Source organism: Natator depressus, chromosome 17 (assembly GCF_965152275.1).
Source record: "Natator depressus isolate rNatDep1 chromosome 17, rNatDep2.hap1, whole genome shotgun sequence".
NCBI classification, from domain to species: Eukaryota; Metazoa; Chordata; order Testudines; family Cheloniidae; genus Natator; species Natator depressus.
Genome location: NC_134250.1, coordinates 11,167,216 through 11,311,394, shown reverse-complemented (window position 1 = coordinate 11,311,394; position 144,179 = coordinate 11,167,216). Strand labels below are relative to the sequence as shown.

The following is a 144,179-nucleotide window of genomic DNA, read 5'->3' as shown; positions in this document are numbered from 1 at the left end:
GAAAAAGAAATCCAAATGAAATGTTTCACTAATGTCAATGTTCAGTTTGATCTTATCAGAATGGAATGTTTCAAGTTTTCATTATAATATAAAATCAACTTGGTGTTGACTTTTTTTAAAAGTTCAAAACAAACATTTTGTTTCAAAATGATTTTTGGTTGAAAATTGTGCTGTGAAATTTCACTTGGGTGTGTTTGAACAAAAATGCAGAATTTCCCTGAACAAGGGAATTCTGGTTCCCACACAGCTCTAATTCTGATCTGAATTGATGCTCTCAGGACTCCTATGTATGGGCTACAGTGTTCAGCCTGCACAGTAGAACCTTTCTGTTTAGAGATCTTCTACTTTTCATAACTAGGAAGAGCAATGAGCCACCTGCCTCAGGGAGCCTCCTGAACACTTCCCCAGCAGAATCAACACCTGCTAAGAGCACACACTGTCATCCCATTAGTGCAGTATACACTGCTAATATTACTATTAATTATTTGTAATTAATACTTTCCAATCTCTTACATTATGGACCAAGAGAATTCTCTATTCCCCTTTAGAATGCTGTATCTTGAAAATCAAAATGCATTTTAAAGCACACAAGACACCTGCATGATTACCATAATTAATTTAATTACAAGTATTTGCTCACTTTTGAAAGATGAAAGAGCATTAAATAGTGGATGTCTGTCTTTAACAAAACATCACTAGCTGCATTAAAGGGAAAGCCTTTTCAAAGCAGATCAGCTCTCATTTGAGCAGCAGCTTCATACTGAATGGGGAAATCAGCTCCTGCAACCCCTACTCCATCAGTTCCAATTAATGTAATAAGTATGACAAAGGGCGTTGGATGTACACAAGTGCCTTCCCTTGATTATGAAAGGCTTCCATGAGCAATCAAAGTTGAAAGGAGGTTTAATATATAAAGTGACGGTAAGCCATGTACTGCGCGCACACATTTTCCTAAGTGCAAATGACCAAAAAATATAGCTGTAAAATTAATAGGCAATGGATGAAATGGAGCAGATTGTTCTGCATGCTGAGGTGAAAGGGAGGGAATATTGTACAGAGGGACTAATTCTTTCCTCATGTAAGGGGGAACACCTCCTCCATGGCCTCTTACATCACACAGAGCCTGCTTACACCAGCAGCAAACTTGACCCATAATAATGCTTTTTCTATAGCACCTTTCAAGTTTTGAATTATCGCTTTAAAATGAAACAAGTCTCTCAACAACCTAGCACTGTAGTTACAGGATTATGTAGGATTCTGTCTACTTAACCTTTGTCGTCATGGGAAAGGGCCTGTCTTTTGTTCTGTTAGCACAACACCTAGCACAATGATGGCAGCGAGATGCCCCAGACGTGACTCAGGACAATAAAATAGAAAATCATCACACTATGTACCAAAGCTGGAATTTTCAAAGGGTACCTAATGGAATCAGGAGCCCAACTACCATTGAAATTCAATGGGATTTAGGCACCTCCGAGAATCTTTATGCGTGTGCGCACCCTTGGTGCAAAACGCATCTGTTCAGAAGCACTCAGCAAAACTACACAACAGTTTAGACAGGAAACAAATAATTCCTTTTAGTCAAATTGTTAAATGTTTTTAATTAAAAATGGCTTTTTTAATGAAAATGTTTACTGACAATATGTCCCTTCCAGTTCTATGACCTCAAGAGGTCATCTAGTCCAGTCCCCTGCACTCAAGGCAGGACTACGTATTATCTAGACCATCCCTGACAAGTGTGTGTCCATCCTGCTCCTAAAAATGATGGAGATTCCACCACCTCCCTAAGCAATTTATTCCAGTGCTTAACCACTGTGATAGGAAGTTTTTCCTAATGTTCAACCTAAACTGCCCTTACTGCAATTTAAGCCTATTGCTTCTTGTCCTATCCTCAGAGATTAAGAACAATTTTTCTTCCTCCTCCTTGTAACAACCTTTTATGTACTTGAAAACTGTTACCATGTCTCCTTTGTCTTCTCCAGACTGAAAAAAAATTGGGTTTGTTGAATCTTCCCTTAATCATTTTTGTTGCTCTTCTCTGGACTTTCTCCAATTTGTCCAGATATTTTCTGAAATGTGGTGCCAAAAACTGGACACAATACTCCAGCTGAGGCCTAATCAGCATGGAGTAAAGCGGAAGAATCACTTCTCATGTCTTGATTACAACACTCCTGCTAATGCATCCCAGAATGGGGTGTGTGTGTTTTTTATTTTATTTGTAACAACATTACACTGACTTATATTTAGCTTGTGATCCCCTATGACCCTCAGATCCCTTTCTGTGTGCCTGCTCCAATAATGTGACCAAAAGCACCCATGTATTCACACCCTATACATTATTGTAGTAATCTTTTTGTATAAAATACTTTGTAAGGTATCATTTTAAAAACTAACAGTGATCTGTATTCTTGTGTAATGTATTATGGAATGTGTATTTAGAATTATGAACTGAAATTATGACTACGTGTTTACCACTCCCTAGTGTTGTCTGGTAAACTTCTCCTTTCTCAAAGACAAAGGACATGTCCTCAAAGTTGATTGGTAATCATCTGTCAAGTGGCCATTCTTTTGGCAATGAAGGGGGACATGAACAGAGTGATCTGTATTTTAGCAAACCACCAACATGGAACCTTTCACCATGAGACTCCATGTCTCCTTCCTCATAGCTGGAATGAACTTTATCTAATGGTAACCCTCAGGATAATATATTTCAAAAGCATGACTGGACTATAAAAATGAGTGGCAAAAACACCCCAGGTTCTTTCTTTCTCACCTAAAATGACAATGGAACCAGCCTTTTGACTTTGGTAGACATAGGCCCAGACTCTGCGCACACTCTGGGGTTGGAGCTCCCATTTGGGGGATGGGGGAGGAATGGGTGCTCAGCACCCATGGATAGTGGATCAGCTCTTCTCCCTCCCACCCAGTGCCTCCCACCTGCCCTGTTCAGTGGCGTGGAGGGGCAGAGTTGGAGTAGGAAGAGGTAGGGTGGTTGGTTGGGGAAAGGGGCAGGGAGCTGCCCCTGGGAAGTTACCGCCTCTGGTGCGAGATCCTGTCCTGAGAATTTGGCCAGTCCTGTTGCTGAAAGTGTGGTAAGGATTTTACCATGAACCAAGACTAGCTAGCTTGTTAAGTTTTAGTTACTAGAAAGCTGCTTTTTTTTTTCTTGTAACCATTTCTATCTTTAATGCATTGTACTCCCTTTAAATCTTTGTAGTTGAATAAACTTTTTTATTTTTTTTATCTAAAGTAATCCAGTGTTGTGTGTTAAACTGAATGGTTTGATAACTCCAGTTAAAGTAGCAAATTGTTGAATATTGACACTTTACGGGGCAACAGACCTCTAATAACTGAACTGTCCAGGAGTGGGCTGGACAGTGCAGAAAACAGACTTTGGGAAAATTCAGGTCTGGGAATATGTTTGGGTCACCTAGCAAGTAGTAACCAAGGCTGGTGGAGGCTAGGGTGTGACTGGTGTGTGACAGGCTGCTGGAGTCAAAATTGCTGGACCAAAGCTGTAGCTATATACAGACACTCTGTGAGTGGCCCCGGTTGGGAGCTACAGCAGTAAAATACTGAAGCACCCAAGGTTGCAGGGCAGGTGGCAACATCTCACTGGAATGTGACAAATGGTAAATTTAGTTGTTTCCAGGAAATGTAAACCAGAAGCCTTTGAGACGTTTTCAGTTGTTCCTTTTTAGTATTCAAAGGGTTAAAGCTTTGCTCTGCATCCTGGGAAGCAGATGCTAATGCCTACCAACTTCTGTTTTCCTGTGCTTTCCTGTGGCCTCGGCTGAGTAAGTGAACAGGGGCCACAAGAAGCTAGCATCAGGATGCAACTGGACATCTCTTGATTCTAATAAAAGAAAAAATTACTAAGAGGGGTTTAAATATTTTACAGCTTTGTTTCCAGCGGCAGTGTTTACTCCAATTTTGATTGGATCTTTAGAGAAAAGGATCAGTTTTAGTTGGTGTCACTAGTATTGATCTTTCCAAGCTGAAATTAATGGAAGTGTTTCTCCTCTTTATTGCTTTGGGACTTGCTGTCTAGAAGAAAAAAGCATTTGTCTATTTGATTCTCCTTGCAGTTACTACTTAAAACAACAAATAACTTATTTTCTTTCTCTTTCCTTTTAAAAATGTACATATTTAACATTACACCTGCTGGGTAAATTTTGGGGGAGAATCTTGGATCATTAATATTGGGTAAGCTAATTTCAGAAAATACAAGCAAACAGTGAAAGGGGAAAATCAAATTATCCTTCACTTTTAGAAAGGTCAGCCATTTACAACAATATGTAATGAAGGAAACAATATTGCTCTCATTTTCTTGGTATGACTCTCCCTTGGCCTGGACTCCTCCAGATTGGAGATATATAGTTGCCTTACATGACAGGTTATGAAACTTAAAGGCTTGCAGTGATTGTTTTCTAAATGTAGTGCAATATTTACACTTAGTGTTATCTCTATAAATATGTAGTAGACATCTGGAAATGTATAGCAAGTTCCTTTTGGAGCTGTCCTGATCTGATATAATCAGTGGTTTCCTTACTCTTTTTTTTTTTAAATTTTATTTCAAGCCTTTGTTTAAACTTAGGCTTGCTTCTGAAAATTGAGTATATGAAACTGCAACCTTGCAGAGAGCCAGGGATCAATGAGGACAGAGACCAAGTTATGTAAATGTATATGCAAGAGCCCCAAAGCTTATTAAAATAATTGAACACTGAAGGTTGACAGGCTTGATTTGCACCTCTATTACACACCAGTGCAAAGAATTTAAGTACATGCTTAACTTTTAAGCATGTGAGTAAATCCAGCCCTATTCAGCAGATCACTAAACTGTGTGCTTAATTTTAAGCATGTAACTAATAGCAATAATTAAAGTTACTCTTAATTTAGGCCCTGATTCAGCAAAGCATTTAAGATGAACTCCTTTCAAGTAAAGCATGGAGAGGAAGAGGGAAGGAAAAGTGAAAACAGCTGTCAAGTGTCATTTGCCTTCCCTCAACTTTAGAGCCTTTTAATTTAACTGAGGCAAGACAGACCAGTTGAATCCAAAAATCTGTGTGGGGCTCATATAATTCCAAACTTTTTTTAAACAGGGTTGAAGTTCTGTGCAATCCACTTCCATGGGAAACCCTGGATGAAGGAGGAACCCATTTGACCCTCAGATCCCAGGTTGAGCTTGCAGGGATGGCCGTTAGTAAAAACTTGTAAACTAAGCACACATCATCTGGAAATCACGGGGAGGCGGCGCAGGGTCTACATGACCCTTGAACTAGGTTCAGGCATTATTCAGTCCTGACCAAGTAGCAGTGTTCAGAAGTGACCCTACTATTGGTGAGCTAGAATCTCAGACAGTGTCTTCTGTTTGTATTTTTCGCTGTGGCCCAATGTTCCCAAGATATTAAAGTAAGAACATCAAATTCATGCTCATTTGTTTCCTTAAAGTGAATGCTAGGCCTTCAAAGTTTTAAAAGCTAACTGGTTAATATACCACACCTATTGACCTCACCCACCTTGGTTTATCAGAAGGTCGTGCCTACTTTAAGTTTCTTCCACGACATTGATCTATTTTCCTAGTTATAGAATTAAGTACAGTAGTAATGTGATATTTTGGTTTGCTCGAGTTTGTTCTGTCACAGCCTGCAAACCTATCCCATCTGAAGTCCTATCTTTCTTATTTCTACCTGGTATTTGTGCACATTATGAAACTCTGAGAACTACACTTTATTAATCATATAAATCAAATCCTAATCTTGGTTTTTTAACCCTCTATGGGGCATACTTACTTTTAATACTTTCCTGAGAGTCCTCTGCACTTCTCTAACCTCCAGTTCAGGGATTACTGGAACAACTATTATCATGCAAGGCTCTCTAATTAATTGGCTGTATGTCTAGCCCCTTCCATGGGTACAAAACTGGGACACCTAACAATGGAGTGTTTTGGAATAGGCCTTAGGGAGTTTGAATTCATAGAGGTCAGGACAAGGACACTTCAGCATATTATGGTCACAATAGAAACAAAGCTTATTGAGAATGGATAAATACAGCCATGTTCAATGACAATTTGGTTCATTTTCCATTCTCTGAGCTTCTTCTCTATACCACCAAATCAAAAATGATGTTTCAGGGGCTCATGTGACCTTACTTGAGTTTCTCCTTATTGCATATGGCCCTCAGCTATGTACTAAGATTTTCATTCTGTGAATTAGGCCCCAAGCTGTTTAAGCACATGTGTAACTTAAAACACCAGTAATCCCACTGAAGTCCACTTCAAGCATGTGAGTATTCCAATTGATTTCAGTGAGGCTGCTCAAGACCATAGGATAAGTGGCACTGGAGTAAAAGGGACAGGTTTCAGGACCTAGATTACTGAAGGACAAGTGGCTCAAGAATGCAGGTAAGTGCTGGTGTAACGCTGACAGACCCCAGTCGTTGGCAGGCAGGATTGAACTTGGGGCCTCTGGAACTTAGTGCATGAGCCTCTACTGCAGGGGTGGCCAACTTGTGGCTCTTCAGAAGTTTAATATGTAGCTCCTTGTATACACCCCGACTCTGGGACTGGAGTTACAGACGCCAACTTTCCAGTGTGACGGGGGTGCTAGCTGCTCAACTGCTGGCTCTGCCACAGGCCCTGCCCCCATTCCACCTCTTCCCACCCCCCTGAGCCTGCCTTGCCCTCGTGCCTCCTCCCAAGAGCCTCCTGCATGCCACGAAACAGATGATCAGGAGGTGCAGGGAGGGAAGGGGAGACGCTGATTGGCGGGCAGGAGGCTCTTGGAGGGGAGGAGAACTGATCGGGGCCGGAGGGGGCTGCTGATGTATTACTGGGGCTCTTTGGCAATGTACATTGGTAAATTCTGGCTCCTTCTCAGGCTCAGGTTGGCTACCCCTGCTCTACCACATGAGCTAAAAGCCAATTGGCTGTTAGCTAAGGCTGTAGAGCAGACTCATTTTATCTCTCTAAGTGGTCTCAGTGCAACTAGATGGGACAGAACACCATACCTAGAAGGTGTGAGAGTTACACTGGGATGCTGCTGGACAAATAGTAAAGCTTAAGCATGGAAGACAGATCTCTCGGCTTCTTTAACATTGTTTCATACCACTCTGCCTGCTACAACTTCAATATTAATGAGACAATATGCTAATACTTACCATGTGCTTAAGTATCTGGATGAATCAAGGTCTTAAAATATTGTTGAAAGTTTCAAAGATTTACCTTTAAAAATACAATCTTGTCTCATATATCCCTCTCTCTAATTTTCTCTCTGAAGACCATACACACCAAAAGAGTGAAAATTTGACACCAATCTTGATTTTGACTACAAAGGTTGCTAGTATGTCAGACAGTCAACTCAAGGCAAAATGAGAAAATACAAATATTCTCCAAGCAAAGACTTTATTTATGAAATAGCACCTGTGACAGGATCTCCAGGGTGCAGCCTGGGACCATGGGACCTCTGTACCCCCTTAACTCTCCAACCTGGGCTGTCTCACAATGCTTGGCAGCAAGTCCCTCTAGGCGCTGTTACACTCAGCACAACAGCATGTGGAGCTGCACCCCCCCAGATTGCATGAATACGCCCAGAGCCACTCATGAATCCCACAGAAAGGCACCAGCCTTGTGCCTCAGGAATATACTGCCTTGCACTGCTTAAGATGAGCAGTGCAAATTTATTAATTGATTCACCACTTCCATAATGGAAAGTGGATATACACCAGCCTTTGCCAAACCTGAGCAGACTTGCCACACACTTCATACAAACTCGTTGGTAAAGATAAACAGTAAAACAAATGTATTGATTATAAAAGGTAGATTTTAAGTGATAGGCAAAAAGAGTTAGTTACCAAAAGAAAATATAAGCACACAGTCTAAACTCTCAACCCTATTTGACTGGGCAACATCTAGATTAAGCAGTTTTTCTCACCCTACTAGATATTGCAGTCCTTAATATACAGGTTTGTTCCTTAAGCCGGGGCCAATCTCCTCTGTCGTCTTTTCAAGTGCCTTAGTTGCTTGCAGCATATGAGGAGGAAGGAGAACCCTGTTATGGTCTTGGCCTTCACAACATCCTCCAGCAAGAAGTTCCACAGGTTGACTGTGCGTTGTGTGGAAAAAATACTTCCGTTTGTTTTTTAAACCAGCTGCCTATTAATTTTTTGTTTGGTGGCCCCTAGTTCTTGTGTTACGAGAACAGTAAATAACACTTCCTTATTTACTTTCTCCACACAAATCATGATTTTATAGATCTCTATTATATTCCCCCCCCTTAGTCATCTCTTTTCCAAGATGAAAAGTCCTAGTCTTATTAATCTCTCTTCATATGGCAGCCATTCCATACCCCTAATCATTTTGTTGCCCTTTTCTGAACCTTTTTCAATTCAATGTATCTTTTTTGAGATGGGGCAACCACATCTGCATGCAGTATTCAAGATGTGGGTGTACCATGGATTTATATAGAGGCAATATATTTTCTCTTATATTATCTATCCCTTTCTTAAGGATTCCCAACATTCTGTTTGCTTTTTTGACTGCCGCTGCACAGTGAGATTTTCAGAGAACTATCTGCAATGACTCGAAGAGATTTCTTGAGTGGTAACAGCTAATTTAGACTCCATTTTATATGTATAGTTGGGATTAGGTTTTCCAATGTGCATTACTTTGCATTTATCAACATTGAATTTCATCTGCCATTTTGTTGCCCAGTCACCCAGTTTTGTGAGATCCTTTTGTAGCTCTTCACAGTCTGCCTAGGACTTAACTATCTCAAGTAGTTTTGTATCACCTGCAAATTTTGTCAGCTCACCGTTTACCCCTGTTAAGCCATGCGCGTGCCTCCCCCCTCCCCCCTTTTTCTTCTGTTAAAGCATTACAGGGAGAATTTTTTGTCAAAACTTTGACATTTGAAAAATTTTGACCCTCCCTAATGTCCCATATATGGGACGTTTGTGTCTACACACATACACTGCCTTAAATTTTCAAAACATAGCTAGCAAATTTTGGGTGCCTAGACTTTTTTGGGGTGCCCAAACTGAACTACCTTTAAAAGGATGCTCATTTTCATTGCTGTTAGAGCATCTGCCCTTTGGAAATCAGGCTCCTTCAACTGTCTTGAGTTAGACACCAAAATAAGAGGCACCCAGAGTCACTTTTTGAAAATGTTGGACACTGCCTGTTTTTTCATTGAAGTTTTTCTTTCTTCCTGACTGCTTAATTTTTCACTGGGTTTTGTCTCTCCTCTCCTTTCAAACTCCCCTAAGCAGGATGTGAATTTTAAACACGCACCGTTTGAGGGGAGTTGAAATTAGGCAAAATAACTTCATCTGTCTTGGTTGCTACATAAATTCATCACATACATATGACCTTCCTCATCAAAATACCACAAATGTATACAGCAATCCATAGATTATTCTTACTCTGAGATTGTCTGTCTGCACTGTGTAGCCATAGTCACTGATTTTTTATATGCACTGCCCTTGATGTCAGTTTGCGAAGCTCTGAGAAATATGATCTCAATATGCTATGAAGAATGCTACAGGTAAGAGCTACAGCCACTGTCCATATTGTCCTGGGGATCTTCTGTTATATGCTTCAGCTCCAACTTTTATGCTGAAGTCTACAATAACTATGGTTACATCTTGCCTTGGTTCTATTACGCCAAAAAAAAAAATCTGTTTTCACTTGCTGCTGTAGTACTTGTGGCATAGATCTGAATTATAGCCCGACAACTTACTTTAGCTTAGAAAAATAATGAAATAATACATTCACTCACTCAGTTATCTTCCTTCATTGCATTTTTTGCAATCTTTGTGAAGAAAGATGCTCCAGACGTTCTTATGCCTTACTCAGTATCTGATTAAAAACGTCTGTAACAGATCCTCTGAGATTAATGCGACAGCTATAGCATAGCATCTCAATTATTTAGTAATGGCCTCCACTCTCCTGGGTAATGAATATGTGAACATAACATCTACCACTGTTACTCTTTATCCTCAAAACAGAGGATGAGTTTCTCTCTTTTCTTCTTCTCTCCCCCCGCCTTCCCCCCCCCAACCCAGCCCAGATTAGTTCCTTCAGGCTTACAACTCCCCAGGTACTGGTGACACATGCAGAGCTCTAAGCACCTATACATATCTTCATCACTCTTTTACTGAAGGCAATTTAATAAAGAAGCTTCTATGATCAGTGAGTGACCCATTTCCCCAGAGATGATGCTGTAATATTTGGAGGATGGTGGGTTTTGGCTCCAGTGAAATATTTAATATACATTGATGAAATCCTTACAATTATTTCGGAATGTCCGAGTCTCTATTAAGAGCTCAGATTCATACATGTTACACGATGGAAACAGAAAACAAATACAAGAACCATTTTGGATCTATTAATGGAAACATCCAGCTACATACTCATTATGTGTCTCATGTTTCCCTAAAATTAGGCCTATGCTGATTTTATACAAGCTAAGGATCTGGCTATATATTTTTGTGCCTGTCCATCTACCTTCTCAAATCTTTCTCTTTTTGTATTTGCAAGTTTAGATTATATTTCATTCTAATTTATTTTCATGGAAATGCTAGATTTTTTGGCAAAGCTAAGAACTAAAAGAAACCAATGCATTGACCACAGACACTGGATGAATGATCTGAATTATTTCACACCCCTCTTATCAGCAGCTAAAATAAAATAATAATCTGCCTGTGGAAGATTGGATTTTTTTTTTAAATACCCAATTGCACATGTGTGGATTTTTTTTTTTTTTGCTTTAGTCAAGTTGCATCAATCATAGCAGGCTGTGTAAAGTTTTCGTTCCCAGCTCTGCAATTACTATGTAGCAGTCAAGATCTGGGCAGGGGAATGCACATCCTGAATCATTTGGCATGTGGAGGCACTGTGTAAAAACAGCAGGCTAATGGCAGAGACGCAGTCGATTGGAAAAGCCTGCCTCCGTTTTATGCACAAGTAGTGGGAAATTACATGCTTTTAATGGATAATTCTATTTGCAAAGATTTGAGTAGCAAGTGGCTTTCACTGAGTGGTGATGACGGGAGCTTTTTTTGTTAAAAAGAAAATAATTTAAACAGTTGTGTGGTTCTGCCCCTTGCTCAAACAGTAATGCGGGCTGGGATTTTCAAAGAAGACTAAGTGAATTTGGTGCCTACCTCCCTTATGCCTCTCTGAAAATCACACCTATGAATGAGGAGTTCATCTGCCTCTTTAAATAGACATCAAAGGCCAAAATCACTGCTGGTGCAAACAAGCTGTGCAAGTTTATACCAGCAGCCCCAAACCTGCATCATCTATCTCCATCACCATAGTATCTGAGCACTTTCAACTTCAAATAGAGAAGTCCATAAAAGACATCTCCCTGAGATTAAGAAGGGATTTGAATGTGGGTTTCCCATCTCTTAAGTGCTTGACCTAACCACAGGGCTATGGGATATTCTTATGCATGTGGGGGAAGAGGGGTGACTCTCTCTCAAATGCTCTGTTCCACTGTATAAATAAATTAAATATGCAGTGGGCCAGAGGGTGAGTAAGAGTGACTGACTCTCTAGCCCAGACACTCTCCTGGGAGATGGGAAATTTAAGTGCCAAGCCCTTCTTCTCTGTATACAGTAAAGGGAGGAATTGAATGAATTGGGGTCTTCCACATCCCAGCTGAGTGCAGTAACTAGTGGGCTGATGTTATAAGGACAGGCTCCTCCTGTGGTGTTTCTTTCGGCCGGGGGAGGGAGGGGGACCACTTAGGTTCCTAGCTCTGGGAAAGGCTTTACAATTAGGGTTTCCAGGTGTCTAGTTTTCAACTGGAACACCGGGTCGAAAAGGGACCTTAGCAGCTCCGGTCAGCACCACTGACTTGGTGGTACATCGGGGCTAAGGCAGGCTCCCTGACTGCCATGGTGCTGCGCCGCTCCCGGAAGCAGCAGTCTGTCTGTGTGTGTCTCTCTCTCTCCTCCCCCCCCCCCCCAACTCCTAGGCGTAGGAGCAGCCAGGGGGCTCTGCATGCTGCCAAAGCACCAGCTCCACAGCTCCCATTTGTCAGGAACCATGGCCAATGGGAGCTGCAGGGGCGCTGCCTGCAGATAGGGCAACGCACAGAGCCGCCTGGCCATGCCTCTCCATAGCAGCTTGTGGGGGACCTGGTGCTGCTGGGAACTGCTTGAGGTAAGTGCCACCCTAGTCCTGATTCCCCCTCATGTGCCCTAATCCCCTGCCCCAGCCAGGATCTCCTTCCTGCCCTCTGAAGCGCTTGATCCCAGCCCAGAGCACCCCAAACCCCTCAGAGGAGGTGGCCCAGACTCACCTATCACTAATCAACTGTCTTCCAGCTTAGGCTGTGGGGCTAGGAGTCAGGTGGCACCCTGTAGACACCTGATTCTTATAAAGGCCAGCAAGCGGTCAGCTGAGCTAGAGAACTGCACAGGACAGGTAGATTATTGCAGGAACTTATATGCAAGAAAAGACTCTTGGTGTTAGATGACTCTTAAGTAGCTGGTCTGAGGGTTGAGACTGGCAAGCGGTAGAAAAGCTCCTGTGGGAGTCCCTGGGACAGGGCACTGGCTGAAACAGGTGAGGGAAAACCTCTGGGAACCACAGCCTGAGAGGGGCAAAGGAACTACTTTATTCTGTGATGCCCACATTTCTCAATACATTATGGTGCTGAGGCAATACTCTAGTGTAGCATTGATCCTTCCTGAGCTGGTTAGCTATCCTACTGGCTTGCATGTATCATGAACTAAAAATTATATCTGAGTTCTGCCATATTCCAAGGGCACCCTAGATTCTTGGCACTGAATATTGATTTGGGTTGGGGGGGAGGAGAACAGTGCAAGATTTGGTTGCACACTATTTTAAAGGGGTACTTATACAGGGCTAATAAATTATCAAAATATAAACATGTTAGACACAGGTGGCATATAATAGTTGAGATGGCTAAAAGGAGTTAAATAAAAACTTATAGATATAAGGCATGCTTTAAAAGTAACATTCGTATTACAATATGCAATCATTTATGAAAACTTTTTATCTTATTACTATTCAATTAAACTATGTTAAATTGTATGGGCATTGTTACCATGATTTTATCATCACTTAGAAGGACTCCGCTGTTGTCATGTGAGAATTTACATTAATGGGGTGCAGAAAATAAAAGCACACCATTACTGTGTTCTTCAATTTACAGAATACACTTGTGGACTACTTTTCCAGATATTTAATTTAGAATGTTGAAAGTTTATGATGACTCTAGATGTGGGAAGAAGACTTCAGAATGAAAACCATCCCATTTCATTGTGCTCATGTGCCTTTGTTTAACTACCAAACCATACTTCAGCTGTGACATGACCCTGATGTGCTTTTATTCCTACACAGTCAACCTGAAGTCTTACTTACATAGCATCATTAAGCAGTAGAATGGCTTCATTAAGTATTGCAGGTGAAGGTAAAGTCCTGGAACGATGGTACAATTTTTATGCTTGCTGCAGTCATAAGAACTTGGAAAGTCTTAGTGAAATGCAAAGCACAGGGTAGAAAAAGTACGGTTAAAAAGGCAGCTTCCAACAGTAATAAAAAAACTTAATGCATGGCTTGATCAGGAACAGTGTTACACTCTCTCACTGAACATAGAGGGGCCAAATTTCAAATGGTCAAAATTAAGTCTAGAGTTCTAAAAGAGCTCCGCTCCCACTCGGTACCTAAAAAGGGCTTGATTTTCAGACCTGCTCAGTAGCTCTCATTTCAGGTTTCAGAGTAGCAGCCATGTTAGTCTGTATCCACAAAAAGAACACGAGTACTTTTGGCACCTTAAAGACTAACAAATTTATTAGAGCATAAGCTTTCGTGGGCTACAGCCCACTTCATACAGGCAAATTTTTGGAAGAGTCTTGCACCCAGGGTGCTGAGCTGCTTTTCTGGAAACCCAACCACGTACTTTTGTGCTGAAATGGGAACTGATCTCTCTTGAAAGTCTGGCCCCACCCAATTGGTTGTACTGAGCCCTTCTGAAAATTCTGGCCAATAGGAGTTGAAGGTCAGCAGCTGGCATGAGTGAGACCTCTAAGGTACCAGACTTAGTCTGATTCACGTGTAATCCATACCCCTTCTGAGTGTGGTGTTCTGTCCCATCTAATGGCATTGAGACCACTTAAAGACAGAGTTAAATGAGTCTGCTCTACAGCCTTAGCTAAGAGACTATTGGCTTTTGGCTCATGCACTAAACTCCAGAGGTTCCCCGGTTCAGTCCCGCCCGCCAATGACCAGGGTCTGTCGGTGTTACACGTGTGCTGGTCCATAATGTTATGGAGTCCAACTGAAGCCAGTGGTGCCCTATATGGGTGCAGGAATCCATCCAGACTGTAGGACAGCGGTGGCCACCAGAGCATTTGTTTACATTTGCATGGCCACCTGCATCTCCCAGTGGCCGCGATTTGCTGTTCCCGGCCAATGGGAAGCAGCGCGGGCCTGGCCACCACTTCCCACAGCTTCCATTGGCTGGGAACTGGGAACTGTGGCCACTGGGAGCTGTGGGCTCCCATGCAAATGTAAACAAATGGTCTAGTGGCCTGCGGGCCGCAGGTGTATGCAGCCCACAGGCTACAGATTGCCCACCACTGCTGTAGGATCTGGAACGAAGATTAAACATGGGCATGCATCTTCAGACAGGGCTTGTCTATTCAGACGTGGTTCACAGCAAGTTGGGGTGTAAATCTACCCCATACTAGCCTGCCCCACTCTACATGACCATGTCAACCCTGCTGCCATGTACTAAAATTTCTACAGTGTGCTGCTTTGATTTCACCACCCACTTTGAAATGGGATTAGACTGAAGTGCACTAGGGAACTTCCAGTGCATAGTAGCAGGGTCCACGTAGAGTGGGGTGGGCTAGTATGGGGTAGATTTACACCCCAGCATCTGCACTAATGGTGCATATAGATAAGCCCCCGGCTTGCCTTGGACCAGAGCCGTCTTTCTCTAGAAGAAAATGAAATAGTGGTTTCTTTCCTTTTGATATTTGTAGAGCTGGATGAAAAATGGAAACACTCCTTTTTTATGAATATTTTCACAGTATATTGCTGGGGTCTTTTTTTGGGGGGGGGAATTGAAACCAAAAATCTTGAGATGCTCAAAAGTTTGAGTGTTTTTTTTGTGTGTTACCAGTCTCTACTGAAGTATCCTACCTGGAAGGAGTCCTGGTGAAAGATACAGAGACGATATAAAGGTGGTCTTATGTTTACTTGTTAAGGGGATCCAGTATTAAGATGGGTATATGATAAGAATTTAGATGTCATCCCTTGTTGTTGTGTGTCCTGGATTGTTAGGAGCTAGACATGAGACAACTAGTAAATCTGGTTAAACATAGTGGTGTCTGGAAGGCATTTTCTCTGATTGCTTTTCCTTTTCCGCTGACACTTGACCTTCTGTGATGTTTTAGGATTGAAAGGATTTTGTCATTTGAGCTATATCGCACAATGTGCTCCCTGTGGCCCTTCCTTTTTATCTTTAAACTAAATAATTTTTAGTTTTTCAGTAAGATTTCTCTTACTGTTTCCCTCCTGCTTTTGTTACTACCATCAGACAATTGGGACCTGATCCTTCAAGGTGAAGGTGCCTGGAATTAAGAGAACTCATCTCACAGGATTGGGATCTGAATGATCTCAGCACAAATTCTTAACTCCTTCTCTCTCTCTCTCAGCCTCTGTGTAGTATATTTAAAGTGTTAACTTTCCAACATCCTGTATACTTACAGCAATTCTCTGGAAATACTGTATGCGCAGGAAGTTTTACAATTAATCCTGATCATGCATTTTATTTTGTGGTAAATTATTCTGACCCGTAAGAGGAAGGAAGAATCCTGTAAATGCATTTTGGACACTTACAAACCATAGGCAAGATATAAATCATTCAGTCCCTGCCATTCACACATACTGGGCCAGATCCTCAGCTAGTGTAAGCACAGTTTCAAATCATGTATAGCCTCCAAATCTTAATTCGGTCTTCTTCACTTATGTCCAAGACATAGAATTATAATCAGCACTACATTGTGGCTGGGATTATATTCCATAGTTGCTTAGATTCCTGTTCTTCCTTCTGAATTTTCATTTCATACCCTTTTCTTTTCACGGCGTACTCTGTGTAGTGCTCAAATATATTCACATAGCTGCAGGCTGAATATCAGTTTCTCTAATAAAACTTAATGGGATTTCCTTTTCTCTTCTAATACCACAGAAGTAGAAGTCCTACTGGATAAGAGCACATATCAATGTTACTAAAATGTTGCTCTCTGTCAAAGATATGATCTCATCGGTGTTTGATTGTGTCACTAATTTGCGGAAAGGTCACTGGTGTTAAAGCTGAGATACGTAACCTTTAGCAATCCTTGAGTTTATAAGGGAGGTATTTGGAATACAAATTGTTGGGCATTATACTTTGAAAGGTTCCAAAAACTTTTGAACAGTAAAATTATTTGGCTGTCCGAACTGAGGTCCCTTTTTCCTCCTCCAATATCTGATTACAAATCTGAACCATGGCTTACAAGGAAAAGATGAGCCTATTAGTATTCAAAGGAACTGCTATTTTTTTATATGAAAAATGGAAGACTTCATTGCATTTTGCTGAATGTAATTTTAGTGTTTAAGCTACCTATTAATGGAGATCCTACAGTCACCTTGTATGGAGTAGACATATAAATATCCAGGTTTACCACAGGCTGGATCCTGGCCTTATGGCTATAGGCCTAAACAGTGCAAATAGGGTATCATAGCTGGATACCTGTCCAGTGTGCAAGATCCTGCTTTTCTTGCTGTGTGCTGCTATGACCATGGTCCAGCTAGTTGCTTAACCCTTTTTTGGCTCAATGTCACAGGTGCTAACACTAAGACCTCAGGAGAAGGAGGATACTTAGTACAGATTTCCCCTCTCCCCACCTGGTATTGAATGGTATTTGCTTACAGGGCCATGAGCATGTCCACTCCTCCATTCTAGCTAACTACAGCCCGCTACCCACAATCCATTCCCTCCAATGCTAGATAGGTATAGTGATGGCACTTTGTGCTAAGGCAAGATGCCATCTACCTGCCAGCAATGCTATTTTGCACCTGACTTATGGCTGCCAGAACCCTTTTCACCTCATGCACTTGCGCATCTAGGTGGAGGAGGGAGGTAGTTTCTAAATCAGTAATGTAAAATATGCAGCAAAAAGCTGGCTGCTCTGTTGTCCAGCACCTTCATGTATCTGTTTTGAGGACATTGCAAGCAATGTAAAGACATCCTTTTTTTTTTTTTTAAGCTTTATCTTTGCCTTTAGTTCGTATGGCAGCCTATTATGATGATCATAATTAAAGATGCCATACATAAAGTGTCTCCAAAACAAAACAATTTTGGAAATTCAGTGTAAACTAGCCATAGAATGGGTAACTTAATTTCTGCACATTTTCCTTCTTGAGTGTCTCTGGTATTCATCAACTACATACAGTATTATTTTCTTGCACTCAAACTCTGGAAATACTATTTCTTGACCATACATCTCATTTAATTCAGCCATCCTCCACAATAATTACTAGAGAATATGCCAGGGACTGAAACCCTACAGAATAACCATCTAGACTTACATTTTCAAAAATTTCCGGTAATTCTGAGAGTCTCCATTTTTGGGTGTACAAATGGGAATCGCTTTCAGAAACTACTGAGCTCCAGCCCTCTGCAAGTGCCTCAGATTGGAGGCCCAAACAGTGAGGAAGCTGAAATCACTCATCAACTTTGAAAATATGAGCCATAGAATGTATTCTCATGACCTGCTCTGGGTGGGTCATCAGCAGAGAGAGAAGCTGGGATGTTTGGATCTTAAAGCATGAGTCTCTACCAGCTGAGCTAAAAGACATAATTCTGTTAGCCTATGCTGTAGCCAGGCTCATGAACTTCTCTAGGGCCCAGCCACCACTAGAAGGGAACAGATGTAGTGGGTTTACCTTATTGGCAGTGGAAGATTGACTACAAGAAGAAAAGGCCCACATGCTAGCATATTTATTTTTGTATGTATAACGCTGACAGACCCTGGTTGTCAGCAGGCGGGATCGAAACTGGGACCTCTGGAGCTAAATGCATGAGTGAAAAGCCATATGGCCCTTAGAGATAAAGTGGTTTTGGTGCCACTAGAGGGGACAGAGCACCACACCCAGGAGGTGTGTGGGTTACGTATGATTTTTTTTATTACAGATTTTTGTTTCCTTGACCAGTCAGACTGATGGGTTTTATCTTGCTTATCTCTGGCTGGGTAATGACTGAAAACTTTATGCTGACTTGTTGAACTATGCAAAATGAGTGCACGTTTTCCCTTATTTAATAAGCATCCACGCTCTGGTCAGCATCTACTCTAAATCATTCACACTTGGTGCACGAGTATTCTAAACTGGGAGTTGTGCCATTGCCAGGTCATGGGTCACGCATGCGTGAGCCCCCTTAGGTGCCCCCAGAATGTCCCTTGTTGGTTCTTACTCTCCTATGCAATCAATCAGGCTTTGAGTTAGAAGTGCTCACTTCTGCTGCTGCTGCCATCCATTTACTCTGCTCCAGTTCAAGTCCATGGAAAAACTCTTCGTAGCTTTAATGGTGCAGGATCAAGCCCCATCTCTGGCTTTCAGGGGGACCTGACCAGAAAACAGCATGGAAACTGTCTTCATAGACCTGGCACAAATGATGGCAAAACCCCTCAAAATTCAGTCATTGAATGGTAGGATGTTTGAGTGAGTGGGACCCAGTTTTGGCAAACTTAAACTGCAGTGCTGCTGAGGCATTAAATGTGGGATCAGCCAGGGGTGTAGGAGAACCTATACCACCACTATACTAAGGGCTTTGGTGTGTCTCTCTATCATTACCACCATGGGTTCTGTGTCTCCTACAAATGGTAAAGGAACAAACTACCCACAGGCCAAAATTGAGGACTGGTGAAGAGCTGAGGGAGGGAGGCATTTAAAATCCTGGAGACTGTCAGACAGATGGCAGCACCTGTACTCAACCAATTCCATCCAAAACAATGTCCTGCCCAAATTCTCTTCCATCACTATCAAGAAGGAAAGAGGGTGAATTATAGGGTGACCAGACAGCAAGTGTGGAAAAATTGGGATGGGGGTGGGGGGATAATAGGAGCCTATATAAGAAAAAGACCCCAAAATCGGGACTGTCCCTCGTGAATTGGCACATGAAACTAGGAATAAGATCTGAATGAGTGTAACAGATCTGCTTTATGCATAGATGCTGTTGGCAAAGGGCATATTCCATTTAGTGGCAAAACTTCCATGGATTTCCACAGGCCCATGATTTGGCTGTTCATATCAGCACTTTATTTTGTAGGCCTGATTCTGGTCCCACTAAAATTGGTTTCATAAGAAAGTAATTCCATTGACTTCAAAGGTCACTCCTGATTTACACCAGTGTAATGTGGCCACAATTTGGCCCTCTTGCATGTTACTGAAAACTCCCATCAGCTGGGGGGGGGAGGGGGATAGAAATATGCTTTTTTTTTTTTTTTTTTTTGAAAACCCTACCCTCCTCCTGAAAAATAAATCTGGTTAAGCCCAAAACAAAAACACTCATTTGCCAGCTGTCGCCAGTTGTACAGGCATGTTCTGCACCACTGCGGCTCCATCTTTGGAAGACCCGATATTCCTTTTACTTTATGGTAGCTTGATTGGATGGGATTTAAATGAAGACAAGTTTACGAAGTGTAACTGCTCACTAGAAAAGTCTGGAACTACTTGTGTGTGTGTGCTTCTTTAAAATTCAAAAAGTGAATTTACTAGTCCGGCTTTGTTTCTCAAGTTCCCACAATTCTTCCAAGTCAGAGAATATGAAGCTGCATAAACTCTTGGCTAGACTTCTACTTCAGTGACATTTTCTGCGGCTCTGCTCTTGCATTCCTTACATAAGGCGAGACTGTGCTTTATGTACAGCTCTGAACAAGGGGAAATGTGCAGACGTACCACCCCCCAGGAGAAGACCAGGAGGCAGAAAGCATCAGAGCTATCCCCCTGAAGAACAGTTCTTCCACGGCCATTTGAGCAAATTATTTGCTACAGACCTATTCAGGAGTCAGCTTACTCCCTGCTCTTCTCCAAAGCTGTCAACCCCTCCTGCCTCCCCCTGCACTCTCTGCAAGTCAGTGTACTGGGGGAGGAGGAGGCGAGGGTGAAGTTATGGCTATGCTTTGCTTTGCTTTGCTTTTTTTTGCTTACTTTCTGCCCCCTTGTTGACACAAATGGGCTTTAGGGAACATTAAAGTTTCCATTCATTTAAATAGTGCAAGATCAAGTCCCTGGTGCACTCCCACATTACTCAGTATAAGCCCTGGGTAGCCCTGCAAGGTGGAAAAAGCTTTCCTTGTCCCCTTCTCCCTATATCGCCCCCCCCCAGTCTAGCCTGTAGGGAAAAAATCCCACTAGAGTCAGAGTATTTGTGTAGGTTTCAGAGTAACAGCCGTGTTAGTCTGTATTCGCAAAAAGAAAAGGAGTATTTGTGGCACCTTAGAGACTAACCAATTTATTTGAGCATTGAGTATTTGTGTAAGGACTGTACTGGGGTTTTCAAAAGAGACCAAGGAAGTTTAGATCCCAAATCTCACTAAATGTAACAAATGAAATCCTGGCCCCATTGAACTCAATGGGATTTCTGCCATTGTGTCAATGGGGCCAGGATTTCACCTAGTGGGAGCTGAGCATCTAAGTGTGTTTAAAAATCCAAGCCCACAGGATGTACTGATGAAATGGGTGTAACATTTTTCTTCTTTAAAAGTCCCTTGCTGTTCGCTACACCAACAGAAAACTGAGCAGAGGGGTTAAATAAAATTAATTAGCCCGAATTTATGAATGCGTTTGAACATGTTAAAAGCAATGATTGTAAATGTGGGTAAACCTGTCAGTGGGCATTTAAAAGTGACTAATATAATCCTTTTAATTTTCATCCTTCTTGTTATAGATCTCAATATGGTTATGGTGACAGAACCATCAAGCATAGTAAATGCTATAAGTACTATATGTTACTAAGAGCTATTTTACATTCTAATTCATCACAATTTAATTGCACAGAAGAAACAGAAGGCAAAATATTTTCAGTAAAGACTAAAAGGACAGACAGCAGGCCAGATTCTCCATTGCCTTGCACCATTGTAGTAAATGTAGTGCAGAAGGATAATATTCATCACTCTCTGTGAGTGGCAGGAGAAAATCAGGTCCACTGAATCTGATTCTTAGAGCTTGTCTACATGGGGGGGTAATGTACACTATGGGGATGTGGTGTCTAACCTGCACTAACATGCTGCACATTAATGGTCTGTGGGGACCCTGCTGGTATGCTTTAAACGTTCCATAGTGCATTTTAACGTATTGTTGTCTAGAAAAAAATTGGACCATGATCTTATTCTGTTTGTACAGTGCCTAGCACAGTTCGGTCCTGGTCTATGGCTGGGAGTCCTAAGGACTACCACAGCACTTATTAATGCTGATCCTGGAAGTTTTTCATTCTTACCACACACAGAAAACTGATTAATTTCCCCTTCCTCTTTCCCCTGAACTTTATTCTATGTTTATACAAAGCTAAACATAGGGCCAAACTGATCCTTGCTGTAATGCCATTGGAGCTAAGTTACACCAGAGATTAGTTTGGCCCAATTGTTATAATCACTCTTGTTTGTTGCCAGTATCGGTTTCTGAATATTTTTAAAAAAAAATCTGTGCAAATAAAGAGTTATGCACAAACTATATGAACCTAGGAGGAAACCTGATGCTCTGTAGTTCTGCTGTATGTCGGTATCAAGTCATTTTTCCTGAAAAGTGTATTTTGTGCACCCTTCTGGAAGAATGATGAATAAAATATACTTTTAAACAGGCAAAAATTATTCAGTGTAATGATTGCTTTTCATTGGCTGCATTTATTATAAATAGCGAAAGGACTTTGTAAAATACATTTACAACTTATTAAAAACACTTTTTAAAATCATTAAATCCTTGTTAAACACTGGTGCGTGGAGCATTTAAGCACGCATTTCTTGTTGAGCATCAGGTTGAACTCTGCTTATAAGTGTCTATCAAGCTAGGGTGGCGGGGTAGAGGGCAGGATGGAAAATGAAGAAAGGAAAAGCATCTTTCCTAAGCCTTATTTCCTGGAGGGAACATGCTAAAGAAAGTTACATGTCAAGCTGCAGTGTAAAGATATTGTACATAGTTAAAGGCCTCAGTTCAAAATGTCATAGATGACATTACATTTTCCTACACATGCAAGGTTCTATAAGCCACTGGGCGGGGAGGAAGGAGAAGGTATGAAGGACCAGATTCTCCATTGCCCTGCACCATTTACATTACTGTAAAATGCTATAGAATAAGAATATAGGGGGAATGGTGACTCAACCTGATGGAATATTCTGTCTACTTTGCACTCCCTGAATGGGGGCTAGGAACAATCACCGCCCCTGCGCTTATGGGAACACAGAGGATGCTGCCATTTTGTATATTTGAGGTGATCCATCCCAAAGTGAGCAGGAAGTGGCATAGCTGAGTAGAGTAGGGATCAGGCAGTGCCATCTTGAAGGATGTTGCGTTTTGCTCACTTTCCTGGTGCGACTGCGAGCAGAGTCGGGATTTAATCCTCCTGATGTAGAATCCTTCCCCATACTCCCCCTGCTGTGGCTCAGCTGCACTGTTCCTCCTGTGTTTACACGTCCGGGCTTTGAGTCTTAGCAATTTGTTTCTTTACATGCATATTTGTGCATACAAGTGATTAATTAAAAATCTCCTTTGTCCAGGGAACAGTGATTAGGAGAGAGATGTCCGAAGAAGCATCCTACGGGGCTGGCCGGCTGGCTGGCCAGGACAGGGATCTGTGGAGCAATCCTGAGGGAACACACAACTGGGCAGACTTGTTGCTTGTGGGCCTGACTAGTGCATTGGCTGATCCTTTCACTTGAGCATTTGGGAGAGATTCTGCTCTAGTGCATGTTGTGTGTGGAGCATCTCTCCATTCATTTTCCTCCCACCTTTATGCAATCAGTGAGAGAACAGAGTAAGATCTAGTCCAATATTCTATTGGCCTGTCGTAAGGCTGTTATCAAAATACCTATTCTCCTGTACAACTGGTGACTGAAAGTATACTACTCTATCTGCATCTCCCATGGCTAGAACAGTATATGTTATCAGGCAAGTCAGCTATTGTACCTACACTACTGCTTCTTGTTAAGAATAATCTTGTAAGCTGCCTATTCACTGTAAAGAATGAATTACAGAAAGGGTTATCTTTTGAATAATGCAAGAACCTTGGAAACTTGGAAAATGTGAGGCTGTTGATAAATCTGTAGCAGTTTCATCTGAAGCCAAGATAAAAGAACAAACTTTAAAATAATACGACTGCAGCCTTCTATCTAGGGTGAATAAATAATTCCAAATATAGCTCCGCTCAGAGTGTAATTATACTTTGAGACCTTATTAATGAGTAAATTAATGCCTCTGCTGGTGTACTGGTAAAGAGTCAGGCCTGTCCGCACACAGGCCTGCACCAACTTAACGTAATGTCTGTTTGTAAACACATACAGTTAAACCATTATACATTTGTGTGCAGCTATGCTTATTTTGGTTTTACTGGCTTATTGCAGTTTAGTTTAGGGTTTACATGCATTCAGGGTTGCAGCAACAGAATTTAAGATGTTTGTTTAAATCAGTTTTAAAAATCACCAGTGTAAACATCTGTGTGGACAATCTACTTTTGGTTTAAAATGACTTATTTTAGCTTAGTTTAAGTCAATTGGGGACAAAGTTAAGCCAATCCAAAATAAGCCACTCTCAAGGAAAGTTGTATTTGCATATTAAAAACATGGCAAAGATTGTACAGGCTTTTATGTCTTCCAAATGGTTCTAAAGTCCCTCTCTGAAGGGGAGAGAAGACAATTTTGAAAATGGAGGAAAAAAGTCATGACTATTTTATATCCTGTTTCTTTCTCCCTCTCCTTTGCCCACATAGGTAAGCTGTTGTGATGCAAGATCTATTATCACTAATTGGTAAATTGTATTTCTTATGTCCCAGACATAAGAACAGCGGAGAGAAATCACTTGACTAGGCTTTTCAATCAGCTCTGAGTTTGTGATTAATGCCTAAGTGGGTAGCAGGTTAGATCTGTGCTGTGGGTTTTTCAGGGAGCAGGTTTGGCTCTGTTTTCCTTGTTCGGCAATATGGTATTATGTCACTCGTAATAATTACTGGTAGAATTATTCAGTGTGGAAAGAGGTATGCAGAAATACATACCTCTCTGTGTGGCGGATTTCAGCAGTTAAAATGAATTAATGATCACAGGCCTGGGAATGAAGCTTGGTCTCATATTTCATGCTGGAGTGGGGAGGCTTGTTGCAGTTCTTAGGTACTGCAGAAGCTCACTGTCTTTAAACTAGCCCCCCGCAAGGTTTAGTTGCATAAACAAAATTAACCCCTCCAGGCAGGGGTGAAAGTAAATTAAAGGACTTATTGGTATGCCGGAGGCCTGAGCAGGAAATGTGGCCTTAACCGGAAGAGGCGGGGCCTTTAAATGCCCCTGGTCCTTTAAATCACCACCAGAGCCCTGCCGCCGCTACCCCAGGGCTCCAGCAGCGGGGCTCAGGTGGCAATTTAAAGGGCCCGGGGCTCCCAGCAGGGAGCCCCGGGCCCTTTAAATCACCGGCCTAGGGAAGCCAGGCTTCCTTTCACTTCTGCTTCCAGGAGACAATTACATTGTGCCAGAAGAATGAAGCTGTTAACTGCTTTAGGAAATATTTGAGGTACCTTGGCCCCCAGATCATTAAGCACCTTGAGTATAAAGACTGAGGGCCAGATTTTCTCTCTTTCTCTCTTCCCCCCTCCAAGGTCCCTTTTAATTGCCAGAGTGATTTAAAGAATCCTTGGTGTAAATGGCCCTAAAACCTTGAATGTGAGATTATTTTCTGTGGGGAGCCCATGTGGCTAAAGAGTGGCACTGCTGCTTTCTGTAGCATTCCTTGCCATCCATTCACATGGCATGATCTTGATCCACTCCCACTGAAGTCAATACCAAAACATCCATTGAGGGGTGCAGGGTTGGGCCCCAAATCTCTCAGCCTGATTATATACTGTCCTGAGCCTTGCACATTTTACTCCACTGCCAAATGAGTGTAAAATGCTGCCACTCTGATTAGCAGGTTATACACCTGCAGAAAGCGGGGGTGTGACTACAGAAGGTAGAGGCAAGGGAGAATTGAGCCCCACATGAGTGTGTGTTTTATATTAAAAAAAAAACAAACAAAAACCCTAAATTGTTTTATTCATGTCATTATAGGGATGGCCCTTCAAACAATGCACAATGCATCTGTAGATGTCGGTTGCCTAAGGAACGACATTTTGTGAACCTCTGAGGAGTGACAAGCTGATTGCCAAGTCTTCACATAGTCTGAGTCAGCTGGGCCCTGACAGGAAGGCTGGTGTTGGTCCTAAGGGCAAATATGGGTTCTTCAGCATTTGCTATTTTAATTACATGCCTCTAATAGCTGTGAGAGGTTATATACATACATGTTGAAAAGAAAAACTGTCAAATGTGAGGCAATGACTTGGATTTGGCATTGATCACCATCTGTGGGATTCTGCATATCATCCAGATGAATTTCACAGCTGTTAATCCGCTTACCAAGTCAATCGCGGAAGCCACTCCTGGTATGATGGTGCATGATCTTAACCTCCACAGAGATCTTGTTTAAATGGCTTTTTTGGGGGTGGGGTGGTGGAGGAGGGGGGTGAGGAATGCCAGGGGGGGGGGGGAGAAAATCAGTGTGCCTCTGCATGTTAAATGCTTAGAATTTATTCTTTCGCACACATGATAAAGCTGTGAGCATCCCTTCAGGTTTTTACCAAGCTAGAAAATTAACTAACTGACATTAAATGTCTTCTACTGGCACAAACTCTGAAGTTATTGCCTGAGTCTTACACAGCTCCCTCTGATAAAACTCTATAGAACATGGGGAAAAAAGCCCTTCCTTTTTTGTAGACACCCCAAATTAATCACCTTCAGTCAAATGCATCCCTATGCAGAGGATCAGCACAAGGTCGATATTCCACTTAACTCCCATTCTTCTTAGCATATGCACAATCTGCCGTAGGTGACACGTAACCAGGATTCATCACCGAATTTGGTCCGCTGGTTGGATCATTAGCTTCCCTGGCCCAGGCCGGGTACTGACAAGGAGCATGACATGAATGCTGATCCATGCCCCCAAATTCTCATTTAAACTCTCTATATTGAAGGCTTAAGTTGGACTTAAGTGGTGCATAGGCCTTGGACTCGTTCAGTGCTCAGAGCTGAATTGCTTCCCTGGAGAAGCTACTTGTGGAGCCAGTTATTCAGCTAATGTAGATCAAGCCGTAATTCCTTCCTGTGCCACAGAATTCCTGTGAGTTTGGGAGAGCCTCAGGTGGTAAATCTCCACTGCACACTAAGCTTGGGGGTGTGGGACCTGGCCTTGTGGACGTGGTGTTTTGAAGTCTGTGCTTGAGCATCCATACTGCATTGTAAACTTGGGTTTACAATTGCTGGACCAGAATGTCACACCTGTGCTAACATGTCCACACTGTACTATGCAGACCTTCTGACCTGGGTTTGCAGCTTGATCTGCACTCACACTGTGAAATGAGGGGCTTGGACCTGACTCACAGTTGGACTTGGGCTCTGACCCATCCCCTGGCAGGGTCTTGTGACCCAGGACCTGAATCAGACTGATTTGTGTGTTTGAAGGAATAGGGGCTTGGGCTCAAACCAGAGTCAGACCAGGTTTAGTGTGTAGAGTAGACATCCACTCTGTGCCTCTATTATTCATCTATAAAATGGGGATAATAGCACTCCTCACCTTACAAAGGTGTTGAGAATAAAGACATTAAAGATTGGAAGGAGCTCAAATACTATGATGATGAGGCAGTGTGGCCTAGTGGGTAGAGCGCTGGACAGCTACTCAAGAGCACTATGTTCTATTCCCTGCTCATTCACTGGCCTTTTGGGTTTCTTGGGCAAGTCACTTCACCTCCCTGTGCCTCAGTTTCTGCATCTATAAAAATGGGAATAATGATGCCTACCTACTTTGTAAAGTGCTTAGAGATCTACTGATAAGGATTATCTGTGAGCTGGGGCTATTTATTAATACTATACCACAGATAGACAGAACCATTGGCTTCAGTACCTAGTAGATATCTCAAAGACTTGGGACATTTACTGAATCCCTAATAAAGAGCAATTCTCTTGAATATTATGGGTAAACGTCTCCTTTATCCTATTCAGACAGAGGACACTAAATCCTCCTTCTGTATGAATTAAGTGAAATCTATTTATCTGATATTTGGTGTCTTAGCGTTACCATTCTTTATCATCTGTGCCAAGTCATGTGAGAGAGTTATTCCTCTGTTCTACTCTTGGCTTCCTTATGATCTCGCACCAGTGAAAGTTAGGAGCAGCTTTACAAAAGCTTCATCCGTATGAAACGAGAAATTGAGCTTAGAATCAGTCCTTCCGATGCTTTATGAACATTAATATTTTCCTCTATCAGAGGAACGAGGGGAAAAATTAGTAGTGCTTTCTCAATCTCCACCTACAAACCAAACTCTATCCATTTGTGATACCAAAATGTCAATATGCCATTCACAGTAGGCAATCTTCATAAAATGATTGTCTCTATTCTATCTTTTATGTGCTTTGATCAGCAGCAAAATGGTTAACACTGACATTTTAAATTGTCATTAAGTTAAATTCAACACACCAGTCTGATGAATGGAAGCAGTTTGAATTGTTTTATTTTTGAGCTGCTGTTTTAGGCTTTCTGCAGACTCAGGCAGACATAATTGCACTGGAGAATTTTGGTTCAGATTTGGCAGGTTTGTGAGGTCCATTTTTAATTTAATTATTTCCACTTGGGAAAAGGGACTCTTTGTCTTTAAGTCCTATGTCTAAGTTTAGGAGAATGGGGCCGCCTAATATAATGCAAAACCTTTTGAATTTCAAGTAGTCACGCATCAATAGTCTGTATCCTTCCATTTACAGGCTAATCACCACTAGTGTTCTTTTTTTAAATCCAGCCTTAGTCAGTATAAAATCTCTGTTCAGTAGTACCCCCAGGGAAAAGTGTATCTCCTTTCACTTGGTGTTTGTCATTGTGTGCCACGACCTTCATATTATTTCAACATATGTATATTCTCACTTTCTGTAATATACCAATTACCAATACCTATGCAAACGTTCCATGAATGACCTACTTTGTCTACTGCAGACTGCCAACTAATTTAAGATCAAGCAGATGAAAGTAAGTACACAGAAGGCAATTATTTTTTTTAAAATGGGAGTTCCTCTCACTTTAGTCTGTTTAGATAATCTTTTCTCTGACTTGGCAAGGTTAGCATTACTTCAAAGAAAACTGTTGGTAGAAGTGCACTAAAGTGACTGATTAAATAGCAACAGCAACAACAAAAAAGATTGCAGTGTGATATATGAAATATGCAGGTGATATATGAAATATGGACAACATATAATATAATTTGATGACCTTGTGGAGAGAAAAACTTTGGCTTACATCCACCTGAATACATATTAGGAAGGAGTTCAGTAAGACACAAAAATAGTGGCCCTGATCCTCAGTTGGTGTTAATCAGCATAGCACCACTAAAATCATAGGGACACAGGAAAACAGGAATTGCTATACTGAGCAGACCCAAGGTCCGCCTAGTCCAGCATCCTGTTTCTGACATCAGCCAGTACTGGATACTTCAGAGCAAAGTTTAAGAACCTCCCAGCAGGCAGATTTCAGATAAGTCAAGAGAGCTGAGTTGATTGACCCCCAGCTGAGGAGCTGGCTCCAAGGGTGAACGTGAGCCAGTACAGGCCAGTAGTGCGTATCGGTAAGAACCCACACCGGCCCATACCCAGCCTCCATTAAAGCCCTGCCTGCTCCTTTTGCCTCCCCTGTCGGCGGCCCTGCTGATAGGGTCCTTACCGGCAGGGCCACCGAGGGAGGGTGGGAAGAGACAGCAACGTTAAAGGATCCTTAAAGCGCTGTGCGGCAAAGGACCCTGCAGTGCTTTAATGTCCCTGTCCCTTTTGGGCCACCCCGATGGGCCGGGGTGGGGGGGCAAAGCGAGCAGCTGCCCTGGGGCTGGCAATTTAAAAGGGCCCGGGGCTCTGGATGTCGCTACTGCAGCAGCAGTGTCTGGAGCCCCAGGCCCTTTAAATAAACCCGGGAGCCCTGGGCGGCACGGGCCAGGCAGCCTGGAAGGGCTGGCTGGGGGATGCTGACCCCCTTCTGCCCAAGGCCAGAGCTGCCCCACCCCGTAGCAGTAAGTGGTCTCAGTTACTTTCACTCCTGGCTGGCTCCCAGTGTCAAATACATCATGCAGTGACGGAGAGGTCTATAATATGCCATATCGAATGACAAATTGCATTTTACCATCAAAACTTTATATTTTCTATTCACCTTTACAATGTCAAAAGCAAAGTGCATAGCAAGCAATAAAAGCTTAGTAGGGCTACCATGCTGGGAAGCACTATAATATCCGTTTGAGAACTTGAAAAATAAAACCAAATATTCGGAGGGCTATAAACCTTTTGAAATGAATAGGTTCCTATGCCAATGTCCAAAAATCAGTTTTTTTTTAAAAAAAGAAACCTATGGAAAACAATATCTGCCTGGAAAATTCAAAGGACACATGTCGCTTTTGTAATTGGAGTTGTATGCACCACTGAAAATGTACCTATCTGTATCTTATACAGTCCCCAAGCTTACCAAACAGACTTCACTGTATGCAGTAGCATACTGTGTGAAGAGTATCATGTTGGAGTTTATGGATTGCACCAAGCAAATTACAAAACAGTTAATAAGTGACCAGAATTTTAAAGGGGGAAATGTTCTGCTAAAGAAAAGGCACTCGAGTCTTTCAACACTTCTGGATGTTTTTTCTGTCCCGAATTGGAACAAAAAGTTGAAATTGTGGGGAAAAAAATTGCAACCTGAATATATTAAAAATAATGGGGATTAGGGTCAGATGTTTCATTTGGATCATTTTCTAAACGTTTCAATGTTGACTTTTTTTAGTGCAAATTTACAAAAATTTCAAAACAAAGTCCTTTTCAGCTTGAAAAAGTGAAACTTTATTTCAATAATTTTTTTCAGCCACCTTTTTTTGTATGCAGTCGGGTATTTTGTCAAACTTGACACTGTTTTGCTACCAGTTTAGGTTTCGCCTAAACCTTTTTTCCCCATAGGGAAATAGTGGTTTATCAGAAAATTCCCGACCAGCTCTAATCATTAGTGTTGTAGAACTATATCTTCAATATAGTATAAATTAGCATGGCTCCTCTGAAGTCAAAGGGGCAGATTCTCAGTTGGTGAAAATTGTCATCTCATCTACCCTAATGAATCCAGCTGAGGATCTTGCCTACTCTTCACTAATAGTATTAGTGGTGATATATATACTATAGTGCCAGGCACTTTCCAGACACTCAAAGATTTCTCTCCCTGCTCCAAGGCATTTGCAATTTAATGATAAGGAAGGGTCTATTGTAGAATAAAGATTAGATGAAACATTCAAAGTCAACTTCTGAGTTCACTACAAATGGGACAAAGTATGGTAGTGTAACCCACGCACCTTCTGGCTGTGGTCTTCTGTCCCATCTGGTGGCACTGAGACCACTTAGAGAGAGAGAAAATGAGTCTGCTCTACAGCCTTAGCTAACAGCCAGTTGGCTCTTTGCTCATGCTATATAGGCTAATGGACTAAGCTCCAAAGGTCCCCAGTTCCATCGCGCCCACCAATGACTGGGGTCTGTCGGTGTTACAGTAGCACTTCTTTAGGATTTTAACATCACTCAGAGATGTTCTTGATCTGTTTTTAATGTTAACAGTGAGGGTGCATGTTGACAGTCAGTGGGATCTAGGCACCTGAAACTTCTCTGTGCAGCCTGCCAGCACAAAGCTAATGCCCCCATTTTTGTGTTACGGCATCTGCCTACAGAGATCAAGTTGTGGGAATAGGGCCTGAAACAGATTCCCACATGACTACCCTTAACCTAAGAAAGATATTTGTAATTGGAATGGAGTGTGGACAGTTAGATTAAAGTCTTGACTTCATGAGTTGGTAGTCTTGGATTTTGGGTCCTTTGGTTTTACATACTGTTTTCTTTTATCTGCCAAAGTCTAGCTATTGCAGCCATAATCTTCTCTTCTAATACTGCTCTGAATCACTGTTTCCCATTTGAGTATCTCATCTTGCCTTTTTTCTTGTTAATTATTTATTGACCTCCTAGGGCACACTTCAGGTTTTCTCACTTCAGTATAAAATTCCTTGATAGCTGCACATTCTAAATTGTGGCTGTTAATTTCAGATATGTATGTGTGAGCTCATTAGTAAATTCAGACACTTTGTTCATCTCCTCACTGGAGTCCTGAATTTGAAGGATGCATTTCAGATCTGGTTGTGTATTTGCATATTTTACGGACTACAAAATTCTTAGATTATTTTTTTTTAAAGATCAGAAGACACCATTCTGATGATCTGATCTCCTGCCTAAAACAAAACCTAGTTCCTCACTCAATTTCTGCATCAAGCTTATAACTTCTGGTTCAGCTATAGTATATCTGTTATAAAAAGATATCCAGTCTTGATTTAACATGGTCCTTACCCCTTTTGAGCTCATTATGGTTTTTCATGCTCTTTCACTGCTTATCACCATATTACTGTTTGGGCACATTTCTTAATACTGTTTTCATGCTATTTAAGGATTAGGACTTCATCTGATTTGCACTGGAGACTATGGGAATGTTTGCCAGAGGGAGCAACTCTGGCACATTCAGAATTAGAAGCTCCGGTATTTCGAGGCAGTTGTTAATAGGTTCAACAGGAAGTCTTGTCTAGTGTTTAGAACAGGTATTGAGCTTCAGATGTCCTGGGTTCCATTCTTGGCTCTGCCACTGTCTTGCTATGTCACCTTGGGGAAGTCACTTAAGCACATGTGCCTCAATTTCTAAATCATTACAAGGGCTTTAGAATGGTGTCCCAGGGATTACAAAACACAGGACATCTGTGAGCTAGATGGAGACACAAGCAGATGGGAGTTGCTTGGATAGGTATATCACAAGAGTCAGGAAAGCAGTGCTTAATGGAGGAAGCCTTCCTCCAGCAGTGGACTGATGGCGGATTTAAAGAAGGGAACTTTTATATCATCAGGTAAAAAGTTTAAATATACTGCACCAGACTGTAGTCCAACAGAGCTGTGCTTAGGTCTCAGTCCAGCAAAACACTTAAGCACATGCTTAATTTTAAGCTCCTTCCGTAGCTTATGGACTTCAGTGAGACAACTCACGTTCTTAAAGTTTTTAAGCATGTGCTTAGGTGCTTTGCTGGGTCAAGGCCTTGGTGCAGTAAATGAAAGTTTTATGAGACAATAACTGGGCCAGGAAGCACACACCAGTCTCGGTGGAAACCCCCATGGGATTCCAGGAGTAGGGGCATGGCCAGCAGATCGAGGGGTGTGATTGTCCCCCTGTGTTTGGCATTGGTGAGGCGTCATCTGGAGTACTGTATCCAGTTTTGGGCCCCACACTAAAAGGAGGATGTGGAAAAATTGGAAAGAGTCCAGCGGAGGGCAACAAAAATGATTAGGGGGCTGGAGCACATGACTTATGAGGAGAGGCTGAGGGAACTGGGATTGTTTAGTCTGCAGAAGAGAAGAATGAGGTGGGATTTGATAGCTGCTTTCAACTACCTGAAAGGGGGTTCCAAAGAGGATGGATCTAGATTGTTCTCAGTGGTGGCAGATGACAGAACAAAGAGTAATGGTCTCAAGTTGCAGTGGGGGAGGTTTTGGTTGGATATTAGGAAAAACTTTTTCACTAGGAGGGTGGTGAAGCACTGGAATGTGTTACCTAGGGAGGTGGTGGAATCTCCTTCCTTAGAGGTTTTTAAGGTCCGGCTTGACAAAGCCCTGGCTGGGATGATTTAGTTGGGGATTAGTCCTGTTTAGAGCAGGGGGTTGAACTAGATGACCTCCTGAGGTCCCCTCCAACCCTGATATTCTATGATTCTCATCCAAGGCCGTAGAAATTAACCCTGTTTGACCGAACGGTCGTGTTGAATTAGTTACAATAATTTTACCTCCCTATACATCACCTATAGAAGAAGTTTCAGTGCTGTTGTGGTTTTGGGACTAGACCCTCATCCGATTCATACCAGCTGAGGATCTAGCCTTAAAGGATCTGTAATGAACTTTGTCTAGTCCATTCTAGCAAGTTGCCTGCTTTAGGGTTGCTTAGGTTTGCTGGCAGCTTTTGAATGTGCTTCACAGGACCGTCTTGTATCAAGTATCTAGTGAGTGGGTGTCTCTGTCTTTACTGTATTTATTCCAGCAATGGTCTCTTGTGGATTTTAATAAATAAACTGAGACAAGGTCAAATGGGTAATTAAAGAGTTCCTCAGGATTGTCATAGAGGCCTTATGCATTACAGTGACTGCTTCCTTTGGTGTTTGTTTATTTGCTTGCAACCCTGTGAATTATGGTGTTATGCTGATCACACTCAAATCTATTTTACTCTGTAAGCTGGTCCTGCTGTGCATCCTTAGTCCTGTCATTATGCTTGGCTGAAATGCAAGTCTCGATGTCACACTGTTTGTATTACATCTGAAAGTCGGGGGACAGGGGAACAGAAATGTTGAAAATTGCCTCCTTTAGTTGATGATCCTCCTGAGGGGAGATTTTCTTTTTTCTTTTCTTTTTCTTGTCCTTTTTTTGGTAGTAATTACACTGACACTTCCAAAAATGCTAGGAATATAAGGGTGTAAATGGACTTAATTTTATTATTTCATGCTCCTCTTCACACTGTTCCTCCCTGTCTTTGCCACTTCAAAAATGCTGTTCAGCTGTGAAGGAACAGAAGTTCGACACCATATAGAGTCAAGACCGAGGGTTTATTATGCACAGCACTGGCAGAGTGTCACTTTGCTTATTAGGCTCAGTGAGACACTGCTAAACAATTGATTAAAATAGATGATATAGGGCGCCAATGGGCGGAGAGAAGCGACGGGGTGGGAGTTCCCGAGTCCCTGGATAGGTTCTAGCCGCAAGACAAAATTAGCACAATAAGCAAATAGTCTAAAAGATTACATAATGGCTCCGCCCCTAGCTCAGGTTAACATGTTTTGCTAATACACAGGTGTTTTCCCTCAAAATTCTCCTTTTGCAATGTGTAAGTTAAATCCTGATTTCAGATCCATAGAAATGAGGTGGCTCTTTCCAGACAGGTTGGCCAACAGGTACGTTCCTGGAGGGTTTAAAGCAAAAAGAACAGTGAACAGTACACAGCAATAACAATTGTTTAGGGTTTACCACTGTGTTTCTGCGAACCAGGATTGGCATCTGTGAGGGAGGATGCCATAACTCATGCTATCATGTTAGGCCTTTCCCTGAACTCTGGTTGGCATCTGGGGAGGATGTACTGTTATCTTCTTCCTGAACCAGGGAGCAGACTTTAAGGCTCCTCTCCGTGTGTTTTGTGCCTGTAACTCCTGATAAGCCTCCCAATTACTGGTCTCCATCTTGGGTTATGCTGACTGAGCTTATCTCATGTATAGTTGAAACAAAGAAAGTTGTCTCCTGTTTATCCCAGCTTTCTTTTAGCCATATATTGTCCATTGTTAACTAGGCCTCAGACCAAGCTGTGGAATTTGGGCTATGTGAAAGGTTCTTGACAACTGTGGTCAAGATCTTACATACATATTATTGGGATTTTGGCCCTTCAAGCTGAGATAGATAGATATAGATATAGATATAAAAAAATGTTTAAGCATGACCATCTGCAGTAATGGTGCATGCTTTGGCAAGATGAGTTCCATGCGTGTGCCCACTGCCTTTCATCAGAGTTTCAGTAGGTTTCTCCAGATACCTTAGTCTACTTCTGCCAGAAGACTTGCCTAGGCCAAGTGATCTGACTTTGGAGTGGCTTTGTTAGTTTCCTTCTAAATCGTATCTTGCTATCAAGGCACTGCATGACTTTGTTTTCCCCATTGATGTCTGGCTTCTGTTTGAGGTATGTGAATGTAGAACTACCAGCCTGAAAAGCCATTTAGTGCCATAGGTAAGTGTCATCTAGCATTTTTACACCGACACTTACAAAATCAAAAATCAGGCACTGTTGTAGGGACGTTTTTAGGGCCACAAAATAGTCCTATAAAATACAAAAGTACTTGTTTTCAAATGGGTGCTATTCCCAATACTGTCAAATTCTGACTGAACCATGATGTGTGCATATTTCTCAGAATAGAGGATATTTTTCCCCATTAACTCAGTGCCTGAATAAGTTATTAACATTCTCTTTGAGGAAAACAGCTCTCCTAGTACCTACACTCATTGGACTTTTCTATTCACTCCAAACACATTTCATCACACTGAATACTTGTTCTACTGGATGGCGTGTTCCTGGTAGAGACAGAGCAAATTTTGATCAATAGATTAGTGTCTTGGACAAAAATATTGTACTTACTATGTTTTGATAGAGGAAACAAAAAGCTGGACATTTGGGTATCCCACAAGAGTTTCCTAGGACATCATATGAAAAACTGGGATGTCCCTTCCGCAAAAGAGTGACCGCACAATTCTGGATTGATCTTGTACAATCCAACCTACTTGTGTATGATTGACCTCAACAGAACAATACAGGGTGCTGCAGAATTCAGCTCATGTGACTATAGATAATTTTGCTTTGCACTGACTTAGAGGTTTTCATGGCTTAAAGCCTGTACAAAGCTAAAACTTTGAAATTCTGGCATCTCTACCATATGCAGAAAATATGTCCTACAATGTTAGACATTTTTCTAAAGCTCAAGAAAAAAAGTGGTTTTGTACCTTGCCCATTGCCAACAGATTAATCATGAAATGATAATTACCAACTGTCCCTCAAATTGGTGACTGGCACTTGGTTCTTAGTGATGTGGCTGCTTTTGGTTGGATTCAGTACATGATAAACGAGTTTGTTTTTCTTTCATGGATATTTGCCTGTTTTTCAATATATGAATGTGTAGCATCCTCTGGCAATTTTAGGTTAACACAAATTCCAGTTCCTATAATCTTTACCTCTTCTAATTCTCACCTCTTTCCTATGGGGTCAAAAAGTATATTCACATCATTACTGAATTTTAATTTAAAACCAATACACTTTAAATCATTTATCAATTAAAATCTGGCACAACTAGATTAATAAAACATTGCAGAGATATATAGGCATATGGAAAAAACATATAAAAATAGATTCATTTTGGACATCTACTATGTACAGTGTATTTTGGTGCCTAACTGAGAGACTAGCACTTTGGTAAATCCAGCCTCACTGTAGGTGCTGAGAAGAGCTGGGCAAAATTGTTCAGACAAATAGCTTATTCACCCAATGCAGTTTTGGGTCAACTGAAGCTATTCACAAATCAGCAAATAGTTTAGGCAAATAAGATCTGAAATCATGTTGGGTTTTTTTTTTTTCCAGCAGTGCAAAAGACCTCAGTGATCTATGTGGCTCATTGTTTTCTAAAAATGTGCCTTTGACAGCAGTAACAGTGCTACCTGCTAGCTGAGAGAAGGGTCCACTTTCATTTCTTTCTGTTTTAACAGTATCCAGTGTTCTCTTTACAGTCCAGCATAGTTGGTACAGTAAGTGAACTGGTATTGTCACAGCACAAAACAAATAATTGAATTTCATACCATAGTCATTCCTTTATTTTCTCTTACATAGTACTATCCTGGATGGTAAAATTCAGTGCTGGGGCCTGATGGAAGGACGCCCCTGGACTTCAGTGGGCTTTGGATTAGGCCTTAAATGCCATCTGCTGTTTGGAGGGCTCTCTTCTCCTTTAAGTAAAAGCAAAATGGTATCAGGGAAATGACACATTGTATCAAATGCAACTCTTCCTCCTTCCCCCAACTTACTGGCAGGGAAGTATTGAGTAAAATGCTTGCTAAGCACTTAAACAGGAATTCTTTGTCTCTGACAATTATTGTGACCTTTGCTGCTTGTCCATGACAATTTGGCATTGAGTTTGCGGAGTAAGAGGTGTGGGAAGCTTTTGTAATGTAGCTGGAAACCAGGCAAAGCCAAATTCAGGAGTGGCTTGCTGAAAATAAAGCATGCCATACAGCTATTCTGCAGCGTTTGCACCTAGTTTCCAAGCACTCTGTGCCCTTAAGCTTTCAAAAACACTGTGGCAGATAGCGTACAAATGCACTAGTTTGAATCCACATCTCGGATTAAAAATAAGAGTTCAGGGTCCTTTGCCGTGGTAATAGAATCTTTTGACCTTTTTACAGATGATGGTTCCTTAAAGTTGACAAAGGGGTGAATGGTTTCACTAGAACCTCTGATCTTAATCTATTAAAAGCATTGGTGTCAACCTCATTTTTGCAAGGTGCCATTTGTCTGTTGAATGCACTGGCCTGTTAATCACACAAACCTTCTTGCCTTGCAGATGATAAGCAATTCAGGCTAGGCAATTCAGTGAGAAGATCTCCAAAGGATAAAGGACAAAATCTTGCCAATGAGACACAAGTGACAGAGCTTACTGGTGGGATGGAGTGAGGCGCTCCTTTTGAGGTTGGTTTCTTGGGGCCTGAGAAACGGAGCACCCTTATTGTTTTATTGTATTATAAAATGAATTGGACTTCCACATTCCCTAGGCAACCTGGAAGTTTAAAGTTCCTAACTGAGGCTGTGTCTATACCTCAAATTACTTATGTCGCTCAGGAGTGTGAATAATCCACACCCCTGGGTGACATACCTTACATTGACCTAAAAGCTTGTCCCGCCAACATATGCACCCTCTCTTGCGGAGGCAGGAGTTAAGCTGACCAGGGGCATGCACAAGGCGGGGGCAAGCAGGGTCACCCCCAATAATCGTTTGGGGGGGCACAGAACTTCTGGGAAGATCGAGTGATGAGCTCCTGCCATGGCCACAGCTGGGGTGGGGAGGGGGAGCAGCAAGCTCCTGTGCCCCACCCCCAAGGGGTCAAATTTAAATTCTGCGCACACCCCTGAAGTTGACAGGAGAGCTCTCACCTGTAAGCGTAGAGCATCTTCACCAGAAGCATTGCGTCAGTGCAGCTGCTGTAGTGTAGACATACCCTGAGATCAGTCTGAGGCAAGTATAAACACACAGGCTTGGTCTACACCAGGAACTTATGGTATAACTGTTTTGGGGTGTGGAAAATACCAGTAGTTATACTGACCTTACCCCGGAGTAGACAGCGCTACGTCGACAGGAGGGCTTCTCTTGTCAGCATAGCTACTGCCTCTCAGGGATTTGGATTACTTATCCCAGAGGGAGAAGCCCTCCCGTTGGTGTAGGTAGCTTCTTCACTGCAGCGTTGTAAGTAGAGACCTGCCCATAATAAGAGGCAGTGCCTGCTCCATAGAGCTTACTGTTTGACTCCTTTTGTATTACTGGAGTGTAGTGGTGAATTTAAAGCTCTATGATTAAAGAAAAGAGTTTCCAGTCAGGTTTCAGAGTAGCAGCCGTGTTAGTCTGTATTTGCAAAAAGAAAAGGAGTACTAGTGGCACCTTAGAGACTAACCAATTTATTTGAGCATAAGCTTTCGTGAGCTACAGCTCCCTTCATCAGATGCATCTGACGAAGGGAGCTGTAGCTCACGAAAGCTTATGCTCAAATAAATTGGTTAGTCTCTAAGTTGCCACTAGTCCTCCTTTTCTTGTTTCCCGTCAGACCAACAGATTCAGAAAAGCATCCCCATCTAGGATAGCACTTAAAGATATTGTTAAAATTGCACATGCTTCATTCCTATTGCCATCACTTGGATTTAAGATATGCATAAAGCACTTGAAACTTGCAGATGAAATAAAGAGGAAGCCAGGTGTTTCATGTGTTTAAGTACTGCTCTGAATAGGAAAGCTTAAGTCCTAGTCTAAATTAGAAAATTATGTCTGCTTAACTACATCACTCCGTGGTATGAAAAATCCACACCCCTAAGAGACATAGGTAAGCCAAACTAACCCTGGGTGTAGACAGCCCTGGGTTGATGGAAGAATTCTTCTGTCAACCTAGCTACTGCCTCTTGTGGAGGTGGATAACCTACACCAACAGGAGAACCCCTCCTGTCAGCATCAGTAGGTCTATGCAGATGTGCTGCAGCTGTGCTGCTGGAGCCTTTCAAGTGCAGACAAGATCTAAAGTGCGTTCTTGAAGCTCTTTTTTCCTTTGGAGAATGTCTAAAACCTATTTCTAATCAAAGCTTTGTGTTTCTTCCTACCCATATTTTCATTGGTAATTACTACGCCACTCATAATTTCCAGTTAATGGAATCAGTGGTGGTTAGTAAATGACCTGTTAACCCACATTTAAAAAAAAAGATCTATTATAATATTCTCTTTGATATACTGCTTCCAGCTACATTAAGCCCTACAATAATTACTCTAATTACAATGCCACCTCTGAAAAGCACTTGAAACTTTACACTTGCAGATGAAATAAAGAGGAAGCCAGGTGTTTCATCTTCAGCACATCTATATTAAAAAACAAGAATAGTTAAAACAAATTTGCAGACTCTTGCTAGAGGGAAACGTTAGAATAAAATGGAATAACCAAAGACAAATATGGAGCTTGTTGTTACAATTTGACAAATGGTCTAGGCCTCTCAGTGTGAGCAGTGGAAACCTTAATGTCAGTAGTAGCTACAGCTGGGTGGGAAACAGTTTTTCCCATCCTGTGAAAATTTTACAGATTTCAAAATCTGCTCCCATCCCAAATCAAGACAAACTTGAAATCTCAAATTTTCAATCTCTGATGTGCATGCACACGCGCGTGCACACACACACACACACACACACACACACACACAGAGAGGTTTGGGTCAAACAATATTTTGGTTTGATTTTGACCATTTAAAAATTTGTACCATAATTAGCTTACATTTCTAAACAGACATTTCAAAACAGAATTTTTATCCGAATGTTTTACTTTGACAATTTCAAAAAATGTGAGTAGAAAAAATTAGTCAAAACTGACTCTTTCTTGCGAAAAGTTTTGGTTTTGACAAATGGGCATATTCCAACAAAAAGTTTTGATAAATTGCAATAGCAATTCTTAGTCATGCTGTGGAGGAGTTCTCGCCTATAGATTCCAGCACCTTTCATTTGACTGACTTGAGGCACAAACACAAGTTGCACTTAAAGCATGCACATGGGCTTAAAGTCCTTTGCTGAATCAAGGCCCCTATGGAGTATTGTGTTGGCCTTATGTGCAACCAGATATTCTTACAGGGGTGATCCCGCTGCCATTCAAGTCAATGGGGAAAACTCTCATGGAGTTGAGGGGTGCTGGATCAAGCCCATAATGTGTCTAGAGGTGGGCGCTGACTGGTCATGTCATGTGGAGCGAGATCACGGTCTTGCCCTGGTTTTGTACCAGGTCTCAGTCCTAGATTCTAGGACAGGTTTCCACTTACTACAGCTGTGGCTGTGAATATCAGCGTACAAAATCTGCTATTGAGATGGAAATTGGTAAAGACAAGTGTGGAATTTCCTGTAGAATTTCCTGAGGAAACTGAATGGGAAAGTAAACCTGTAAAGAGGAGTGACAGGCTACTACTGATGAGAAACTTTAATTATCTTACAACAGTTTCTCAGAGCACGTAGTGAGCTAATATTTCCCCAAGAGTAAAGGCAATACTTGATCTAAGAGCCTAATACAAAAAAAACTACAGAAATAACAACAAGAGCATGAGAGCTGGGTAGTGTGGGGAGTTTGATATCCAGTGGTCAAAACAAATGGTTGAGAAGAAACACCAAAACGGATGGATTTCAGACAAGGAAATTGTACTTAAAAAACACTATCCACTACCTTTCAGAACGCTATGATTCTTTTAATATTGAAACCAGTTCTGCTAATAAATTTATTTATATATAATTATATAAAATTTATATAAATTTCATTTATTATAGTGCATTGCCTAGAATATGATTTGACATGTTTACTGTATTCATTTAAAATCACTTCAGGTGAAATCCTGGCCGCATTGAAGTCCTTGGCGAAACTCCCATTGACTTCAGTGTGGCCAGGCTAGTCACACTTTCACATTTACCAATTTGAGTGTTACAACAATAACCTATGCATATTGTGATGCTGTATGAATGAAACGTGACCATTTATATAATTAATATTGCCGTTGTTAGACAATTGTACAACAGATCTTGTACAAAGTATGTCATGTAAGATATTGATGGAAAAATTACAATCTATCAAATGATTATCCTGTTTATAAGCATTATCATTTTTGTATCTGAAGTTATAGATATTGACTATGTACTGGCATCCTACATAGGTGCTGTATTCCTGAGTACCACCCACCAGGTAAAATCTACATTGAAGTGAGACAGCACATTGTGAATAGACTAGCCATGTTGATGACCCATTAAAGAATATTTAACTCTCAATAGGCCATGAAAAAAGCTTGTCCCCACCTGGCAAGCCTTCCTGTGGATGCTTTAGCCAGAATATGGGTCATGGCTGCTCCTATGAGGCATCCGAGCATGCAAGGGCTTGTGACTAGCTCATGTCACCCCGGATGCCATCTTGTGCCTGTAATTTTCCACAAACTAAGACTGAGAGCATTTCCTCCATGTGGGAGAAGGTATAAAGGACCCTGGCAGCATCTCCATTTTGCCTCTTTCCTGCTCTGATCTCTGGATTATGGACTTGCACTGAAGGGAGCGTTTTAATCAATGGACTGAGGACCTTCCAATCTTCGGGAAGTTACCAGATACTCTACAAGGCAGCAGTCTGTAACATCACTGCTATAAACCTGATCCAAGAACTTTGCAATGATTGCATATATATGATTTCTTTTACCATCTTAACTCTCTCCTCTTTCTTGACTCTTTATAAATAAACCTTCTTATGTCTGTTATTATGTTCTTTAATTATTCTAAATGGAAGAACTTTCAGAAATGATGCCCAAGTAGGCTAGAAAATGGATCAAGATATTCAAAAACTGGATCTCAAAGGGCATTCAGTTCATGGATCTATTAGCAGGTCAGTATTTCTCATATACATAACTGATTTTTTTAATAAAGAAAAGTGCAAATTTTGATGTTACTATGAGACTTCTAAATCTCCCTAAGGTTTGGGTGTATCTTCTCTTAGAGTCAATAGGATGTGCCAGATGCTCAGCACTTTTGAAAATCTGGTCTCTTAAGCCCCAATTCTGAAAAAGGAGTATGTAAAAGGAGTATGTCTTTGCAGCATCAGGGCCTTATTTAGCTTCCTAAGGTTCCAATACTGCAACCTCATCTGTGTAAGTGCACCCTAGTAGCCTGTGTGAAGCCCCACTGACAACCCCTCTGCCCAGACATAGGGTTCATCTGTCCATATGGACTTGCAGGATCAGGTCCTAAATATGGATTTAGAAGTCGACTTTACATTCCGAAAATTTGGAAACCCAAGCCAATTACATACAATTATATTAGACTGGGTGGTAGTAGTATATAATAATGATATAGAGTAGATATAGACTACATTAAACAGGGAGGCACTGGGAACCTGACCTGAATAAATAGCATGTGCATGGGTTGACATATAACACCCTGCTCCTTCAAACATTCACACCCCTACTTAACTTGACTATTACGAGTAGTCCCACTGATTTCATTGTGGGGTGGGGCCTAAAATACTAACTTAGAAAAAAATGGTGGATCAAACAAAAAAATAGAGAGAGAGAGAGAGAGAGAGAGAGAGAGAGACTCCAAAACAATAAAAGGATGTTTTTCATGCCATTATTTATACTTTTGGTAGTGTTTGCAATTTAGGGTTTGCTGTCTCCCTCTTGTACATGGACTTGCTGGACTGGAATTTAGGCAGGGTTCCATAGTCTTGCAATATATGACCACTGGTATTCATTTCCTTGGGCAAGGAATTGTTAGGGTCTGTTGTTCTAAACAAAACAAACAAAGCATCTGACTAGAGATAAATAGAACTTGAAATTGTCCTCTTCAGATACAGAGTCTGAAGCCCAAACAGCCAACAGAGCCCAAGTGGGAGCACATAATCGGTTTTTAGTTTAAAGTTAAATTCAGAGAAAACTGAAGTGATCATTTTCAGACCCAGAAAGGTCAGTTTGTACTGCTGCCGCTTTGATGTTGCCTCCTAATGGTTATGTCACTTCGGTTTCCATTAATGGAGTGGTTCTTGAGTCAAAGCTTCCCTGCTCAGGAGCATACTTAAATGTTTTTCCCCATGCTGCTTTTACCCTTTTAGGATCACTGTCAGCCTGTCCTTTTGCTTCCTCTGGTGAATATGGAGTCCTCGGTCCATGCCATACTGGCTCTAATCTGAGCTAATAAAAATCACCTTTTTGTAAGCCTCTTGGCTTTTCCCCAAAACCTATTCACAGGCCACAAGATATTCAGAGTGAACATGCCTGACTTGTTGGAAATCCAACTTGATCATCGCCTGTGTTTTGGAGGCTTTCCATGGCTACTGCTACCTTTTTTTTTTTTTTTTATTGAATTTTTTTTGAAAGCTGCATGCTCATGACTTTTAAAGTTGTTTTATGTCCCTCATTAAAAGTTATTTCATTCAAGTATTGACAATATGATTTGTGATGGTGCTGCAGTATTTCTCAATGCCTGAGCGCTGTACAAACACACAATAACCTGGGTCTGTATGGAAAAGCAATCTTAAGTCCTGATCATGCAAAGACTTACGTATGTGCTTATTTTTACATTCTTGCAGTAGTCCCACTGAAGTCAATGAGATTGCTCATGTACTTACAATTAAACTTATGAATGACTTTTTGCCAGACTGGGATGTAAGGGCTTGATCCTGCAAGGGGCTAAGCACTTACCCTAAGTGTTGCACTGGATTGGGCTATATCGATACTGCAATTAGACACCTGCAGTTGGCCCATGCCAGTCGAAGCCCAAATGTCTACATCATAATTAAACAGCCCATCAAGCCTGAGTCAGCTGGCATGGACCAATCTTGGATTTTTAATTACAGTGTAGACATACCGTTAATCACATGCTAACTATTTGAATAATATTGACTTTAGTGGGGTTACATCTGTGCTTAAGCGTTTTAGTGACTTGGGCTATAGTGCCCAGCACACCCTGCAGGATCATGCCCCAAATAATGATCCCCCAATCATCAAGGTCAGAATTTTCAAATGAGCTGATCATGTTGGACGTTCAGCTCTTATGAAATTCTGGCCAGTTGTAGGTTCTGTGTACTTAAAAATCTGACCTTAGTCCAGACCTCAGTGGGAAATGGTCTTCCTGTCCCATGAGTGTTTTTCTATACACAATTGGAACAAAAAGTCAATCTTGAATATTTTCATGAATTGGCTAATAACAAAAATGGTTTGTCAATCAGAATGTTTTGCTTCAATTCAAAACACTTGTTTTGTTTTGTTTTCAACTTCTTCAACCTTTTAAATCTAAAATTTCTAATTAGGGTTGTTTCAGTGCAGAAAACTTCATTTTTTTTTCCTGTTCCAAAATGTCAAAAAGGGATGCTGCAACAACTTTGAAACTTTTTTCCCCCTAAAAATGGTTGAGTTGGGAGATGTACTGAAACCAACTCTGTTTTGCAAACAGTTTAAATTTTGACATATTGGCATTTTTCAGCAACCCCCCCCCCACCCACCCACCACCACCAAAAAATGGTTCATTGAAAAATTCCCAAACTGCTCTACTGTGACTCTTTAAAATTTGTCCCAGAGAGCCCAAAATTCAGGGAGATAAAAATAAAGCTCACAGGAAAATTGTCGTCTTTGATAGCAGGTTTCCTAGTTAAAGCTTGTATTTTTACTCTCTACTTAAGACACAAAACCAAACAAATGGTACAATAGCACAAGAGCATGATTATGCCCTTTTTGTACAATCTACTTGTTTTTTGTACAGTAAACAGAAATCATGGAGATGCAAAGCATTGTTCTGTAAGGAAATCAGCAGGAGACCCTCTGGGCTGGAGCACTGCTATAGGAGACTAATGAATTAGTAGCACGATGGTGTATACATTCTTTTTCTCCAAAGCCAGAAAGAGGTTGAATGTTCCTTGATTGTTAGATTTGTGCAGAGACAGTATGGTTCTTTCCAAAGTGATTTCCTAAAAAGAATGCATTGGTTAACCATGAGAAAATTCAAAAGGGCATATTTAATTTGAGGGAAAATGAGGCTATTTGAGAGCTCATCTTATCTTTGTTAAAGAAATTGAAATGTTTTCTACTTAGTCAGAACCGTTTGGTTTACATAGTGTATCATGATTAGAAATGTGTCAGAACTGAAACCCAAATTCTGAATTTGAACTCCTTGATCAGAATCCAGTCCAATGATTTTCATTGGAGGATGGCTCCGAACTACAGGGGATCTCCTTTTCAGATCCAAGGTGCATTTTTTTTTTTTTTTTTTTTTTACCAACAGGTCCTAATTTGAATTGAAAATTGCACCCTGGAACTGCAAATTGTAACTTGGGTGTGTGTGTGCGGGGGGGAAGCTCCTCCAGCTTTTGGAGTTGGCTCACAATGGAAGCCATCACCAGTCTGGGGATTCAAATACAAAATTTGTGGGTTTTTTGTTTTTTTTTTCAATTCTGCCCCATAAGTCCCATCAACTTTCCATGAGACTTAAGCTCCTAATTCACTTAGGTATAATAGAAAATTTTTACCCACAAGTTGTGTTGAAACACAAGCTCTCAGCACTCACAGCTAGGGCCAGATTTTCATAAAAGCTTGGCAGCCAACATGACAATCAGTGGGACCTTTGCTTTCAGGTTATTAGATGTTTTTCAAAATCTCATCCCCAATCGATAAGAGTGGCTGATCTTGTGATTTCTCCCCCCCTGCCCCCCTCCAGGTTGGAAGAGAGCTTATGGCACTGCCTGATCTGCCAAAACTGTCTTTCAATGGAAAATGGGGTTTTCAACTAAGCACATTTTATTTCACAAAAGTATCTGCTTTCTGTGGAAATTTTTGAATTTTTCCATCAAAACCCAGAAATATTTTAGCCTAAAATGCTATGCCAGCAAAGTGCCTAGTGTGGGTTGTGGTTTGGGTGCTTAGGCCAGAATGGGGACACAATGTGCTAGGCTCCCCAGCTGGAATTCATCTCCCATAAGTCATCACAAAGTGAGATGCCAAGGCTGCAAAGCGGGGGACATAATAGCACATCATGGGAGATGCAGCCTTACCAGTGAGCCCTGCCTATAGAGGAAAATGGTTAGCAGGAGGCACTTGAATTACAACTCCCTTAAGGCACCGTGGTAGCATTTCAGAACTGAAATATTTCACTGCAAAGTCAAAATTTTCCATGCAAGCTTCTCTTCCATTTTCCAACCAGCTCCAGTTGGGAGGCCCACCCGGGAGAGCAGCTTTAGCCATAAGGCAGACTGTCTGGCGAAGGTTGCATCTCCTGAGGCAGCACATCTGCTAGCTGGACTAATAATATTTCCTCCACAGTCATTTCAAACTAGGGCAGGATCCCTATGGAGGAGTTACAGGTGCCTTTGTGCCCCCTGTGAGCAGACACTCTGCTTTGAGTTTGGCTGGCTGGTAGAAGCAGTCATAACCCTGGGCTTAATTTAGCCCATACAATCACAGGAAGTTACTAAATCAAATAGCATGGTTGTTTTTTTAAAAGGAAGCTGGGTAATTTTAATAACCAAGACTAATATAGACTATAATTATGCATGCTAAGGAAATCTCATGCTTCCAGATGTAAACTGATTATCATAGGGAAGGTTTTTTCCTCCCTTATGTACTGTATTCTCTAACATTCATTTTAGGAGGGTTTCACCTTGATCTGAAGCATCAGGCATTTGCCAATGGCAGACACAAGACATATAGACTTGATATACAGACGAATGGTCTCTATACAGTAGAGCAAGACCTCCCACCCTAAACGATATGTTGGCTAAATTTAGCTGCCAAGACTACAGGTCAGATCGTCAGCTGTTATAAATCGGTGTAGCTCTAGTGAAGTTAATGGAGATCGGCCAGAGCCACAAATGAGCATATGGTTCTTCTCTTCTTCTAGTCTAATCATTCTAAGATCTAAGGCTCCCTGAATGCCCTAGCTCAGGAAAGAAGTGTAAATAGTTTGACAAACGAGACCTCGGTGAAACAAGACATTCAGGAAAACTGTATCTCACATTTAATCAAAGGAGCTTCTCAAAGAATCTGGAAGCAAAGCATTTTCATTTGTTTGACTTTTAACTGAAGGAAAGCTTATAGCCAGAACAGAGGTCAAGATTTTAATAGGGAAGGATGATAAACTTTTTAATAATTCTTGTTGCCAAGAAATCAATGCTTAGAGATTCAGTTATTTTAGAAAAAAAAATTAAAGTTCCTTTAACTCTTTCTCCTGGTGCTTTGTCATATGATTTGCTGGCTGTTGATTTTAACGCTTAGGACAGTAAGTCAATAATCTCTGTTGAAGACTGCAAGCCCTGCTTGCTAAAAAAGTAGGCCACCAGAATCGAATATTCTTGAGGGACTGTATTCAGTGATTGGTCTAAATCATTTGGAATAATTTCTCAGGGTACTTGGGAGAGCTGTCCTCATGTGTATATGTGATGCCTTCTACACAGTGATGAAATTTATTGTTAATGTTTCTTAGGAGTACAGTCTACCAGTGTGGATCAATTTTATACCCTTCACAAGCACTGAGGATGTTTATAATGTGATTAATAGACCAGCAATCTTATGGGTATGAATTTAATCAGTTTTTTCTATCTTTATTTAAAAATATGCTGTCTGTTTAAAATGGAAGGAAACAATATTGATACATGGTTCACTGTACAATTAAGTGCATAATTTCAGTATCTATCTTGGGTTTGTTTGGTTAATTTTGTATGTTCCCCTTTAAAAATGTTGACTGAGGACCAGCTGGGGCATTATTTATATCCATTTGGAAGCCTCATGCTAATATTTAAATTGCTTCCCATTTTTATTGAAATATTTACTTTGGGGAAGGTGGGAGAACCAGGCGTTAGTTGTCTCTGTCATGTAGATTGCAAGCATCTTTAGTGATAAATACAGACTTGAGGAAAAATGAATATGTAGAAGTATTTCCCCGTGAGGATTGGCAATGAGGAAACAGTGGCAAATTAAAATGTTTCTTAGCTACGTATTGGAAAATTAGCGAGAGCCTGCATTAATTGAGATTCAGTTCTCTATGTATATCAATTCCTCCTTAACCTTCAGGGATTTGCAGCAGTGAGAGAAACACAGAGCAACAGATTAATCCAAATGTTGTCAGTGACAAATATAAATTGAGAGTTTAAAGCCTACATTGAAATAAATTACTATTAAAAACCTGTTCACTCTTCTTCCTTGATTTCTTATAAGAACAGGAATTTTGTAAAGAAATGTATTCATTGTTTGTAAACTAAGCTACTGTAGCTGGAAAAGGCAATTAAAGGACTTTAGGCCTGATCTAAAGCCAAAATTTTCAAGCTAACATCTTCATGCTGCATCTCATGTGGGGAAGGATTGCCTCATAAACGTGTAGAAAGATACCTCATTGTCCTCCTTCAGATCTGTCCTTAAAACTCTCCTGTGATGTGATACCTACAAAAAAAACTTGACAGTGGTTAGGCACTGTTATGTAAAGACCACTCTGCCTACCATGTTGACCAATAATCATTGTTTCCTGACGCTCCCCCATCTGTCTGTCTATATTAAGTTATTGTCTCTGGTCTTATAGTTTAGATTGTACATTCCTTGGTGCAGGGACTGTCTCTTTGTTCTGAGTTTCTACAGCGCCTAGCACACTGGGGTCCTGATCCATGATTAGGGTTTCTAGGTGCTCCCACAACAGTATTATTTTTAATTATTTCTAAAGTCCATGGAAAGAATTGTATTGACTTTAGGAGGTTTTGATCAAGCCAAATATGCCTTTGAAGTGATTTTCAAGTTCTGTATGTTGTTAAGATGTGGATACATTTTAATGTGTCTTTTTCACTACTTCTGGCCTCATTTACAAGAGATACTAGATGGATGGCACTGTTTTCAACAAAGCCCCATTACAGTGCTGTACTGTTCTTTTTTACTTAAGGTTGCTTATTAAAATTAAAAGTTTCTGGTCTTGTATCATTAGAACACTTTAGATTAGCCTAGGGATAAAGATATGAAATCACAGAAAATTAGAGTAATGTTGAGTGTTCTAATCAGGGGCTTTTTATGGCATTTGAAAATTTCAGCTTGGTGCTAATACACTGAAATCTACCTGCTAGCACGTGCATTTTATTTTTGTTTCCAGTTTAAATGTTCGAGCCATTTGAAGACCTAGGGAACTGTCTCACTGGAAATCAGAGGGGTGCTCAATGCTACTTTGGAAATGCAGAGCCGCCATAAACCTAGTTTAACTGGCAAATTAAACTGGATTTTTGTTTACTTTGGGTGACTACAGTGGCACAAAGCAGCTGAAGTGAACTGGTGAAGACCTTAGCAATATGGTCCTAATATATGGCTACTTCTCACATTTTTGTTTAACAATACAGGTTATAGGATGCTATCTGTTATGGCAAGGAAGGAGAGAAGACCGGTCAGATCCTCAGCTGGCATAAGTTTGCTTCACTTAATTGATTCCAACTGAGCTGTGCTGACTTGCACACACTGAAATCTAGCCTGGTTCATTTGAGTTGATACAGCTGAAGAGGACAGATGGAGGAGAAATGCTGTGTGGCACCATGAGATTGGAGTCTGTTGTTCAGCCACAGAACAGCATTGGGCCAGCCTGAACTCCAGCTTGCCTCATGAACATGCCTGACCACGGCTTGCAGGGAAAGGAAAATGTAGTCTCCTTAACCTTTCATCTGAGACTGTCCATATGGTCCATGCTAATTATGTTGGTGGTGGGTTTTGTGATGTGGACTCTCACTCACTAGAAACTGGACTGAGACCTTCCAGATTAATTTCATAAAGCTGCCAAATAGCCATGACAACTTATAAGTTGAAGCTGAAATGATAAATTGTGTGCTAACAGTAATTTGGGAGACACTATATGCTTAATAATGTGGTGTCTGATTCACTAATGTATTATCCCAATTTTACATTGGAGTATCTTCAACTACCTTACACTGCCATTCAACTTGGGTAACTCTGGTGAATCAGGTCCTAGATTCCTGTATATAAGTTTTATTTTGTTCTTCTGTTAAAACTACCTGCCTATTTATAATCTCTTTTAAGACCGTTAGATTTTGTATGAACTCTTTATGGTTATTACTGATATTGACTTCTTCCTAAAATTAACACTCTACAAGATAAAATACGGGACTGCAAGTGATTCTCAGAGGATTCTCAACAGATGAAGAATATGGAATTGTTTTTAAGGCTCTCATACCATTCGGGTTTAATATACCAGACTAGGTAGTGCTTTGGAGGTTCTTGAGCTTTTTGGGGTATCATTTTCAGCAAATCAATACAGTGCTCTACCGAATGAAGATGTTCATAAGCTTTCAACTCTCATACCTTGAAATCAGCTAATTTTTCTCTGTGGCTGTAACAGACTTATGTTTGAGGGACATTTTTGTCTTATGTCCATAAATATGCAGAACTTATAGTCTGTGCAGAGCTGTAACATTTTTGTCTTTCTTTGGTTTTAAGTCAGCATCATCGCAAATGTTGAAGTCATTCTACGATTCTCATTTGTTAAATATCCATTACCATGACAGTGAGCTAGGTATTGTCCTTACCTCATATATTTATTGCTTACAGTACTTTTCATTGGCAAAACCCATGTTGTGTACCACTACAATGAGTCAAGTCATAGTCATTTCTGAGAAGAGTCATGCCACATCAGTATTTTATGTTGATAAATATAACACAGCTCTTTTACCTAAGTGAACATATCCTAGAGGGAGAATTGGCCTGAATAAGGGGCAATAACTGCTCTGCCCAAGGAACAGCCCCAGGAAGGAATGTGACTCAGCTAATCTCAGTTCTTTTTTTACTGCCTGGGAGCCCTTTAATTGGCCTACCTTATCAGTCCACACTCATGCCTGGCCAGCTCCTCAGATCAGTAAGGCCGTGGAGCGTAGCCAAACTTCACCTCTTCCCCATGCCCTTGCTCACTGACGGAGCACCAGGGAGCAGAGATTGTGTTCTGCACCAAGATCCTAGTAGGCTGAGCAAGGGGGTGTGGGGGCTTACTCTCCTGCTAGCCTGAGTAAGACAATGCTGCAATCTGCTCCTTAAATCCAGATTCTGTCTGCTTTATGCATGTTAAGCAGTACCATGCTGTATATTTAATCCTACTGTAGTCAATGGGATCAATAGTGGAGTAAAACACTACTAAGAGTAAGTGTGTCACTATCTGTCCCTTATGGAGTTAAAGCTATTGTTTCCTGTGGGAGCTCAGCCCCTTGTAGAACTGAGCTGAACTCAGATGTTCACATGGTTAAAAATGTGCTACACCAACTGTTAATTGAATGTGTGATTAGCAGTGGGCCTTTTCTGCCTGCATCCAGAACTCATCTCTAGAATGATTTCAAAATTAACATTGTGTCTACATTTATAACTCAGCAGTTGCTGCTAAATTTGCTCAAATATTCAATTAGTTCCATTCCAAGAGTTTCTAATCAATATCTCTTTCTAGCAGCAAAATAATGGAATGAAAGCCATTATTAGGATAATTTTGTGCTGTTATCCCTGACTACTAGCTAATCTTTAGTTAATATTTGAGATATTACTAAAATAGAAGCTAGTCATATTTTTGATTTTGATTCCTCCCCCCCCCCACCCCCTTCAGTGCAGATTAAATTGGCTGGATTGACCAGAAATTTATAATCTGATACTAGGTATCTTTAAAATTTATTGCCTAGCCTTTCAGGGGGGGAAAAGTTTTGTTCTCCCCGAGAGCTTGTTCTATACATATTCAATGACGATTCATTTTTATGAAATGTAAGCGGAAGCCATAGCTCTTTCAAAAGCACCATTACAATTCAAATTTCAATTTTTCATGGCTTGTATTAAAGATAACTTGCAAGTGTGCAAGTGATTTCCACTCCACTAATGTAAAAAAATAGAGTATTTTTTTGGGTACAAAGCTGAAATTCTGCATTTTAACTTGAAGAAATAGGCTGATTCCAGTGAGTTAGGTTATGGCTTTTCTAGGAAACACCCTGACTTTTCACCACCTTTCATTCTGTGTAACTCAAGAGGATCACACAAAGTCTCCTCCTCCATCATTACTTAACCAGGGGCATGATAGGCATGCTTATCACCATCAATGGCACTGTCCTCCCCAGATAGAGCAAATGTATGAATAATTGCACACCACTAACCTGTGAGAATTGTCTTGGGGTTAAGACACTTGACTGGGCCCGAGGCGATCTGAGGTCAATTACTAGCTCTTATACAGATTTCCTGGATAGCCTTGGGCAAGTCGCTGAATATCTCTGTGCCTGAGTTCTCTGTGTGTAAAGTGGGGATACTTCCCTACCTTACAGGGGCATTATGAAGGTAAATTGATTAACTTTTTGGGAGTTGCCCAGTGATTGGAGCCATAACACCAACATAGAGTAAAGCAAAGTGTGCTCCTAGGGTTTGTGCATAAGTCCAGGAAGAGTAGCAAGATCTTTAACATGCTACCCGTAATCCGAGGCATCGATATGTAGAAGGGACCCTCATTTCAGCAGAATAGTGCTGGACTCAGAAGTATTCATCTTTCCCCAAACTTATCCAATGTCATTTAAAGAGTGCCCCCCAACCTGGAGTAGTATGTGCTAGGGATGTAAAAGTTTAACTGGCTAACCCATAAGCTTGATGCTTATCGTTTCCAGATAACAGTTAAACTCCGCTGCCCTCGCGTGCGCTGAGGGTCCTGGCTGCCACCCTGGGTGCGCCGGGGTCCCGACTCCTGGCCCCATGCATGGGGCTCGGCTGTTGCCACCGGACACCAGCAGAGCCTGCACCCCTAGTTCCCTGTAAAACGTTTAACCGATTGACTTTCAATAGGTTAAATGGTTACTTGTTTTACCCGCTATTTATATTCCTAGTTTGTCCAGTTGTGGGTGTCTCACTTTTAAGAAAAATGTGGACAAACTGGAGAGATTCCAGAGGAGAGCAACAAAAATAACACTTAGAAAACATGACCACTGAGGAAAGGTTAAAAAAGGGGGCAGGTTTAGGCTTGAGGAAAGAAGACTGAGGTGGGAGCTGATAGCAATCTTCAACTCTGTTAAGGGCAGTTATAACAAGAACAGTGAGCAGTTGCTCGTGATGTTCACAGAAAGTATGATAAGAAGTAATCAGCTTAATCTTCAGCAAGGAAGATTTTGGTTATAGTTAGAAAGTTTTCCTAATATCTAAGGATAGATAGTTAAGTACTGGAAGAGGTTACCAACAGAAGTTGTCAAATCCCTGTCATTTGAGCTTTTAAAGAACAGGTTAGACAAACATCTGTCAGGGATGGTCTTGGCCTACTTCGTCCTGCCTCAACATGACAGGGATGGACTAGATAACCTCTCAAGGTCCCTGCCAGCCTTATATTTTTATGATTATATGCTTAACCAGCCACAACAGGAATTTAAAAGGACTGATTTTATCTAAAAATATCACATCACATGAATATATTTGTAGTGGGAAATTTCAGCAATCTAATAAAATTTTATGTAGAATTTGCAAGATAGTTTAAGTTGTTACAGATTCAACTTTTACTTCTACCATCAGATGGGTTAGAAATGAATAATACCCAGCCTGCATTGTTCAAGTTGTTTCAGAAATGCATGATGCCCTCCGCCACCCCCGCTAAAATAAACACTGAAGATACTGTGTCAGATCTCCAGCCTCTGTAAATCACTGAAGCTCCACTGATTTCATCCCAGCTGAAATATATAGTCAGCTATATAGCAGCTTATAGACCCTCAACCATCAAATATAAGCTCTCTTGTGGACCACAAAATTAACTTCACAGGGATTGAAGGGCTGGGTCCTTTCTCATAATTTATAGCTAAACAAATATGATAGATAGCAATAAATTACTTCAATTTAAACAGTCCACAATTAATACAACTATTGGTAAGGGCTGATTCGAAACAAGAAATGCCAGAAGTTTAGTGACATAGTCTGTTCTTGTAAGATTTGCAGCCACAAGCCATGAATAAAGTTGTTGAGTGTTTATTCAAGCCATTGTATCGCTGGTTCACCTGTCACTAATAGAGATCTCACTGGTTTCAGAGTAGCAGCCCTGTTAGTCTGTATTCGCAAAAAGAAAAGGAGTACTTGTGGCACCTTAGAGACTAACCAATTTATTTGAGCATAAGCTTTCGTGAGCTACAGCTAGCTCACAAAAGCTTATGCTCAAATAAATTTGTTAGTCTCTAAGGTGCCACAAGTACTCCTTTCCTTTTTTTAGAGCTCTCACTGTTACCCAATTATCCAAAAGTGGGAAACCTCCTCACCCCTTGTCAAACTTACTTACGGCTGTATGATTCCAGCTGTGTCCTCTACAAACCTTCCACTTACTCCAGGCTAAGCCTACGCTGCAGGGTGCCAGCTGTCTCTTCTTAGCCATAACCCGCCATCCACTAGAATGATAGGCTACCACCAGGTTAGCTGGTTTCTGAGAGTGCAGAGATATCTACTGAAACAAATATCTGTCATTACTGTCATTTTGTACTGTACAACTGTCCTCTAGCCAATTCCCAACTCACTTAGCCATGCCTGGTCTTTGTGTATGGAATATACATTCCCTTTATATTTGTCTATAGCTAGATACATATTTCTATGTAGATAAAATGAGACTTTTACATTTTTTCCTAGGGCCAAAGAAATGTGCCAGACTGTGACAACCATAAAGAGTGGCATCCTCTGTTAATCCACATACTGCCCTACCGCTGTGGAGGAAACTCCTTTTAGGGCTGAGATGATGGTTCACTCTGTATCCAGTCTCTCATATTTCTACTAAAATGTACACCTGCTTGGAAGATTTTCAGTTACACATGTTGTTTGGTGGAAGATGAATTGGTTTTGGCGGCGGGGAAGGGGGGAGGTTCCCTCAAATGCTGTAGTCAGGGGTGCAGGTTCAAGTCCCTCCTCTGCCTGAGTCCGAGTGATCTGGGGTGAGAAATCGCTGCTCTGAATCAGGTAGAGCAGGGTCTTGACCCTGGATGTCCCACAGGCCAGGCAAGCACCCTAGCCACTAAGCCAGATACACTCAAAAAGTTCAGCTTTCCACTTGGCAACTGCCATTTGGACATGAAATAGAATTGGCGTCCTCCAGCCAACTCTACTAAAATGGGCAAAGGGGGCTCCCAGTTTGTCATTGTGTCAACTGAAATGAGACGTGTATCTTAGGTTACATCTACACTATACACCGGGGCGGCAGCGGCATGTAACTGCATGCTCCAGTGAAACTATTATAGCAACGTGTGTCGGTGACTGCGGCAAGGAAAGGCTCTGGCAGGGAGGAGGCAGCAGGGAAAGCCAATGGGATGCTATACTGCTAAAAACAGCAGTGTAGACAGGGAGATGCAGCTTGGGTGCGTAGAGAACTGTGGAAGGTATCTACTCAGGTACATACCCAGAGACTTCAGACGTGTCTTTGCTCACCTAAGCTGTGCCTCATTGTCTGTACTGCTGTTTATATCTACATATGTTCTCTACATGCTTGCTGAAAGAAGCGTGCAGTGTAGCTGTACCGTGAGGTGCATATATGGCCCCCCATTACTGTAGTATCTGATCCCGTCACAATCTTCTACAAAGTTTGTTTTCCTTAAACTTTTATTTAAAAAATTTGATTTAAAAAATCAGTCACAATGCAATTCCTGCCCCACTTTTTTAGTTCAGCATCCAAAATTGTGCAAACAAAATCCCTGATTCATGCCCTTTGACCTACATAAGTCCCTACACACAGTCATACCCTGTGTTAGTATCCTGTATTTTGACAGGGAGCCATAGAGGCAGATACAGACAAAATGCCTTGCACTTTTACCTGTAGTTTTGTTTACCTGTGGTTTTGTTACATGGTGGTCTGCCACCTTAAGGGCCAGCCCCATTCAGTTATCAGACCCAGCTGGGAAGGGATCAAGTGATTATAAAAGCCAGCAAGTAGCTCAACTGAGGAGGAGCTGGAGGTGGGAAAGGGAGATAGGTTCTTGCAGTGGGTGTTGAAGTAGGGTACCAGGGAGGGAGTAAGTATTCTTTGTTCAGCAGGGAGAAAGGCAAAGGGGAAAATCTTTGGGAGCTGTATCCTCTGGTAAGCAGAGGAGTTGCTTTATTTTTATGTTTTAACTAAGTTTTATATTTAGAGACTGGACCATACCCTGAGAGAAGAGCCTAAATGAGACTCTGGGTGTTGTTGTGGCCTTTCTTGGGCTGGGGAAACAGCCCAGGAACCTACAATTTTGTTTCAGTAATACCTCACAAATTATGCAGTAATGACACTGAAAATGATCATTTAGATTTAGAGCCTATTGTGTCGTTGTCAATACAAAAAGGGACGTGTCCAGCTAAATTACATTTGAAGAGGAAACAAGAAAGACAATTTTGGGGGTCTTGTGAGAAACCTATAAGATCAAATAATATAACAGGTTAATGTGTATCTTCAGGAGAGGTGGGTAGGGAAATGGTTTTCCTTTCCTCTGAGACTTTTGTAAATGTTTCCTATCTCAAATTAGGATGGGAAAAAGTCAAAATTCCAAAAATGTTCATGAACTGATGACCCAATCAGATTTTTAATTTTGTTTGGATTAATCAAAATGTTTCATTTTGATGTTGATCTTTATACAAATAACTTCTAACTGAACAATGAAACTGGTTAGAAAACATTGAAATAGGCTGTTCCGATTTGGAGAATTTTTTAAAAAAAGTTCCAACATTTTCAGGAGACTTATTGAAACTGACCTTTTTGTACAAACATTGTTGGTTTCAACTAACAGGCTTTTTCCAGCAAACAAATATAACCCCAGAAAACATGTTAGTGCAAGATTCCCAGCCAGCTCTAATCTTTGCTACCTACCCATTCACTTGGTACACTTAAAATGGGATGGAACCAGAGAAAGGAGAACTGAAGCTGCCACGATCTCTATAAGAGACCAGGCTATGCCAATTTCATTAACTTGGGAGTCACACAGATATTGGTGAAGCACACCAACTCACAACCTTAAGATACACTGAACTAAGCATTAGAAAATATCCTGTAGGCTGAGGGGAATATCTTGCATAATATGTTATGGTGGGCTACCAGGATTTCCATCCCCCAGCAAATCTTGTTCTCAGCTGGTGAATATTTGTCAAATGGAAGTCTGTCTATATATCCATAAGAGTGATATATTTCGAGCCCGGCCATGAATTTCTTACTCAGTAGGGAAGCTTGCCTGAGTAAGGACCTCATGATGGGGCCCTTATAAAGAGAATGTCTTTATACCTCTACACAAGTTTCTTATCAGGTTAAATTCTGGCACTAACTCACTTTAAGTGTTTTTGTACGTGTCATTTAGATTGGCAATATTTTTTATGGCAGGGATTGTCTATTTACTACTGGTCTTTACTCATGTGGATTAGCATCTTATTCTGAGAGTGGTCCCGAGGGCTTCTGTGGAACAACCCATTGGGTAAGGTACTATTGAATTTGAAAAAAGAAATCTGGCCCTATGTGCTTGGACAATGCCTAGTATAATTGTGCCCTGTTTGGTATCTATAATATTAGTGACAATAGTAATAGTGTACCAGTTCTGACAGGCAAAATTACACCTTTGATATTGTACAGCATGAGTGGAACTCTGCAGTGAAATATTAGCACTTACAGTAATGCCATGGATGTGCGTGCCAATGCCAAAGCAAAGACTGTTCTTTTAATCAGAGAAGGGCTAATGTTATCCTACTTATATTCTTGTAGTGTTTGAGGATGAGAGTTTCCTGGGGTTTTTCCATATCATTTAAATGCAGTTTTTCTGCTGTGAGACTGTTCTAGTCAGATCTACAGTTGAACTTCTGAAACTGTACAAGCCTGCAATTATTTTGCTTTCCTGTCCTGATCCTGGCTTGTGTGGGTATAGCTGAGAATATGGGCAGTACTTTCACATTATATAGAGAGTATTATTCCTGTACTTATTTTTACTCACAAACCATGAACATTTTATTAGGAAGCTGTTCATAGCACTAGGACTGCTGATCCATTTTAAAAAACTATTCAGAATGGCCATTAGGTGGGTGAGAACTCAAGCTGTTGTGGAGAGAATGTATTAGGAAAATGTATGCTAAATTTCATCCTGGAAGTCGAAAATTCATCATGCTTAAATTTAACATAATCTCACTGTAAACTCCCCAATCAAGAAGACCATGAAATTAAAGCTGTCACAGAAACCTCCAACTTCCTTAGCAATAAGGCACAGAATAACAGAACTTTAGGGCTGGCAGGGACCTCAACAAGATATGTAATCCTTCTCCCCACCGCCGCCCACGCTGAGAGAGGACCAAATACACCGAGGCCACCCTGGCAGATATTTGTCTAACCTGTTCTTAAAACCCTCCACAACCCCTTGGAAGCCTATTCCCGTGCTTAACTAACTGTATAGTTAGAAAGTTTTTCCTAATATCTAACCTAAATCTCCCTAGCTGCAGATTAAGCCAATTACTACTTGTCCTACCTTCAGAGGATATAGAGAACAATTGATCACCATCCTTTCTGTACCAGCACTTAACATATTTGAAGATTATCAGGTGCCCCTCATTCTTTTTTTTTTTCAAGACTAAATGTGCTCAGATTTTTAACCTTTCCTCAGTAGTCTGATTTTCTAAAAATTTTATCATTTTTGTTGCTCTTCTCTGGACGCTCTCTCCAGTTTGTCCAAATCTTTCTTAAAGTATGGTGCCCAGAACTGGACACAGTACACCCTCTGAGTAGAGCAACACAATCATCTCCCATGTCTTACATACAATGCTCCTGTTGTTAAACCTCAGAATATTAGCCTTTGTTTTGCATCAATTGTTGACTCATTCAATTTGTGATCCGCTATTTTGGTAGTACTATTGCCTAGCAAGTCATTTCCCATTTGTACTTGTGCAGTTGGTTTGGTTTTGTTTCGTGTCCTCCTTAAGTGTACTGTAGTGCTTTGTAATTGTCTCCGTTGGATTTCGTCTTTTTGATTTCAGACAGGTTCTCCAATTTGTCAAGGCTGTGTTGCACTCTAATCCTGTCCTCCAAAGTGCTAGCAATGCCCACCAACACCCCCACCTCTCAGCTTGTTATCTGGAAACTTTATATGCATATTCTCCATTCAAGTAACTAGTAAAATGATTGAATAGTACCAGTCCCAGGACAGAACCCTGTGGAACCTCACTATGTTTCCCCTACCCCCAGTTTGACAGAAACCCATTATAACTACTCTTTCAGTGTGGTGTCTCAATCAATTTTGCACCCACCTTATAGTACTTTCCTCTAGACCACATTTCTCTAGTTTGCTTATGAGATGGTCATGTGGGAGTGTGTCAAAAGCTTTATTAAAATCAAGATATATCATGTCAATGCTTCCCTCCATCTAGTAAGCCAGTAATTTTGTCAAAGAATGAAATTATGTTGGTTTGGTATGATATGTTCTTTGCAAATCCATGTTGGCTATTCCTTATAACCCTATTATCCTCTAGGTGCTTAAAAATTGGTTGTTTAATAATTTTTTCCAATCCCTTCCCAGGTATTGAAGTTAGGCTGACTGGTCTACAGTTCCACAGGTACTCTTAGTACCTATGTTTAAAACAGGGAACAAAGTTTTCTCTTCTCCAGTCCTCTGGGACCTTACGTGTCTCCCATGAGTTTTCAAAGATAATTGCTAATGGTTATGAGATTGCTTCAGCTAGTTCTCTGAATACCCTAGGGTGAATTTCATCAGGCCCTGCTCACTTGAATACATTTCACTTATCTAAATAATCTTTAACTGCTTCTTTTCCTATTTTAGCTTTCATTCCTTCCCCATTGTTGTTAATGTTAACTGAGAGTATCTGGTCACAATTTACATTTTTAGTGAGATTGTAGCAAGATAGGCATTGAATACCTCAGTCTTGTTGATATTGTCCATGGTTAGCTCTTCTTCCCCACTAAGTACAGGACCTACGCTTTCCTTCATCTTTCTTTTGTTCCTAATGAATGATCTTGCATGCATGATATTAAAAATCACTGAGATGTTGTTATAGAGGAGCAGAGAGGCTTGTATTTAAAGGGCAAAGACTTAAGAAGTGTTGACAATGGGTTAATCAAATCCATCTAGTCCACGATGAGATGGCCTGATCTTTGATACAAGTGTGGGTTATATGTGCATCCTGGTACAGCATGTGTCACATAGCCCAGTTTAGGGATAACAACTTACTACTGCTGACAGCTGACCGAGTTCTTCCTTTGGCTCTGATGGTAAAGGAGTGTGCTGTGGGCAGAAGATCCAGGCTTCAAATCCTGTTGATGACCCAGGCAGGAGGTCTCAAACTCCTACCTCAAGATATAGACAAATGAAGACAGTAGGAAGAGACTATTCCAAAAGAAGGCAGGGAAGATCTTCCTAAATGGCTAGAAAGGGAAGTCCATGTGCAACTGCATTGTGAATCTTATACCTTGTGCTTTCAGAGGGATTTTACCTGTAAAGATTACTGCAGGTTGAAGTGCTGTACCATCTAAATTCCACTTAACATGCTACTGATCATTTTCTTCCCAACAGCAATGGATCCCTTGATAACCTGTGTCACTGCTGCAAGGGTTTTTGTGAGTGCAGTGTGGCAGGGATAATTTTTGTGTGCTGAAGAATCTAATGCATTACAGGTGAAATTCACTCTTGTCAATAGACTATGCTGGCCTTCTGCACCGTTTAAATCTTCAGAATAATGCTTAACTGGGGCTTGTTCTGCTTGGTGTGTGTGGGAGGCGGGCATGAATTTCATCCTTAACAATTTACTACATCAAACCTCAGCATAACTTTATTGAAGTCAATGGAGCTATTCTGATTTACACCAACTGAGGATCTGGTCAGCAACGTATTTCCTAGAAAACGGATGAAAACAGGGATAAGCTAACAAACAGTGATTTGGTGGTGGTGGTGGTTCTTGTTTTTGTTTTTTATTTTTCTGCCTCTTCTCTTCCCCTTTCCCCTCCCCCACCCAATATGTGATGCCTCTGGTAGAATCAAAATATGATCAAAGTATTGCTATAAATTTTATCATTCTCTTATGCTAACCCCACTAAAACTTTTACAGTTTCCAGAATGCACAAAGTCACTCTCCTTTGCGTCGGAAGTTCCTGTTTATATTTTGTCACTAAGAGTTTGCTTTTTCTCTTTCAGGTCACAATGGAGCAATATGGCCTTTAAAGCATGATTAAATGATACAGCTTCAGAGCATCTGTCCGAAGGTGAGTCTTCTCTTCTCACACTTGGTTTTACACTTGGGCTCCTCAACTGACTCCTTGTACAGTCACTCTGATTTACACTAACATAATCAAGAGTCGACTCAGGTCCTATGCCTTTAATTCACCAAACAGATTAGGCTGTGGGCCTAATCCAATGCCCATTAAAATCTATGAAAGGACTACCATTGATTTGGATCAAATCCTGTGTGCATAAAAAGTTTACATTTGCTTTTTTCCTTTGTATTTGCAGTACTTTGTGTCGAACAGAGAACTGGGGAAGTTAAGCATGCATCTGAAAGTATATTGTCTGCTCTGTAATTCTTATCAAATTTAGGACACTAAACACAGTTTATTATCACTGCCAGTGGCTGAAAAAGATGGTATCTATAATGATACCCAGCAAGAGATCACTCAAGTAATACTTTGTTCACTCCTTCAGCTCTATTGTTGAGCAAATAGATTTACATTCACTTTGTTCCAAGACCCGTTGCATCACAAAGATATGCTGCCCCATCTTCACCACAGTACATTATGGGGATTACGAAGTATGAATGAATTGACTTTGGAATGCTATATGGCACACCCACTCACATAACACTCACTTTTGGCTACCTCATTGAAGTACAGCAATCCTATTCCTGTAAAGAGTTTCTCATGGGACTCGTCCTTGCTATTTATTTAGACTCTAATACCGTGCCCTTCGCCATGGTATCTAAGTGCCTGTCAGTGATGTGTTGATTTTAGTGGAACAACCGACTAAGGACAGCTCATGTAAATAAGGGTCTGCAGTATTGAACTTCGGTGTGCTAATTCATCTCTCTCTAGATAGCTATATCTAGAGAGAGATGAGAGAATAAATCTACCTACAAAAAACCCAATGCACTCTCATATAATTTATTTCTACTGCCCCAATATTAAACACATCTGTTGTTTTATCAGTCGGCTATTTTTCGATGAACCCATAGCCATACTGTGAAACTTAAATGAATTGCTTGTTTCTCTGTGTAAGGTAGTTGGCACACACACCAGGTCTACAGTATATGGAAAGGCAAACTTAAATTTGTCTAGGCTCATGAATTAGATATTTCCCAGGTGCATCCTGGTGGTTGTTGTCATAAAAAAAAGTCTCATTTTTATAATTTGTACAAATTGCAATGATTCCCCTTGAAGGCTAAAACCTACTTCTTCCCAATCCCCGCAGACTGTAACCATGACAGGAAAAATATAACAAACTGATCTTTTTAGCAGCCTAAATATTTATTAAATGGTAATCCAACTGCTCTACAAAATTCTAATGGATTTTTAATGTTTTGTTCCCCCCCCCATGCTTTTTAAAAATAAATCTTACACAGATTTATAGCTCCAGGTTTTTCAAGCAATCTTTATATCTTAGATATTGGGGGGGAAATATGCTTTTAGGTCACTTTTTTGTCATTAATATTCACGAAGTAAGCGGCAGTGGCAGAATATTAAATAATTGTGACCTGTGCAGGAAAGCAGTTTTTTACTTTAACCTTTTAGAAACCATATTTACATGTTTTAGTATCAGGAATAATGCATAAGGCTAGGTGCTAAGGTTATTTTCAAAGTCAGCCATTTTGGGATCAGGCTGTAGAAAACAAAGTAAGAAAAGAGGAGCTGTTTTTTTTTTTTTTTTTTCTTAAACTCCCTCGTACTCAGGAAATAGCACTGAAGTTTTATGCCGGTGGGATTTCTCACCAAACTTCAAAGCTTAATTTAAACTCTGTTGGAATGAAGAGGCATAAAACAGGTACAGTAGAATCCATTTAAATGAATGTCTGCAAAAGAGACATTTCTAAGAAAACAAATGTTCTATATAGTGAAGTATTAAAAAAAAATCATGCAGCATAACCATTGCTAAAATATAGCAATCCTTATGTCCTCTTCTCAACAGAATTGTTTGGAGGCCTTTTGAACTATGCAAGCTCTGAAAACAAAGCTGACCAATGTGTTTGAGATAAGGGGCTGAGAAATTGATAGAGATGGGGAACATCTCCTTCTTCTATGTGAAAGACACCCTCGAATTTCTGGTGTTCGTGAATGACCAGAGACTTAAGAGACTGAATATTAATACACTAGGCCTTCATTTTAGGGCATGGGAATAGAACCCACTTCTCTGTTTTGCCATTGACCTGTTGAGTGACCTTGAAAGAGTGATCTTTCTGCCAGATTTGGGCCCCAGTTCAGTATTGTGCATGGTGAACAGTTCCCCACACTTGGCCTGCATTCAGTGCCAGGAGCTGTGGGCCCTTTTCTAAATGGACAGGAAGGACTAGCTTGGTCTCCTGCTAGTTTCAGGGATAGGCTGGGTCTACAAATTACAACCCTCTGTGATCATAGGGCAAGATTCTCGTCACAAGTGTATATCCATTTACTTAAGTTGTATGAATGTGGCCCATAGTGTCAATCCCTTCTGCAAGGGATACAGTTAAAGAAAATGCATTCACAAGCCTGCATTTATTAAAATGATGCTCTGGAAAACTGTTAAAGTGTGCCAGCAAGCAAGATCTGGTTCATTTTCCAGCATATTTGATGCTTCATGAAGGATGGAGTTTTACTTCATCTCAAGGAAATGTTCTTGTCACTGGCAAGGTGCTTCCTTTAAATCATTTCCCTACCTGTTTTCTTATCCATTGTGACATGAAAATTTTCTCCTATGAAATGAGCTGTATAATTTGACAAAGAAAATGCTAAGTGCTTCATTTTAGAAGCATTATAGGTTAATGAAGACTTTCAACACCAGAAAGAAAAAGAAGCTATGGTTGTTTCTTCTGTCTTTGCAGTGGTTTTATGGTAACTAGTTGTATTCCAGTCATTGAATAAAAAGGGCCCCACTTGTGGAGTATTTCTCCTGACATACCACATTGATGGAAGAGTGACTACAGTTTGCAATAACCTAGCAGTTATCAGGATGAAAGGTGCTAACTGCAAACAGCACCACCAAAATGCAGCTGCAACCAGGTGGACAACCAGATGCAGTCATGCTACACTGGCATGGGAGGAGGAGCTCTGGCCAAGGGTATTGGCAAGGTTTTAATTTTATGAAAACTATCGTGGGTTTCATATTTACTTACCCAAAGTGGGCAGGAACTGGGAGCAGAACTCCATCAATTCCAGTGAAGTTACTTCTGACTTACACTGGATGAAAATGATACCTTGGGCTTTCCAGGTTTCATCTGACAAAACACCATTCCTCCCTCCAGTTCAATAAACCACAGGGGACTCAGGTGACTGAGGCGCTTTTGACTTTCTGGTGATATTAAACAAATTCCAGGGAGTCTGGATATTTCATACCCAGTGGATACAATGTTGAACAAAAATTCATTTACCAGCATTCTTCTCCACTGCCCGTAGGACTGAGTTGTTCTAAGTTGAGTTTTACTGAACATAACAGTTGGGTGGAACAATCTGCTAAATTGTTCTGTTTTTTTAAGTCCATACAAACTGCACATTCTGTCAATAACTAGTTTAAATTTAAACAGTTTTTCTCTTTGAATTTGCTCTCTGAGTGATATAAAGTAACTTGAATGTTTTCTTAGTATTTACCACAAGACAGAACATGTTCAAATAGGATACTGACTTCATATGTGTATCATAATACACTAGAGCTACACACTGAAAGGCCTCCTACCATTATCATTAGAGCTGTGCAAAAAAGTTTTTGGTGAATAGTAAATTCACTGAAAAACAGTCTTTTGGATGCACCAAAGCTATGAAGTCGGGTCATGTTTGACTAGTAGTTTTGGCCAAAAAAGTGTCATGTTCTGTTTGTTTTTCCTCCTGAAAAAGTCAAAATATTTCATTTCAACTATTTTGAAATTAAACATTTAGACTTTTCATTTTAAAATTTTGCTATATTTAACTTAAAAACAAAAAGGATCAATAACAATTTTTAAAAAATTAACTTCTAGTATTCTTTTAATCCATAACAAAATTTATTTTTGTTTTGGTGAGAAATGGAGAGCTCAGTTTTGGTGAGAAACAAACGAGGTTTTTTTTTTCCCCCTGGCTTTCTTGGTTCACTCTCCAAATTGGGGTGGGATGGGAGGAGGATTGATTCAGCTCTCTCCTGTGCACAGTTTCCTTTACTCAGTCCATGGAACAGTTGTGGATCTTTAGCTTTCACTGCCAGTTTGGCATGAATCCCTTATGGAAATATCACATTAGCTACTTTGATGCACATAGGTTCTTTTATTCTTCCCTTACAGAGTGACAAGTGGTTCCCTCATCACATGAGGGGATATTCATCCCAGTGCAAAGCACTAAAGCCTTTGCACCTAATGTAAGGCCTACTTTGGATGCTGAAACGTTGCATGCACCTTGTGTTGCTCCTTTGCACAGGGGTTCACTTCACCCATAAGGAATTTTCAGTCTCATGTTGACTATCTTTATTTGTTCTGCATAAGGTAGAGTAGCATATGGTCCAAATAAGAGAATAGACAAAGCTTGGAGGTTTAAATAAGAAATGCAAAAAATGAGTAAAAATTGATCATATAAATACAAATATTTAAAAAAAAATTGGATCTGTAACAGTTCTGTTGCATAAAACGTTTCATTATAATGCACTTTAATTGCATATCTTTTCATTTGTGGGAGTGTGGGATAGAAGTAATATGCCTTGGACAAAAATAACGATCCATTAACAGCAATCATGCCACACATTTAGAAATGATTTAACTTCTGATGTGGTTCTCTCACTTTCCTGGACACATACTATGAAAGTTACTCTATTAGTAAAATGGAATTAGTGAGAAACTTAGTAGATAGAAATGGACTGTACTGAGCTATGAACAAGTCCCGACACTAGAAACCATTTAATTAAAAATAAATAGAATATATTTTACAGGTGCCATAAGGGGAGGCAACGGAACAAATATGCAGATAGAAATGCTTCACTAATCCTGAATGTGAAGAAAGTTCAAACAAATATATTGGTCTTTGTCATATTGTACTTTGAGGGGGGAAAATTGAATTAAAATCCTTATAGAATTTGTATGTCTGAAAATTTGTTACAGTAATTAAATGCTAATAAAATAAGAGATTAAAAGGATAGCTTCCTTTAAAGACTACGCTCAACTACCAAGGTCAGAAGGAAAGGATCATTCTAGCTGGATAAATGTCATAACTGAAACAAGCAGTAACTCAATTTTCTATATTTGAACATCTCATTATAATCCATGCCATTGAAAGACATATTAGGTTCCAGAGAGGTGACACAAGGTCTCCTGCTGAAAATCCAGCCTTTAATTATTTTATGGAGGTTAATGTGGCTATAGTGGAGTAGTAGCTTGGTCTTAACAGTGAATAATAGATTTCAACAGAAATGAGTTTAATGGAAAATTAATAAGGCAGCACAGAACAGTGGGAATTAAATATGAAGGCTGGTGATGAGCACAGGGAGGAGAAGTCTTGAAGCTCAGAGTTTGCAGGATCTTCCCAACGGTCACATTTCTTAGGTGGTTTCCCAGAGGTTCCACGGCAGGATGCAACTAGCATCATACATAAATTTTAAAAGATGAATATTTCAAAATGAAACAAAACCACTATGCATCCTCTGCAATGTCGGCAGAGTCAGGTTATCACTGTCAAAACATGACATTGCAAAACTTACCTGGTTTTCCTTCCGCAAGAACTGTAACAGAGAATGTTGGTCCATTAGAGGAGGCTACAGGCCAAGTGCAGCCCTGATCCTGGTTGAGCCCCAAACTGCGGGATTCTTGGGAAGTGTGATTCATAAAAGTCGAGATACCCAGTCCTGCCCTCCCACCAATAGAATGATACTGTTCCCAGGCAGTGCGTTAGCAGGTGGTAAGCCATGTACAGGAGTTTGCTGTTTCCTGTTTTCCCCACAGGAAGTGCCATACTGAAATAAACACAATAAAAGCCAAGCTAAACAATATTCACTTTATTTTGAGTTCCATTAAATGCTTGAGAGTCATCCAAAGGCTTGGTCTTTTAAGAGCTTGATTTGGCAAGAACTTGTCCTGACAGTCATTGTCCTGACAGCTGTCCTACAGCTTTAACATTGGATTTCAGCCTGCTTGACCTGCCACTGGTGTGGCTGCAGCATTGCAACCCCCAACTCTATATTGCACTCCATTTGCAGTCGTGGAGCTTACCTCGGTTGCGGTACAGTGGTGCAAATAGCAACTACGTCTGTCTATGCTAAGGTACGTGTTTGTCAGGAATCAGGGCCTGCAGCAGAGCCAGTTTCTTGGCAACCTGATGAGTCCAGTTGGCTTGCAGCAGCTGATAGCTCCTGTCTCAGACCAAGCCTTGCCCCGGCCTGGCCTAGCCTTGCCTTACTTCAGGTAACCCAGCTCTGACTCTTGGCTCCAATTCCTGACTCGTGACTATGGCTCTGCCCCTTGCTTCTGGCATCTGGCCTATGACAGACCTTTTGGCTCCTATTCCTGGCTATTGGCTCCTGGTCCAACCACTGGAGGAGTCAGGCCTAAGCCCTAGACACGACCACCCACATCTGATCTCTGCGAATGTGTGACTAGCCAACAATGGCTGTAATGGGAGCCAGTGCGATTTGGACTAGGCCTAAATCATTAGAAATGTGTACAAGGCCAGGTCAGCCTTAGTGGTTATGGCTGGAGTTTTGCTTGCAGTTCTTGGGTCCATCCGAGTCTGAACTAGAGATGAGAATGGGGGAAACTATGATCCAATGTGAAACGAAAGCGAAGACACTCAGAAACAGATGTGACCCAAACCCTTCACAACTCTGCTTCCAGACTAAACTGAAGCTTAACAGGGTAATGGGCAAGATGTTGTAATTTGACCGAGGGAAGCTTACTTTGAAAGCATTTATGGCTGCAACTTTTGTTTAAAAAAATTGAAACTTTTTTCCTTTCATATAGAGCTTGTTTACTTTTCTACTTATGAATCATCATAGCTTTAACTTCCTGAGGAAAATCTGAGAGCTCGGGGAATTGAGTGCGTGTTGTTACTTCTAATAGGCTGGTTATGAATACAAAATAGGAAAGAATGTGTGGTGAACATCAGCATAGTTTTTTATGGCATAAACACCTATTTTTCTAACTAAAACATCCTGGTTAATTAAGGTCCAAAATAATAAGCCTAGAGCTTGGAGAGTATGGGAAAACCTGCCTTGTTAGGGTTGCTTCCTGCTTTTTAAAACTGAATAGAAAGTTCTTCTTTGTAAGCTTCATGAATTTCATTGAAGTTGATAGAAAGAAAGCAAATCAAGTAATTCAAATCCAAAACATTCTGGCTTCTTTGCATCACTCCAATGCTGCAAAGCAGCTGCAAACACATCTTAATTGACTGGTTTTGCCAGGTTTATGGCTGACTTGCATCACTGAACTGCATGGGGCAGGCAGGTTGTACACATGAGTCTGGCCCTACGTTCACATCTTAGAGTTTTTGGGATAGAACAAACCTATGGACTCTTCAATTTATGAATAATACAGCATTTGTACTGTACATAGATTCTGGTTGCTGAGCTTAGGTTTAGTGCATTATTTTGCATTGCTGAAGGTGAACTGAAAATTGCATCTGCATGGTGTTCAGCCCTTTTCTTATGTTAATGTAACCTTTGAGAGGGCTCACTCATCTGAGATGATCCCTAAGTAGACCCTTAGAACTTTATCAATGGTCCCTAAGCCAAGGCTAGTGCATACTTGTGAGGGTGAGATGCAGAAGACAACTGCATCTGATGCTGCCATTTTGTCTGAGTTCTGTAAGTCCTGATCCAAAGCCCGCTGAAGACTCAATGGGAGTCTTTCTGTTGCATGGATTTTTTTGCTCCAGAATGGATCCTTTCTGTTAGTTGTTGAATTCTGATGATTGAATTTACACCTATGTATGTTACGCACTAATGTTACTTTGAGTAAAAAGTCAAGTGATCAATAGGCTATACAGATCTCATTTGGTAGCTTCTTTCTCAATTGCTGACTGTACTGATTTTTTTTTTTTTAATCTTTACCTGCACTGAGGTCAGAGAAAACTGTAACCCTGGGTCCAGGGGAGGAAGGCCAGGTTGACTTGAGGCCTTATCCATCTCTTCTCACTTACACCAGTTTTATGCCAACATACCCTAGTTGGGCTCAATTCTCTGTTGCCCTTCACCTTGGGTAGTCGTTCACATCAGTGCAAAATGCCATCATGCTAATCTGATAGGTTGTTATACTCACTTTACAAGGGTGTACATGGCTGCACAAGGTGCAGAACAACAGTGAATTGGGCCCACTTAATTCCACAGAGCTACTTCTGATTCATACCTGAGTTAAAGAAGCGAGCCCATGCTGAGTAAAGGTGCACTGGCTGGGTCTTATTCATTAGACACGGCAGCTTTCAGATTCTACAGAGCAGTGTAATATTTTGTGAATAATTTCATAGCACATAATGCTGTCTGAAAAATATAAGTGCATGATACCCTTGTAGAACACTGTCTGAGATGCATGAATGCATCAACTCATTGCAAAGATTGACAAATCCCTGCTTGCTGCCACTTTTTAAAATAATAATAGTAAGAAGGAGAGCCTCTGGGTCCTTCATTTGATAAATGCTGTTTCTCCTGTCCAGCTTCCCTAACTCAGAAATTTTAGTTAGAGACTGGCAAGTGACATGCCAGCTGCACTTGTGAACAAGTGCATTTTGGTGCAAGGTGCTAATGTATTTTTGTGCAGGGACAGTTCTTTACATTTGCAAATGTTCTTAATTCATATTTTGCATAAATTAATTTATCCACTGATAAGAAATATGGAGAATGCACTATATATATCTGTCTAGTAAGATTTAGAGCTGGTCCACACAGGAAAATTAAACCCGAATATGGTGTGGTGTTAATTTAAAGGGGATTAACTATTTCTGACTGACGCGTGGATGCTTTAATTCTCGAAAAGGAGTGCCTTATTCTGAATCACTTCCACAGAGCATTCACCATATAGTTAATCAGGAATAGCTCCCTGTATAGGCAGGTCCTAAGTTAGCTAGTGTTACTTTTTTTGGAAAACAAACCCACTTTGGCATGCAAAATGCTACTGCATATTCATACTCTTTAAGATCTAATTTTAGCCAGCTTGAGACTTCATTACAACATGCTCACGTAATGGAACGGCTTTCTTCCAAGAGTTTTTGAACTGTCCTATTATTCTTCCTCACTTGCACAGAATTGAAATTATCCAAATGCTTTTCAGTTTTTAAAAAAAATTATGCACAGCTAGAGAAGGAATCCACTAACATTTAATTTCACACCAAATTTTAACCTCAAATCTGCAATGGCTTAAACATATAAGTAACTTTGTACACATGAGAAGCCCAAGTTTTTCAGGGTTGGGGGCCAAACTTCAATGAATAAATCCCACATATTGAAGCCCAAACAGTTATCAGTGGGTGCCAAATATTCATTTGGGTACTTCAGTGATGATTTGCAAATGGGCCTCTTCACGTGTGACTTCAACCAATGATAAAGGGAAAAATTTAGTGTGTGCACCTAAGTATGTTGCACTACATATACATTCTCCAGCCAGTTTCTGCAAAAATTGATGCAGGTTTTTTCTTTGCTTTGTTAGTGGTAATAAAATAATGGGGAAAATATTAAAAATAAAGATGAAAGTGTTTTTAAAACTAACAATCCCACCCACTCACCTTCAAAACTTCCATTGGCAACTTATTGGCTCCGAGTCTCATTGGTAATATATTGGCCCTTTTGTGTTGCCAGACAGTTGTAAGAGAGAATCAGGCCTGGAGTATAAACAAGAATCGAGCCCACTGTTCTTATCTCCTCTTGGCCTTGTACCTTGAGTGGAATCATTACACTCTAAAGCCCTGATCCTGCAAGCTGCCTCGCATCATAGAGCCTTAGAATAATAATTAGTCATTAGTAGAACTTTACCTTTGCTTTACAATGGCAGTCAGTATCACTATCCCCACTCTACAGCTGTGGAATTGAGACCCAAGGAGGGGACGTGACTTGCCCAAGGTCACACATCAGGCCAGGGGCAGAGCTAGGAATAGAACCCAGGTTTCCTGTGTTTCAGTGCAGTGCTTTATCCACTGGTCAACACTGCCTTCCACTGGAATCAAGGGGGCTTCTGTGTACACCAGGGTCTGCCTGGGCAGACCAGCTTGAGGAATTGGGGCCTAAACAATTATAGACTAGATTCTTCACTGCCCTGCACCATGTGCACTCATTGCAAAGTGGGCATAAAATGGTACCGTTTTGACTTCTTAGTGTCTTAACATCCACTTTCCATTTGCCGACACCTTATGACACCATTGGAGAATGTGGTCGACTAAATCAATATGCATTGAAATGAAGACCCTGTATAGTGTTCATAATTTTTTAGAAATGTCAATATCTTCCCTCTTCTAGAATTATATGGAATCCATGTTTCTCATAACAACACATTTTAAATCAGTCTTTTATTATTGCTTCTAGGTTAATCACTTCTGTTGTGTTCTTTTGCCCTGATGTAAACGAAAATAGCTGTGTTATAAGCTATTACAAACATGGCTTATAAATAAACACTGACATAATCTTAATTCAAATGATGCTGCCAGGCCCCTCAGTTTAAAATAAAATTATATGACCTTTGTTACATTGCTGTACCCATGTTCTGGGTAAACGCCACTCCAGCTAAAAGGCTAGTGAGATGGTGGACAGAGAAGATTTAGGCTTTCTGAAGTAAAATGGGACTATATACTGCTTTTTGATCTATGAAGCCAATTCTCATTAATGTCTGAGACTGGTGCACACAGACTGACTTGTTCGTACTCAGTATGCATAACTGCTTCCCATTTGGATTTTCATCAGCAGTATTAGTTACCCACTGCTTGAAACAAATTATTATGTGGTGAGTAAGGCTGTGGACGTACTGAGGGTCTGATCCAGTGAGCACTGAAATCAATAAAAGTCCTTGGGCAAGTGACACACTCTGTATCTGTCAGTTCTCCATCCCTAAAATGTGATAGTGGGTATAACTTCCAAAAGCACCTAAGGAAACTAGGCCCTTTTTGAAAATGGGAACTTATGCCAAGATCCTGAAAGGTAAGATCCACGTCACTTAGATGCTTATGAAAATTTTATCTAGAAATGCTTCCTTTCCCTTACTTTCGGACTGTAGGTGCAGCATCTAGAACTATGAAGCCCTACTTTTGACCAAGAGTTCTGGGCACTACTGTATTCCTAATTTATAAGATAGGAAGAAAGCCTTTCAAAGATCTATCTGTATCCACCATATCTTTATTGGTATATGTTTTAAAGACAACTCTTACTTTCTTTTAGCATAGCTTGTTGAGTAAAATACTGAAGGTTACCTGGGTTCCACTTAAAACTAATTAGAATTGAATGGAGCCTCGAAAATCTCTTTGGTCCAGGGACACTCTTCTCTCTCTATCATCCTCCATGTGCCTTAAACTGGATTTGCAGCAGCATAGTTCCATTGATTTCATTTATGATTTACTACTCATGTAAGTGAGAAGAGAATTAGACTTATTGGGCTTCACTGTAAACTCTCTCACATTGGTGTACATAACAAACAGCTTCCCTGAGATTAATGGAAGTTACACTGGTGTCAACTGCAGAAATAGAGTGGAAAAGCAGGCACATAGTGGGCAGTTTTCTCCATTTCATACCAGAATATCTCTCCTCACTCAAGCAAAAAAGTCTCCATCCATTTTTGGTTCCAGCTGAGATGGGACTACTGTGTAGTTAGTTTCATGATAATGAGCAATTCTTCAGAGGAAGGAAGAAAGAAACACGACAATTGCATGCAGAGCACAAACAAGGAAAACTTATAAAAGATACAGACCAGACTGTGCTTGATTTACTATATTTTTCAAAGCATCAATGGTACATACTCAAAGGAGGGCCAGCTCCCTTCATATAAACTGTTTTATTATTTTTTTTTATTAAAACTAATTTTCCATTGGGGTTCGGGGGAATTTTTTAAAGTCAACATGAACAAATACACTGTAGAGTAATACAACCTTCCAGGCCTAGCCCCAAAGCATGTAGGGTGATAAAATGTCTCTGAGCTTCATGTGACTCCTGCTGACACCGAGGGTGGCTCTTAGCTGAATGCACAAAGCTACTTGGTGTCATGTTGCTGCATGTGTTCAAGAATTTAAATGTAATACACTGAAGGGAAGCATAATGGAATTAACCCCCTCACCCCCAATCCCAGCCTGGAAAATCATCCACCTTTCAAGGTACAACCACCATAGTTACATACTGGACCTACGTTGTCTCAAAGGAAAAGTTACTTCATTGCTAACTCTAAATACAGCCCTTTAGAGGTTGGGAGTAAAGCTGGAGATGGCTCTTGAGGACAACAGTGAGCAGCTTAGTCTTTACCTAGAGAGCTTAGACGTCTGGAAGGGGTGAATCTACCCAGGTGGGACTTTTTTGGTCTGTTAAGAGGCCAACAAGCATGCTGTGTGACAGAACGCTGCATGGTCCTCTTCACTCACCATGTCTACTAGCTGCACTGCTCACCCATAGAGCTTCTGTTCTCCCATGGCTGCCAGTGCCACCTTCCCCATCCTCCAACTCATTAGTTTTAATCACTTGACTGTGGCCACTATCCTTGCAATAGAAAAGCACTTTCTTGACTCTTCAGCACTATACACAGCTAAGCTGTCATTTGGGCCCAAATGGCACACCAGGCCCAGTGACAAGACCCATTGTAGAGACCATAAACTTAAAGACAAAGGGTTCCCACTCAGGCATTGAGTGTCACTCGTAACAGAAATGAAATGCTTTGTTCTTCTCTTGATCTCATCAACCCTTCCTCAACCCAGCAAGGATATAATATACAATGGGGCCTTTACCAAGCCTGAGGTATGCCTCTGAATTTGGGGCTGGTTTGAGCGGGATGATATCATGGAGGTCTTTGCCCATCCCTTTATACTGAATCATCATTTTCTCCTGTTGGAAATTCCTTCTTTCCCCTGCTCAGGCCCCTTCTGCATGGGGCTATATATCCTACCACCAAGGGAGACCCACCACTCTCCTTGATTCCAGCCCAAAGAGCTGGAGGCAAGCTGGAGACAGGATGCACCTCCCTCCTGGAGATTATATTAATATCTCCTCTGGTACATGTTTTGAGTCCATATTATGATGAAAACCCAAGGTCAGTCTTGAATCAGATCTACCATGCAACAATGCAGTTTCTGACAAGTCAGTGGACCAGTCCAAGCCTAGGTTTTTAAGGTGAGCCTTAGACAAGGTTTATCTGACCATTCATATCTCTGTGGAAGTGTTCACTGCAGGTATATTTCTATTTCTCCCTTGCACACGAACAAAAGTCTAATGTGAGGATGTATGGGATGAGTGGTTGGCAACTAGAGAATTTAGGAGATGGGAGGGGAAAATTTTTAAAAAGAAAGCAACTAACTTACTTAAAAGCTTGGATGAAAATATTTATCACCTTTGAGGGTTTTCCATACATATGTATGATGAATTTCCAAATCAAGCACTGCAAAATCTCAAGTTATTCTTGACAGGTATTGCTAGTAGGCAGTAAGGATGAGAAGAAGGAATCCTTTTCCAGAATTAGCAGTGCACAACTGTTAAATTTGTAGCTGTTTATATAGGGAAGGACACACATAGGCAGACACTAATAGCTTTTTCCTTGGTTTATAACCCAATTTCCGTCCTTCATTGTTTGCCTTTTGAAGCACTTAATGCCCCTGAAGAACATCCAAGAGTGGAGAGAATTTGCATTCCTCAGCAGACTCCAAGAATATCTTTGCTTTTGTTGGTATAAAGCTCTGGTCTCGTATTTATTTATTTTTATTTTATTTTAAAAACACAGCTAACTGCAACTGGGATATCATCTTGGAACATACTCTCTTGGCAGCCCTGTCAGGTTTCTTCTTTTCAGCGCTTCATCCACTGTTAGGATGTAGCTGTTGATAAGATCTTTCATTTCCTGGGTGAACGGCTCAAAATCCTTCTGCCTAGCACCTGACCGCTTGAAATTCCCATCTCTGTTGTTTTCGACACAGAGCAGTCGGTCCTCTGTCACCGTCATGTTTAGGAATTCCACCATTTCTTTCAGCTTGGGGATGAGATTCTGTTTTAAGTCTTCATAGTGAATAACAAAAAGATGTTTTCCATATTTTAACCAGTCTAAGACGTGAGAGGCCCACCATGAGGCGTAGCTGTTGACAAAGTCTGGCCATTCTATACAGTGGGGAAAGAGATGGGAAGGGGGGGAAATATTAGATTTTATCCACACTGTGTTAATAATTTCCCAAACATTCTCCTGGGGCAGCAATAGAATGGGGCAAAATCTGATCTTGCTGAATGGGGCAGCAAAAGTATAAATTGAAGCAGTATTTGTCCTGTTTGTCAGGGACGGCTGACTTCTTTTTGCCTAAGGTTGACCTACAGCTGGTGAGATGATGATTTTTTTTTCAAATTTTTGAAATTTCATTTACATTTTGAACATTTTAGTGGAAAATGTTCTCTGTTTTTAAAATGAGCTCTAGTTTCAACCCCCCACTAACTCTGTGTGTTTGGTCTCAATATGAAAGTTGCTGAGTTTGCACGTTGCTTAGAAAACTTATTGAAAAATAGAAGCAGAGAAAGGAGTGTGTGTGTGGGGAGGAAATCTATAAAATTTTCAAAAATGAGGGAACAATTACGATGATCTAATCTGACCTGTATAACACAGGCCATAGGACTTCACTGAGCTAATTCCTGCTTGAACTAGAAAGCCTTTGCCTAATTCTTCACAAGTAGTACACTGGTATATTGAAACCTGCAGCACATTTATTTACTAGGAGCAATTTATTTTATTTTATTCCTAATATTCCTATTTATTCCTATTTTATTTTATTCCTAATTTATTTATTAGGAGCGATTCTAATAGAGAGGGCACTGGACAGGAAGTCACGAGATCTGGGTTCTAATCCCAGCTCTACCACTAATGTGCCTGATCTTAGGTAACTCTTTCACCCAGTGCCTCCACTCCACTCCTATCGTTTGTGTTGTTTGTGAGATTGTAAACGCATGGTCCTTGGTTGAGCGGGATAAGGGGGAACCAGGGTTTCAGGATAGAAACATACAATGTTGGAGAACCTCCATCAGGGATTGTGCAGTTTGCCCATCCCTTATTTTAATGCTCAGTATAAACAAAAGGAGAAGCCCATGCTGAATTCTTTAGCATGGTAAAGTATGAATGCAGCAATGCATTCAGTGGGGAATTTAAAGTTGTCATTTGCTTTGCTAGTTGAAAGTATCAAAAGGAAAATGAAGCGTGGTGGCTGCATTTTTAAAACATGTCCAGGGGCTCTGAGTAACGGTCAACAAGTCTTATTATTACTAATCTGTACTACAGTAATGCCTGTAAAATGCATACAAATGTACCCCCAACAAATCCTGTTCCATCATATTCTTGATCTTAAACTAATCTTTTTAATATATCTCACCTATTAGATACTGCGGGGGCAAATCCTCACCACAGCATACAGCCTGGTTAAATGGGTTGTGAGCAGGATTTCTCTACAAAGAGAAATTCTCTCTGCCAGGCTGCTTATCCTTTGTGCTGTGCTAGTCCTGGGGCTGTGCTCTCTTTCTGTGACAGATGATGTGGTTTAAGACTCTAACCACCTCCAAAATTCAGATCTGAGGTTTCTGGGGGCCTCCCTCTGCCCTAGGACCTGATGGAAAGTTCACTAATCTCAGTGGCAAAACTCCCATGGACTTTAATGAGCTTTTGATCAGGCCCTCAGTACATTGCCCTACCAGCAACACCCATAGCACCCCACTTTCAAGCCTTATTGTTTGAAGGCCATTTTAGACACCCATTGGTTAGCAATGGCTTGGCATGTTACCTTTACTCTTCCAGTTCCTATCTGTTGCATATCCCAGGTGGCCAGCACACTTCCTGTTGAATTCTGCCATTAGAGATTTGTATGGGTTCCTGATCAACAAGATGGCGGAGTCAAACATTTCAATCTCTCTCTTGCCACTTTCATGTGTTTTTACACAGATAGTCCTCCTGCTTCTCCAGTGGTCTTTTTCTCCTTTAAAACCTGTTTTAAAATGTGAGGCTTTCATTGTTTTAAAAAAATTCAGGTTTCATGTTATAAACAAGATCCTCTAATGGTGTAAAATTCTAACTACTACAAGAGACAACGTAACTTAGTGGATACAGCCCTGGATCGGGAGTCAGGAGGTCTGGAATTCAATTCCTGATTCTATCAATGACCAGCTATGTGACTATTAATTCTTAATTTTCCTTGGCCAGTAAGCTCTTTGGTGCAGGGACCACCTTTCCCCCCGCCCCAGGTTTGTACGGCTCCTAGCACAATAGGGTCCTGGTCTATGACTGAGACTCCCAGGTACTACCACAATATTAATAATTGTAAATAAATGCAACTTGGGTGGCCAAGGAATTAGTGGAAGCAATCTCGGAATGGTTAGCAATTATCTTCAAGAACTCATGGAGAATAGGTAGGTCCCAGAGGACTGGAGAATGGCAAACACAGAACCGATCTGTAAAAATGGGAACAAAGGTGACCCAGGGAATTATAGACCACTCAGCCTAACTTTGATAACTGGAAAGATACTGCAACAAATTATTAAACAATTTATAAGCACCTAGAAGATCATAGGGTTGTAAGGGATAGGATGGATTTGTCAAGAACAAATCATGCCAAACCAACCTAATTTCCTCCTTTGAAAGGATTACTGGCCTAGTGGATGTGGGGAAGTAAGAGCCATCATATATCTTGATTTTTTAGTAAGGCTTTTGGACAGTCCCACATGATGCTCTCATAAGTAAAGTAGGGAAATGTGGTCTAGATAAAATTACTATAAGACCGATGCAAAACTGCTTGAAAGACTGTACTTGAAGAGTAGTTGTCAGTTATTCATATCTGGTGGGGTCCTGCAAGGGTCAGTCTTGGGTCCTGGCTAGTGAGGCCTCAGCAGGAGTACTGTGTCCAATTCTGGGTGCCACACTTTAGGAAGGATGTGGACAAATTGGGGAGAGTCCAGAGAAGAGCAACAGAAATGATAAAAGGTTTTACAAAACCTGACCTACAAGGAAACGTTAAAAAAAACCTGGGCATGTTAAACCATTTAGAAAAGAAGACTGAAAGGGGACCTGATAATAGCCTTCAGAGATGTTAGGGGCTGTTGTAAAGAAAAGAGTGATCAATTGTTCTCCATGTCCACTGAAGGTAGGACAAGAAGTAATGGGCTTAATCTGCAGCAAGGGAGGTTTAGGTTAGCTATTGGGAAAAGCTTTCTAACTATACGGGTAGTTTAAGCTGTGGAATAGGCTTCCAAGGGAGGTTGTGGAATCCCCATCACTGGAAGATTTTAAGAATAGGTTGGATGAACACCTGTAAGGGATGTTCTAGGTATACTTGGTTCTGCCTCAGTGCAGGAGCCTGGCCTTGATGACCTCTTGAGGACCTTTCCAGCCCTACATTTCTATCATTCTATTATTTTATTTAGTGATTTTTGGGTGCCCAGCTTGAGACACCTTAAAGATGATTTTCAGAAGGCAGCTGCTCAGCACTTTAAAAAATGTAGGGCCCTTTAATTTGTCTTTTGCTGGGCCCACAGCCACTAGTCAGTTTGGAAAATCGCGGCCCAACTTCTTTAGGTGCCTTTGAAAATCTTAGCCCAAGAATCCAGCTCATTTGTTGCTGAAAATTTTTTTATGGGCCAGTTCTGACAATGGAGCAAGGGGAGAAAGAGAGAGAGAGACAGTGTGTGTGTGTGTGTGTGTGTGTGTGAGAGAGAGAGGGGCGCGTGCACACACACACACACACACACACACACACACACACACACACACACACACACACACAGAGGGATGATGATAATAATAGATGCTCAAGTTTGCATAGTTTACCCAATGTGACCCCACAAATCAGAGCAAGTTTTTACTCTTGAAAATGTATGTGACTCGGTTTATGTATACTATTCAACCAGTCTCTGTACACTGTACAATACATATGAAAGGCTGGTACTGTCAAATTCCAAACGTGTTTAATTTTTAACACAGGTGTTTGTAATAAATACATCTATCAATATTATAAACAAATGTCGAGACAAGTAAACGTGCATGTTTAAAGCTGATTTCAGGTTTTCACGTGTCTCCGACAACAATACCTTTGTTGTACAGGGTTCCATCAAAGTAATAGCTTCCAGTGTAGTATCCAGTGGCGTGTTCTATTAAATGACGAGCCCAGGTATTCCCGGCCCCAGGAAAACTAGACAAAGCAACAAATACTTTGGATTTGGTAGTGAGGAATATCCTATCTGTGCATCGGGTGTCTGTAAGTACAGAAGATATTTCATTGTAAGCATGGTGCCGTCTTATTAATTTTACTGACAGCTACTGATTACAAGGTTTATTGCTTTCATTTTTCTATGTATACCATAGGATATCAGTTTGAGTCAAGTTGTGATTCAGATACTTCTCAAAATTAATTCAGCCTGAACAGGCCAAAGAGTTTATCTTCACAGGAGGCTTTCAAGAGACTGACGTCATGTTAAGCAATGCTTTATTATTAGACCTGTAGGAAATTATTGTAGGTTCTAATAAAAGCCCCTGGATGCATGTTTTTGTTAACTGCTATTTGCCTGGCAGGCTGGCTGTTCACTGCCCGCCTGAATGTGCCATTAGATGTGTGAATCAAGTGTCTCATTGTAATAGGAGGGGTTTCCTATAAGTTAGAGTTCAATTCAACCTCTTAGCCTGGGATTTTCAAAAGCAAAGCAATATTCCATGCTTTGAAGGCCTTTCATGGTTGCAAAAGCAGTGCTAAAATATTGCAATCAAGACAGATTGCATGTACTGTGTTTTAAAAATATAATTGCCATTCAGGACAGCCACAGTCATTCTTTTTGTACCTGTGTAAATGTCATCTTGGTGACAATTGCTGACTATGGTGTCTGTTTACAGAATAATGTACAGAGAGAAAAGATGTAGGTACATTTTGAGGGAGGGGAGGGAATCAGGACCACTGCTTGCAAAGAAGCATCACTAAAAAATATAGCACCACAGGTAGAAGATGTAGCTCTTTCCATTTACAGAAGCAGGTTCAGCATTACAGAATGATGCATCCTTGGCACTTAATCCTCCAACAGTCATGTGTCATGCAGCATCAGTGCATACTTGCCTATCTGCAGTATATGGGCCAGAGCCTCACCTGGTGTAGCTCAGTGTAGCTCCATTAGAAAATGGAACTATCCCAATTTATACCAGCTGAAGATCTGGCCTTATGTATGTAACTGTATCTCCCATACCTTTTGCTATCTCCCAAGGGAACATCTGAGTGCTTTGCAAAGGAAATAGCCATAAATTAATGCAAATGATAAAGGTGGGATGGAGGCAGATTGCTCACCCACTATGGAACAACACTAGGCAAGATTGTGTCTTTGTCTGTAGAGGGCTCTTTATAGGGCAGGGAAGTGATGCACCATTCCTAACTCAAGGCAGTCTCTTAAAACCCACATTCTACCTGTAAACACGTATGTAAAGAATGTTCCTGTTGCATTTGAAAATTAGTCAATTGGCCATAATCAACGTGGTGGGGGGGGGGGGGAGGAAGGGCAGGGATTAAGCTTCAGACTTCAGTTCACATCCTTCCTGAGAGGCTTGTGCTGAAATGGAAATCAAAAGAAATTAGGCTTCCTGGCACTTCAAAAAGGCTGGGTGTAACCTGTCTCACAAGCATGTTCTGTCAGATCTGCTGCAAACAGGGCCCTGGCAGCCTCAAAATTCAATCCACAGAACAAGGGATGCTGTGGAAGGTAAGGTCAGCTGTCTAAGGTTAGCGTTTCTCACTCAGAAGAAAGGATCAAACCCTGACTATGTATATGTTCACATGAAATGGATTCAACTTTAAAACAGAGAGTGGTGGCTGATGAACTATTTTCTCTCATTATATTTTAGAATCTGTTTGGACGTCTTACATTGTGGAACTGAAGGGTTTCACAATCATTACACAACTTTAGTGGCATTGTCTACGGATATGCGGCTGTGTGCCTTCGTGGATGCCACACCACAGTGACTTTGGGAGGTCGGGGTTCTCTTCCCGTCTCCACCTTGGGAAAGTCACTTTGCTTCTCCATGCCCATTTCCTCATCTGTAAAGCAGGGATAACGATGCTGGCCTCCTCTGTAAAGGACTTTGAGAGCTACTGGTGAAAAGTGCGACATGAGAGCTTGGCATTATATCCGTATACTTATTAATGCCTGCCTAACCTCAGAACAGGGAATGAGCATAACCCATGAAGGGGCTATGTATGGTCATCTCTAATGAATAGAAAGAAGAAATGCTGCGCATTGCTCCTTATCCCATCGCAGGCAGTGCCATCCATTTAAAAGTTGCCGTGGACGAATGCCTGCACGTGATCCAGCATGGAGGGTGCCCCAATATCCCTCCCTAGGGTGATTTCTAAAATCAAAGCATGTTCTGAAGTATTCAGCGTTCATATTTGGAACCCTGATCCTGCTCTGGCTGAAGTCAATGGGAAAATTCCTAGCCTGAACTGCTGGATTCAAAATAACTTGAACTTCCAAACATCTTGAAATGTGCGCAATTAAATCTCTGGATTTTCAAATCAGTTCAGAGGGCTGCAGTCCAATAGGGGTGTGAACCAATAAATGCTCAGAAGTAGGCCTTACCTACTCTACTTTGTCTGATACGTGTTGGTGAAAATGGGCTATGAGCAGAAGTTTAGGCCTCTATCCAGCAGGGCTCTTAGAGATATGCTCAGCATCATGCCTATGAATAGTACTACGGAGATCAGTGAAACTACTCATGCGCTTAAGTATCCAGTTAACTTTAAGTGATTTGCTGGATTGAAGCCTTATTGTCAATGTTACCAACCTACTTCTAGATGCTTATGAGCATTTAGAGGAAGATGTCTCAAGTAAATTAGAAATGCTGGTAGCATTGGTTTTAATGCAGCTATAATTGCAATATGTATGAGCCAGAGAGAGCATGGTTTGTGGTTAAAGCACAGAACTAGAAGTCTAGGTTCTATTTTGGACTGTCACATAGCTATTGTTTGGCTCTGGGCAAGGGGTGGGGGTGGCGGTGGCTGAGTTCAGTGTGTAGGTGATGGGTGGTGTTGCTGGTCTGTGAGATACAGGATGTCACATTGGATGATCCGGTGGTCCCTTCTGGCTTTAGTCGTAGTGTTTAAGTGCAGGCTAAGCTCTGTGCCTTAATTTCCCCACCTGTAAGATAATTACTTACACCCACAGGGGCTTTGTAAGGCTTCATTCATTGTAAAAATCCTTGAAATTCTCCTTTGAAAGGAGGTTTATTGAAGTTCAACACGAAATCAGAGTAGTTTTAGTTTAGGGTGAAGGAAAAGTTCTAATTTGTTTAGTTAAAGTTGTTTCAAAAATCAAAAGCCCATGAAACTGTCCAGGAATTTTAAGGCCGGGGATTTCCAAAAGCCGCTACTTGATTATGTTGTATCCATAACATGTTGTTTCGCTTGAATGGCTATTTTACTCTTGCAAACATCACATAAAACAGTGTTAATGTTGTGTTAATTTCTATATTACACATATGGATAGTGTGTATATAAAACATATATGTTAATGCTACTTAACACATATGTTTATATACACATACACAGCAAAGAACCTACAGCACTTTGGAACCACTTTACCACTGAAATGCTGCCATGTCTGGGCTCGAAAATGATCCATTTTTCAATAGTGCCTGACAAAATCACATATCAGTTTGGTAAAGGAAGTGAAAGACTACCATATACAACTGAAACTGCATGGGGAATTTAGGTATAGGCAGGCTGCAATGATTCAAATCAGCATGTGGCCTGGACATTAGAGCTAACACCTCTATGGCTAGATGTTCACCTGGTGTCAACAGGCATAGCTTCATTGACTTCCGGGGGCTCTTGCTGAGTTGCAGCATTTACCTTGTACTGGAGTCTGATAGACATGATAGTAATTCTCTTCTCTTGGCACCTCAGCCATACTACTGACGTTCTGCAGTCTGCTGCAGAACAACCTGTCCACGCTGTCGTGAAGAGTGAAATGCATTGTGGGATAGCCACAGTAGCATTCTGGCCGTCCGATGATTGCCAAGGGAAATTCCTATCCAAGAAAGAGAACAGATCAGAACGCAAATGCCATGGCATCAACAATCCTAAGAGGACACTCCTAATATAAAAGCAAAAACTATATCTTCAAAGGGTAAACGGTCAGGATCAAAGCGATATTTGTTTTCACTAAAAATCTCATACCTATGTCACTATTAGACCTGTTGTCCATTTCTCAGGACAAGTTTTTGAATCTTTTTCTGATGGTTTTGCTGAGAACTTGGAGATTCAAAACACGTTCCATCTCTACTACTAATTTATGGAATTTAAGGACAGAAGAAACCTCTATAGGCGTCCACTCTAACTTTCTGTGGAACACGGGCCATAGAATTCTATCTGGCAATTCCTACAGTGGAGGAGGATGATGATCTTTACTATAAAAGTCAACATTACTAATCCCAATAATTTGTTGCTGAACTAAAGCATAACTTTTTAGAAAGATATTCATCCACCATTTAAAGACTCCAAAGGCCAGCTCCTCAGCTGGTGTAAATCAACATAGCCACATCAACATCAGCACCATTATTCTGGTTTTCAGCAGCTGAGGATCTAGCCCAGACTAAGTACAAAATTGAATAACCATTGAGGTCAATTGCCAGGATAGAGCCCGCGGAGAAGAAAACTGTCCTTGGACTTCAAGAATTCTGTTTTCAGGAAAGGGATCAAGGGGGAAAGCAGGGATTTAGATTAATTAAATGCTAAATACATTTACAAAAACGATGGAAGACCATGAAGAACTGAATATCTCCTAGTCTGACTCATTCACATGTCTGAGTGCCCAAACAGTGTTTATTTTGTATAGCTTTCAGAGGGAATCTCCCAAGCTGATGAATCATGAGCAGAAAACAGTCATTTAAAAACAAAGGCAATCAGTTTTACACCAAACTCTGTTAAAAATATAGTAGGAAGAAATGTTTACACCATTGTAGACAAAGAGACTGAAGTAACAGCACACATGGGCCTCAATCAGGGTTTCCAGAGCCAGTGGGAGATCTATGGTACCATATTCACAGTTATACGCAGTCATTGTTAAAGAGGCAGGATGGGCACCTTTGCCACACACTTCCTTGTGTCTTGGGCTACATCTACACTTAAAACACTACCGTGGCACAGCTGTGCTGCTGTAGCACTTGAGTGTAGACACTATGGTGAAGGGAGGGGTTCTCCCATTGCTGTCCATAATCCACCTCCCCGACAGGCAGTAGCTAGATTGACGGAAGAGTTCTTCCATTGATCTAGCACTGTCTACACTGGGGCTTAGGTCAGCTTAGCCATGTCTTTCAGGGGTGTGGATTTTACACACCCCTGAGAGACGTAGCTAGGCCAATGTACCTTTTCAGTGTAGACCAGCCCTTGAAATAAATACTTCATACTGCAATTTTACTTTATGGCTCTCTTAAAGTATATCTACTGGATCGGGGTGCCGAAGGCAAGATGGGCAGGGGAACGTCTTGTTTGAGAATCCCAGGGCTTAGATGTGAGTTAGGCATTGAGCTGCTTGATAGTGTCAGGACGCAGGTGACTGCGCATGGCCGGCTGTTGAAATTTAGGCACCTAGACTTTAATGTTAGAAACCTAAGCACCTAAGGTGGGATTCACAAGAGGGACTACGTCTAACATTTAGGCACTACAGGCATTCGCCAAACTCCCGCTCAACTGCTGTCTAACTCTGCAGGCACCCCTAAATCATTTTGAAAAATGGGGCTGTGACTCGTAGGTCACTTGGGAATTTTTGAAAATATGACACTACATTAACCATGTGGGTCAATACCTACCATGCTGCTATCAAAGTGTGACTGGGGATATATAAAATTAAACAACACATCCAGATACTAGGAACCAGATTTTAAAGAAGCTCAGACTAGATTTTTTTTTTAAGTGCACCTGCAATTGAGGGCAGATTTTCAGAAGAGCTCAGCTCCTATTTAGGAACCAAAATAAGGGTCACATTTTCAAAAGTTCTCAGCGCCCCAGAGCACCGGGGGTGATATTTATGGGCAAAATTTTCACGAGTTCAGCTCTTTGAGAATCTGGCCATTTATTTATATGCTTACATGGGAGCTGAGCTCGCTTGAAAACCTAATCCCAGTTGTGGGTGCTGAGCCCCTAAAAATCTGACCCTGAGATCTATTAAAAATCCCTGATGTCTTTTCTCTTCCATATGACAGCACATCCTGGGTTGGATTCAATGTTAAATCAGGCCCATAGACTTCACTGGGGTTACTAAAACAAGGCAGATTACTTCACTGCACAGAGCTAGTGTAACACAGTGATGTATATTTTACATGCTTTAAGTACACAGTTGGGAAGGGTTATAACAACATAATTTAGTTTTGGAAGTGTGAATGGAGCAGAAGGATTGGGAGAGCTTGAAAAACCATAAGTTTATGAACATGTTCTCCCCATTTAAACAACATCCCCATTTTTCATCCTTTTAAAAATATTCTTTTGGACTCTTGTTTATAAAATAACTCCTCGGTCTTGAGACTGGATATTTTTCCCCCTTAAAAACTTTTCTATTGGCATGCACATTTGGGACAGAAATGCTAGGAATTTTTATAGAGAGGGACTGCAGTGTAGGAATTGGTGCACAATGTTTGAGGGTGGAGACCGAGGGGTTCTAATCCTGACTCCATCACTGGTGACACTGTCTGTAGGTAACACAACATGCATGAAATTCTATGGTCTGCTTTATACAGGAGGTCAGATTAGATGTTCATAATGGTCTCTTCTAGCCTTACAATCTATAAATACATGAACATCTACTGTGCTCCTGTCTGTAAAATGGGTCCAATACTTGCCTTATTGGGGACTATGAGGCTATATTAATTAGCAAGTGCAATACAATTTGGGATCTTCAGATCACAGGCACTATGCAAGGACAAAGCTTTGTATTGTTGCAAGGTTGCACATGGGAATTGGCAACTTTCTGGTTTTGCATATTTATTTAATTTTAGACATGAAAATGGGAGGCGGGGGGAGGAGAGACTGCATAGTGTTTATAAATAAACACAAGCTCAGGAAACTAAATAATTAAGTGCCACTCTTTTGTGTGCTTAGCACTTTTGAAAATATGGCCCTTATTTAGGTATCTAAAAAGGAGCGGAACTCTTCTGGAAACCTGTCTCAAGGTTGCTTCTGGGCACGAGGGTTAACACCTGCCATATGGATGCTAATACAGCCTGTTGGATTATAGCTGTGAATATCTCTCACTGTTACAAGGATGGAAATCCTTTAGTTCCTGGAATGAGGAGTTATGCCAATGCTTGCCTAAGAATTAAACTGATGTGTTGTTCTTTAACATCTGCAATGTTAAGAAGAAGCTCCTATCATAAAGTCCCTCTGCAAAGTGCTTCTGTTCCTGAAAAGGCGCTCACAGCCTTTTGAACAAATGGATTTAAATAGGCCAGGTGTGCTCAGTCATGTGACTGTAAAGGCTGATTTTGTTCCCTTTGTCAAAAGCCACATTTTCATCGGGGGGGGGGGGGAAGGAGCAATTACAGTTGGCTGATTTTTTTTCTCCATGAAAACATAATTTTGAAGAAAAATGGCTTTTAAGTGAAAAGCCAACATTTTCATGGGAAAATTGCGTTTTTGATGCCATTTTCCAGTTTTTAAATGAAAAAAACTGAAACCTAAAACTTTAGATTCCCCTTGCTCCCAAAAATATGGAACATATAAACCAAAAACAGTATTCCAAAACATGTTCAGTTTTTGGCTTCAGTTTTTCACCAAAAAACTGGAAAGAATTTGTAGGAAATGTCAATGAAAATGAGAGCATTTTTCCCTATGGAACTTTCCAGCTAAAAACTGGAATTTTTAAACCAATTCTAATGGCAATGCATTAAATTGTCAGCATAGCAATCCCTCTCGGGGAATGGGGAGAATAGGTGAAATGCTACAAAGCTTAGCCAGCAGGCAGAGCAGAAAGGGAAAGCCGTATGGCTTCTTACTGCATCATGTAACGGTGAGGTCAAGGAGCAAGGGCGGTAGGACCAGGACTAGTGCTAGGTTTTCAGATCTGAAGAAGAAGCCAGCTCCTCTTTCCCAAAGTAAATACTATCCAAAGGATTCTGGAAGAGATGAAGAATCTGGTGGGCCAGATTCTCCTTTGGCACTGATGTAAATCAGGAGTAAAACGCTGACCTCAATGAATTTACATTGGTATAAAGCCGGTGCATTAGACTCACTATATGTGTATCATATGCATCTAAACACATGTTGAAGTCAATGGCATTAAAGCTGGAGCTTAAAGTTAAACATGTGCTTAAATTCTCTTCTTAATAAGGATGTGATCACTTACGTGGTTAAAGTGAAGTATGTGCTGAAGTGCATTGCTGAACACGGGCATATAGAATCAAAATGGCTGAATCTGAGTTTTCCCCTTTTTACCATAGAAGAGTGACATTGTGGAACTTTTAAAGACAGGGTCCCAATAAATGTTTGCATGAAGTGTGGGTGTATTTGCACGTGCAGGCAGCAGGGAAGCTAAATGTAGACGACCAAGCATTTATTAGAAGTTCAAAGGGTTGCTCAAGCACACAGAGGGTTGAATGCCACTGAATCTATTTGAATGGCTTTCTCAGCTGCCACTATCTTTACACTTTTAGCAAATGACTTTTAAAAATCATCTTGATTCTCATCTATGGAAGCGCGAGACAAAACTGCTGAGTGGCTTATCTCTTGCTCTTCCCCAGTGCTTAGCCTCTGATAAGGAGTCAAATACAATGTGTGCCCTATTTGTACCCAAACAACCAACATTTGCTTACTGAGTGAGAGATGAGATTGTGAAGAAGTATTTGCAGATTCAGTCCAAGGGCATAATGGTCCCATTTCTGTTTGCAAACAGAGCTGCAGCTTTTCAGCATAGGTAAAATCATAAATTTCCTCTCCTAATTTGGTTTAGAATAAAATTTCATCATTTTCTTAGCAAGATGGCACCTATGGAAAGCTTGCAAAAGTGTAAGCAAAGCTAAGCAAATGGGCCTGATTCACCATCCTCTGTCCCCTTTGCAGTTGTTTCCACCAACAGCAAAGCGAGTATGAAATGCTGCCACTCTGATTTGGTGTGTAAGGTACAGCGTGGTGGTGAACTAGGCTCAGTGTTTCAAACTAGTGCAAGACACGAAAAGCCCAGTTCTCCTCTTGCTTACATAAGCATCAGGCGGGTCAGACTCCACTGACTTCAGGAGCTGTTTCTTGTTGCTCTTTCTATATCTGTATCTCAGTGACTTTCCCAGGGTTCTCTGCTGTCAGTGGAGCTTTGGCCTCAGCAAACAAGGGATAGAACTTGGAACGAATCCTACATCCTGTGGCTAAATGTACCTGGTACCTCCACTAGATGTGTCTAGTGAATGGGCCAAATTCTACCAGTATGCTGTGCATAAACATGCATCGGAGAATTTGTATCCAGTAAGGGGGGATGGAGCGGGGTGGGGGAGGTGGTTTGTGTTGAAACCCTAGATCCTCAGGGAGAAATCTTTCTAAAGGCTTCCAAGCAAAGGAGCTATCTGGAGCAGTGCCAGGGGTTCACTGAATAATGATCTCTCTTTATGCACATACTCAACTTGACCCAGATACAGCACCAACATATAAGCCTCCATGCCTATTATTTGTGCTCCTAACAGGAATAGTCTGTGCTGTGTGAGCATAGGTGCTACCCTTGGGGGAAAGGATGGACATGCCCCTCATCTTTTTATTATCATGGGGATATCTTCCAATGCAGCTGTTGAGTTAATGCATTCTCACTCCTGGTAGGCCCACTCTGTGATTGCATCACTATGTATGAGGATGGGGTAACCAGTGCTTTCCCACTGGCTGGAATACAGATGCTCATGCATTCTAACATCAGTTTTGAAGTTAACACAAATGCCCATTTTGGGTGTAGAATTTGGCTCTCTGTGAAGGTTCTTCCTAAGAAAACCACAAACAGGGTTTTACTCTCTCACCCCTACTTCATACTGTGAGCTGGCGTGTCAGCCCCAATGAGGCCTGTAAACAAATGGAAAAAAACTGTCAAGCCAATCAATTACCACATTTCAGAAAACGCTCCCCCAACAACATTAAATGTCAGCTGCCTTGCTTAGCCTGAAAACATGGCTTGGTCGCCAATTTCAGCATGCACAGTGCATTTTTCACTAAAGTTTCTTGCACATTTGCCAGCCCCAAAGAGAACCCAAGATAATAAGAGTTCCTTCCCCATTCCTTCGGTGCCATTGACTTTAATATGTTGGCAATTTTTAAATCAAAGGAAGATCTCCCCTTCAACTGCTTGAACTGTTTTGTTTCATCAAGTATATTAAACTGTCAAATCTCTGTACATTTTCAAAATGACTGGAGAATTTCAGATGATAATGTTACTTTATTTACAACATTAAGGTTTCAACAACATGACTTGATTCTGAAAATGCAGAGCAATTTTCAATCCTGGAGGGAATTTCTAAGAGCTTATTTCCATAAAAATTAATATATAATCTTCCTTTTTGGCTTCAACATGTGTCGGGGAAGGGAAAAAAAACAGGGAGCTGGCTTCATCAGTGAACAATTTTCAGCAAATGTACTGTACTCGTTGAGAGCCCAGCAACCGTTCTGGGAAACACACCAGGAGTCCAAGCATGAGTGCAAAGGGCTGCAACTCTTTATGTTCAGCCTCCTGATTATTCAGATTTTGTGCATATCTTATGCAGAAAGTGGAATGATTGCAAAATAATGTATTCAGCCATGACTTCCCTTTACTGTTTAATCAACAACTACAATCCATCCCCATTCTGTCAATCTCACCTTCATAGTGACACAGCCCCTGATCTGGCAAAGGATTTAAGCACGTGCCTAAACTTAAACATGTGAACAGTCCCACTGAAGTTCAAAGGGCCCAATTCTCTGCTGCTTTACTCCAGTGCTATGGCAGTGTAGATCCACTGAAGACAGTGGGCCTACCCACATGCTTAAAGTTAGGCATGCGCTTAAGTACTCTGCTGGATCCAGCCTTACTACACCCACAATTCTACTGAAACAAATGGGACTTCTTGGGGCTCATGAGGTGAAATCCTGGCTTCACTGATATCACTGGGAGTTTTGCCATTGAATTCAGTGGAGCCAGGATTTCACCGGTGTAGAGTAAGTTACTACCTGACATGCCCCAAAATGGCAGAATCTAGCAGCTTATGTTAAGTTCCTACTTGTGTAAACATTTGCAGGATCAGGGCCTGCAAGCCCTCACTGCTCATATGAGTCGCTTACTTGCACCAGAGTCCCATTAATATCAATGCCCAGGCACTTTAAAATTGGTTTTCTAGTTAACACAAAGACATAATATAAGGCTGCAAACAGCTCTAATTATTTTTGTTTGCCTTCCTTACAGCATTTTCTTCACCACTTACATAAATGCATCCTAACCCTAGCCTCTCAAACTCTTTTTTATTATAAACCCATTCAATTAATGAATTACTGAGAGATCAAAAGCATATATAATTAGTTCAGCTCTGATCACAGCTAAATCTTTGATGCAGCTTTCCTTGAGACAGGGACACAGTTGCGACTACCCAAAAAGCACAGAGAGGCACAAAAATGTGCAAAGACAGACAGTGCCCATCACTGAAAAATGTAATCCCTCAAGTGCAGCTGCTGATTTGAGATTTGTTTGAAAATAAGCCTGTTCATTTTGCAACAAAGTCAAACATCATTTAGCAACTTTCTATCAACTGGCCTGTTCTAAGAGTAAAAAGGAAAATACCTTGAAATTAGCTGTCCCCCTGAAATAAAAATCTCTGCTTATTTTACATTGCAGGTCTTTGGGCAGGGAAAAATTCTTATGCGCTATACAAACATATAACACAATGGGGCTGTGATACTGAATGGGTTCTCATGGAATACAAATAAAGCTAATGGAGCTATGATGATTTACACAGATGAAAATCTGGCCCAGTTCCTATTATCTTACTGAGTTAAGACAAGTTCCAATTCCCAGTGAAGTCAACAGAAAGCCTCCCATATTCTTCAGTGAGAGCTGGATCTGGTCCCTAAGGACCTTATCTTAACTAAGTACTCATGAATTAGCTTTTCTGAAAACCAATCCCCTTTAAGGTGTCCCAAAAACAGAAGCATCCAAAATCACCAGTCATTTGTGAAAATGTAGGCATCAGTGTTTGAGTGCATTTTATGATGATAACTTTTCTTCTCCAGGGTTTTCCGTACAATCATCTCAGAAATTGACAAGCAATAATTACATCTCATAAGGGGATTAGGTAAACCCCATTAAACCTGTGTGGACATTTTTATTCCAAATTAAAGTTGTCTTAATTCGGTTTAGTTTAATTCACTTCTAAACTGAATTAAGGCCACTTTAATTCAGAATAAGAGTGTCCAGACAGAGATTTAATGTGGTTTAATGAATTCATTTAAAATTCACACTTTTAGGTAGTTCAGATTGATTTCCCTGCATGTCCCTGTGTAAAAAAGAGCAAAGCTGGGAACAGAACCCAGGAGTCCTTCAATTCCTCAAATGCTCTACCCCTTATTCCCACATACTCCTTATATCAGTATTACATATGCGCGCACACGTACTATGGTAATTAATTAACACAGAACAACGCTTCAGTGGCATTTTCTCAAAACACATTGAACTGAGGAGGTGGCATAAAGGATATGTTGACTGGAAAAAGACTTCCCACTCCCCATCATGGGATAAAAGCTGCTAAAATTACTCTACCTAGTGATTATGAAGATTTGTTTTTCATGCCTTAATAGTTTTAATCACTTTGTGTTACTAGAAGACAAATTAATTGAATGTTTGGTTTACTCCATGTCATCTGAGGGTGGCTTTAGGCTAAATCTGATCACAAAATGAATCTTCCTCTGCACAAAGATACAACCCAACTTTGGGGTGTGGGGGGAGGACCTCCTTTCAATAGAAAGTGCCTGGTCCAAATGCTCTACTCCATTACACCAGTTCATCTTTACTCAAGTCAATGGAGTGAGTTATGCAGATGTAAACCGAGCCGATTGAGGATGTATGCCAAGGCCAAGACCGTAACAGGGTTCAAAAAAGAACTAGATAGGTTCATGGAGGATAGGTCCATCAATGGCTATTAGCCAGGATGGGCAGGGATGGTGTCCCAAGCCTCTGTTTGCCAGAAGCTGGGAATGAGTGACAGGGGATGGATCACTTGATGATTACCTGTTCTGTTCATTCCCTCTGGGGCACTTGGCACTGGGCTACATGTACCCTTGGTCTAACACAGTAGGGCCATTCTTATGTTCTTATGCCCTTTGTCAGTCTACAGGCCAATAAATAAGTAGCAGAACTTTTATTAGCCACTGTGTGGTCATTTGCACCAGTGTAAAGTGGGTGTAAGATGTTACCAAGTCAGAATTCTCCACTCAGGGTTTATTTAAACACACAAGTGGAATCACTTTAACTATGCCATTATAGGGGCAGTACAATCCTCTTGGGGTATGTTTACATTGCAATTGATGTGTGTCTGCAACCTGTATAGCAGACCTGAGCCAGCTTTGATCTAGGTACCTTTGGTAATAATAGCAGTGAAGCTGTGGCAGGATAGGATAGTCCCTCAAGTGCATACCCAGTCAGGATCCTGGCCCCGCCTGTACAGCCCATGCTGCCATGCAGGAGTAGTCAATAGGCAGACTGGGGGCCAAATCTGGACCGCCAGATGCTTTTGAATGGACCACAAAATCTTATTTACTTATTATCACTATTGTTGTTATTTTTGTGTTGTTTTCTATGGAGTCTGGACCTTAACTATACTTTGACCAAAAAATTGGGACACTGAAAAAAAAAATTGATAACATCTGTGTGGCTTCACTGCAGTTGTAACAAGCTACCTAGATCAAAGCTGGCGTGTCTACACATGCTGCATTCACACCTCCTAATTGCAGTATGGACACAATTATATCAGTATAAAGGTGCTTCTGTCAGTATAGCTTTAGACTCATATGAAAAGGAGAATGAGCTACTGGTATAAGGAACCTTTGTGCTGGTATAACTGAATCCACACTTGCGGTTGTACCAATATAGTTATTTCAGTAAAAAAAACTGGCACCCCTAACCTGTTATACTCAAACAAAACTGGGTGTAGACTAGGCCTCAGTTACAACAGTAGTAGAACCTAATTCTCATTTAAACTAAGACTGCTCCACACCACTCTGGCAGTGTAAAGGGGTTTTACAGTGAATGTAAATGCACTGCACTTCCTTTTATGCTGCCAGAGCTATGCAAAGTGTCTTTAGTGTAAATGAGAATCAGGCTCATAGTCACTTTATCAATTACTCTGGCTTCTTTACACCACTGTGGCAGTACAAAGGGGCCTTCAAGTGGGGATAAACATAATCTACATCCACTTTAAAGCCCCAAGTGTAAATGAGGATCAGATCCTTTGTAGTCACCTTGGACAACTGTAAAAATGGTCACACAAGACACAGAAGAGTGGAGAATCATTCCCAGACTCAAAGTGGAACTTAAACTCCTCCCATTCAGGTAAACTTTAAGTAACACCACTGTAGCTAACGAAGGTACCTCTCGGTAAAGCTGGTGCGAAAGGGAAATAAGGTCAAAGCAATGATGATCAGATTGTCGTCCAAATTATTTTGGACACTTTGGACCCACTCCCTTACACCTGTGCACAGTTGGTGTAAAATGCTACCAGATAATATTTCTCCCCCATTCATACTACTAGTTGTTGTTGTTGTTTATTATTTAAAGGTGTGTAGATGGCAACACAGAAGCTGAAATCCTCAGCTGGTATAAATTTATAGCAGTGGAGGATCTGGCCCTCAAGGCTTGATACTGATCACCCATACACTACTGTTATACTGTTAGGTTTCAGAGTAGCAGCCGTGTTAGTCTGTATTCGCAAAAAGAAAAGGAGGACTTGTTAGTCTCTAAGGTGCCACAAGTACTCCTTTTCTTTTTTGTTATACTGCTGTAATTCCAGTGAGTTCTGCAGTGTGACGGGTGACTGACAGTAGTATAACTGAGATCAGAATCAGGCCCAAAAGGTACAAAGCAGTGTAGAGGGACGTAATTCTTCCATTCAATATGCACATTGAACACACAAGGTGCTGAACTTGAATCTCTAAGGGAAGAATTTGTCCTATTTAGCATCAATTTCAGGTCTGTACTTGTTAGTAATGTGACATACAATATTGACTTTCTGCTGGCCCATTGGATGGTCACTTAGGATTGGTTTCCGTGTACATCATCTTTAGTGGCAGAATTCTGATTTCTCCTCCCCCACATAAGCAATAATAATTAGACTGGATATGCCACTGTGAGCTTCCTTTGAAGAAATCTGTCCTTTGGAAACTAATTTTTGAATCCACAGCTCCAGGGGCACTAAGCGTCTCTATTTACTTCATAAATTAACTCTCTCTCTCTCACACACACACACACACACACACACACACACACACACACACACACACACACACACACACTCTTTCTCTCTCTCTCTCACACACACACACACACACACACACACTCTTTCTCTCTCTCTCTCTCTCTCTCACACACACACACACACACACACACACTCTTTCTCTCTCTCTCTCTCTCTCTCTCTCTCACACACACACACACACACACACACACACTCTTTCTCTCTCTCTCTCTCTCTCTCTCTCACACACACACACACACACACACACACACACACACACACACACACACACACACACACAAAAGTGAAATGAGAACTGTTCTTACTTTCTTGGAGCAAAATTCAGAGCACATCTCCACCGTCAAATTGGACTGTATCAAAGAGGCTGGAAAGGTGACTGTTAAATTTTCTGGAGCTTTAAAACATCCTCGATAGATAACATTCCTCCCTGCAGGGACACGAAATAGGTTTCTCTTGAGAAAACAGCATCCATAGTAGCCTGTCACTATCACAAAGGACAATATTCATTTTGAATCTTTAAAAAAAATTCTCCATATATATGGTTTTTCAGAGTACTTTAGAAATAAGAGAAATAGAGAGACACTAGGAAAATGTGTTGCAAGTCCTGCTATACTGAAAGGAACACATCCCTTTAGCCCTATACTAACTATTGAAAGTAGGGCTGCAGAGAAGAATTTAAATTAAATTCTGCTGGTGGAGGGCATTGCTATTGTTTGCAAGCCCCAGTTTTCTTTTGAAGACATTTTTCCCCTGAAAGGCTTAAAAGCCCTGATAAAAATCTACAAAGCTTCCCATGATCTGCACCAGAAAAGAAATGGAATTTAAATGAGTTCAGAAGCTCCTTTAGGGACCCACCTTTGTGCACATCTGTTCAGTTATGAAGACGTCCCCCCTTCCCATGCACTTGCATTCGTTTCAGATCAGATGAGCTCACTGCAGTCTTCAAAATCTAAACTCAGCTTTTACAAGTCATTCAGGGAGAATGCATGCTCTTTGCTGAAGTCCTGAGGACCAGATTCTGATCTCCATTGCACCAGTGTAAATGCTCAGTAACTAAAGAGGTCCGTAAAGTTACTCCAGATTTACAGCTGAGTAACTGAGATCAGAATCTGGCCCTGAGTCTTGCTAGTACTTAGAGTGTAGTGTTCCATCCCACTTACCATACAGGGACAAATGTCCCTTTGCAAAGTTGGCCTGGAAATATACTAGCCTAGTCATGCAATTGGCTTTCCTACTCTTTGAGAAGGTGAATGATGATGATACAGAAAGTAATGATATTTTACTAACCCAGTCACATAACAACAGTACCTACTTTTTACATCACTTTTAACCCTAGATTTCAAAGCACTTTACAAAGGAGGCAAATATCATTCTTCCCATTTTACTGATGGGAAAACTGAGGCACAGAAAAGTGAAGCAACTTGCCCAAGCTCACTCAGCAAGCCAGTGACAGACCTGCAAATAGAACTCGGGTCTGCTGAGTCCTTGTCCAGTGCTCTATCAACTAGGCAATAGTGCATCTACCAAAAAAGCAAAAACAAAAATCATGGTAAATGGGCAAATATAGTTAATATTGGACTGAACTAATAGGAGATGTAGTTTGGGGCCTTGAAGAGATTACATGCATGTGACTGTCTGGCAACATGGCCTAGATTTCAATTTTACAGTGAATGCATCTGATGAAGTGAGCTGTAGCTCACGAAAACTTATGCTCAAATAAATTTGTTAGTCTCTAAGGTGCCACGAGTCCTCCTTTTCTTTTTGCGAATACAGACTAACACGGCTGCTACTCTGAAACCAGTTACACCAATGTGAATTCAGAGTAAATCCACAGATTTCCATGGAATTGCTCCTCAGTGACAAAGGAGTATATGCAAATAGAATCTGGACCCTAAAATTTTACATTTCTCAGTGGGAGGAAGAAATCAGAGATGTAATCACTGAGATGCGATTTTTAAGGTGATGTGTTTGTTTCCCAGTAGGGATCTGAAGAAGCCACACTGCCGGTATCATTTCACTCTCATAAAATCTTTTGTGCATAAAATCATAGATTTTTAAGGCCAGAAGGGAACATTCAACCATCTAATCTGACCTCCTGTACAGCACAGGCCAAAGAATTTCACCCAGTTACCCTGTATTGAGCCCAATAACTTGTCTGAGTAAAGCATCTCTTCCATAAGCATTCAGTCTTGATTTGAATCTATCACTTCAGGCGATAATCACTCTGTTTAAAATGTGTTCCTTATTTCCAATGTGAATTTGTCTGGCTTTAACTTCCAGCCTTTTGTTCTTGATATGTCTTTCTCCATTAGATTAAAGAGCCCTTTAGTACCCAGTATTATCTCACCAGGAGCTTATTTCTCCATGGTAGCTTTACACCATAATCAAGTCACCTCTTGATCTTCTTTTTGGTAAGCTAAACTGTTGTGTTGGCATCTCAACAGCTTGATGATCCACATCTAGTGATCACCATTTAAAAGCATCATGTACCACTGAGCCATCTCTCTATTTTAAATACGAGAAAACATTATGCCAGCCCAGATACCACTCTGCAGTATCTGGTGCCAAATGCTGACCTTGCCATGGTAACCACTTCGTTCGCAGAACTGAATGATTATTTTTTTAATGCTGAGATTTTCAAAGTGACTTCCAGGATTTGGATGCCCAACTACTGGGAGAAATGAATGGGAAAATGGCATGTTCAAAGGGTACTGGCCATCTATGAAATTCTCAGGCAAAAAGTATCTTTTTGTTTCTTTGTTTTTATTTCAGGGGGGAACAAAATGAGCTCAGTGTGCCAAAAAAAAAGTGGAGTCCAAGATATAGTCAACAGGAATAAGGAAACAAGGAGTAAAACAGGCAGGAGCAGAATACACACTAATGTGATAAGATTACAGGAGGCAAAGGGTCCGATCCTACGCAGGTTTTCAGAACACTGGCGTAGATGAGCCCCTCCCATCAGAGCACTAAGTGACATGAGCAAGATCTGGGGTGTGGTTCATTCTCTCTCTCATCCTCGCCCCAGGAGAACTGCATGTGCGGTGGAGATTTAGTGTTTATTTTTAAATGTCCACACTTCTGTGTTTATACGAGAGAATATGGGTTGAAGAAATACACTTTGCACTTGAGGGGGGGAAGGTGGATAGATGTGTGATGGCCCTCAGTTTCTGAGGGAGTTCATTCTACAGCCATGAATCAGCCCCTGAGACAGTCTGGCTCCTGCACAGATGAATGTACCCTTATGGTAGATTTTGATCTCGTGCACATTTGTGCAGGGTCTAATATTAGAGTTCAATGACGTTACTGCTTATCTACACCAGCAAGAGAAGAGGTGCAGGTCCAGCATGGGTCTTTAATTCTCCAACAGCAACCTGTGTTCTCTTTGCTGCATTTAAAGACAAATCAAGTCCATATCCCTTGCAAGATCTCTCTATACATATACATGCATCTTCCCTCATCCAGGTCACATCTTCACTTCAATTTCATAAGCACCCCATTTGTCCCAAGACAAAAGTGAATATTTTCCAAGCAATTCATCATAATTTGGGCCATGTAACCCTGCCCCATAGCTTTGACAATTTACCCTACCCCCAACAGTTTTGCTATCTGAGAGGAGTTGGGACTAATGTTTCCTAGAAGTAATTTTATTTTATTCCAGTAAGGAAGCTGCATCTGAGTGCCATGGCTTTTGATGTGCTCTGCTTGGTTAGATAGGATACCAGTGCTCAGTGGATGATGATCTTATCATGTGATCTGAACACACCATCCCTGTCACATTGTCCGCTTTCAGTCCCATATAGCATGGCACTGCTGAGAATCATACATCGATAAATGCGGGGTGGGAGGTAGGAGGGAGATGGCAAAGATATAGGGAGAAGATCAGAGAAAGAAAGACAGAGATTAGAGAATGACAGAGGTAAAGACAGGAACTGCTGAAATTCCATTCTGATTTCCCTCCCCCACCCCCACCAATCCAATTCAAAGTACTAGCTCAAGATGAACTATTTCTCCATCTACTGCAGTGGTATAATAATTTACTAGGTATATTAGAAGAGCAGGCAGAGGCCTCATTGTGCTAAGCACTGTACAAACGAGATGACATGGTGGTTGCCCCCAGAGCTGTCCCACTATGAGAACATGCCAATGTGCATCAGACCAGCTGATTATAAAGAACAGCCATCCTACGTGCCTGTATGTTATAAGGCTAGAACTGGGCAAACCTATTAAGTCTTACTAGTTTAGATGAGGACGATCAGAATGTTCACATGCTGATCTGAAACTTATCTGATTTGTGCCACACATTTTGATGTGTCTCTTCTCACTCTTCCCTTTTCCTTCTTCCTATCCTCCTCCTTTCCACCATCTGAACCAACCAGAAGCTCCCCCATCCCCATCCCATCCTTCTCTTCCATGCCCCACCACCAATCCTCTCCTCTATCTCCATCAGGCCTCTTTGATATTCTAGCTCTTTTTGCATGGCCCCAAACAGAACCCCTAACCAAGAACAGTTCCCCAGTCCTGCACTAACTTCCACCCCGCAACAAGTCCCCGACCTTTGGTGACATCATAGCTGGAAGGTGGCACTGAAGGGGAATTAGTTGGTCAAAACTGAAACTCTCTCACTTGCTCTTTTTCTTCACTCTATTCAAATCTGTTAGGGGCCAGATCTTCAGCTGGTGAATAGCAACCAAGATCTGCTCTGAGATCTGGCTCCAAATGTTTCCTTGAATCAGAGGTGTAATACATTATAGTCCTGATCCTTAGCAGGTCTAGATCAGTAATGATTCACACCGGCTGAGGTATAAATTTCTTCCACTCGAGTACCCCTGTCTGGGGAAGGGTGACTCCGGTTGATAATTGCCTCGCAAATGCTGGAAGGGGCGATTGGGCTATTCTGTGAATTGCAGCTCTGCTTCAGACCCCAAAATAAAGGTTACTTGTGCTTGCGGTCTGACTTTTGCTCAATTACACTGTACAGTTCCCTATAAATAGTAGTGCTGTCAGACCTTACCCCAGTATATGTAGGATAAAACCTGCGGGCATGAATAGAGAAGGCCTGAATTAGGCCATTGGATCATTTCTGGTGGAAAGACTTTGGCCTCGATTCTGGATTGTGGTACGACTACCTTCCCCTACATCATTGATGGATTATGGGTCTCATGCCAACAAAGCCAACCATGGGAGGATCACCTCAGGACAAGGGATCTTCTGGTGGCATAGAGATTGCGATGTGGCTCCTGTTCTACCTTTGCCCTCCCTATCGTTTGTTTCCTATCATTTAACCCGTTACTGTTCCACGAGAGGACCTTCCCTCTTCTCATGACAGCTTACTTTGTGTAAGAGCCTTTGGTGAGAGACTTGTCAAAGGCTTTCTTAAAGTCCAAGTACACTCTATCACCCGGACTGCCCTTGCCCACGTGTTTGACACGCTCAAAATATCCCAACAGATTGTTGAGGCAGGATTTCCCTTTACAAAAGCTGTGCTGACTCTTCCCCAACAAATCATGTTAATCTATGTATCTGATCATTCTGTTCTTTACTATAGTTTGAACCAATCTGCCTGGTACTGAAGTTACGCGTACCGGCTTGTAATTGCCAGGATCGCCTCTGGAGCCTTTTTTAAAAATCGGTGTCACATGTTCTTATGTTCTTACTAGCACTAACAGCAAGGGAGAAGAACTTTATCTGGAGATATGCGTCAAAAGAATACATCTCAAAGGTACACAGTATGATAATAAGAAGAGGAAAGAACCCTTTTGTTGTCCATTACTGAGGGAACAAAAAGGCCAGTGCTCTTTGCATTGTATGAATGGTGGATACCCAGCCCTATGGGGTGGTGACATGGAAAGGCTGCTGTAGGAAAAAACTTGTCTGAGTCAAGGATTCTAGCCTGTTGAGTTAAGTTTTAGTCATGGGGAAGTGTGACTGTACCTTTGTTTTATTATCTCTTTCTATTATCACTTAAATCTGTTACTAAACATATTCTTCTTATATGATAAATTCATCTCAGTGCCGTTACATTCAAGTGAGATGTGCATCCTTAGCTGAGCCAGCAAGCTGGTGTGTATATTCATTCTATCTCTTTGGAGGCAGTGGACTTGATCATTTATGTGAGTGACCAGTGACGGGCTGGATGCTGCAGGGAAATGCTTCTGCAGCGTTTGGGAGCTGAAGTACACCAAGGGTTAACCTGAAAACTGAAGTTAGGACGGGTGGAGTCCTAAGGAGTTTGCTTGGCTGGCTAACCGACTGGGCTGGTAGGGAGCTGCCACACAGTCTAGCACCAGCTGATCCCTTTTATGCTGAGGCAGAGGGTAACAGGGTGACTTACATTTCTGGACATCTCTAGAAAGCATCACAGCAACCCGCACTCTGAGCTGTGTGGTCCTCTGCCATAGTTCTTTGTTCCTCTAACCAGTGATACCCTTCAAGATGAACTGTAACTTTAACAAAAAGAAAAGGAGTACTTGTGGCACGGGTGCCACAAGTACTCCTTTTCTTTTTGCGGATACAGACTAACATGGCTGCTACTCTGAAACCTGTAACTTTAACAGAAGCTATAATACCAGCTACATTGCAGGAAGGCCTTGTCCTATCCGTGGGGCTCCTCAAGAAAACGTGCAAGCCAAATAACAAGCAGGGGGAGAAAGAACTCTCCCTAGGATCAGACTGTTACAAAGAGCCCAGCACCAAAAAAAAAAAAAAGAAAAAGAAAAGCATAGAAGATTCCCTGCTGCCCATGACGCTCCTGAAAGACTCATTGCTTCCCACATTAATACTTGATTCATGAAACAAAAGTTTTATGAACATATGGAGAATCCTATCGGATCTGATCTGGACCAGAGCTCCAGCAGCCTCCACCTATATTCTCAAGGGACCAGAGAGCAGCGGGCTCTGTACACAGCCAACAGATAATATTTTAAACATATTGCATTGCTCTGTCTTAGTCTTCCTGATTTGCAAGGGAGAAATCTATAAATAGATGGCCAAATTCTGCCCTTAGGGAAATGATGGGCTCTATTGTGTTTAGCTGTAGCTGCACACTGGTAACAGAGCCAAGGTACATTGCTCCAGCCGGGGCTGTTGTTTACCACTGGTTCCGTGTGTGTGTTATGCACCCCCCACTGTGCTCAATCTACAGAGGACGGGAGTCTGTTACAGCTCTCAGCTCGAGGTATAGAGCTTTAAAGCTGTAGAGACTGCTGCTTTTTGCTCTGGAGGGCCCTGACTCAGTCAAGATGGCAGTTGTTGCACTACCTGATCCCAGGAGGTCTTGCAAAGGAACACAAGGGATGGGTGGAAGCCCTCTCAAGCGCCCTCCGCCCCCCCCCCCCCCCGCCTGATATGTACTCTGTTTTTATATAAGATCCGTGCAAAAGGCAGTCACACTCCCCTATTGTTCCGAAAGCCTTCCCCCAAACAAAGTGAGTGGGGAAAAAGAGTGGTGATTCCAAACCACAGAGAGCCTCACTTGTTTGTGCTCATGCTTTTGAATGATTAATGAATTCTGAGACCCAGCTTGTAATTTAGAGTCCCAGAGTTTAAGACCAGAAGGGACCACTAGATCATGATCTCCTGCATATCGCAGGCCACCAGCACCACCCTGCACACTAATCCCAGCAACTAAAATGAGACCAGAACATTGCAGCCCGCAGAACACTAAACTATTAGGTACCGCAGGCAGAGAATAGAAGGGACTGAGCTGCGTCAGTATTTGACAGGGAAATGATTAAGTGAGAGATACCCGGAAAATCCTGGCAAGTGACCCATACCCCTATTGCAGAGGAAGGCAAACTTCCCCCAAGATCGCTGCCAATATGACCTGGGGGGGGGGGGATTCCTTTGTGATTTCTCAGATTCTTCCCTGATCCCCTTGCACACCTTGAGTAATACCTTACTCTTTGAACATTGAAGTCTGCAAGACTACTGGGCAAGTAAGATACTAATCAAGGTAAATAAGGACAGCAGAATATAGCCCTGGAAGCTCTGTAGAATGAAGTGATCTAGTGAAGTGGCGATCAATTAGACCCTGAGCATGTGAGCAAGAACCAGCCAGTCAAGCACCCAAGAGAAACTGTTCAGTGCCGCTTCAGAGCCGTGGCCCATGCCATCCAGCATCCCGGCTTAGGCTCTACATTCTGTTCTCTGCATAGCCGGAGCATCATGCTAGTGCCTCCATTTGCACCAAACACCCCCCCAAAGACAGGAGCCATGATCACTTCATGGATTGCAGCTACACTGCAGGACAGAGCCTCTCCTTTCTGAATGGCACAAAAAGGCCAGGATATGGTTCTAACTTCACAGATAAGAATTCCTCTAGCATAAGGGGCATATGATATTACTTAAACTATATAATATTCATCTAAGTGCAGAGGGCCAGCAGATGGCCTTTGTATCCCTTAAATCACACTAGCCCTATTCTGAGGCCTTAAGGGATGCATAGACCTCTGCAAAGAAGTGAATTTCACTGGCACTGACTACTTATAAATGCTGATAAATATGCCACTGAAGTGATCCCCAGCTGGCCATCAGAAAGCAAAGTCAACATTGAAAAGAAGTGGATTCCAGTAATGTATTTTTTTACCGAAAGAAGGAACAGACCAACTTTCCTGCTGCCTTTGTCAATGGTGGATGGATCAGTCTTGCAATTAATCAGTAACTAGTTTATTATTTTCCTTTGCGTTTTAAGCATCTAAGTTTAGATACCTTGGTTTGACCATGTTGGTGAAAATATTTCTCTTGATAAAGACTGACTTCCACCCAGTGGACAAATTCACATTTGCATAATTCTTTTAAATTCTGAATCAGAACGAAATGTTGGAAATGTGAAATTTTCAGTGGTGTGAACCAAAATGGAATTTTTTTGAAAGCGTCCAGGCTGGCACACTGGTGCCCTGGCAGCCAGTTGTGCTGCTTGGGAGCCGGGCAACTTAGAGAGCCTTGGGGTATGTCTACACTACGCATTAAGCCCAGGCTCTGACTCAGCTTTGATCCCAAATTCCCCTTCCGTTCACACACAAATCAGTCTTACTTGGGTCAGCGAGCACTGAAGACCCAGGTCCTGGGATCTTGCGAGGGAGGAGGATCAAGTCCTGCTATGACTCAGGTCCAAGCCCAGTCATTTTGCAGTGTGGCTGCAGTGCAAGTGGCACACCCGAGTCAGAAGGTGTGCACAGAGCACTATGGACACATAAGCATGGGTGCAAGACCCAGATCCAGCAATTTTAAACCCAAGTTTACAATATGGTGTGGATGCTCAAGCGCAGGCTTGGAAACATGGAGTCCATAGGCTCAGGTCTCACAGACCCCGGCTTAGTGTGCAGGGTAGACATACCTTTGGAGCTCAGGCAACCCACCAGCTGAGCTGCTGGGTGGCCAACGGAGGCTAGGAATACAGAAACTCCATCAGGTTGGCTGCTGGGGAGTCTGGGGACTCTGGCATTGCAGCTGTCCACCACCTCGTGGGCTGAGTTGCAGGCTGAGAAGAAACTAAGGAGGCTGGCCTGCCAGCCAGGCTGCCTGGTTTCCATGGAAAGTTTAGATACAGTCGACACATTCCTGTGTTTTGATTCTGTCAAACCAGCATTATCCGATCAGAACACTGTTCCACTGGAAACGTTTGGACCTGCTCTACCACTGACCCTTTGGGCCAGGTTAGAGGCAAAAGAGTGGGAAAGGGGTCAGAAGCATACCCTGTATCTGCTTTGTGGACTGTATTCCGTAGATCACTTCACTCCACAGACCTTCCAGGGCTAGATTCTGCTATCCTTATTTACCTTAATTAATATCTTACTTGGCCAGTAGTCTTGCTGATGTCAGTGGAACCATTCAGAGAGTAAAATCTTACTCAAGGTGAGCAAAGGCATCACAGTCTGGCTCTTACACACACACACCCCCACTTCAGAATTAAACAGTGATGCAAATCCTGGGAAACTGCCAATGTGCCTGTCAGCCTGACATGAGCAATTTAGGTCTGTGTACCTGTGTTTTATAATTAATGTGTAGCAGTGTGCATTATTGTACAAATCTTGACTCCTCTTTCACCATATATGCTGATGCAACCTAAGGTCTTTGTTGTTTTGTTCCCAGCAAATAGCAGCGTTAAGGAATCAGAAGGTTTGTAGAAGTAAAGGCTGTTCAGCTGCTTAGACGTGTATGTGGTTTGTGTTGGTCTGAAGGTCTATCTGTTTTGTCTCTCATGATAAATCCTAATTGAACGGCAAACAAGAATTGACTCAAAATTAGGCAAAACTCCCCACAAACTCCAGCTATTAGGGGAATAGGTGTTCTTTAGGAACTAGCAAATCTTTGCGTCATATCATTACCAGCTCTTATCTAGAAGAGACAGAGGCATATTCCTCTACCACTGGAAACAGAAATGTATTGATTTTGTTTAAGAGACAGTTTGGGGTGAGAATGGTACATGCATTCTCTTAAGCGAATGGCAGAAGAAATATAAGGTTTCCTAAATTTCTAATACACCTGCATTTGGCCCTGTGATAATGAATGCAAGACTGGTTTTTTTTGCAGATGAACTCTTGCTGAGGTGACAGTCGTAATGCTCTATATTTTACTGGTTCCCATGGTTACACAAACTCTTTGTGTAGCAACTCTGATGCAACTGAGTCAGATGCTTCACGCTCCTCCTAAATAACCAGTTGAACGACCATCCTAGCTGAGCCAGATACTGGCACCAGCCATAAGTGGACATCATGGCCCAGCTTCTCAAAGTCTTAGGCACCTCACTCTTATTGAAATCAACGGGAATTAGTTGCCTAAGTAACTTTGAAGATATGGGCTCTTGCCCTTAGCTGACATTGCAAAAATGCTTCTGTCATTTGCCATGTTTAAAACCCCAGTGAAGGATTCTCTGGAGCAGGATGGGAGGGTGGAATGATAATTCCCCCCACGGGGCCCCCCCCAGCCCTCCCACTGATGTCTGATGCGCCCTGTTTGTGGGATGAACATCACTCAGGACAGCATGCTGAATGCCCTGTCCCTGTTGGGAGAAAATACTCATCAAATAGCGCTATGTTACTTACGTCGTTTGGCCCCTGCCCGTAGTTCCTCCACCCTGTAGACAGACAGCCTGTTCACCCCGCCACAGATGGAACCTTTCTCTCCTTTACATTCATTGTTGCACTCTTCCTGCTTTGCAATCATTATGGGGAGCTTGTTCCCACAGTAACATTCTGCACCATACTCCAAGCCAGCATAGGTATAAGCCCTGTAGGAAGAAAACAATACCTTGAATACAGCTAGACCCTTTGTATTCCAAAGTTCCTCTGCACAGTTGGGAAACTTGTATATACAAACTATGCACAATGCCCCCCACCCCCACCAAGAAATGCAGACAACTCTGAGGAGCAAGGCAGCAACTGTTAAAAAGTGAATAACAGCACAGCACAACAGTGATAGGCAAGAAGTGCAGAATAACACATCCAGTTGAAAGTAAACAGGGAATTTTGTTAGGCAGAATACAAAGGTCTCCAAGGCAGTTTGGCCAGTGCACTCAGGTTTTTAATACTCCTGCTTTTGAAAGAAGTGCTACGGAAATATGAATAGTGATATTTTCCCAGGACTTCATTTTCATGCCTTAGCCAAATGACACCCCAGCAGCACAGTGCCCTTAAGACTATGCTGGGCATTGGTTCAGGAGTGTCTCCTACTGAACCAGAGCACCATTTCTTGACACGTCCGTGTTTGCTGGAGGTTTCTCATCCGAGCACTGCTCAGGTCTGGGCTAGTTTAGAATGCCCGATGTGACGGCATCACAGCTCCAGGGGAGATGGGTCTTGGTCGAGCCAAAATATTTCAGCGACTTTTTGTAAAGTATTTGACCGTTTAGAGTAGCACAGGAGAAAACTCCATTGCTGAAGCTATCTTGACTAGCCTTTAAAAGGAGCCACTTTTGATCCAGTCAAGGAACTTCCAAATGGTCAAAACAAAGAACTGGCTATTACTTCAATTTTAGATTAAAGGCTTGCTGTCTCTTTCAAGGTGTAAAAGTGTGCTTCAGTGAACAGTTGCTATATAAAATAAGAAAACTCAAAAATAAGTATGAAAGGGCAATCCGCTTTGATTAGGGAGGTATCTGTTAAAAATTCAAACATATGGCTTGGTGTATGGAAGTTAAAATTTGAAGGGATGTAGTTTAACTGGCAGTACAAAATGATGCCATACAAATAGAAAGCCTTTGTCTCTTAAGGTGAAGTCTCTCTAACTCTCTCTCACATTCCACTGAATGCATCCGATGCAGTGAGCTGTAGCTCACGAAAGCTTATGCTCAAATAAATTGGTTAGTCTCTAAGGTGCCACTAGTACTCCTTTTCTTTTTGCGAATACAGACTAACTCGGCTGCTACTCTGAAACCTCTCACACTCAGAGTTTCTTAACCCACACCAAGACAGACAGAGAGACACACACACACACATACACACACACACAGCTGTGAGAACACAAGGTGAGATCTGGAACTATGCTGATTAACATCGGCTTAGGGTCTGGCTCATTATTCTTAAATATATTTCAAACAAGAATCAATAAACAAGAATCTGCTTGTAAAGGGATTCCCACTTAGCGCACCAAAAAGAAATGTAAGAGTTAGTGGCTAATTCCCTATTGCTGTTCAAGCAGAGCTGTATTATTACTTGCAGTATTATTTATTGTATCTGCCTCTTCAGCTTCTCTCCAGTCTGAATGTAACCTGATGTCATTTAATACATGTAATCGCAATCATCATTACTAAAAGTTAATACTAAATAAGCTTTGAAGAAGGGTGGTTTTGTGGTTGAGGCACTGGACTGGGACTCAGGGGATCTGGGTTCAGTTCCCAACTCTTCTACACATTGTCTCTAGGACTTCGGGCAAGTCACTTAATCTCCCTGTGCCTCAATTCTCCATCTGTAAAATGGGGATAATAACCATTCCTTTCTCTCACTCTTTGTCTGCCTTATCTATTTAGATTGTTTTTGGCATGTCTATTATTGTGCATTTTTACAAATGCAGCTTAGGAAGCGTAAAGGAAAGGTTTTCAATCTTGGTCACCAAAAGTTGGTTCCTATATCTCTAGATCAACATTTAAATAAATGGCCTGATTTGTAGAAGTGCTGATTGCCTGCGGTTTACATTGGCTCCGGGTGGAGACATGAGTACAGGTGAACAAGCCTGTCTGCGGAGGACGCAGGGTTTATCTTCCTTGCTTCCTGAGTCCAATGTGAGCACCTGCTCTGGAGTATAATTCCCCTGTGCACCAAGTTAAATCCTGAGCAAGATCAACCATTCCAATACTCCAAGCTGTCCCCCTGAATCAGGAAGTGTCTCACCAGTTTCCATAAGGCGGCTCTGTGAGGCCCCACAACCGGAAGCGCTACAGCTAGAGGAATTAGCATATCCCAAGAGCGAGTCTCTCATGATTACACAGTGACTGTAGGCATTGCCCTGAACAATGGGTAGCACATAAGGGTACTCCTGGGATGATGCATCTTAGGAAGCAATGTGCCTGAGACACACCTCTGAGTCTCCATTATTTTGCTGCTTCCTCTTGCCCCTGGGAGCAGAGAGGCTGGTGGAAAAGAGCGGGCCTATACCTGCCATAAATTCTTACCGCCGACCCACATGCTGGCTCAGCTAATCTGGCCAGTGAGCCTGGGGGCAGAGCCAACATTCTGACCCCCTGCTCCAGAGTTGAGGTAAGCAGGGGAGTAGCTTTGCACCCAGACCCAAGGTTCTTACCCCCCTTTTATTCCCCATGCACAAGTATGTAGGTCACGTTACAGTTTAGACCACAAATTGGGCCAGCTAACATTTCCTGCACTCTCCATTCATTTCCCATGTATCCAAGCAGTAATTCTGGGGAAGGACACTGACCCCAAAATGGCTTTCCTTCTGTGGTTAGGCAGAGGTGAAAGAGTCCCCTTCTTGCAGTGTTGCCAAGCAACCTTATGTTTGGAGGCATGAGGTAAACAACGTTTTCAAAACGGTTTGTCTCCTCTTTAATATATGCACATGCTTCCCCCTTGTGAACTCAATTCTAAATTCCCTTTGTTATTGGAGAACAGTTGAAAGTGCAGTGAAAAATCTCTCTTTACCTCTCAGCACAAGCTTCTTGACAATGAGATACTGTCATTTTTCTTAAATCATAAAACACAGCTCCCTTCAATGTCTTCTCCCTGGAATCATCACTGAAGCATCCAACGTAAGTGCCTAAAGTACATGAAATAGCACAATAGTTAGAGATAATCTTACGTTCTGGAACATTCAACTGCAAATTCAAGGTCCTTAGTTACACGTGGCACTTTGCTGTTTGCTCAGGTAGTAGCAATATGTTTGGTAGCCTGGGCTGATACATAGACTACTCGTGTTGACATTCAACTCCTCTAAGAAATCTTTTGTTACTAGGGGGCAAAGTTAAGGTTGGGTGAGATGGGGCAAAGTAAGGATGGGGCTCACCACAGAAAGGCAAGGAGATAGATGTGAATGCTGGTGGGAGTTATATCTGGTAGGGTATGTGGGGAGTGGACAGGGGAGGGAAATGTAAGAGAAAAAGAACTTATATACATACATTATTTTAAAATATAAGATCCTGATGTTTTTCCTAGACCCTTGCACACTCATTTACTCCCTTCTGTAGTTCCTTCTGTCCATCACCCATGGCAACAGAGCCCTCCATCCATCCTGGTCACCATCCCTGATCCACCTTTCTATGTCATCCTGTCTTGAGTCCTCATCACACCTCCACATCTTCTGTCCCCTGCCCCGTCTATGTTCCCAGTACCCTATATCCTCTTCCATGCAGCCTATCCTGCATCTCTCCTGGGGCCAGGCCAGGGCCAAGTTAAGCCCCCAGCGCAAGTTATGGCAGCATCTAACTTGCACCTGGCTGTAACAGCCCCCACCACCCAGAAGCCACAGTAACACTCACAAAGTGCAACAACACTCCAACTTCTTTCTATAGCTAGCCCACCTATTTAGGGGAATAGTGTTGGCCATACTGGCCCTTATTGCTCCCTGGGATTCCCCTTAGCCAGGTAAGCTAGCTCTGTAGCGGCTTTGGGCCAGGAGACCAGCTCAGAGCAGCTGCAGCAATTGGTCAAGATATGGCCTATGACAAGCCAACAGAATGAGTTAGGAAAAATGTTCAGAGTGAAGGGAAAGTATATTTTCACAAATACCATGACTTGGAAAACCCTTTTTGGATTGTTAAAAAACTTCCCTGAAAAACTCTACCCTGGAATGAAATGAGATGTGAGAAGTGTCAGGAAGATGAGTTTCTTTCTGAAATAGGTAGGGATGTATTGAAAACTCAGTCTGTAGTGGAAAGGTAACTTTAGCCTTACCTATGGAGCTATCTGTCTGTCGATGCTATTGAACCACACCTCCTCTCCCATCGCTGTTATTGAGACCTTTGAAATACACCTGGCGTTACTTAGCGTTTGAAAGGAAAATATTTCAGTTAGCCTATCTCCTATATTAAGCATCTTGTCTTTTTGATGTCAGTAACAGACTACGTGAAAACCACGTGTAGCCTGTGATATACGGAAAAGAATTCCGCACCAGAAGAAATATGGAGAGGCTTTATAACGTACAGTGGAGTCATTCAGGTACATGGAGTCATCAGGTATAAAGGATGAGAGGAAATTTGATTCTGGAATTTGATTCCTATTAAAATATAAATATTAGAGGATGCAAGTATCAGGTGATCTGTAGACAGGAAGGGAAAATAAGATGAGAATTGATAAAAACCATTCTGAAGAGTAATAAATAAAACTACAGGGTGGGGGGAGTTACTCCAGAGTCAAATGGAGAATTCATAGCTAAGAAGATAAATCAAACATTCCAATGGCACACACACCACAGTAGTTTCAAAGAACTGCACGTTGGTAATTTGCAAACATGCAATTAGAAAATCCGCAAGCTGTGAATAAACACCCACAAAAGGCTGTTAATGAGATGTGAGTTATGCACCTGGAATAAGAATTTTTTATATTTCATTGGGGCCTTTTGACTTCAGGGGCTTGATTCCACCAGTTGCTGCTGAAAATGTAACATGGGTTCATGTCAAACACAGAGATAGCGTAAGAGAATCTAAGTTAATGTAAATTATACCTGGTTCTAGCCCCTATGAGTAATTTCCATCACTGAAGACTCCTATGATTCTCTTATCTACTTATCAATATCTGCCTTAATCCTCACCTTATATGATCACTCAGACCACATGACCTTAGAATGCAATGGTGTTTCAGTGATAACGTCTGTCAAATGGGGAATAACATGAAATGGGACGATAATTTCCGATGAAGCCATATGATCTCTTAAAAAGTATCCTAGAAATATGCATTATTATTAGCTGGAAATATCTTCTACTGCACAGCCACACACCATTTATTATTATTTGTATTAGAAGTAATACTTAGGAGCCACATTGTGATAGGTGCTGTACAAATATCCGGAAGAGACATTCTCTGCCCGGAAGAGCTTAGAATCCTAATAGACAAGAAAGTTAAGTATGATGGAGGGAAACAGAGGTGGAATGACTTGTCCAAAGTTACGCAGCAAGTCAGTGGCAAAGCTGTAAATTACAGCTGTGTGAATAACTGATTTTTCAGTTACCTGGCAATTCCACAAAAATGGGGGGGGGGGGAGATGAGGGGGCATTGCTGAGTTGACCCGGATCTGACAATTTTCAAAATTTCTGTCAAATTGGGGAGGAAAAATAGTTTTGAGTCAAACAGAATGTTTTGTTTTGATTTTGAGCTCTTCAAAAAAAAAACATTTTAAACAATAAAACAAATTTGGAAACGAAGTCATTTTTGAATTAAAAAAATACCTCACATTTTGTTTTGACAATGTCAGAACAAAATGTTTTGATTTCATAGAGGGGAATTATTGGGGGTGGAGTTTAGACACAAACCATTATACATATTCTATATGAATCTATATTTTTTTTACCAAAAACAAAAAAAGTTTTGTCAAAAAATTTTGCTGACCCCCTTTTGGGAATGGAACCACATCTAGCATCCTATACACAACATGACACTGCCTTCCCCTTTTAAATCAAATTTTTTTCCAGCCCTACCAAAGTTGAGGAGACTGTATCCTTTGAATAAGACTGTAGGAGCATCACGGATGCTGTGATGGTCTTAGTAGGAAAGCAGACCTTTTGCTGGTTCTCTGCACCAGGGTAAAATTTCCCTCTCAGAAAATTATTTTTTAAAATAATGATCCAGGTGTATTGTGTTGACAGTAATTTCACACCAAGGTGTCTTTACAATCTAAATGGCCAAATTGTTGCTCAAGAAACTCAGACTGGGATTTTTAAAGGTGCTTACGTGAGTTTGGCCCATATCTCAGTAGGCGCTCCAGCCCAGATATGGGTTTTAGGCCCATCCTTTTGAGGATCTTGTCCTGGGTGCCTTATTTCCTTAGGGTAAAATTTTCAAAGGCTCTAAAGGCCAGATTTTCAAAGGTATTTAGATGCAGCTAGGTGCCTAGTGTGACTTTCAAAAGCACTTAAGTATGTTATGTGCCTAACTCCCATTGATTTATAACTGATAATTCCCATAGCCTAGTCTTCCTTTGAAAATCCCTCTTTGCCCTGAAAATTTGACTCTTTTAGGACAAAATAACTTTGAAAATCTGGCCCTAAGTCACTTTTGAAAATGGGATTTAGGTGCTTTTGAAAATTTTACCCTTATGATCCTTTGTAAATCCTGGCCTTGTTGAACTATGAGCTCTCCAAATGATTACATTAAAATACATTAATGTTGAAATATCCATAAACTTAGTTAATGCCGATGCCAGTACCAGCCATTAATCTAGTGCCCTGCTGATGTTATAATTGCGAATTGAAAGAGAGCCAAGAGATTATTTATTGCTGTAGCTCACTGGATTATGCACATTTGAATATTCATCATTTGAATATTCAAATGTACATGAAGTGACAATATTAATAACAGCATTGTTAACAAGTCTTTGGAAATTACTATCAATTAAAAATTAAACTTTCCATGTATAGAGTGTGCTATTTTCCCCCTCTCCTAGTAAACTTACTGGCTCTTTATTTCATTATGGATCCCTTCCAAGATATAATGAAATACTTAGTGATTATAATGCCTGCTGAAGTTTCAACTCCACACAGTGATTTCCTTTCAATAAAATGTCACATCGCCTTAAAGTGGCTGTTTTATTTGTATACATCTCCATTCTTGGCTTCATACTGATAACATGTGGGCTTGCTCATATGTTTAGCTGATGTGTCCACCCCACAACTGCACAAGCATAGCATTTGAATAGCTAGTAAGTCAAATCTTTGGTGAGCGTAGGTAGCAAACCTTAGATACTTATTTATGTTAGGTACTTCTATGGTCCCCGTTACTGTAGTATTTGACCACCTCACAATCTTTAATGTATTTATTCTCACAGCACCCCTCTGTTTTCCCAATCTGTAAAATGGGGATCTGAGGCACTAAGTAGCTTGCTGAAGGTCACACAGGAAGTCTACGGTGGAGCAGGGAAATAAACCAGTATCTCCCAACTACCAAGCTAGCACCTTACACGCTAGGCCACCCTTTCTCAGTTCTCCAATTAGTCTCGCCCTCTCTTCACCTGCACCAGGGCTAATCTGCAACAAATCAATTGAAGTCAAGAGAGCTAGAACAGCATACAGCTGTCGTAAGTGAGAGGAGAATCAGAGCTATCATCTTAATAGCTTCTTCCACCATCCAGATTTTAAGTCATGGGGCGTGTGAGCATTTATCAAAGCCAGCAAATCAGGTTTATTTCAGAGGGAACCTTGAAACTCATCAGAATTATATGGGGTGTAAAAATGTGCAGCATGAAAGTACAAATCACAGGGAATCTGGATGAAGTGAACATAATGTGAACCTGTTCAATGAAGGTCTCTTCCCCTCCCCTCAACTCTCATCACATGATACAACAAACCTGTCAAGCCCGTGTACTGGATGTGCCCTTGCCTTGCTAAATCACCAGTCGTCTACTGGGTGAGCAAAAGCAGGGTATGTACTGTCTTTACGATAAAAAATGAGATCCTTTGAGTTGTTAAATACTAACCTCCCAGGTGACTCAGTTGGTTCTTACCAACAATCATCCTTTGGACAGAAGTACATTAAAGTATGTGGGAACCAATGTCAGGGAAGAATTATTAGCTGAAAAAAAATTGATTCATTCCTAAGTGTTTTGGTACATTCTCAGGTCAGTCACAAGTTTGAGTCAACCACAAGACATGTAAGGAATAGCTTGGCTTTGTGTTTCTTGCTAGTCTAGGAGTTTCTGTTGGTCTGAAGTCCACAGTCTACAGACACAGTGCAGTCTGCTGAATCTCACTTAGGGCTGGTCTACACTACTGCGATAAATCGATCGAACTTACGCAACTTCAGTTACATGAAGAACGTAACTGAAGTCAACGTAGTTAGATCCACTTACTGCGGTGGTTACACTGCACTGTGTCGACAGGAGAGTGTCTCCCATCGACTTCCCTTATGCTTCTCAGGGAGGTGGAGTACACAAATCAATGGGAGAGTGCTCTCCCATTGATTTAGCGTGTCTTCTCCAGACCCACTAAATTGACACTCGCTGCATCGATTGCAGAGGTGCCAATCTACCGGTAAGTATAGACATGCCCTTAGACTCCATGGTATTTAAACTGTGTAAACCCTTATGATCTTTGCCGCCCAAGCCAGTTAACTGTGAAGTTTTACTCTGTAAAGCCCTGAGTCCTGTTAGAATCTGGTTCTCTGTGAGCCTGAGAATTCCATCTGCAATACTTCGATCCATCTATTCTTCACCGTTAATCGTAACTTCCTGTCTCAGTTTCAAAAAATGTCCACATTGGGCGCAGCCAGTAGGCATCTTTTTGTGACAAAAATTTCGGACAATATTATTTCTTTGGATTACATGCTCTTCATATTGTTGATTAATGTTGGTAATGTGACGTCTAGTTATTCGGAGTCCCTTTCCTCTAGGTCTTTATTGGTCAGGGAACATGCCAGAAGACCACAGCCTTTCCCAGTTCAGCCTCGAGCTGAAAGAGAGCCAAGAGATTGTCATGTTGTTGTGGCAGCCTTTGCCACTATTTCCACATACTTAGGCAAGACTCGGCTCCCTGTCATTGGGTGTTGAAAACTCGCATTCACTTTTACAGTGTCCTAGTGGACTTGCTACAGATGACTACAATGAGCTTAACATATAATGGTACACATAATGGCTGTGCTCTTCTTTTATCCTGTAGTGACCTGGTACCAGTCACTCAAATCCTTCTGATTATTGTAATTCCCTGATAGGTCTTATGATCAGGGCTTCCCTATCACTTTCAGCTTGTTCGGAATGAAGCAGCACGTTTGATCACATTACTCCTGCCCTACATCTGTTTAAGGCTGACTGTCTTTAATGCAGGTGACTGAATCCATCTTAACCTGTTCTTTTGTAGAGGCCTTGGCTATATTACAGTCAACTCCCACTGAAATCAGTGGGAGTCTTCCCATGTACTCTAATAGGTTTTTCAGGCCAGCTTTTCAAAGATATTTAGGTGCCAAAAGATGCAGATGGGAAACTAATGGGATTGTCAAAAGTGCCTCAGCAGGTTAGAGCCTAACTTCCTTTGAAACCAGTGGGGGTTAGGTGCCTAACTTGCTAAGGCACTTTTGACAGTCCTACTTTGGCAGGTGACCATCTCTTCTGTGGTGGACCATAATGTGTGAAACCTATTCTCTAATAATGCACCCTTGTCTCAGCATCCATGCTTTCATACAATCTCTCACTTATTCCCCCAATAGGACTCTTCAGTGGGACTGTGCAAATCACTGAGCGGTGCGAATCACTGAATTTTTTTCAGTTCGGTGGCTGAAACACAAAAACAAATCACAGAACAACAACAAAAAAACTGTTTCAAATCAAACTCAATGTTTACTTCCTCCCAAGAGAAAAAATTTCATTTTCGTTTTGTGATGTAGTCTCGTTTTTTTGTTTGTTTTACCTCTTCCTTTTATAAAAACAATTGAGGTAAAATTTGAAACGAAAAGTCACTCTGAATTGAAAAATCAAAAGATTTTCTTTCAAGAATGTCAAAATGAAACATTTGGAGATTTTTTTCCAGTCAACATGATTTGGTGAATTTCAACATTAATTCATGAAATATTACAGTTCACCCAAATCGGCATTTTTCAGTGAAAGCAAGTTCCATCCAAAAAATTTTGCCCAGCTCTAAGTATGACCCTTTGTTTAAATTACTTTGTTTTCTTCTCCTCTCTTTCTGTCAGACACCATAGCTTTAATAATAATATTTTATGACCTCTTGTTGATATTCTATATAAAATCATTGTGACTTTTTACTATGAATTTTCAGGCCGCATCCTGAGCCTTTGGCTGGGGATGCTCTAAAAATGAGGCTCGTGATTATGAAATTCTGGCTGCGTAGTGTGTGGGGAGGGAGTACAGAGCCTTCATCCCACTGTGAAGCCTTCTTTAAGACTGGCTAGAATAGCAGCTCCACGCACTAGAGAGAGTGCAAGGTTTCCTCAAGGTCACACAGTGCCCGAAAGTGGGGAAGAGAGTACAGCAAGACAAGGCTCCATTTCCCCTCCCTCCATGCCACACCAGCCTGTGGAACCAGACAGTCACATGGGGAGAGTATCCTGTACCCCTTAAAGGGGAGCAGCAGTTTGCACTCACTCCCACAATGCACCAGGGAGCTCAGAAAGGCAGAATGGTTTCCAGTACCCTCACTGTGGTGGTGCAGCTCTGCACTGACCCAAATGCCGGGCTGGGCCTTAAAGGTACAATCAAGCCCAAGGAGACTAATCTGTGTTTTACAAAAAGAGAAAATATAAGGCCTGATTCTGCTGTGTTAACTCATGCTTTGGTCATGCCTGTTTCCCCACTGAATTCAACGGGGCAGCACATGTATGTATTTCTCAGCATGAGTTAGGGTGGCACAATCAGGCTCACCGTGAGGTGAATTTAGTTTATATCAATCTGATGACATTCCATTTAGACTATTATTAAACCGTGAGGTGAAAACACACAATCTTGTACCCTGTGCTTTGGCTTCTAATTCACAGCATCGCTGCAATGATGTACATTCCCCTTTCAGTTTGCTTTCATGTTGTTATGTTCCAGCAAACTCTTCTAATACCCAGGAAGAGTTCAATCAGTTCCAGGATTTTCTGTTCTTTCGTGATGATCCTGGGAGGGGAAAACCAATTTAATAATTTTCATCTCCACTTGCTTGAAGGAAGAATAAAATAAATCTGTGCTATACAGTCCAACCCCTGAGAAACCATTCACAGAAGGCTGCATTGGCAGCCGTATATTTGGACAGACATAGGAGAATCTACAGCTTTACATACATGAAGGAACATTCAATCATAGAGTTGGATTATGATTGGGGAACTGCTTGTAACCATTTCCTCATTTATGACCAGATTCTGACCTCCTTAATCATACATGAAGCATTTTTTATCTCTATGAAGTTCCATTAAATTCAGTGAGACTACCTTTGGAGTAAGGTACTACTCAAACAAGTGAGGATTGCAGAATCCTAAATATTTTGGGCTGTTATACATATACTTAAAACAACGAGGAGTCCTTTATTTAGTCTCTAAGGTGCCATAAGGACTCCTCATTGTTTTTACTGATACAGACTAACACGGTTTTAGAAACCTCTGAAACCATACATATACTTCGTTTGTATAAAATGGTTTGTAAATGCTCAAGAGCTAATACAGAAATACATTCTTGGAAGGAGTCAGAATACCTCTCACATGCTTATGAACGGTATCAATCTTTGCCTGAAACAAAGTCCTACGTGACAGAAAATGGATGTTGGGAAAAGCCCTTACCTTTGTTTTCACCTGTATGTTGCGTCACCTTAGATCCCGTTGCTTGCATGGGTTCTTGTTCATTAATGAACCTGTGAAACCATCTTCTTCTTAACTGTCTCAGTTCTGAGTTCCGGGATATTAGCCACCGTGGCCCGTACCTCTGATCTGATGTTGGGTCATGGAGCACATCCATGTCCACCAGAAGCTTAGAACTCAAACGAGGGTTTTGCATTGTTCTGGTATCTAGGATTCTGACTCCTATCACCATGTCTGAAACCGGTGAGACCTGAATATTCGAGGTCCCACGTGTGCCTTGTTGGATAACCAAGTGGGATCGCTGCAATAGGAGAAGGCTGCCAGCCATTAGGTAAGCTGCTGTGAGAAAGAAGAGCAGAAACTGGGTCCGCCGAAGAAATTTCTGTAGTCTGAAAAAAGGTTTGGCCATACCCTTACTGAACTGGGCACTTCACGCCTTCAGAACGGCCCCGGAATCACTGGTTGAAATTGTATTAGTTCCTCCCATAAGTTCATCCCATCACTTTAATGTATCCTCCCCCATAAAAATTGTCTTTTTCAGTAGCAACAGCAACTACAATGGCATCATGCTTTATATCCATAGAACTGTGGAATTTCTGGGCAGCTGATCTGGTTCAGGTGAACTTATGAACAGTTCCATAACTGTGGCCAGTTGCACTTCATAACATCACATTCCAAAAGGATAGGAAACCTGAAATATTAAGAAAAATAAAGTTGGCTCTGATCCCATTAGCAAACACTTACCATGTCGAGTTCTTTCCCCCTTCTTTTATTTTAGCTAAACATATAAAGACAATAATCCTGGTACAATGACTGATTTAAAAAGGATCCAGTTACAGATTTCTAATTTTACATTTTTCTTTATTTTAAACTTGAAATGTATACGAAACACCTGCATGATTAGAATAGTCTCCTCAGGATGTTTGGAACAGTAAGTCCTTTTATTTCCTTTGGTAAATAGCTGACATCTCCGGTCTTTGTTACTGACTGGAACCAGGTAGTCACAATATAGACATCTTTATAGGAAGATATTATTGGATACTTTCTTTTCAGTGTTTCAGTAGCTAAGCTACAAATCTAGATCAGAAGAAAACAGCAGTGTGGGTGTATGGTGAAGAAAAACGAAATGGCATCAGCTCTCAAAGGATAAGAGAATAATTCTTAATCTCCATGAATTACAATAAAATGAGGCTTTATGCTGGAAGGATAGTTCCAGTATATATATATATAGAGAGAGAGAGAGAGAGAGAGAGAGTGTATTTTTGTGCCTTGCAAACTTAAAAGAAAGCTAAAGTTTCCACTAATTTGAATCTAGTGTATGTTTCTATGTACCTTTTGTGTGAGTGGGTGTGGATGGGAGTATGTATATATGTATAGGTTTTAATTTAATGGAATCTTATATTTTCTTTTAAAGTTTTCCAAATATTTCTAGACTATTTTGGGGCTTTGCCAGGCTGTTAGTTATGCTGATCTACACAGTGACGGGATTGTCCAAGCAAGAAAAAGCTCTTTTATGCTCTAGGTAACCTTTAACCTTCTGGAACAAATAAAAATGGGCATCTTGCCATATGTTGCCTGAGTTCCTGGTTAATTGCTCTTCTGTGGAACCATGAAAGCACTGAGAAAAGATGCAGTTTGTTCCAGAAAAGAAAATATTATGGCTCTTATTTAACTTGCATTCAGAAACCCTCAAAACCAGCATCAGGACAAGGAAACTTGCTGTCCACTCATCTGCCATTCTTTTCATAGCATTCCTCCACACTTTGCAGTTCCTGATTAAATATCTGAGGATGCTTCTATATGCCTCTTGCTAAAACATATATGATCATGTAAAATTTCTCCTTCATTCTCTTTTTGCTTAGTTGTGTAATCTCTTTGCTTATTAACCACCAATTAATGAAAGGTAAACCTTTCTCATTCAAAACGATATTACAGTTCATCTGACCATCTATTCTTTTTGTCCAATCCCCTTTTAGTCTATTTTTCCTAAATAGCAGATTGGGTTTAGGAAAAAAGGTCAATACATTCCAACTTTGCAGATTAGGCTGACTAGGTTTTTGATGACCTGATTTAGAGAGCTCTTAATTTAAAACCAAAGTATCCAATTCTTAATCCCACAGGGCTGAGTAGCATCTGAAACATGGGGTAAGATTTTGCTGTGTTCATATCTGCCATTCCATTTTCTTCAAACATCAAACTTCACAAGCAATTCTCATTTTCTCACCAATAATAACTGTGGAACTTTGCAGCTCACATCCATAATTCAGCTGACAAACTTTTGAGAGATTCAATGTGTTCCAAAAGACACATCATATTTGATAAACTATTTAAGGCCAGATCCTCAACTGGTGCAAATCAGCATGGCTCCATTCAGTAATGGTGATTGAGACCAGCTGAAGATTTGACCCTTAATATTAAGTTATTTAACATCTTTGATCAAAACCTTTGAGTGCTCAAATGACAATGGGATTATATAAATACTGAGATTAATAGAAGATTATTTATAATAATTACATAGTGCAGATTATTACTCTTATAATTATGCTGAAATTAGACAAAGGTTTCTGACCGGGAGAGGAGTGATATTCTGGACCAGCTTTCCCAAGGGAATGGGGGGCCCACCTGTGACAGCTATTAGCAAATATCTCCAACAGCTGGAGATGGGACACTAGATGGAGAAGGCATTGAGTTATTACAGAGAATTTTTTCTCTGGTGTCTGGCTGGTGGGACTTGCCCACACACACAGTGTTTAACTGATCACCATATTTGGGGTTGGGATGGAATTTTCCTTTGGGTCAGATTGGCAGAGACCCTGGGGGCTTTTTCACCTTTCTCTGCAGGATGGGGTCTTGGTCATTGCCTGGTTTGAACTAGAGAAAATGATGGATTCTCTGAAAACCTGAAGTCTTTAAATCAAGATTTGAGGACTTCAGTAACTCAGCCAGAGGTTATGGGCCCATTACAGGAGTAGGTGGTGTGTGTAGGAGGTCCGATTAGATAATCATGATGGTTCCTTCTGCCTTGGCAAATCACATCAGCCCAGATCCACAAAAGTCTGAGTCTATTCATAAAAAGGCTTGTCAGAATTAATATTTTTAATAATTTTGATAGATAATATCAATGTTTCTTTAAGAATTTTTGTTAATTTAAATTTTCACAGTTGTGCAAAATTGTTTTGTAAGCATTTTTTCCTATTTTCATTGATTTAAAAGTTCACAGTTGCAGGAAATTGTGAGGGGTGAGACAATCGGGGGGGGTCAGATAATTTTTTAATAGATGTTGAGATTCAAAAAGTTAAAGCTTTATAACTGTTAAAATACAAAGTGTCAACATCACATGTCAAATTATACCAAGTACATATCCTTAAATTAAACTCTAAGATCTCAACCCACACTTTTTTTATTTTGCCCATCTATAAATTTTTATTATTATTGATGGAAATATTTTTCATCTCCGTGTGTGTATGCAGCAAAATTGACGTTTACCAACATTTACCAATAAATCTAATCCTTCCAAGCCTATTCATAATGTAGATTTTCATAACTGCAATTATTAACATGCTATAGCATTCAATACTATGATCTCTTTATTAAGGCAATGATTATTGCAATCATATATAGTCAAATGTTTTTATGATCTTTTTTCTTAGCAACTGAGACATGAATATATAGATTTTTTTCATATATTCACAATACTTTTGCTCATTTTTTTAATTAAAGGTTTTCTTTGATATTCAAAAAAAGTTCCAGTAATCATTAGAAAAAATGGTTCAAACCAAGGTCCCAGAAAATGTTCAAGGAACCTGAATAAAATGCATTGCCGGGTGGAAAAGAAATAAAACACACATCTCTGACAAGCACAATACTTAGTTTACAATAGGTGGTAGTTCTCTACCACTTTTCATTCAAAGATTTCAAAGTGCTTTACAAGGGACCAATTTTACAGATGGGAAAACTGAGGCACAAAACGGGCTGGTCCAGGTCCCAAGAGATAATTAGGGGCTTACATACCTTTTGTGGATCTGGGCTGATATGATTTGCCAAGGCCACAGGGTAGTGGCAGAACCTGGAGCAGAATCCAGGTCTCCCAGTTCCCCATTCAATGCCCTATCTACCTACACATGGATATTCACACTTTTGTTTATGGGGCAGAGGGAAAAAAACACCTATTTCCAACCTCAGAGGCTTTATCCATTATATGGATGTCAAGGGGGACAGAACTTGCAGAGATTAGTGCTAAATACCAATGACTCCGGAAGGTTAGGGTATTACTGGTAACAGGTTGAGGGGAAATCATATTTAACAGGATAGTGCTACCAGTGTCTTATCTCTACCCTTAGCAGGGAAACTGTAAACACCTGCATTTCTTTGTTTCAGCTAATCACAGAAAAGTGTCCTTCTGGCAGCGTACGCCTCTTTTTTTTTTCCCAGCCTTCCCCCCCTGCAGTGGTGTAATGGTGGCATTGAAATAATGCAACACCCGATGAGCTACATCATGGCTCTGAGATCCACTGGAAAATGGCGGTGGCTAGAAGCAGCTGTAGAAGCTGAGTGCAAATGGATGGAGGCATTGTGCCCAAACACTGTATAACGCGCCCTGTTCTGCTCTCACTTAAAATCATTTTACACTGCTCTATTTCCACATACTTCAGTGGAGTCACTCCATATTTAGGTAAGCTGTGTAAAACAGTGGGAGAGGATCCAAGTCCAATGTATCTAGGAGCACCGAGGGTGGTTCACTCAACAGCGATACCTGCTACACCTGCCTCCAAAAGGTGTCATGTTTGCTCCTTAGTGATGCCCATCAGGTGTCTGGGGAGAAGGGTCTGGCCAGACTCAACCCCTTTGGGCTATGCAGTGCCGCTGGTAGTGCTAGCAGGCCTTGCTCTTCCACTCGGAGCACAAAGAGCCACATTACGATTGCCTCTTGTGTCAGGGCACTGTTGGAAAGGGACTACCAGCACCCTCTGTTTCCACCCACCAGTATGGAAAGCCATGAGTTAGCCTTATGTTTGCCACCTGTTTATTGAGCATGCAAAGAACGCACAAGACATCTAACATATGCAGAAGAACAACTTCAATCTAAAAAACGCTCAGCACAGCTCCCACTGAGTTGACTAAGAGGGAAGCTTTTTATTGTCGTTATTTATTTACTGCAGATGGACTTCCCAAGAGTTTCACAAACATTTAACCTACAGACCAGATTTGGTGCGTGGACTGGAGATAAATGGGAGGGGGGAGCCGTGAGGGGGAGCTCAACTATATTGATTACATCCACTCTCGTGTACAGTTGCCAACTCTCTCGATTCCATCGTGAGCCTCTCAATGTATTATATTTTCCAGAAAGCCTCAGCTCAAGTCTGGTGATTACAGGAGAATCTCAGCTTTCATTAAAAAAAAAAGGCAATTTCTAGCCCTCACAGCTGTAGAGAAAATCTTGGAAACGTGATGCAAGTATGATCTAAAGGCTTAGAAACCAGAAGATGAATCAAATGGACCCCAAATGCATCACTCTCATGATTTTAAAGCTAATCTCATGATATGTTTTGGAGGAATGACACAATTTTTGAAAGTTTGGGGTTGACAAGCACTGCTGTGTCCAGCCATCAGTTGACATGCACAACAGTATGAATGCTATGCTTCTCTCTTTTTCACAGAAGAGGAGCAGAGGGGTGAAAAGAGGTACAATAATAAATCCTTATTCCCTGCAAAATAATTTAACATTAAATCCTATCTTCCCGAATCGGGCTGGATTAATAAAAAATGGGAGTCTCGCAGACTCTCTGTTTTAGCTTCCTTTCCCCTATTCATAGGTCCAAAAAAAGAATGAACCCTGTCCATTTGTTTAAAAAGTTTCAAATGTCAGAAGTGAATTTTAGCACAGGCAGTGTGATGTGTGTAAATTAGCCCCAAATCCAGTGTCCCTTAATAGAGTTGTCAGAAAAGTACATTGTAGGCAAATTGCAAAAATACTCCACTGGAGCAATAATGCAAATGTACAACTCACAAAAAGTAAGTGTTTCTGTTAGTGGGAAAGCAGCGGAGTGCCACTAGCAAGCATTGCCACTGACATATAAAAATGCCATTTGATTTTTCCATGAACTGTGTATTTCAGTATTGCCCGAGTAAGTCTAGAAAAACATCACTTTTGACAATTATATTAAAAAAATAAGGAATAAGAAAGACATGGTGAGATCTGCTAATCGGAAATTTGTCTTGTGTATATAAATGTTCACTTTAAACTACTGGAATCAATATGAAAAAGACATTCCTTAGTAGCAGAAGAGTCTTTTACCCCTGTTCTCATATGACAGGGGACTTATCCTTTTAGATGTCTATTAGCCCCCGATTAATTAACAACACAGATTGGTTGAACAGATTTGGGATTCCTGTTTAGGAATGCTACAATTCCCATGGCAGTCAGAAAAGGAAATCAGACTGTTAGAGTGTATAATTAATGGGATAGAGGATATGGTTGAAAATATGTGATTATGTACTTGGAGTACACCCACACCTGCAATATCAGGATCTGTTCTAATCACACCATCTCAAAAAACTTACAGTAGAAACAGAAGGGAGGTTGAGATGGGCAATGAAAATGATTGAAGAGATGGAGATGCTTCCTAATGAAGAGAGAAATATCAGGACTGGGATTGTTCAGGGTAGAGAGAAAACATAATAGAGGCATAAAACAATGAATGGCATGGAGAAGGTAAATTGGGTGCTCTTATTTCTCATAATACAAAAACAAAGGGGCATTCAATGACAATGAAGTACAATGCAATCTAGAAGAGTAAATGCCAGTGTACACAAACCATAACTAACCTGTGAAACTCATTGCCACAAGATATCATTGAAGGCAGGATTAGTAGGATTGAAAAAAGCAATAAACATTTTTGTGGCAAATGAGAACATCCACCATGACATTAGTCAAGATATATGAAGGGATATAAACTCCCATAATTCCTGTGCGTTAATGCTTGGTTTCGGACTTGATTTAGGAAGAAATTCCCTTTATGGATCGTCTTCCATAATTCCATGATCTTCCAGTATACGGTATCTTGTATTTCTCTGAGGTGTCTTATTTTGGCCAGTGTCAGACCTATTTTTGGATAAAGGAACCTTGGGTCTGATCAAGTGTGAAAATTCCTCTGTTCCTAATATATAAAAAAGCACAGCCTTTCTTACTGTATTAGCAATGGGTGAACCTCCAAATATTCATAGGCCAGATTCAGATCAGATAAGTGCTGAAATGTCTGAACACTTATGGCATCTGTAGCCTATTCTAACTGCTTGTGTCTGCAGAATTTTGTGTAGAATTTTCACAAGAACAATTAGTTTTGCGCTTGCTTCTGGCCACAGTGGAATTACCATGAGAACCTTATAACACTACATTTCCTAGCAAGATACCAGAAGTGAGAAAATATCTGAACATTCAGAACCTCAAAATAGATATGGTTCAAATTTGGTTCCTAAACTAGCTAAAGTCACGTTTCTTTCCACCAGGCCTGAAAATAGCCACTCAAGAAGGAGATGGCTCAAAGTCATACCAGATATGTTAATTTGTTAGCGGTGAAGTCCTCCCACTCAACCCTAGTCTGGGGTGGCACAAGAGGGCTTGTGGAGATGGTTGGGAAAGAATCCGCCCCCGAACACGTTCATTAATTATTTTACAATAATGCATAAATGCCCCATATTACTAGGTGCTGTACATGCCTGTAATAAAAAGACCCTGACCCAAAGACCTTACAATCCACAAAGCACTGGCATCAGCAGTACAATGGTGGTTGTTGCAACCCAAAGGTCACATTAACCCTGGCAGCTGGTGTTACACCTCTACTTTGCGACAAGTGGATCACGCAGACCTCCAGCTCCTGCAGACCACCTCATCCCATCCCTAAATCTCATTCTACTCGGCTCTGTAGCAGTCTAGAGACATGGTCCCCAGCCCAGTCACCAGAAATCCTGTACCCTTCCATGTAGTTCCCCTTGGTGTAATTCTAAGTCCCCCATAGCCATGGCACAAGGGGGCAAGATTTGCCTCTGGGGCTGTCATGCCAAAAAGTATAACATACTAGAGTTGGTGCAACTTGCAGAGATGAGTGAGTGAGACTGTCTCTGCCTTGGCGCATTTACAACCTATAGGCCAGAATTTTAATGGGTGTAAATCAATGTAGATCCGTTCACTGTAATGAGGATCTGGCCCTATTAATCTAATTCCCTCCTGATGGTAGTGGTAGGCCTCTGTCTTGTAAAGTGTCTTGTAGTGCTCTATAAATGTTTAATAGCAATGATATGAGTAACAGATATTTTTAACACCCACACATCATTAACATGTGCACAGTGAGGTGTGTTTGGTTTTTTTTGAAGGATTTGTATGTACTGCTTCTCCTGAATAGCTTTGAAAATTTGCTTGTAGTTAGTGTCTCCACAACACTAAGTTACACATAGTATCAAGAAATGTGAGAGCACATTTAATCCCCACCGTCTCTAAAACATTCAGCGCTTAGCATCCCATTGTGCCTTGACAGTGCTAAAAATCAGACCTGAGGCATTTACAGTTCTGATTTTCTTTCATGCCATAAAGAATTGGATACAAGGAAAAGCAGGCTGATAATATGCTTCTAAAATGACAGCAGTTGACAGGCACTAGTCACTTTTCCTATTGACCACAAAACAAAAAAATCACATTAGGCATGCATTAGTACCATTTAAAAAAAAAAAGACACTGGAGATTCTATCCTCCCAGCCAAGGGGTAACCACAGAAACCTTTGGGGAATACTACTCACTTTTTTCAGGCTTCAGAGATGACAACCTGAAGAAGAGGCATTGTTGACTGACAGGTGAATTTTGTTCCCTTTCAGGGCTGTTACTAAATTATGTTGCGCACCGCAGACTTGGGTCAATACCACAATGTAGTTACAGAACAGCAGGATTTTACAAATGCAGCGTTCTTGGCATGAAGGTGAGGTTCTATTTTGTATCCTAAACTAAATGAAATGGGATGCCTGAGCAACATTATTTTTAGAAAAAAAAACCCGTCTGTCTCCCACATTTCTCCTCTCCTTTGTCAGCTCTTTGAAGACAAATGTAGTCAGCTTGGAAATGATTTCAAGACCTAACAAAAATAGATTTTGGCTTGCAGCCTGTCTTTTGGATATAGATGGTCATTTTCTTGAGGCTTTATGGTTGGGGGGGGGAGGGTAAGGATTAATATAATGAAATGTAGGCTCAATCAGAGCACAGAAGGGTGAAAACAAACTAGTGAGAAAGGGAAAAGTCACAAAGTTGATCCAGCCTCAGGCCTGAAGTTAAGCTTTAATTTGTGGCTCGTGTCGGGTGTAAAGCTCTAAATGATTGAACTACTCTGCAGAACATCTGTCATCACCACTACTGCAAAAGTGAATAGCAAGCTCGCCCCATAGTTTCCAATATGGGTGGGGGTTTTCGTTTGAGTTGTCAGAAATCAAATGAAGGACGCACAAAGGTGATGTTTCCAACCACTCCACCCTCCCAATTTGGGGCAATGAGAATATTCCACCAGACAAATCTTATCGTTGTTGCCTAGGATCAGAAATATACTGTTGGTGATGGATTTCATGTTAAAGTGGAAAATCACAACACCATAAAGAGAGCTTACAAGAAAAATCTTTCTGCTACAGAGCCTGATGCAAAGTCCACTGGCTCCCATTGACTTTGATGGACTTTGGATCAGGCCCCGAAGAAGGCACTCGCTTGGCTGTCCCAGCTGTTGCACAGTGTTCTCTGGTGGTTGATGCAAATGCAAGAAAAACAGGTGGCTTCTCCAGCACGCTTTCCTCTCTTCTTCTTTTTTTATTTAACAAAAACAAAGCTTTTCTAAGAAGAGTTATCGAAATAGCTCATTTACTTGAAACAACCTAAGAGACAGGTCTGTGGGAGATAAGCTGATAATTGACTTTTCCGGCAGTTACAATATTATGTTCAGATATGACTCATCTAGAATCCAGTAGATTGGCTTTCAGGGTGCCTTTTGGTTTAGATCGATGGGAGGAGGCACTGTAGGAGTGGTGGTTATTCTTAAAGCAGAATTAGAATTCTTGCTGAAGCATTTTGGTCAAGCCTGCAGTATACCTGGCAGCAGGGCACACTTATGACAAAGGTTAAGGACCCTGGAGGTATGACCTCAGGCAAAGTGATGATGCCCAGTAAGGATCTGGTGCTACACCACTGAAGATCGTGAAAATTTTTCAATTCACTTCAATGGGAGCAAGATTGTGGTTTAGCTCATTCATGATAAGCTTGGTGGTTGGCTCAGTTCTAGGCACAAGTCAAAGTTTATACACTGAGAAAATAACAAAGTCAAGCCTCAGAGAGGCTTTTACTTGTTCAGATGGAGGGAGGGAAGGGAGATACAGGGAGGAATATAAAATGCCTCAGCTTCAGAATTAAAATTCAGGGCTTTAACTATCCGGTCGGTCAATTTTGGGTACAACTCCCTCTGAAATCAATGGAAGCTATAGGTTTACAATTCATGGGGCAATCATGCCTCAGGAGCTCAGAAAGCTGGATATCCCATAAACCTAAATAAACAAAAAGGAAGGATTGTGATACAGGGACAAATGGACTTCTCTTCATCAGCTAACATAGGGCTAGATCCTTAGCTGGTAAAAACCAGTATAGCTACATAGGGCTAAATCCTACAGTTCCTGTTCACACCTAAAGTCAAACTGTCATGCCAAGTTGCAGTGGGGGAGGTTTAGGTTGGATATTAGGAAAAACTTTTTCACTAGGAGGGTGGTGAAACACTGGAATGCGTTACCTAGGGAGGTGGTAGAATCTCCTTCCTTAGAAGTTTTTAAGGTCAGGCTTGACAAAGCCCTGGCTGGGATGATTTAATTGGGGATTGGTCCTGCTTTGAGCAGGGGGTTGGACTAGATGACCTCCTGAGGTCCCTTCCAACCCTGATATTCTATGATATTCTATGATTCAAAGGGATTTTTGCCTGTATTAAGACTGTAGCTCTTGGACTCATTAACATTCCCAGGAATGCACTTTAATTAACCCCAGTGAACACAGTGCTCATGAGACAGAATAATAGCCTTGGTTTGAGCCTGGTATATTGCAAACAAGTGCCATGAAAGCTATCACACACAGCACTACCAATGCACCTCAGCCCCTTCTATGTTAGTTTGGTTGCATTGTCCATTGGTTTTCCCAGCCATGTCCTCCCTTTTGCATAGCAGAAAAGCAAAATCATTTTTCCTTGTGGCTCAAGCAATGATCTCAATTTAAAAATATTTGGCTAACAACTGTGAATTGGTAGCAGTTGACTATTCATACAGCCTCCTGGGACCACACTCTGTCAAACACTGTATAGAGTTGACAGTTGCTAAGTATTTTCATTTATTTTTACTTTTGTAATGATGTATTTTAAACAATTATATTTAAGATCAAATTAAGGTTGCATTTTTTCCAAACCCACCCCTGGTTGCATGAGTTGGACAAAAACAAAATGTTGCTTTAAATATTTTTAAAAATATGATATTTTTAACTCTAACATCCCCTTTCCATAGAAATTAGTATATCCTATGAGTATTACCAGTAAGAAACTAATGATAATAAGAAACTCTCAGTGAATTCCCATTGCAAGCTTTTGGGCAGGAAATCATTTGTTTTTTTTAAAAGTTGATATTTTTTTTTCAGAGAGGCTTTGATGTAAATGTATAGAGCCAGATCCTCAGCTGATGTAAGATGGCATAGCTCCACTGATCTATGCCAGTTTATCTCAGATAAGGATCTGGCCCTCACACCTTGATTTTGAGGTGCTAAGCACCCATAACTCCAGTTGAAATCAATGGAAGATGCAGGTGCAGCACATCAGTGTGGGGTTCACTTCATCTTCTTTGTCTTAATTGTAATTATTTCTTTCCCCTTTTGTAAAAGGGCCCTCCTACCCAACTCATTAGTGAAGTTTAATCCCTGAGTAACGCTGCCACGTTGATACTTTAAAGGGTGACAGATGCAGACACAAGTCTTGTGAGTAATGGATCTCAAATGAATTATTATACTTTAAACACAATATAAAGTCAGTCAGCAAACTGGAAGTGGGATGGGAGCAACACAATTTCTCCACACAGCCAAGGGCAAATGCTGCAGCTGGCGAAGAATGCCTAACTGAGTTTACTTTTTTCCCCCTATTATTTTTGAAGTGAAGAGGCTGTATAATTTAATCTGCCCACCAAGTTTATCTTAACACAGGTATCATGTTAAAGTTTTTAAATAATTCTGAACGCTGATCTAAGCAAAGCAGAAAAAATTTATGCAGAGATATCAGGCAGCAAAAATATACAAAATCCCTGAACTGTCATGTCAATGTTAAAATATATGCGTTTACACACTACACACTGTATGGAGGTGTTGGTATATAGTATACAACATAAGCAGTGTTACAATTGGTACTAAATTAATGTACTTAAAAGTAAATGGTGATGTTACCAAATAGCAACAGAGCTACAACCCAATTGAGTTGTGAAGTCAGCATTTAACTTGTGCAAATCTGATCATAACAGCTCTCTAATTGGGTAGTCCATTTATACAAGGCTAATTTGTTATCATAAGTAAATGTCAGTCAAGAGGATCATTTACAGACCATCGCCCTGCCCTGTAGGAAGGCATGGCGAGAGATCACACCAAAGGTAACAATAACTTAAAGATCGTTCAGCTTGAGATAGAGTAGTGACTTGGCAAGTGTTAAAATGACAGGTTTGTAACATTCAGTGTGCTGGAGTGATATGTAGGGTTTATGAAAAACAACACTCAACACCTTTTATAGGTCAGTGATCCAATAACTTGATTATCACGGAGAATGAACCCACACCACTATGGAATAAACGCAGACATGCATATACATGATGCGCTGTGTATACAGAGTATTGTGTATCATCAAGACACATAGAGTGCATGAAACCTGTCACATACCTTCAAAAACAACAACGGAAAGAGACATCTACAAAAAGTCATCTGGAGGCAGGAAAGTCTTTTAGTACAAGGTAAATCACATTAGTGTAACGTACATCTCTTTGATGTTAGAAACTCAAAATAAGACACAGCAAATGATGTGCAATTTCTGAAAAACAATATGGTTGTGTTGCTACAAGCTGAAGTTTTCCAAGAGACTGTTGGAGAAAATGCAAGATGAATGGATTTGCACATCCCACAGAAGCTAAACATGAGAGCAGTTTCTGTGTGCAATAAAATACATTGAACTGACAATACCCTAAACAGCCAAAGTGTCGTAAGAGTCGCATACCAAAAATTATTAGATTCTATTTATACGGTATAGTGGGGCTTTTGAAACTGCTTAAAGAAACAGTGCTTCCTAATTTGCCTTGCCATGCTATAAAACACACACACATACGATCCATTCCTACTTTTTAAGTATAATATTTCCTAGCTGCTCTGGGAAGGGCATCTCAGCAGCAAACTGCAATCTTCACAAACAATGCAGCTAAGCCCTGCATGCTTGAGATGGCATGGATAAATGTAATAAATCAAACAGCCGTTTGGGTCTGTAAGGTATGTTAATGCCCCAATGTCTGCAAAAAGTTGTCTGGTTATTATTTGTGTGATGGCCAGCGTATGAATGGCTTCCAGAAGAAGATAATTCAACTATATAAGAAAAAGAAGAAGAAAAACTCACCTTTCTTTTATGGTCAAGGAACTCCTATTATTGTGAGGCAGAGTCTTAGACAATCCAGTGAAATATTAGAAAAAGCTGTAATGCATATCTGAAAACCTGATAAATCCTGCTCTCTTTGCCCTTCCCCACTAATCCTTCTTCTGCCTCCCAGATTTCAGTACACAGAGCTGTAATCCTCCTGAGTACCCCCTCAGTGCTCTGCCTGTATCTAAGCTCTGCACTTCAATACCTCCAGCTGTTTATATCAGTAACTAACCAAGCAGCAAGAGATCATATCCTGTCTGCACATGCTCACTGCTCACCAGTCTTTGCTGCTGCCAAGCTGGGAGATCTCCAGGGTCCTAGTGACTCAGACCAGTGTTCAGGAGCTAGGATTTGAAAATACCAGAGATGTTTGTTTTTAGAGTGTTGTATTTGGTGTGGGGGGTTGGGGAGGGCAGAACAGGGAGAAATAACCCATGCTCTTGTGCATGTAAAATTGAAGGGAAGTAATGACACGCACAGTATGTCGTACTGTGTCAAAATAAGCAGCCATGATCTGTGTGCTTTGCTTTCCCTTTTCAAGTGAGCTGTAAAAGTTCCCCTCCTTCACATTTGTTTTATAGAAATCTATAGACTTCGTTCACAGCTATAGACTTCTACCTGTAGACCTGTCCAGGAAGGCAAATCTAATCATCCGCAACACAGAAGATCTAATACTATCATCTGAAGGGAGGCTTTTTTATGCCTCTTTTCCACTAGGATCAGATCTGTTTTGGTGCCAGTTTTTCCTAGATGCATTCCCAACAGGTGAGAGAGAAATACAGGTACATGGTTCTGCAGAAATTGTTCCAACACAGGCTCAGAGATTTCAGACAGCATCTTGTAATTCAAGGCACAGGTGGATGGAAGTAAATTATTTATAAATGTGAGAGCTGAAAGACAGTTCACTGGCTGTCCATAAGATTGACTGATCGGCAATATCATCTTCACTGTGTATTTGGTGCCCCTTGTCCTGTTTGTTCAAATGGTATTAAAACAACGCCTGTGTTCAATGAGAGATTGGGAGTGAGCTCCAAATTCAGCTCTGCACCTGGATTTGGACCACTCCCGAATTCAAGCATGTTTGGATCAGACCATTATAGCTGTGGACGTTACATGCAAAATTCAGATCCAATTTTGGATCTGGATTTCAAATAATTAGGGTGATTAGATGTCCCATTTTTAAAGGGACAGTCCTGTTTGTTGGGACTTGTTCTTATATAGGCGCCTATTACTCCCCCCCCCCCCATCCCGTTTTTCCACTATTGCTGTCTGGTCATCCTACAAATGACCCGTATCGCCTCTTATCCTCAACGCTCGGGTGTTCAGATTTCTAATACAGGATTACATTCCTTTCTAATTAGGGTTGCCAACTTTGGTTGGACAAATTCCTGGAGATTTCATTCCATGACATCATCTTTCATTAAAGATTAATCTTTTAATTCCTGGCGATGCCAGGACAATCCTGGAGAGTTGGCAACCCTATTTCTAACCAAGAAAAAAAATCCAAACACTATACCTGTAACTTTAATTAGAGAGGATAGTCAGGATCTCTGGTGCTGCTTAGGGTATAAGTCTGTCAATCTTCTTCATGTTGCTTATTGCCTTACTCTGTGACTAGCCCATTAATTTCAGTGGCGCTATTTCAGCAGAAAGCACACCAACAGCAGACCCCTAACACCCAGTCCCGAGTCTCTGAATTAGAGAGAGGCGCAAGCTGGCAAATTGTACTTGTATTTCAGTCACCACACAACTGGTCAAACCCATGGTTTTGTTTGTTCATTATAAACATTTGCAAAATATTCCAGTCCTGATGCAGATCTGGATTTCAAACACACCTGAAGTTTGGAGCTATGACCTGGGCTCATCTCTGTGCAGTATATTGCAAGATTTTGTCCAGAGGTCTTCCAGGCATACACAGATTTTGTGTTGGCTTTTTGCACCAAACGGGAATTTCACCATCTGTGTGCTGTAATATTTAGACCCAGGAACTCTCTTGTTTGGTCACTTCTAGGCAAACAAGGTTGGTGCTGTAATTATTTGACTTTGGTTTACTTTTTTAATATTTATTTTCAGACTAAAGGTTTGGGGGATGGGAGGATTGTTTGGTTTTTTTGTTTTGTTTTGTTTTTAAAGCAAACAAATGCAGGTATTTCTACTACTGTTAACTGCACCCAGGAAAACAATTGACAGAAATGGCAAAGCCAGAGGAAGAATCACATTTCTGTTGATTGCATTTTGTGGGCTGGATCCTCAGCCCCAGTTAGAATCCCTTTACAGAGCTGCAGTGGTACAGATGGCCCTTAAACCAGGCCTAATTGGGATGCTTGGGGGAATCCTCAGCTGGTGTTAGGACAGCTATGTTTGATTTATGTCATCAGCTCTTCTGTCCCTGGTGTGCAGGTCAGGGAAAGGCAAGGCTGGGCCTTTCTAAGCAGCATAACTTAGAGCACCCCTGAGGCTGTTCAAATTTATGTCAAGAATGTTTAGGCCCAGGCACCCTATGGGTTGGGGAAGTTGAAAAGTGGCTTCCTATTCTCTCTCTCCAGCTGAGCTGAGCATAAGCTCATGCACCAGATGACCTGGTTCTATAGTTTGTATTTGTTTTCAGTGTAAAGCAAAGGTCATTTTTCTAGGTAAAGTCAACTTCCATTTCTCTGTGAATTTCTATACATCTGGGATGGCAGCAGGATCTAGTGGATATGGCACTGGACTGGGATCCAGGAAATTTGGGTTCTATTCCTAGTTCTGCCGCTGAGTGTCTGTGTGACCTTGGACAAGTCACTTCACCTCTTTGTACCTCTGATTCCCCTCCCACCCTTGGTCTGTCTTGTTTATTTTGATTGAAAGATGTTCAAGACATCTCGCTATGTGTAGGTACTGTACATGTAGGTACTATACATAATAAGCTGGTTGGATCCTTTAGGGCAGTGGTTCCCAAGCTTGTTCCACCGCTTGTGCAGGGAAAGCCCCTGCCGGGCCAGGCCAGTTTGTTTACCTGCCGCATCCGCAGGTTCAGCCGATCGCAGCTCCCAGTGGCCGCGGTTCGCTGCTCCAGGCCAATGGGAGCTGCTGGAAGTGGCGGCCAGTATGTCCCTCAGCCCGCGCCGCTTCCAGCAGCTCCCATTGGCCTGGAGCAGTGAACTGCGGCCACTAGGAGCCACGATCGGCCGAACCTGCGGACGCGGCAGGTAAACAAACCGGCCCAGCCCGCCAGGGGCTTTCCCTGCATAAGCGGCGGAACAAGCCTGGGAACCACTGCTCTAGGGCTATTGTAATACAAAAAAACACTTACTATCTCCATGAAAACGACAAAATCCACCTAGTTATCCATGACAAGATGAGCCCATTTTTTTCTACCATAAAAATCTTTAGACTGTTGGTGAATTTTATCTCAATGAATAAATTTGCAATTTGTTGTAAAAAACAAAAACACCACCACCTGCTTTCAAATGTGGAAACTCAAGAAGCAAAGATTAAGGATTTCTAGCAGTTATACCATTCACATCAAGTTTGACAATCCTTCAGACTTGATAAGATGTGAAACTGAACTGCTAGAATCCGTTTGCTGATATTAACATGTCAAACATTTGTTGAGGTTTAGCATAGTGACAGGGCTACAATTTCACAGTGAGTTTCTGGATTTTGAGTAGCAAAGTACATGCAGGATAGTCTAAATATACAATATCCTGTATTTTTTTTACCCTTAAGCCATGGAAGAAGCCAGTGCTATGGTTCATTTTAGCAAATAAATAGCAATCTCTGAAGGGGTGTTGAACCCTCACTGAACCTCGTTAAGTCACAGTAAAGACCAGTAGCGTAGCAAATTTTGTGAATAAGAAAGTGAGTGAAAAAGTACATTAAAAAAAGCAAACCAATGATGATGCATCACAAACACGTACTAGTTTGATTTGACAAGTTTTAGTTTGTTTTTAATTTTTTTGGATAGCGCTGCATAGTAGTCTAGCAAAGGCTCTGAGGGCTTAGTAACAAGAACTAAGTGCTGTCTTGCTGTTAATGCTTGACTGTAAATATGAAGAGGGAACTCCAATTAAAAAAAATTACAGACTTTGCAGGTTAGCAAAGTTAATTAGCAATGTAACTATAAAAATATAATATATGGAAATATCAGGTGTATCCTCCTCTCACTTGTGATGGATGGGTCCATAATTTCCCAACCCACCAAACCCTTAAGTTGGTGCTTAAGTGTCTAAGGGTCTAAATCAATACAAGTACACCAGTGCATATTGGTGAATCAATGAGAGGAGAGGTAAGTCATCTCATTACACAACTTTGTTTCCAAATATTTGACAAAATTTTCTTAAGAAATCCAAAAGCAGGCAAAAATCACCTGCTCCAAATTTTCATTACAAAACCAAATATCAGCAGTTTTGCAAAAAGACTTGCCATGGTTTTCAAACCGTCTAGACAAATCTGCATCTGCACCAAGTTATGAATGGATTCCAGGGAGGTGCTGTTGTTTTGATGGAAAATATGCTTTTTGCATCGTTTTGTCAAATCTACACACAATTCTTTGAAAGATTTTTTTGGTTGTTGTGCTTTGAGTTTTGGATTCAAGCAAGCCCCGAACTCAAAGACAGGTTTCACACAACATAAGTTATTGCAGTGCAAAATCTCAGCACCATTTTGATGAGTCTGTTTTGATGTCAACATTTTCAATTACTTAGATGGTGATACAACATGGCCAGCACGGGTAACATATGCAACCTGTCTGTGACTTTTGGATTCTGTTGACTCTGGGGAGGAAAAAAAAACCACTGAAGAGATCTGACTCATTTACACTAAGGGCCCTTTATACCCCTGTGGCAACATAATTTGGCCCTAATGTAAATGAGAATCACTCTTTTGGTGCATCCAAAGGTGTCAGATAGTCCCTTGGCTAAACAAAACTGCTGTCTGTCTGGAAACAGAGGCTAGATCCACATGTACCATAAATTAGGGCACTCTGTATATATCAATGCAGCTATGATGATGTACACCAGCAAAGGATCTAGCCCACAGTTTCCAGAGTCATAATCAGAACCAACTGGATTAAAATTAGCTCCGTGCAAATCAATCACATGTCTTTGATCACATCTCAATGTTCCTCCATTGTCTGTTTCAATCAGATGGGTCTTAGTGTGTGTAACTTGGCATTGGCACTGCCAAGCTGCTGCTGACCATTAGAATTCTGCATGCGCTCTCCCTTCCTCTCCTTCCTGGAAAAGAGGCGAGGATTTAGTGTTCCCACTGTAATATTTGGATTGGTGAATCTGTTCTTCAATGTGTGCATTCATACAAGGCCAAAACAGCAAATCTGGTCCTACCCTCACGCTACTCTTCCATGTGTCCCAAATGAATGATCTTTGTAATTTTCAATTTCCGTGATTGTGGAATCACCAGCCTTTAACATTTTTAGAATAAGATTATCAGTAACTGTTCATTCTTCACAGGCTGTCCAGAATTCTGTCATTTGTAGCAAACACACAGATTTTTTTCTTTAGGAAATTTAGCAATGTGGATAACTGGAGAGCCTGCAAAGTTGCCACACTTACTTCTCTTAAAACAGAAGTCTTTGCAAGATTGGGCCTTAGTTTTGTTCATTTCTCTTCTGACACAGATAAACAGGTCACAACAAAATGCTACTGTGCCTCATGGGACCCCTCTACGTTGTCACGAAGCTCTGTGAAGAAAAACTCTTTGAGGTATCAGCAAACAACGTTTCTTTTCATGACCAGTTCAATGCGGTATTTAGTAGACTTGGTGCTGAACTTGGGCAGCTGAATGTCAGAAGACTCCATAATCCTGGATAGTTTCTCTTTTCTTAGTCCGCTTCTGCACACACTGTCCATGGCTTCTAACACCATGTGAGTTTTTGGCCCAATGTGATCTCTTGTTTGTGCACAAGGGCGGTAACTATTACTAAGGGCATGTCTACAATTGCATAGAAGGTGTGATTGCAGCTAGGTAGCTATTATCCACACTCACTTTAATTTAGCTAGCATGGCTAAAAATAGCAGTAAAGACATTTCCATGGGGGCTGTGCAAGCCTACCCAATCCCCCTGCCTATGTACTCGTGGGTTAGCCCAGCCACTGCAGGATTATGAAGGGTTCACTGCTATTTTTAGCTCTGCTCGATTAAAGCTAGCGCAGATTGGCCATCCCATAATACAGTCACACCACTAGTTGCAGTGCAGACATGCTCTAAGAATGATTCAGAAGGAGAGAGGCTCAGTGCTTGTCTGTGTGCATTAGTTTAACCTCAAGTGTGCGTGTGCACTGATTTGGTTGAACCAGTGAAAAGGGTTATGTAAACACTTGTTTCAGTTTAAATCCAGTTTATTTCCATTTAGTTTAAGTTAGACTAGATCAGCAGTTGATTAGACTAGTTGACTAGACTCGTCAGACTAGAGGATCATAGTGGTCTTTACTGGCCTTAATATCTATGAATATAGAAATTAGAGATTTGAGCTAAGCCAAAATAAGATGGTCCTTATAGGGATTTGCACAGGCTAAACCAAACCTGTTTATCGAGTTTGTGTGTGGACGAGGCCTCTGGTGGGGATAAGAGACTTTACTGGTGACATACTCAGCACCTGAAAAGACCTGCACCACAACTGATAATAGGCATTTTCTATAAGAGCTAACTGCTTGCTATATAATCAGATAAATTGAACTAACAAGAAATAGCACCATCTGGTGATTTTACGTTAATGTTACACTCTCTTACACCAGTGTAACTCAGCTAACTTCAAAGGAGTCATTCCTAATTTGCACTGGTGTAATTAAATAAGGATCAAATATTACATGGTTCTGGTAAGGTCAGTGGCAGTGAAAGGTGCTTAGCTAATGACTGATTTCCTTTGTAAAGCACTTTAAGATCTGCTGCTGAAAAGTGCTGTATAAGAGCTGGATAATATTATTTATTATTAGCACCTTGCAGAAAACACTCATCATCTGTCATGACAAGCCCCAAATCCTTGCAAAAAGGAAGAATACAGAAATGTACATATAGCTGTCAATGTTTTCTCCAGCAATGAAGGTAGAGGTCGTTGAACTGGTGCAGATGCAGCTCCCTTTTACAATTAGATTATCAGGATAGTACTTTAAAAAATAGATTGAAACTTTTTTGTTTGTTTTGTTTTGTTGTTCAGACAGTTCATCCTTTTGTAAGATCCAGTGATCTTTCATTCAACAGAGGTAGTGCTAGCTATCTTTTGATACTAATATACTATTACACTGAAAAAGTAACAATCAATAAACTGTTGTAGTCAAGAAAATAGCAGGCTGAATTCTTTGAAATCTGCTTTTGGTGCATGCTGGTGTAAAGCTGGAGTGACTCCACTGAAGGCAATGGAGTTACTCCAGATTTATACTGCTGTAAATGAGAGCAGAATTCTGCCTAGTGTATCTAGTAAAGTGTTGGGTGTATGGTGAAAAACATGAAGTTGGGGTGTGGGGGGAGAATCAGTCGGCTGAAAAGCCTGGTTGTAATGAAAGCTTTTAGAAAAATACAGCATTTTCTGGTAAGTAGAAGGGAAGCTGGAAAAGAAAATCAACCTCTTCATAGAAGCTGTGATGGAAAGACCAGAGGTGGCCTTAGAAATTTCAAGGTCTTTTGCCAGCACAAATCAAGAGGACCCATTGCTGTTTCTAATCCAGGAATATGCGGGATACCAATTCACCGCCATCTGGATTTCAATTAAATTCTATGAAAAAATATTATTTTCTTCATTTTATTCTGCTTGCACATCAAGGACAATAGTTTATTTCACACAGTTTCAAGAAGCAGCAGGATTGTGCCTTCCAGGGACTGGGAATAAAGACTGAAGGTGAAATAGGCTTTGCAGGCCTTCTGCACTAAATCTACTTTTTGGAAAGAATTTGGGATTCTGACTGGCTGAGTGATAGAAGCCCAAATCCCACTGTTGGCCACACAAGATTTTAGTCTAGTTTCTAAATGAGAAATGAAAGATGATCTAGAATTTAAGTCATTGGACTGTGACTCAGGCGATAAGGGTTGGAGTCCCAGCTCTGCCATAGATTTCCTGGCCTTGGGCAAGTCATTTAATTTCTCTGTGCCATCTGTAATGTTGGGATGAAGGTGCTTCCTTTCTCTCACCCTTTGTCTGTCTTGTCTCTTTCAATGGCAAGGACTGCCTCTTATGTACAATTTTGGTTCCAATCAACCACGGTGGTTCAGCTCTTGATTTATTCCTACTGGTTCACCCGTCACTGATCATTTTTGTGCAGTTCCTTTTTAAATGCCTTAAACAGAGGTATCTATGTAGCACCTGAAGTGCTGATACAGTTTCAAGTACAGCAGTGCAAAGCCACCACTGTAAAAGGTGAAGGAGTTTGCTAAGCTTTAAGATAAATGTGAGTAACAGGGCCTTCAGGCTGGAGCTGCATTAACTCTCCTGTATTACCACTTTGCACCGTTATTAAAACAGGACTTTGAGGAAAATCTACTACTCAGAGAGAAGTTCTTTTGTTGCCTGACTTGATCTTAATTAAAAAGGAGATTGAAGCCTATTGAGCGGAGAATGTAGTTAAATAAGATGAGTTTTGTGCAGAATGCTGCTGGAATTAAGGTCATCAGTGTTTTGTTTTTGATCTTTTAATATTCAGTCTTAATCATGTGGTTTGCTAGTATTTTATAAAGCAGCAACAGAGTTAAAATGTTACACAGTCATTGTACATAACTGCTTTCATGGCCAAACTGCAGTGGATTCTTTCTAGTGGTGAATTGGGCCCAGAGTTCTTTACTGGTCCAATACATTCCACTTTATTCTGTGTTGTTTTTCAGTTTGTCTCTCACTATATCTCAGTGTAATGCCTAGCACCCCATCTTGGTGAGACCTTCTAGGTGCTACTGTAATCCAAATTATGATAACATTTTCCAGCACTCCAGTCTGAAATATTTGTATAAAGTTTAATTTAAATCACCTTCCTGGTCTCACTTTAATAAATATGTTGAGTGATGTGATTCTCTGTGGGAGACGGTATGAAGGTGGAAAGTCCCTTTGGAATTTTGGCCACAGTATTCACATACAAATTTCAATAATTAATTCTGAGTGATAAATAAAATTGGATGTATTGAGAATTGTGTTTTCCTTTAATTTTGATTCATCGGTGATTCTCTGGGCTGGATCCACAGATGCTATGAATCTGCCCAGCTCCACTGAATTCACTGTAACTATGCTGGTTTACACCACCTAAGGATTTGACCCTCGGGTTTCTTGTCTTTATTGATTCATAGGTTCCAAGGCCAGAAGGGACCATTGTGATCATCTGGCCTGACCTCCTGTATTACACAGGCCGTACTGATGAAACCTACTCCTCTAACTTCTCAAACCATGAAGCCTTAGTAGGGCTTTTAAGGTCCACTCCTCCCACAAAATCTGCTTTCAGCCTGTGCACCAGATTCTACCCTCACTTACACTTGTGTACACTCAGAATAACTCCACTGGTTTTACATGTTTACATGGGTGTAAATGAGAATAGAATTTGCCACACTGGATTAAATTTACCTCTGTGCAGAGGCTTATTAGCCACTTACGTCCACAAAAGAGGATTTAAGGGGAGTTAAGAGGCTTGGGCAGAACCCTTAGTCCCAAAGGCTGATTTTTCCCACCTACTCTCTAGAAGGCAAATCCTGGAGTCAGCCTTTACTCAGGTAAATTTCCATTCAATATGGCAGACGTTGACTTCAATGTGAGTATTGCCTGAGGTGAGGAAAGCAGGACTTAGCTGAAAAGACAGGATAGAGAGGATCTTCAGGGAATTCAGGGACATGACATGTATTTTTATTAGTAAAACTTGACAGTTGATCTTCTTGAGGCCTGACCTTTTTCTCTCAACAGTACCTCCATCAAACAAATGCCAGTGCAGATGAGATTCTGACGACTCCCTAACCATTGGTCTGGGATCCAGTTTTTCCCTCCGCTCTGGGCACCTCATCCATTCTAAAAAGCTCTGACTGCATGGGGTTCACCTCCTGGCTGGAAGAAAGGGCATAAGATCACTGCTGCTCCAGGCACTGCATCCTAAGAGGGTGAATGCCCATGGAAGTCACTGGGAGTCTTTCCACTGATTTCAGCTGGCACTGGATTGGACACTGAATGACGAGAGAGCAGCCTTCACCATCCATGGAGCTCAACCACACCGCTTCCGCTCCGCAGCTCTACCAGTTCATCTGGGCCATATGCACATACCACTGCCACTGAACTAGGGAGACAATTCAACTCACACCTTTTCGCCCCTGCTAAACGATACAAGCCTGCATCACATCCCCATGGACATTTCAGAGTCTCATGCAAAATGGCCTTCCGAGTGCGCCATATGGGAACGGTTGTCCTTTGAAGTGGACAGAGGAAGTTCAAACTAGTGAAAATCTGGCAACCCACCCAAAATTAGCAGGGGAGTTTGTGTAGCACTTGTTCCTTTTTTTTTCATTAAAAATATTGTGAACTTGTTGTTGGTCCCTTACTTCACTCATACATTATGTTGTATTACAGGTTTTGTCATGTTTCATTTACACCCTTATAAGCTCCACAGATATTTAAGTATTTTTTGAAGAGGTGCCAGCGAAACAGATGGCAATTGCACAGGCTGCTGCATGCACGAGCAGGCATTGGTGGTCTGGTTAGCATCTCTGGGAAAAGAAGCACAACTGGTGGGGCAGAAATTCGATGACAACTTGGCCTTTAAGCAGAATTGACTAGGAAAAAGACACCTGGCTCTTCTCAGAAGACACTAGAAAACTCAAGGGACTTATCTGAGAGAACTAACTTCCTGGTGTGCTATCAACTCAGCGAGACAGCACAGATGACTGTATATTTTGTTTCTTCTGTGGAATCCTTTGCTAATTTGGAATTAAGAATCATGTTTTAATGATCTCTTCGCTACTAGCAGTGTTTGCAGTTGGGGCTTTATACAAAACCCACTGCAGTCAAGTGGAGTGTTTGGATCAGGATCTTCAAGAGGGTGAAAAGCAAAGGGATTATTTTAAAATGCCTTCTAAAATTAGAGGTGCTGAGAGAGCCACTGTAAGGGGCTGGCTTGTCCCCAGTCCCTGGAGGACTTAGAGCCATACCAGTCCCTCTTTCCAGACAGTTTGTTTTCCAAGCATAGACAAAAACAGTTCCTCAGTCCATCCAGGGTTACAGCTCCCTTTGTGTCTCTCACTCCCCCCCGCTTCATGGCCTACATGACTTTTCCTTGCTCTGTTTAGCTGAGGACAACCCACTCAGGGCTTTCTCCTTGGAGGCCCCCAGCAGCTTCCCACTGTCTTCCTTCCCTGGGGACTCTGGCAGCCTCTCCCAGGGACCCTCTACAGCTCCTTTCTGACTCCTGACAGGGAGCACCATCTCCTCTTCAGCTGCATCTGATTAATGAACAGGGCTGGTGGGGTCCCAGGCTTCTGGCCCTGAAAGGAACAGACCATCCAGTTACAACCATTCATAATCCATAGACTATTGTGGTACCTGTATTTTACTAACCATCCAGCCATACAGATATGTGTAGGGTGAGGGTTTATACATGTCCCTTCTCTCTATAATTGCTACGTGCACATGTATACTGCCTTGTTCCAAATGTTGAATAGAGCTGAGCAAGATTTGGAATTTCCTTCCTGTGGAGTATTCCAATATTTCAACCTTTCGTGGGCATCCGGCTTGGGATGAAAGCTTGAAATATTCCCATTTGCCAGGGAATGAAATGTGGGCCACTCATAGCTTCTGTTAAAATCAGTAAAAGTGTTCAAAACTCTAGGAAGTTTCAGTTTGGATTTGGGGTGAGATGGCAAGGTCAGGGGAACGCTAGGTTTATCTGAAACAATTTGTTCAACCCTGTGTGTTCTAGCTCAATAATTAGATACGACGTATGCTCTCGTGCAGTCACTGGGTCACAAGATACACTCTGGTACATGGGCGTGTGCACACAAGCACTTAGTTCACAGCAAACTGGGGTGTAAATCTACCCAGCACTAGCCTGGAGTGCATGAAGTGTCCATGTGGACTCTGCTGGCACAGTTTCCTACTGTGTTTTAATCTGTCCTGCTTTGAAACGAGAGTAGCTCAAAGTGCAGAAGGGAACTGTTAGTGTCCAGTAGCATGGCCCACATGGACACTTAGGGTATGTCTACACTGCAATTAGACACCTGTGCAGTGTAGATTTCCAGGCTAGGGCTGGAGCCCAGGCTCTAAGAACCTGTGAAGTGGGAGGGGCCCAGAGCTCAGGCTGCAGCCTGTGCCCAGAAGTCTACTGCAATTAAACAGCCCGAGTCAGCCACGGGTTTTTAACTGCAGCGTAGCATACCCTTAGTGTGTGGCATGCTTGTGCAGGGTAGAGTTATGCCCCAGCTTGCTGCAAACTAAATGCTTGTGTCGAGAAGCCCCAAGAAATGTTGGGTGCAGTCCTTGGCACCTAAGTGTTAGGCAGGGGGTCAGACTAGAGGATCACAATGGTCCCTTTTGACATTAAAATCTAGGAAATACCAGGAGCGACATGTCCCTGTGTTCTGTGTAGTCCCCACATTTTTCTGTCGGGCCACGGAGTTGTCCTCCTCTTGCCACAATTAAAATGTTCGTAGCTGTTGAGCATGGCCAGGGGTTTCAACGATCTAAAGATAAAGAACTGAAAACCAAAACCTCATAATGATTTAAAAAAACTGGGCCAGTTACGCTGCAAAAAAA

General features: G+C 41.2%; 1 protein-coding gene across 2 annotated transcripts; it reads right to left on the bottom strand.

Annotated features, from left to right (window-relative positions):
- Positions 1 to 73,234: 73,234 nt before the first annotated feature.
- WSCD1 (WSC domain containing 1) lies at positions 73,235 to 131,711 on the bottom strand. 2 transcript variants are annotated; one of them, XM_074974927.1, is made up of 9 exons: positions 131,460 to 131,711; positions 117,760 to 118,468; positions 108,994 to 109,108; positions 105,946 to 106,130; positions 95,209 to 95,330; positions 83,304 to 83,481; positions 79,510 to 79,674; positions 77,214 to 77,414; positions 73,242 to 75,558 (listed from the first exon to the last, which is right to left on the bottom strand). In XM_074974927.1, exons 2-9 carry the CDS (start codon positions 118,184 to 118,186, stop codon positions 75,206 to 75,208), a joined length of 1,746 nt encoding a protein of 581 aa, XP_074831028.1. In that variant the 5' UTR covers positions 118,187 to 118,468; positions 131,460 to 131,711; the 3' UTR covers positions 73,242 to 75,205. The 2 variants fall into 2 exon arrangements, with proteins under 2 accessions (XP_074831029.1, XP_074831028.1); XM_074974928.1 differs by lacking the exons at positions 117,760 to 118,468; positions 131,460 to 131,711 and adding an exon at positions 110,242 to 110,401 and having other exon boundaries at positions 73,235 to 75,558.
- Between the last annotated feature and the right edge of the window lie 12,468 nt (positions 131,712 to 144,179).

What these genes read in the sequence shown, in the direction of transcription:
- WSCD1 (XM_074974927.1), bottom strand. Translation starts at nt 118,186, where the DNA reads ATGGCCAAACCTTTTTTCAGACTACAGAAATTTCTTCGGCGGACCCAG. An exon ending in CAAGAAGCTTGTGCTGAGAG is followed by an intron (nt 106,131 to 108,993) that starts GTAAAGAGAGAT and finishes TTCTTCCTACAG; the next exon opens with GGCTTATACCTATGCTGGCT. An exon ending in CTATCAGACTCCAGTACAAG is followed by an intron (nt 79,675 to 83,303) that starts GTAAATGCTGCA and finishes CTGTACTTACAG; the next exon opens with ACACCCGATGCACAGATAGG.